Source organism: Aptenodytes patagonicus, chromosome 6 (genome assembly GCF_965638725.1).
Source record: "Aptenodytes patagonicus chromosome 6, bAptPat1.pri.cur, whole genome shotgun sequence".
Lineage (NCBI taxonomy): Eukaryota > Metazoa > Chordata > Aves > Sphenisciformes > Spheniscidae > Aptenodytes > Aptenodytes patagonicus.
Window position 1 is genome coordinate 5,831,486 of NC_134954.1, and position 121,896 is coordinate 5,953,381.

General features: G+C 45.1%; 1 protein-coding gene across 3 annotated transcripts; it reads right to left on the reverse strand.

Annotated features, from left to right (window-relative positions):
- Window positions 1-28,663: 28,663 nt before the first annotated feature.
- On the reverse strand, window positions 28,664-121,149 carry PID1 (phosphotyrosine interaction domain containing 1). 3 transcript variants are annotated; one of them, XM_076340936.1, is made up of 3 exons: window positions 121,076-121,149; window positions 83,757-83,903; window positions 28,664-30,636 (listed from the first exon to the last, which is right to left on the reverse strand). In XM_076340936.1, the coding sequence occupies exons 1-3, from the start codon at window positions 121,103-121,105 to the stop codon at window positions 30,160-30,162; spliced, it is 654 nt and encodes a 217-aa protein (XP_076197051.1). In that variant the 5' UTR covers window positions 121,106-121,149; the 3' UTR covers window positions 28,664-30,159. The 3 variants fall into 3 exon arrangements, with proteins under 3 accessions (XP_076197051.1, XP_076197052.1, XP_076197053.1); XM_076340937.1 differs by lacking the exon at window positions 121,076-121,149 and adding an exon at window positions 112,214-112,249; XM_076340938.1 differs by lacking the exons at window positions 83,757-83,903; window positions 121,076-121,149 and adding an exon at window positions 61,967-62,169.
- Between the last annotated feature and the right edge of the window lie 747 nt (window positions 121,150-121,896).

Consider the following 121,896-nt stretch of genomic DNA (forward strand, 5'->3'; position numbering starts at 1 on the left):
TTGTATTTCGGCACGTGGCTGAAGCACGGTGAGCTCTCAGGATGCCTCACCGGCTCCTTGCAGGGCAGTGCTCTGGGAGGTTGGTGGGTGAACACCATTTTGATGGCCTTCCATGTATTTCTGCGTACCTGTGCGTTTTTTTCCCGGGGCTGTACCCCAACAGCGGACATGGCCTTTCTGGAACAGAGAGACCCAAGCTGTGCCCCTAGTCGCTGCTCCGTTTTATGCTTTGTCTGTAAAATTGGTAAGGGTAGACAATTACTCTAAATTCTTCCCAGCTATTGCAAGCATAGCCATCTTTAGGAGCAGTCCAACTTTCAATAGAAAAAAAAAATCACCCTAAAAGGAGACATTTTTACAGGATCTTTAGGGCAAAAACCTGCATAAGCATAAAATGCCAAATGACTGCCTTTGATGGAAATAGGCAGACGCATCCCTGCAAGGACCCAGCCCTGCTGTCCTGTATTCCTGCTGTTCCTGGGAAACAGGTCCATGGATTTAACAGTCATGCTTTCATTTAATTTGCCTTACAATTAAAACTTCCCCACATATTTTTTGCATCTCATAATTTGCAGACCACAATGTCAGCAGAAAAGAAATCGCGGTGAACAGTTAACTCCATCCCTGTGGAGCAAGTCTGAGTCGCCTGGGCAATCCAGTCTGGTCCTTGCTGTGCTTTTGGGCCAGGCCATCCATCACCAGCACCAGTGTTTGCTGCCAAGCGGCAAAGAAAAGCTCCGGTCGAGCAAGCAACCATAAGCCACGGTCAATCCTCACCGCTTCGTGTGAGGTCAGCTGGCAAATACGGCTTCCTGTGCTGTGGACATGAGCAACACACAAAACCCCAGCGGTTTAGGGAAAGCTTCAGAGTGGATCAGCCAAAGTGCCTGGCAAGCAGCTTCTGAGCATCCCGCCGCTCCCTACCAGCCAAGCCAGAATTGCCTCCTTTCTTCCCCTTTCCAAAACCCTGCACCCCCCCCCCAGTTCTTCTCTCTGAGTCCAAACCCGTTGCTCAGATGTAACCCACCGGAGGAGAATCAGCCCTCTCTTACATTTACCCCTATCCCCCGGTGCAGGTCCTCCACCAGCTTCAGAAAAGTCACGCTTAATCTACATCACCTTGAATGAAAGGAGGAAATCTGCCTATTTTCATCATCCATTCCTTTCCCTAGCACATAAAAAGCTGCTTACCTTGCTGGAAATACGTTGAAATCCCAGATTTATAACACCTAGGAGCTTCCGAAGACGAGTCCAGTGCTGGATTTGATCTGAAATGTGCAATGAAGAAAAGAAGGGCAAAAGCTCAGATCTTTCTTCTTAGTCTCTATACACCACTAAAATACACATTTTTGAAGACTCTGTTTGCATTAGTTTCATCCTAATTTTGTTGCTTTTTTTGACATGAAAGAGGTGTAAAAACCTTATAAAAACACAATCCTCAAGAACTGCTGCTTACAAAGAGCCTCCTCACTATTTTCCTTTATTGATGAGGGAACAGAAAACGCACAGAGAGCACTAGAAAACTGAATTGTCAATTGTGTCTACTTCCTTTGAAAGAACATGTAAAGAACTCTGTTGTTAGATTTTTACTGTAGACAGAGTAAAAAATTAAAATCATTAATCTATTATCTCACATCAAATTACAAGAAAATTTAACAAGAACATCTTATCGTAATGGAGTCAGATATATGTTGCTCAGAAATCCACTGCACCGGGATTTTTATACACACATACATACGCAGGGAAAAGGAGATCAGCATTATTCACAGGCACAGGTTGGCCGGACAGGAGCAGGTGCCTGGTTAGTGGCCAAAAGCCCTCTGACAAGCCCTGCCCTTACTGCTAATACACAACGAATTCCTCTCCTTCATAAACGCCCTGAACTCGTAGCGTAAAGTGCCTGCTGGGAAGAGAAAAGGAGGCAATGGGAAGACCAAACTTTACCAGCGCAGTCCTGATTTTGGGTGCCTGCAGTTTGCACGACCACCCACAGATGCCCCAGGTTTCCTTTCCCTGCATCTCAGTTCAGTTCACTGGGGGTTGAGGGCTCTTCGGTATTTCTTGACAAAAGACCGGCTGCAGTATAGCAGCATCAATCTGTTAGCCAAAAGCAGTTGGTGCCTCTGAGGAATATGCATAGATGTTTTTTCTCCCATCAGAAAAGAAGGAAAAAAAAAAAAAGGAAAAAGAAAAGAGTAAACATATGCATGTTGTGTACTTGGTCAACAAAGCTGCATTAAAATAGGTAACATTAAGAATACGAATATTTACTGCCCAGCGAAGGAGCAGGGAGAATCATATGTCATCCCACACCTTCCTGAACATCTCTTCTGCCCTCATTTTACTCCAGAATGGAGTGCTCCGGTTGGAAAGCAAAGCCCCAGGTAGCAGCACCCGGAGTTAGCAAAAGACCTTCTGAGAAGGACGTGCCAGCTGAAGCTGGGAAACAGGGCCAAGACCCGCCAAACACGGAAGGGAGAAAGGGCTTTTCACCTAAATCCAAAAAAAGGGCTTCAAGCAGTTTCATGCTGGATTGGGTTTTTATGCTCAGCGAGGACGGGCGTCTCAGCCCTCTGGCACGCGGCGATGTGAACATCCAAAGCAGCAAAGCGAGCTGCGACCTCCTGCCGCACCATCACAGGCACAGGCACCTGCCTGCTCCCGCCTCCGACCCCCTCCTCGGGGTCTCTCAGGCTCACCTTTTGAAGGGAATTACATCTTTTGGCATTTTTCTCATTTTGCATTCTTTCTTTTCCATTCTGCATTACTATGAGCAATCACCAGCTGCTTTCAGGTTTTGTCTTTCAATTTAGCACATAATTCAAGGCTTTATACACTGATGTTTAGCTACACCCAGGTCACTCCTTTCAGCTGGGGAGAGGGAGGGCTTCAGCCCCTATTCCTCTCTGCATTAGAAAAGGGAAAAGTCGCATGATGTGGGGCTGATTGCCCCTTCCCTTAGAAATACCCAGGGGTGGGTGGAAACTTGAAAGGACGATTGCTCTCTTTGCCTTTTCTGCTACCATTTCCCCTTACACACCGCAACAAGTTCCAGGGAAAAAAGTACTGTCAAGCTTCCCAATCCCATAAACATTTCTTCAACCCTGCAAAGATTAAATCTGAAGAGGGAAAGGGCACGGACAGGTCACCTACCCAGCTTAGAGCAGGGGCAAACCTCCACTGGGAAAAGCCCAGCTGTGCGCGGACCTAGAACAACCAGCATCCAAGAGTAGCAATTTGGGATACTGATTGATCTGCAGGTATCTTCTCAACTCCTCTAACATACCTTTCTAAATAAGGTCTGGAGACCAAGGCATATATTTGTGCAGGGCATCAGTAATATGCAATCTATATGTATGTGTGTGAAGCTAAATCCATGTGCTAATTGGCAAGTATTGATTTTAGAGGGAATTAGGTATCTAAACATTTTTTAAAATCTGGCTTCAGCTGCAGCGTGTAGCAATACTCTGCTCCGAATATTTAGCAATGCAGAAAAAGGCTGGTTCCTGATCACCCTGAGGTCACAGGGATGATTAAAGATTATCCCAGGAACAGTTTGTTACATTAAAAGCTAATATGCTCCAAAAGATTCTTTCCACCCACATTTCTTCCCAACTGTCTGACACTCGTTGAGCGTAAGCGCACACACAGAGTGGGCAGGAGGCTGGCTGCAGTTTCTTGAGAGCTCAGCATTTAGATGAAACGGTTATAAAATTCTTCAGTCATCCTTCCAACTTCTAAAAAAAATGTAAAAAAATAGGAATATCTTTCCTCTCCCTATAAAGCTTCCCCACCCAACGAAGGTCTTGGTGCCCAAGTGCCGATGTGCCCACCCTCACGGCTGCAGAGTGACCTGCCGTCCCCGTGTGCTCCCGGGCTTCCCGTGCCCTCGAGCTCCCTGTGGGTGCAAGAGCTATTCGAAGGGATTCGGGGGAGCACAGCCACAGTCTGCTCTCGCTCACTGCCTCGAGAGCTGCAAGGATGTATTTCCTCCATGCATCGTATATTACTTTGGAAACTACATGTCATCTGATGGGGATTTACACGCAGCCGGGATGTTTCACTCATATTGTGAATTTGCCTTCAATCCTCCTGTTACTTCATATAAACACTAGCATGATCTAGTCTGAAAGCTGTGCTACAGCTCCTGCTGGTGAGGCCAGCCGTGCCTAAAGCAGCCCGCAGCAGACAGAGGTGAGGAGACACTCAGGCTAAAGAAATGGTGAAAGAATCCTAAACTTTGGCTCTTCAGCTGGGGTAAAAACCGCCACTGAGCAATTTGTATTGGCTCAATGTACTCAGGTGAGCAACTCATCTGTGCACACAGCCCATCCGAGGAAGAAAAGGGGTTGTTATTCTGAGAAAAAACGCCGTATTTTCCTTCTCACCCTCCCCCCAGGCTCATCCTGGAGCGGAGCTGCCAGGTTATGGCTGCTCAGCATCCGCAGCCGTTCAGGCCCTGGGCAGCGAGTCGAGCTCCGCTCCCGTTGCCGCCTCCTTGCTGAACCCCCTAAAAACCCCTCAGAGAGCAGCGCAGAGCCACCACCCAGCGCTGCCATTCAAACACACGTGCAATGGCTAAATGGGGAGTTATCATCCCCCTCGTGCTGTTGAGGCCACCTAGTGCCATCAGGAGTTCAGAGGGCTTTCCCGTACGTGCCTGGCTCCGAGCTCCCGTGGTGTGTGTGACCACTCATCAGAAATGAAACGCTGGGTGAGCAATATAATTTCCCTCTGGTTTTTTTTTTCTTTAATGAATGCAACGATACCAGCACAGTTATGATAAAAGGTTCCCTCTGGCAAAAGAATCATAAAACAGGAGTATGATAAGCCCTCCGTCTGCTCAGAGCTGTGTATTGGTTCTGGCATTTTTATGTTTTTGAAATTCCACTCCAAAGTACATAAACTTGGGCCAAAGCTTATGGAAGTTAGTTTATTGATCTGGAACAGGATTTGCTCCTGTGAAATGTTCATTGCAGCTCCTCCTACTTTGTACTTGTAGAAACAGACATGAAAATAGCCACAGAAAAGCAAAGATTCCTCATGCCATTGCCCCTGTCATCTCCTTAGGGACAAGAAACAGTCCTGCTCACCTTCTTTTGATCATCTTTCTACAAACAAGTATTGGTTTTAGGCCTTCTATTTCCTACTGAATAGTATATCGGCAACCCAAGACCACACGAGAACAGGAAAGTTTGGCAGGGCTTCGCTGTACAAGAATCATCGTTTGGAGGGACATCAACGTAAGATAAACAGCTCTCACAGGTTTAAATACGTTTTTAAAAATAAAGTCTGAGGAACAGCAGCGCAGTGAGGTCAAGCCTCCAGACCTCGCTACGTGCTGCTCTTTCACACCCTGCCCCGAGCGCTGCGGCCGCCAGCCACAGCCTCCCCTCCGGACGGTGCTTCCCGCCGAGCAGGGGCTCTGCCTCCCCCCCCCGGCACAGAGTGGCCTTCGTTTTTCCATCCATTTCTCAGAAAAGAATAACAATTAGAGATCAGCTTGCGACCTGAGGAGGGATGGTGAAAGCTGGTGCTGCCCGTACAGCTGGAAATCGGGGCTGAACGAAGCAGCGTGATGGCAGGAGGAAAGGAACCTTTTCTGTCAGGGCGGGCACAGGCTTTCCTAGCACTTTCTCTGCACCCGATAACTTAAAATATGAATGACAGCAACGGTCTAAATACATCCTTGTAACACGCACCACAGAAACACGCCAGCGCTCCTCCACCTGAAAGATTTCCTGCGTTTAAACCGCCTGAAGCTTCCCCGGGGGTGTCATTTAATGGTGACAGCGTATCTGTGGTTCCTGCGTTCTGTTCAGGGGAGTGCTGTATATAGTGCTATTCTGCTGAATATTTAAGAAAAACAAACCACAAAAACTTCAGAACAGTTCCCCAAACAGTTTGCGAGCCTCTGGCTTTAGCAGAACGCAGGAATCCATCCCGAAACAAAATGGTAACACTGAAGGCTGCTTGACGCAAGACTGTATTTAGAGAGTGAAATGAAAGTGCTCTGAGTTTTAGAGCACGGAAGAATACGGGGGGAAAAAAATTAGGGCCATTGAAAGCTGTGGGAGATCAGCACTTCCGAAAAACAGCTGTTTTATTGCAGTTCGGGTTATTACATTAATATTCAGCCTTCAGGCCTACATTTTGTCAGCCTGTAAATAAACCCCGTGTGTTAGAAACGCTCTCCCCCAGCAGTGACGTTCTGCATCAGAAGCGGGTCTGTGCGCTGAGCTGGTGGTACGGCACCCAGCACAGCCGCCGCGGGGAAATGGCCGTACGCTCAGACCGCAAAACCACCACGTTGCTTTCAAACAGCTCTTCGCTACATAAATTTAAACAGTCTACTGTTTGATCAGCTGCCACAATTGTCAGGCAGGTAGAAGGCTGCAATGCCATCAAGACCGGTGGCCCACGTTGTGAGAGGTACGAGCACACGCCGGCGTCTGCCAGGGCTCTGCTTTAGGGCTCAGACAACAGCTGGTGGCCTCGCTAGCGCCACCGCTTCCTATGCCCACGTTTCCAAAAGTATGATTAGAGGTACGACTGAACGCCAGCAGTCCGATCCCGCCGCTCAGGGAAGTGGCAGGCAGTAGCAAAACGGCAACGCGCTGCTCGGCTTTAGGATAAATTAATATTATGGCACTCCAGCTTTTCTGAAAGTTTAAAGGTTTGATCATTTTGTGTTCTGCTTTTGCTTCTCTCAGTTGCTTTAGGTTTCAGTGTGTAACAGTTGTAAACCGTACAGTTGCGTTACAAGATGTTGATTACTATTTGATAAAATATTCATCAAAAAAAAGCAGTAAAACAGCAGAGCGTCAGAAATATTTTCCTTGAAAAGCCTTGAAACCAAACAAAGGCAAAACAGAATTATTAATTAACAATAATAGAATTCTCAAGAGAATAGAAACCAGACTTTTGTTCTGAAGTCCTATTTGTTCTGTGTCCTATAAACTCAGATTTTAAGAGGAATGTTTTCACAGCGAACTTAAAGTGAATTGTGGTTTACATTTATGAGGCATAAAAATTAATAGACTTTTTTAAGAGCGCCTTTGCATGCTCATGCTCAGTCACAAGAATTTTTACATCGTCTTATTGTAGAAATGGAAACAATTAAGCGAAGTGGTGCCACATCTGAACACTTACTATAGCTCACTGAGGACGGCTGTGGCAGGGGAACTCCCCATGGAGTTGGAGCGGAGCCTTGGAGCCAGGCACGGCTTTCTCCGAAGGCAAAGGTGGCTTTCACCGAAGGTAAAGGTGGCTTTCATTAGAGGTAAATGTGACTTTCATTAGAGGTAAACGTGACTTTCATCAGAGGTAAAGGTGGCTTTACCTGCCCACGGTGACCATTCATGGAGCAGCTCCGTAAGCTGGTGCAAGGCACTGGCTGAGGAACCACCTCGGTTTTCCAAGGGTAGGATCTAGGTCTGCAGCAGCTGTGGTGGTGTTAAGAGACCACAGAGACAGGGCAGGGAAAAAAACAAATTATCAGGATGTGTTGCACCTTTTGGGATGGGAGGGAACAACAAACAGGGCAGGATGCAACCTCTAATTACATAAACCCTAATAACTGAGTCTTTAGGTCCCCATGAGGCTGTAAATCATTCCTGTTACCAATATCATGCCCAAGTGACAGAGAATAAAATGTCAGAGGTCAAACAACTCACTCGTATCAAGAAGAGGAAGCTGGGAGATCTGCATTTTAAACAGCATAAGGAACTAGTCACACGTAGTGCTGAGCATCTTCAGTCTTCAGTAAAGCCGAAACCTTATGGAAAAGGCCTGAAGATCAACCCCATTTCTTATCACTCTTTCCTACAGCAGCACCATTCCTGTAACAGGGGACCAACGTTGGCTTATTTGGTTTTGGGTTTTTTTGTTTGGTTGGGTTTTTAAAGTCTATCAATACCGTAACAAAGGTATATACTAAATCTTACCTAGAAGCAGCCCAAAATCATCTGCTACAATTACCAACCATGTTGCTTCATCATTAACTTGCATAAAATCACTCTTGCTTTCAAGAGCTGTAAGCTAGTTCTTGTGAGCTTTGACGAACTGTATTTACTGAAGTTGAAAACTAAAGTATCGATTTTCAGAACAACATGCCAATATTCCATTGCAGTGTGTTGCTTTCTGTTGTTTGGGTTTTTTTTTTTAATGGACATTTATGAAATAACAGTGTCCTTTGATTATCGAATGCTCCAAAATGAAAAATGTAGTCGTTTTGAGCTACGATGGACAGGGAGAAACAGGCAAAGTGGAAGGCCAAAGGAAAGATCTCCACATAAATAACTGCGTTAGTATTGTGCAATTTAGTGTGAGTCCTAACGAAAATCTAATCAAAGGCAGCTTTATAGAGGTGAAGTAAAATCAGCACACGTAGACGTAAAACGAAGTCGCCAGTCGTTTCAATGGTAACAGTCCACAAGCCCTCCTGACGTTGCTTCCAGGAACGGTATTTATAAATTGGCCCCGCTCTCTGTCTGTAGGAAAGGGGGAGAAGGGCAGACGTGCTCTGATGTGCCTGTTACCTCTGCTGGTTTGGAGAAGGGGGAAGAGCAAGGGAACAGGCACTGCAGTACTTTTTAGCATTTCACCTCTGCTTTTCTGAGGAATAATTTTAAACGCTCATCATTTTTCTACTAATTTTAAAACGTTGCCTGTGCTTCACAGAAACAGTGGAAGCGCCCCAGTCATCAGTCTCTATTCACAGAAGTATCTCTGGACTCTTTCAACGTGTTTATTTTCTTCCCAAATAGAATGTCATTTTGTTTTCATCATTAATTATCCAGCCTGGTTTTTGTTTTCCTTTTTCTGCCCTGCATCAAGTATCTTTAATTTTCCACAATTTGCTATCTTCCTGGTAGTCTTTCTAATAATCCCAGGAGAGGCCCCTCATTAATTGCTTTCAGTGTAGGGATTTTGATACCTTTCCTGCAAACTCATTTGAATTAATCCTGCTCCTGCATAGAATTCAAATACGTATCAATTATCCCAAGCATAATTTGCCCAGTTTTTGCTCTGATTATAGACACAAGCCATCTGAATTCCTTGTGACACCAACCCAGATGCAACCACAGTGAGGACAGCCTTTGACCATGGGCAGAATGAAAGACACACAGGATCAGCGTTTTTTCAAGGTTGGGGCCACTGGACAAAGAAAAAGCCAAAACAATCACAAACAAACCAAACAAAAAAAACCCAAACAAAACCAAGCCCAGACAAAGAAACAAAAAACTCTTTCGCACTTACCCGCACTCTCCTGATGACTCCGGACCTCTGCAAGATGAACAGCTGACAGTGTCTTACCCCCGACTTTCAGCGGCCTTAAGCCAGGCTCCCCAGCCTTCCACAACACTGTTTCTCCAGCTCACTGTAACGAGCTAATAGGCACAGCTCCTGTTGAGTTCAGTTCCCCCGCGCAGAGAACTCCCAGCTGAACCCTGCCTACGTAACTCTGCTGAACAGACCCACGTCAGCAGCGCTTGTAATCGCAGGTTCTCACATGGAAATGGTCCCTGCAACCGTTCAGGAGATGGACCTTACAAAGCACCCGTGACGTGCGCCCGCTGCGGTCCTGACTCTCTTCTCACAGGGGCATCAATCTGGAGTAGCTCCCATCAGGAGAGATGTTTCAAGACCAGAAAAGAATGAGATCTCTCACGTCATCTTAATCTCTATGAATGACTGAAATACAAGTGACTTTGCATTTCCCTACGTATCACCGACTTGCTTAGCTCTTTGCATTTATGGGGGTTATCATTAAAAAGACAGGTTGCATCGACCATCCACTGCTATCCTGTTTTTCCCAGTGTCGGAAACAAAATTAATGCTATTTGCTCATCTTGCATCCGTAGTGTTGAAAAGCAAATCAGTGTAGCCTACACCTAAATATTAGGCTGAAAGTTTAGTGTAAGAGTTTCTTCAATCATATTGGCTCCGCTCCATTAACCCAGTATTAGGGCAGCGTCAGTAGGTACGCTGCTCTTGTCAGGCACTGCCATCTTAACACGCAGAGTACAAAATTTATCCAAAATTAGACTGAGGTCTAAGACAGCAGCCAAAACGGTCCACCTTAAAATTTGCTGAGACATGTCATGCTACTGTAAATTATCTCCCTCTGTATTACTTGAATTGCAGTTTTCCAATAATAAATAATAGTGTCTTACAAATTTATTTAAGTCCATACACTAAGTGCCCCTAGAAGCGCACCAACGCTCGTTACCTGCCAAATCAGAGAGGAAATGGTCCCTTCCCCATTCTTGACATCTCCAGTTCACTAGGTAAATGAAATACACTGCTACGATCTTCTGCTCAGCCGTGCTGCGTGTATATAACATGGCATTTGCTTTTCTTCTTTCACAGTTAAATGCTTAATAGGTCATAAAAAAAAAGGCATCAAACAAAGAGAAATTTATGTTGTTGGAAACTTCACGCTCTTATTTCTTAACTTTGGGTGCATTGAACACTGCCTGGATGGATATCAAAACTATCTAAGGCAGGAAAGTACCTTAAGTGCTCTAAATTGCATATAGGGTACCTCATGAACAAGAAAGTAATGTCAGCCATCCTCCCCGCAGTCACTTCTAGCTCAAAATGCAAACTGAAGCCTGAAAACGTCCCCTGAGAAGTTTCACGAACGCCATAAAGCAGAAGGTCCGACGCCCAGCATGGGAGCCCCTCCCAGGCACTGTCCTGGCCGCGCCTGCGCTTCGCAGCTGCGCAGCTCCCGCAGGCGCTCACAGCAGGCTCCCTGGCACCGCTCGAAGTCACAGCGCGTTCAGGTAACTCGCCTACCTGTATTTTGACTGCCAGGAGTTAGAACAGCAGCCGCTTCACAACCTGCTTCCAGCGACTGAGATGCCCTGGGAAGCCAGCCAGCGGCCGTGACTTCTGGTCCTGCGTGGCCCTGCCCTGGCCGCTCACCCACTAAATAAGCGAGGGGGAAACCTGCTGGAAGGACGGGCGGGAGGGAGGCACGTGGCACTGCGTGACACAGCCATGTCGTGGTTTAACCTCAGTCGGCAACTAAGCACCACACAGCTGCTCACTCACTCCCCCCCTGGTGGGATGGGGGAGAGAATCGGAAGGGTAAAAGTGAGAAAACTCGTGGGTTGAGATAAAGACAGTTTAAGAGGTAAAGCAAAAGCCGCGCACACAAGCAAAGCAAAACAAGGAATCCATTCACTGCTTCCCATCGGCAGGCAGTTGTTCAGCCATCCCCAGGAAAGCAGGGCTCCATCACGCCTAACGGTGACTTGGGAAGACAAACGCCATCACTCCAAATGTCCCCCCTTCCTTCTTCTTCCCCCAGCTTTATATGCTGAGCATGACGTCCCATGGTATGGAATATCCCTTTGGTCAGCTGGGGTCAGCTGTCCTGGCTGTGCCCCCTCCCAGCTTCTTGTGCGCCTCCAGCCTTCTCAGTCGGTAGAGCATGGGAAGCTGAAAAGTCCTTGACTAGTGCAAACACTACCTAGCAACAACTAAAACATCGGTGTGTTATCAACATTGTTCTCACCCTAAATCCAAAACACAGCCCTGTACCAGCTACTAGGAAGGAAATTAACTCTATCCCTGCCGAAACCAGGACAAGCCGCCACACCGTCAAATCCTCTTGTTCCTCTTCAGCCGCCCTGCTGGGGCAGGGAGAGAAGGGAAGAGAGTGGGACTCGGCCTCTGGTTTTGTCAGCTGTAATCAGTACGTCACGTTTTTACATCTACCCTGCTCTGCAAAGTCTGCTCGCACCCAGACCCTGCCCTGCAGGCAGACCTTTAGTGTAACCGGTTGTTCAGCGAAATCCAACTGTAGGCAACTGTGCTGGCGCCGGTGCCTCTGCTCAGCACAGCCGGTGCCACCCCGGCAGCTGCCCGTGGGCTCGGGAGCGAGCGGGGAGGCTCTGAGCACCGGGGGAGGGTAGCACGGGGGCTACCAAAGGCGACTGGGGAGCTGAACCCTTTATGAGTCTCCTGCCCCATCACAGAGGACGATTCCTTGCTCTGAGAACTGCGACTCGGGAAGGCAATGAACTCCACGGGAAAAATGATTCATGACAGAAACATTACTCGGTGGCTCTTTATTACCCTCGCGAGCTCTGCAGCTGTGGGCAGGCGCGCTCACGTGGAGCTGGCCTGGGCAGGCAGGGGAGAATACCGGGAGGGATTCAATCCCCGCTCCAGCCGCAGCTCGACGCAAACCCCAGGGAGAGCGGACAACCGTTGCCGCCGGCGGGGACGTACCCTGCAACCTCGCTGCAAGCTCCTCCGGACGCTCCCAGCCGGGGCTGGCAGAGAGAGTACGTGTCCAGCCACTGCTGGTTTCTAATCCAGGACTGCGAAAGGTACAAATTTGTTTCAGTAACAGTGATCTTGGCAGGCGAGAGAGGCAGCTCCAGCATGCTTTTTTATACATACGTATTTTGGACTCCCACCGAGAGTTATTAGTTATTAAAAAGCAATCAAATGAGGCTGGCTTTGGAGTACATTTGTTAGCCATATGATATCAATTAAGCCCCAGTCTCCTGACTGCAAGGAATTGACATTACCTCATACACAAGCGGAATTAAATTCCTTCTCTCCCTCTCCCCCTCTTTGAAGTTGGTAATGCCAAATATCTCCCCCATTCCCGGGGAAAATGTTGCAGTTATCCCGAATATGCGAATACCTTCAATTTGTAATTAATAGAGCTACGTAGCAAATGCTTTTGCTGGAGTATGCAGCAGCAGTGAAGGATTCGCTTGGCCGTACAGTGCTAAATAACGTGGTTATCGGTCCACTGAACAAAGCGGGGCCGGTCAGCCGAGCAGCTGCCCACCGAGTCCCAGGAAGACTCACAGGTGAGATGTTACGCCGGTTGTTAATTACCGGAGAAAGTGAGGGTTTTCTTTCCTCACAAGTAGTGGGTTGCCACTCACGGCAAACCTGCCTTTTCCCAACGCTTTGCAAAGCCCAACGCTGCAAGCGCTCGCTCCCGTGTTGCGGGCTGAGGCAGCCACTCTACTGTCGGTAGCATCACGTATGGAAGCTGACCACAGAGGTGGACCAGAGGCCATAAATAGGACACTGAGCAGATAAATGTAGCTGCAGCTTTTGCAGCAACAAATAATATTAAAATCACCTACTAGCTCCTACAGAGCTATGAAATGAGTTGAAATATCCTCCCTCTCACAGCGGGGAGGAGTTCGTATCTCAACCACCATGCTTGACATCAATTGGAAACCCTAACAGAAGGGTTAAGACTTGTATTGACAATATATATTCTATATGATGTTGTTTTAACAGATTTCTAAATCTCCCAAATAAGCCTCATTTAGATTCCACTACAGATCTATGTGTTTGCTTAACAGGCGTGGCCTGGAAATGTTTCTGTGATACTGAGCATCAAGACATTTCCTTCTGGTACCTCTGCGGTTGTCAAACTGTCCTGTACGCGCCCAGCAACCCAGTCCGGCAAAGCGATACAAGAATCTACATAGAATATTTTGTAGGCAAAAGAATTGCTTAAGTGAATGCCATATTTCTTTTCCAAGGCAATTTTATCTCTTTGTGGCTTGTTTTTATCGAGCTTGCCCGTTTTAATACCAATGCTGCAATTTAAGTCTAAAACGGGGAGAATACTTTTGTCAGCCAAGCTGGCAGAGGTTTTGTATCTATAGTGCTATGCAAAATACATATACATAACTGTTCTATCAGAGTGCAAAATCACAAACAATTGCCAAGTCAGTTGAAACTAATATATTCCAGATTAACAGCTCTCTTGCCAATTAGTGAAAAAATACCCATTATCAATTGCAATGGATGAAAATATTTTTTTCATAGTTATGTCAAACATACGGATATTTTTATGAGTGAGAAAACTACCATAAAAAAACCTGCTACAAAACATTCCGGTTCAAAACACGGATATTCAAGGTTACGAACTGTGGTTTTACGAGCAGACTTGTTAAAAGCAACAAAGCACTGTGGAACATTTTTGAAGTTATGTAAAGAAGCTGCACTCTACACATAAACCTGTGTACCTGACATGCCCTGTAATGAGATTTTATACAAATATATATTTTACATGGATTTTTTTTATGTGTACTATGCATATATATTCATATAAAATGAATGCTTGTTGGAAATTATTTAGCTTCTGCTCTACAGTTCGGTTACGGCATCTTCATTGCTTTGGCCTGTTTCTATGACTTGAGATGATTTATTGCCAAGATAGTGCGCTGTAGGGGAACTCCTACAAAATTTTAGACAGATTTACCGCACCATAGACAAGACTTACCGATACGTCACATATTCATTATTTCCATCAGCTAGGACCAAGGCTCAAGTATTGCATTTGGGATTTGTGTTTTAGGTGTACCCGGGTTTGTTGTTGGTAAAAGGATTTTGTTTCACAGCCATAAAGAAAAGACCTATTTGCAAATCCTACCTTTCCGAGGCCTGTGGATGGAGGGATTTTCACTCCCCCTTCAGGTCCAGTTCAAGGGCTGAGGTAATATTTATGGCTTTGATAAGGTTTCACGCAACTGGACGAAAGCCAAAGATGAGACATTCCCGGCTGAAAGGATCCAGCTGTCGAACGAAGCACCGAGACCAGACAAACCAGGGGTCCGGCTGTTCTTACCCTCACCTGTAAGACCTTTTGCTTCAAAAGGTCTTTTCCGTCATAACCCATAGGACAATGCTTACCTGCACCTTCTCCACAATGTATTCCCGGGAGCAGGTCACACCATCCTCAGAACTGGGCACAACCAAAGGCTCCATGATGTCAGCTGTAGTTGCCGGTGTGTCAAAAGCTGGCACCCCAGAGCACGCCAACACGGAGGATAAAAGTCTCCCCATTTCCCACTGTCGGAGAGATTTTAAGGAGGGGCTTTCTCTTGAAGCACAGAGGTAATGTTCAAACAACACTTACGTCAGGTGCTACTAATATCCAGTGGTGCCCGAGGAAGGAGTGAAAAGCACAGTCCCATTGTCGCGTGTCCCACAGCGAACACCAACGGCCTCTTGGCCACGCTCCCGTGACCAAAATGGAGAGCCCAGGCCGCACGTGGGACAGCAAGTGTAGCGTACGGGAAAAGCGAGCAGCGCAGTGAAAGAAAAATCTGTTTTGGGGGAGTTGGTTTATTTGATAGGAAAGGTCAGCTTAAGCGGGAGAAAAACCAGAGGATGCGAGAGGACGCGGCAGTTGTAGAGGCTGCTGACACCTGCGTTTGAGCAAGGAAACTGAACGAGCTCCACAATCCTGAATGCAGAAAACTCGCGTGAGAAAACCGTGGAGGAGTCAACAGGCCAAGTAACGGTATCAACAGAAAGCAGCTTTCTGCAGAGACACGGACATCTACCCCAGCTCAAGTCATTATTACGTTATCTCAATTTTAGCGTTCCCTGCCCCTGACATAAACCTATTCAAGCCAGGTCTACTTTTACATTATATTTTTGGCTGGTATTCAAATATCTCCACCATCAATCTGGTCTCTCTTTCCCAGCCACATCTTGGCTCCCTCATTTGTTACCTGCCTTTGGCTGTTACAAACAGGAGCAGGGCTTACAGAGACAGCAGGAGCCTTCATGCAAAGCCCCCCAGCATTCCTTGAGCGCTGTAACACCACGCACTCACCAAACAGATGTGTGTAATCGATGTGTCTGCCATTCACAAATTAAAGCTGAGTTAAAGTTGTCCAAATAGCCTTATGTTTGACATTTCTGAACTTTGGAGTGCTTGACTTTAGAAAGTCAATGTAAAAAAAAACTTGAAGGACGAGAATATTTGTCACCAAGGGGAGGTTTTTAGGAAGAATCCCCAGCCAGCCTCAGGAACCAGCATTGCCCCAAAACACGCTGCCCACTAGTCTCCACGTGCTTGTGGCCATACTTCTTCTACTGATGCTCGTCGAGCATGAGAAACTGCTAACAAACTACCAGATTTTCAAATGCTCTGGACGATTTTAAAAGTTTCCACTGGTGCAAGTCTATAGCAGCCTCTCCTGTACCAAAGGAGAGGATCTGCCCAGAATGGAAGCACCACTCTAAGAGAAATATTGAGAGTTTTATTGCAATTCAGATTGAGTGGTTGGTCCCTATTATAGACAGTACAGAGCAGAACTTGGAGACCTATAGGAAGGAAATAAAAATCAGCCATGATATGCTAAGTTTTCAGTTTGGGGCAGGCACAAGCACAAGGGCGCATATTCAGTTGCATGAATAATGGCAGAACAGGAAAGAATGGGGTGATTTTACCCATTATCGCTGTATCAGAGCGAAGAATTGTGCACGGGGGAGCAAACAGATTTTGAACAGCTTTAAAGATTTACTACTGATTTAAAAAAAAGTAGCACAGCGTGTGCATAACCCATTAACTCATTGCCACATGTTATCATTGCATCCAATAGCTTAGTAGGGTTCACATACAGATTAGGCATTTCCACAGAAAACGAGAACATCAGATGGTCCTGAATGAGGTAAATAGGCTTAAAAAGATGTAAACACTCATATTTCAGGGCAGACTCATGGGACTGGAGAAAAAAGTCCTCAAGTGGGCGGGTATAGCGTTACAGGACCATCATCTGTAGCCTGGAGCACAAGCCACTTTCAAAGACCTGACAATGCACAAAACAGACCGCTGCTCTGCCTGGTATGGTAATTCCCGGTTACCGAAGGGACTCACATTACATTTTACTGTGTCTTCTTACATTTACATCTGAGAAAAAATAGTATTTGCTATCCTTGAAGTGCACACAAGAATCTTTGGCTGCTAACCCACATAAATGTAAAATTGCACCATTTGCCTTGGGTTTTCTACTGGCATTATCCTGCCCGTACTCGGCGCCTCTGAGCTGCTTCCAGACAAGAATTCCCGATTCTCTGGAGTGAGCTGATGGTGAAGCACAGCACTCTGAGCCTTGAAGCTGTGGTTAACCCATAAACAATTTAGCAAATTGCTACCACTATCTCAACGTTTCTAAAGGCATTAATCTGCAGCCCAGCATTATTGTTACTACCTTATCTCTGATAACGTCCAAAATCCAGTGCCTTGAAGCCCACTTATTGGGGCCCGTGGGCTATCAACCCAAGCACTGAAAATCAGAGGTGGGACTAACCTAATTACACCTTTCTTCTGACCTCTTTAGCAAATGTCCTTTGACACTGGCACTGCCACCAGCCCATCCGAAGGTGTTCGGAGAAGGAGGCGGGGACGGAGAGCTGCAAGGAGCCTTTAACCCTGTCCCTCTGCAGCCCCACCGGTCCACCTGACCGCAACGTCAGCCAGGGCTCGTCTCTCCATCATCTCCTCTTTGTTACTGACGGCATCCAACCTGCCCTCGGCAAGACGGCGGAGCAGTGGCGCAGAGGATGGCTGACTGCTGACGGTCCCAAGGACAGCAGCGTTGGTGGGACAAGGGCAGGAGCCGGCTCAGTACTGTTTTGCCTTTGGCTGTTGCAAACGCTGCTGGAACGTGCCCAGACACCAGGTTCACCACTCAGAGAAGCACCACGTAAGACGAGGGTGGGAAGGGGAGAGGGGGGAGGGAAAGTAATATCTATTTTTGGACATTTAAAAAAAAAAAAATCACCAATGTTGGCAAGGAAAAATAGTTGATTTGAGGTTTGCAGGAGAACAATTATATTTTTAAAGCTGGCATGAAGCTTGCCCTTTGTCCCACTGGGTCTAATCCAACACCAGCTGAAATCACTTGCCAATGGCTTGCACTTGGGCTTTCATGTAAGTCAATACTTCACATAAAAACTCACAGTGCAAAATTACCCAATAGATCTATTTGTAATAAGTACCTTTCTATAAAACGTTGAGCAAATAAGCCCTTATATTTTTAGGGGCATTTAAAATGTTTACTATAAAATTTTGTTACGTATCAAACTTAATTACCCAAAATAAATTCTCAATTATTGTACCTGTGCATGCTGTTTTATTTTTTGCTTCACTAATGCCATATTCATTTTTATTTTGACATTTTGATTGCATTTATTCAGTTATTTCGTGTTGGTGGTGACCTAATGATAGAACCTGGTTAAGCTTTCGTATTACCGACAGAGACCGCGCGGGCTATGTACTGCCAATCATGGCTGGCAACACGCACCGGGACTTTTTTTGAAGAAAGGCTGCAGTGATCAAACAAATGGGACTGAAAAGTACTGTCTGCTAGGACCTAATATTGAATCAAAAGCAGATTTCCATCTCGCAGCCAAATCTTTCTTGAAACCAGGTTTTCGGAGATGAAAACATTACATCACCTTGGGGGGAAAGGGAAAGGATACAATAAGAAATTTTAAGGCAAATAAGCCTTGTAGTTTGCCAAGCATAAGATTGCTGACGATTAATTTTATTTATGCATTTATGGAACATCTTCTACATTTTTATATCAAGCATAATAACCTCCTCCCCCACGCCCTGAGCCTCCACCGTATTAAACTATTGAAATAGGAAGTTACATTCTTATTCTTTTGATTTGAAAACTGAGTTCCCTGTTTCTCTAAACGTTGTAACAGGCATGTATTTTCCGGTGAGCCTAACGATGAGCTCTGCTAGCCATACAAATAATACAAACATAATTCACTGCAAAGATATGCCCCTTTCAGAGACCACTTCATTTATTCTTTGTAGTAGCAAGGAGCTGAAAAATCCAGGCATGAAATCATGTTTTCCAGCTATGCTTTTTGTTATATTTATGGTCTCTTTGGTAAAATCAAAGGAATGCACTTCTGTGTAATGGGGCATAGTTTGAATGGCACAGTAACCACCACGCCATAAAATTTAGAGTTGGGCTGCTTGATTACAAAAGCATGTCCTCACTCCAGCCTTGCACAATGCAGCTGTTTAAATCACCGGGAGTTTAAAATTGGAGTCACTTGAGAACTAAAATTGCATGTGATGGCAAAATGGTAGAAGACATTAAGTCTGGGCTGCCAATCTCAGAGCAATTTCTAGAAGTCTGAGAGCTTACTGATAAAATTATGGGATGTAGAACACGCAGCACTCATTAAACTCGTTTTCTTTTGCCTGCATCAGGAGATTTTCTATCATCTTGGCACTTCACTGTGGGACTCCTTGAATTTAGAAACAGGTACCAACAAACAAGAATGGGGTAACGAGATTTTGAGGAATGGAGCCTTTAACTTCCGCTGTTTTTCTCCTGAGATACGCTCTTTGCTACCGCATGTTCATTTATGACTGTCTCGGACAAAATCTTGCAGTCCCTCCTTGGTTTAAGAACGTTCATGATGTGACAATCCCGTGTAAATTTTCAAGGAGGTGACGACACGCTAATGGAACGATGGCCCTCCTTTCCCGTTTAGGTGACGTGCCACAGTATGGCATCCCAGAAACCATCAGTCAGACAAGGGACCGGGGTTTACAACACCCGGTGCCCCACGCTGACACAGGGCGTTAACGTAAGGAGGTGGAGCTCCGCTGTGACCACCGGCCTCCGTGCGGTAGGCACCAAGGTATGGTTTTTCCACAAGTCTCCCACCTACTTTTCGTGCTCACATTTCTCCGTACCACGGCTTAGTTTTGACAGTGGAGCCACCTCCGATCGCGTCATCTCTGGCAGGTGGACGGGGAGCTGGCCTCCCGCCCCACGTCACTCCCCCCTGGGAGCGGGCGGCAGAAAGACCTGGCGAGGTGACCCCTCATCACACACTACAAGTTACGGTAGTTGCCTTGTTATGATAAACCACAAGGCCTTTTCTCTTGTATTTTGCAACCTCCTCCACAGAAGCACCCAAACCATGTAAGCTGTCAAGGACGCCCAGGATGACAGATATTGTGGCTCTGTAAAACTCAATAAAAGCGGGTTTAATAACATGCTTTTGCTGCTTTTCCAAACTACAAACACTAAATAGCCCTAAGTCTTTTTCTCAAGGTAATTCCCAGATTTCCGAGAGACAGCTAAGACGAGACTCCTCCACCCAGATATTACACACTGAAAACATACCCAATACATTGAGTTTTCTGAGAAATACACAAGAAAAATGCTGTGACTACCAGTACAGAGCTAATGTCTAACCATTATCTCCTCAGGGTGACATCTCAGAGACCAGCTCTCTGCTGAAGCATCGATTACCTCCCATGCAGGAAGGTTTCTGCAGGGCAAAAGCCCGTGCAGAATCTGTCCTCCATCGTTCCTCAAAGCAACTCACACAGTTTCCACAGGAGAGGCAGTTTAAGGATTACCAGACACCATTGCAAGTCTGCTTCTTCTGTTTTTCCTATACTATTTAACCCTCATCCCCGTTGCCAACAAAATGTCAGTAAATTCAACAGCTTCCAAAAGCCTGTGATAACCATGTGACACCTGCAACAGCACAAGGACGAGGCACGCGGCTTGCAGAGCGGTCCTCCTTCCTTACAACCTCAAAACTGTTTAATTAGGAAATGAGCGGAAAGCCATCGCAGAACCAAAGCATCGCAGGGAAATAAAGGGTACACCACTTTTTCCTTTTCAGCTGTTAAATGGCTGCAGATTTTTTTTCCCCACATTTTCAGCTATTGTTTCTCTCATTTTTATTAAATCTTGCTGTATACCATTTTGATTTCCACCTGCATGAAAGTTACATACATCTTGCACAGTCTCACATCACTTAATCTACAAGATTAGAGTTAATTCTCTGTTTTACCTAATTAACTCCGCTGGACTGATCACACTTACTTCTCTCTCCGGCTAAGATGCATGCAGCTGCTCATCTAAAGCATACAAATTATCTCATAGCCTAGTTATGCTGCTGACACGAGGTCATGAAAAATGTGCCAACAAAACAGAATCCCCAGCGCTCCAGCAGACAACAACGAACCTCATATTTCACTATAACTTGGCAATTAAGTCGGAAGAAATACCTCGGGAGAGGAGCCGTTCTCCAGGATTTCAAGCAGAACAAACCGCTGCTGCTGAATTAGCTGAGACCCACTGCAGCGCGCAGGCAAAATGTGAACCACGCTGAAACTCTTTGTTCTGAACGTTTCTAATGGCATAAATTAGGATTTCTGTAAGTAAGGCACAGGGAATGCGGTGACCTGCTGCACAAGACTGTGCTGCCTTAGGAAAGCTGAGCACAATTCAGCATCGCTTCATCCTGCAAACAGACGAAGCGCCGTCAGCCTGCCGGGCACCCCGGCCCGTGGCTCGGCCGAGCTGCGAAAGCACCCCACAGCCAGCGATGCCGGGGCTGTCCTGGCCCCACGTGCCTTCCTGCCTGCCCACCGGTGGCTGCTGTCCCAGAGACGCGTGCGCCAACTGGGACCACCGGTCCTGTCCCATGCCACCATCCCGACATCAAGGCTTCAATGACCTGAGGCGGTACAGGCGTGGTTCCCCTACTGCTTGCACACCAGCGGAGACCTGTAACGAGTCAATTCATAAACGCTGGGCAATTATTGTCGGTCATCCTTCTGCAAACTGCAGGAAGGAGACTGTGGCCTTTCCCCCTCCGCTCAGCACCGACTAACGCATTACCATATAAACACTTCCACAAGGCTGGCAGGAAAAGATGTATTTTTCTGACAGGTCACACAAATTTAATCAGAGCACGCTACCTGCAGAAGACACCGCGATGGCCCAGGGAGCAGAGCAGGGTTCATTGGAAGTGACAGTGACCTCCTCCCTCCGGGGACACCTGGGACAGGTGAAGCAGGACGGCCGAGCCGTGGCAGGGGAGTGGGTGCGGGGATTACGCAGCTCCTCTCACAGTAGACCTGGCTCCAGCTCGTCCCGGGCCATTCCTTTCGCTACTGAATAGCAAAGACTATTAGAAACAGGGAAGGGAGACGCAAACACCTTTTCTTTGTGTGGGCAGAGCTGACTTGAAAAAACACAAAGAAATCCACCTGGAAACCCCAGAGAGAATCAGGTCCCAAACCACTTAGGAGAGCCTGGGTAGATGTGAAGCACGGTCTATTAGTCAAGCAGAGTTTCAGATTTCACCTGTTTCTGCACTGGGATAGGCCTGACATCTTTTATGGATATAAAAATATCCCACAGTTGACTATATCATCATTTAACCTCGTTTTTCCTTTCTAGAGAAGTTTCCTTTGAAGTTCCTCTGCCTATTTCGTTATTGTCTTGGGATCTGGAAAAGCTGCTGTTACGTGAAACCACCAGATCTGGAATCCATTAAAGATGAGACCGAGCCAGGGAGCACCAGCATGGTACTAAGCACTCGACCACAACAATTTAACCCAACTGTGCAAGAAAACCTTGGTTAATTATATCCTCAGTCATTATGCCTAAAACTACTTCTACTATCTCTAAATGAGAGGTAACTAATTTGAGATAGCAATAACTTGCTTTTTCACATGCACATGACCCATACCAACTTTGAAAAATTACTCGCTTTCCAAGAATGAAATCCACTTCTGTCCGTCATTCTCAGAAAATCTATACTGCCCACAGAAAAAAATACCAGCCACATTATGCATTATTCATAGGTTTATAATGTTTCCGCTCTTTCCAAGAGCAATACAACTTACAGGAAAATAACAGAGAATGTAACACACAACGCAAATCAAAGCATAATAGATAGAAGTTATCTAGTACTATCCTCCCACTCTGATGGTGGAAGTTGGGAAAGGAGAGAGATGCTCCAGCCTGCCCAGTAATAGCCCCCCCGTGAAGGGACGCGTGGATTCTGTACCACGCGATGTGCACAGTAGTTAAAAGGCAGTCCTTTGCCATCAGAGCTGGGCTACTTCTGATGGCATGTTTTCAATAGCTGTTTTCATCGCGCCAACGTAAGCGCACAAACAAGTCACTGTGTTAATATGTGAGCAGTTTTCTCCCGATGAGAAAACATTAACAGCCTTTTCACATACACCTTCCAACACAGACATTAAAAACAAACCAAACCAAACACCCCCCAGACATCCCCTCCCACCTTTCTAGCAATAACTGGAAATCATGCCTACTGCCTACGTGACCTATTGCTAAGGTGTTCCTGTGCCAGGCTCGGGCTTCGTCTCCTTGGGCTGTTAGCACAGCGTTAGGATTATCTTCAAATGCACTACCAGGACCTGCTCAGTAGATAGAGGTTGTTGCTCCAAGTATTTTTAATGCTTCCTCAGCTGTACGTTAGAAACCTACTTTCTCACTTGCAGTGTTTCTGAAAAGAGCTTGCAGCAGCCCACAGCTCTTGCCGAGATACACAATTTGAAGCTCCTCTCTCTTTCAGCGGGGTAAACTGGCTATATAACTATTTGAAGTCAACCAAACTGATGGAAAAGGAGAACGGACAGAGACAGTGCCACCCGAGGAGCCCACCGAGCACCCTGCCGCGGGCACGTCCCACCAGGACGCAGCAACTCGCTGCTGCTGCTGCTGCGCACACCCCGTGAAGTGCCGGCACTGGGCAGGAGTCCAACCCGCGCAAACCCAACTACCTCCAGGCACTGGCCGTACCAGAGCATCCCTAACCCCGTCGCCGCCGTGGAAGCTGAGCACGTCGCATTTATTCATTCCGGTGAAGACTTTCCTATCGCTTAGCTGTACTGGGGATCTCTGCCGAACTGATCACAGAAAGCTCTCCAACAGCTTATCCTCACTCCTCAATCTTCCCTGAACTGTTCGGTTTGGGGAAGCCCTTCAAAGGACGATGAACTGCCCAGGTTTTCACATATCCAGTTCAGGCTCAGACAGCAAAAATCTCAGCCTGGCCATCTGCATTACCCCGTTGACACACACTTCCCCGCTGGGGCCTTGCCGTGCCCTTCCACCCCCCACGCAGCTTTTACAGCCTGCAGCTTTAATCCCATTTGCAGCACATGGTCAGCACGTGCATCACGTCTGTGCTTCCAACATATTTCACAGCCCTTTTCAGGGCAGGCACCGCAGAAGACAGGCTAACATCTCTCCAAACATACAACTATTTTCAATAGATCATTGTATCTGCTTTAACAGCCCTGATCAAAATTAATCACAATCGAACTGAAGAAATTGTCATGGCACTTACAATGAATTACGGCCATGCAAGAGAGGTCTTCCCGAATGTCAAGCTTAGCCTGTGCAACTTAGCTATAAAAATTCAAACCAACAGCCCGTCCTGGTTTCGGCTGGGATAGAGTTAATTTTCCTCCTAGTAGCTGGCATAGTGCTGTGGTTTGGATTTAGGATGAGAATAATGTTGGTAACACACTGATGTTTTAGTTGTTGCTAAGCAGTGCCTACAGGAGTCGAGGGGTTTTCAGCTTCCCATGCTCTACCGACTGAGAAGGCTGGAGGTGCACAAGGAGCTGGGAGGGGGCACAGCCAGGACAGCTGACCCCAACTGGCCAGAGGGACATTCCATACCATGGGACGTCATGCTCAGTACAGAAACTGGGGGAAGCTGGCCGGGGGTCAGTGACCGCTGCTCGGGGACTGGCTGGGCATCGGTCGGCAGGTGGTGAGCAACTGCATTGTGCATCACTTATTTTGTGTATTCTTTTATCATTATTATTATTATTATTTTCCCTTCCTTTGCTGTCCTATTAAACTGTCTTTATCTCAACCCACGAATTTTACCTTGTTTTTCCCAATTCTCTCCCCCATCCCACTGCGGGGTGGGGAGCGAGCGAACGGCTCTGTGGTGTTTAGCGGCCTGCCGGGTTAAACCACAACACGGCCCGACCCAACTTTCTTACAGCCTTCCTGCAGCTACCCAGCGACGCCTCTGTCCCAGCCCAGCCTCCTGCACACACCGTGCCCCTGGCAGAGGCACACAGGCTCCCTGCGGCTGCTGCAACAGGGACACGAGCATCTGGCCCGTGTGCCCCGCTGGAGCGGGAGGGATGATGCCCGGCTTTCCCCCAGCCTGGCCCCAGGGCAGCGTAGAAGTCGTGTCTTGGAGATAAAAGAGCCTTGGGGCAATGGGTAGAAGCAGGCAATGACGATCAATTGTACAATGAAAGGAAAGAAGCATTTTAACGGACTTTAACAAAAAAGGAACTTTTAAAAACCACCCTGTATCTGTTTAAAATCACATTAGAAAAAAGGTATAACGAATGTCCCTATTTTCACAGAAGGATATATTCTCTTACTGTAAACTCTTGGCAGACTGAACACTCTAGTCTACAGGATATCAACCATACATTTAAGCTATCGCTTCCCAGTTATAGACAAATTAATAATTCACTGCCACAGGGCAAAATGAGCCCAATCATACATCATTCTTACAGCAGCTAATTGGGCATGGAGCGGGCCAGCTCTGGTGGTAAATGGTAAATAATGCGTATAGTATATCAAATTTTGCATGCAGATAGACAAGTTAATTTGCTTCCCACTAAAGAAAAAGGACTTTTTAAGAAGTAAACCATTTATCTCAACACTAACATGCAAGATCACCTTCACACATACACCTACCACTCCATATGTCCATCATACAGAAAATATTTATTAACGAGCATCACGTTTCAAGATGTGTGTGTGTACATGTGTATGTATATATATGCATACATATGTATATACAGACACACAGAGAACCTCACGATTCAAATAAAACTCACTGTTAATACACGGATATTGAAGTCTCAAAGCTTCCAAGAATAACAAATATATATAAAGTTCTCCAAGAGACTGATATGGGGTTGCCTCTGTATCAAAGGCTTCTCAGTGACATGCCATTTATTTGCGGGTTTTAGGAAAATTAAATGCAATTCATTGGCAACGTCCAACTGCTTTTTCATGTAAAAATGAAGCCACTCACTACTGGAAAGTCAGGGAGTGGAACCAGCTGCAGAGGGGGGGGGTTTGTTTGGTGTTTTGGGTGGGTTTTTTTGAAACAAAGCAAAACATTAAGCTGTTCTTAGGTGCCTTTGAGTTTAAAACGTGAAAGAAATTACTCTCTGCTTTTCTCCTTCCCCACAGGCAAAAAAAACCCCATACACATCTAAGCAATTCTCAAGCAACCTGTGCTCGCTAGTGCGCTGTGTTGCTCTCCCCACAGCACAACTGCTCCTGAGCTACAATCATTCACTCACAGCTCCACAGAAGACTTGGTATGAACAGAAGATATTTAGACTTCAGAGCTTGAAAACTGAACAAACTTACTCTACATAGAATAACGCTTACTTTCTTTTTTTGTTAAGGTAGTTAGAAAAATTATGAAAAACACCTTGACAAAACACCGGTGATGTTGCATATTGATGTTGAGGTGTAATGACCTAAATGCTCTCTACTTTTTCTGCAGTTCTAATAACATACTTCGATATTCGACCCTTTTCTACTCTCCCCTACAAACAGAAGAGGGAAAGAAATCCCTTACGTGTTTTCCTGGCTGACGCCGAAGGAACTCGTCAAGCCACAGCGGGATGCAATGAGATCCAAAACTGGGCTCTTTGTAGTTGAAAAGGAAAGTCTTTAGCCAACTGGAAGTGACTTCTGATGGAAACTTTATGATTTTTCTTTTCCAACAGATTAATTGAAGGAAAAGTTTAACCTGATGTTTCATTCCGGTATCTATTGGCAACTGATAGTCAGTGATAATAGATACGCTCGCAATTTAGGAGTAAAAGCTTTTCTCCTTCATGCAAATGGCATCACACATTTGGTATTGATAATGCAAAGGGATTTGGCCTGAATTCCAAATTATCTAAGAATCCAAACTCATGATACTGATTATTTTTCAAATCTCATGTTTTCTAGCACAAACTGGAGTTCACATTCCCTCATATTCCCTTGCATGTTTGAACCCTTAGAAAATAGCTGGTTCGTGTTTCAGAGGGTCTGATTTTCTAATCACAAGGACCAGAATTTTCTCCTTTGTATTTTATTTTTATCATTCAAAATTCTCATGTAATACACAGCCTCCAGATGCTGAGAATTATCGCAGGTGCCGCAATATCAAATACCTTTGCGAGAACTCCCCAACCCACTGTAAATCAGTGCAAGGTCAGCAAGGGCTGCACACGCGGCAGCCACCTCGCGTAACGGTCCCTTCAGGGTCCTAATCAGCACCCTGGAACAGATTTCCAAATGCAGGTAGGCAACTAGCAAACAGGCAAGCCCTGTGTTCCCAAAAGCATCCATTTCTCCGACACCAAGCCATGAAATACGACAGTCCGAAACCACAACCGAGTAACCTGCATCCCCAGCACCGAGAGAGTGCACCGCGGTGCTGCTAACGCCAACGTACGACGCCGTGCCCTGACATGGAGCATCACCGTAGACAATGATCTGCAGATGAAAGAGCTTAAAATCACACTCCCGGATTATTCCTGTTCTGGGTAACACCACGTGGCTGCGGGCTACGGGGGGGGGAGTAACGCCATAGCCCAGGGCTCCCGCTGGCAGATGCTGCCAGTCACAGACGTGACAAGGGGAGCAGCAAGACACCACTTCAGGGTGCAGAATAAAAGCACGCTGGAGCAACCCTTTGCATTTCCGTCTATGGTTTCTGTGTGTTGCTCCCAAATAAAGCCAGCACTGTTTGCAGAAATTTAGACTGTCCTTAAAAAAAAAAAAAAAAAAAAAAAAAAAAGACCACAAGAAAAACCCCACCAAAGGTATCCTTTGCATAACCCACACCTGCGGGTGACTTAGGGAGATAGGATCTTTTCAGCAGAACCCAGCATGTTAGAGGAAAGACCACGATTAAAAATAAAATGATGACAACGTTTCTGTCCAGTTGTGCCCTGGCCCGGACTGCTTGGTGAGAAGGGCAGGCTGTGTCGGTCAGAAGGATCACACCCACCCCCACGGCAGAAACACATCCCACGCTTCTAAGTTTTTGCTCCAAAAGTAGAAAACCCAAACCCAAATCATCCGCCGTAGTCCTCTGTAGGGCAGGCAGGAGGCATCTCGGGTCCTGTGTGTGAGGAGGGCTGGTGTCTTCCTTCTCCCCCCGCCACACTCAAGCAGCCCTCGGTTAAGAGCTGGGACTCGCAGTCAAACCTCTCCGCTGTCAGCAGGGACATCTGGCTGGGAGGATGAAGCAGGGGATTCCACACGCTGATTGACAGCAGCTTTGGTGGCAGAGCATCCAAACAAGTAAAGAAACTAACACGTGATTACAGCTCCGAGCAAAAGAAAGTTAATTTGTCAAAAGTTGAAGGAAGTTTTGCCTAATTTTGCCTTCGGTCAAAAAGACAGATACATAAATGGCAGGACTCTTTTTTTTTTTTTTTGACCCGCACATAGCCCATACATGACCCTCCACTTCCAAATGAGCCTTGTGAGAATTAAAAAGTAAATCATTTTTAGAGCCGTATTTGGAAACACTGGATCATCCAAAGATTCAGAGAGAAACAGTTCTGGAAGCTGCCGGCCCGGCGTTTTATTCCCCGTCCCACCATCTAACGCCAATCCTGAGCCACTCTGATTTCTGTAAGCAGGGCAAGATACTGCTCCCGCTCAGCAGAGCTCGTTTCAACCGGCCAGGTGTGTGTGTGGGGGGGTATCTCTGCCACCTCCTGCAAAGCAGAAATTATAAATCATGTCCACACACAGCAAAAGTAAAAAAAAAAAAACCATCTCACAGCAATAATTTACCTAAATATTTAAAAGAAAATAATTTAAAAATATTAAAGGTAAATCTCATGGAGACTGATGTAATACTAAATGGAAATAAATTAACATTTTCATTCCACTAAACGAAATGAACACAGAACCCACACACATAAAACAAAACCACAGAGTTTGCATTGGAAAGACAGCTTAAAACTCCCAAACTTTAACTCAAAACTTTTTTTTTTATTAAAGTATGAATGCATTTATGCTGGAGAATAGTTTACATACATTGTAAAGCAACAAGCATATTTTCAAGAGGTGTGGGCCCTCCTCAATATGTCTCCGTGCTCAACCTACATGCTTTAACACTGGACTCACACATACACTCTCACGTACAAACATAGAGACCCACGAAACACAGACATAGAGCTATCTGCTTCCATTAGCTTTCTTTTAAGGCTTCTGTAAGGTGCCCTAGTGCCCCTAACATTACTGTAATTATGAAGAAAATTGTATAAAGGAGCAGCATTACTTGCAAACTATTGATCTGCTCTCGGCCTTAAGAAAATATCAAAGTGAAACAAGTTTTTCCTTTTATTTGAGTTTTATTAAACATCTGCAATTAAGAAAGGCGTGACTCTGTGTATCTGTGAACAAGGAAAGACAGGGGAATCTTAACATGAGCTTCTCAACCAGAACAGATGTTCAAACCTGACTCCTAAGGGACCGTTTCCTTTGATCTTTACAGTAACGCAGCCCCGGCTGTGCGACGAGGCACTGCCAGCTCCATCCCACCAGGGCCACCCGACCGGCAATGCGGAGACCGGTAACACGGAGTTGAGGCTACCGTGCTCGTATCGCTTCAGACCTGAGGTTGATGAGAAGTCACAGTTTAAGCACTGACAGACCCAAGTGTCCCTCAGCTCTTACCAGTGGGCCCCCCTCCTGCGGAGCACATCAGGGCTGGAAAATGCAGAGATAGCGGTGCTGGCTCGCTGTACCCCTAGCAATCGCAGAGTATTTTTGCCCACCCCTTTTTGGTATCCTGCAGTATATAGTCTGAAACTGCAACTACTGGTGCTGGGTGAAAGACGTGGCAGCAGGTATATTAAGAAAATAGGTACAATGAATAAAATAAAGGATAGCATATGATATAATGTGTACATACAAGCATCTTCTTTCGTTTTTTATCTGTGAAATGTGAATTAACTGCAGAATGCCAGGCCATTAGTCTAAAAGGCTATGCATGGCTGTCTTAGCCTATGTACGGTCAAAGGATTTTTGTGATGCATCGCGGAGAAAGATTCTTCGGAAACCATTAGGGCTTTCCAGGTCTACTTGCTCTTGTGCTTCAGCCCCCAGCTAGGAATGCCAGAGGAGCAACTAATAAAATTGCCTGACCAGTCTTATAAGACAAACAGGAATGACTCTACTTCATGGTATGCACCTGAACTACGGAGACGAGAAAGGGACAGTGACGGGTGGGTGAGAGAGAAGGGGGAGGGAGCTTTTTTTCTCACTTTTACAACAGCAGCAGATTTCAATGTAACATAATTACTTTAATGATGCATATCTGTAGGTACTGAATTGCTCTTTTGATTTAAAAAGCTGGTCAGACGAGTGTTTGGCAGTCCTTTCATTCCCCAATTTCAATTGTTGCTTATTCATCTATCAGCTCTCATTCCCTAGGCCATTTCTGCCTTTGCTGAACCGCGAATGAGTTCAGTCAGCCATCGTCAGATTCAAATTCATGAGACACTTCCTCTGATGAGCTGTTCCTGTGGATCCGGCCATCGCTTTTCATGCTGTGAAAAGTCTTCTTAAAGGCCTCCATCATGGCATGGGCCAGCTTCTTGGCCTCCAGCTTGCTCTCACACTCTACAGCATGGCAGTCCATCTGGTAGGACAAGTCATCGTTGATCTCCCGATAGACCCAAGCAAAGATATTTGGGCTGACGTTGTGGTCAGCAGTGCAGTAGGCTATACGTGCTACCTGAAAGGTATCCATGTGGACTGTCGCCTCGCCTTTGAGGTCCAGATGATGCAGCCAGACTTGGAAAGGGCGAATTTCCAGAAGGGCGTTAGCTGGGTAAATATCCTCCCTGGCGAGCGTGTGCTTCTTCCATAATTCAATGACTGGTTTCTCTGTGCAGCCTGACAAAAATTGCATCCCTGTTGTGGAAACCTTACCCAAATATGTAACCTGAAAAGAAGAGCAAAGACAGGTGAAACACAGACAGCAGACTCCGGCGTTGCTTTCTGCCATCCCAGGGAACTTCCCTTTATCTGCAAAATAAAAGCACACCCCCTCCCCACCCACCGCAAACTCCCCAATTTCCCCGTCATCTTCAGTAAAACAGTTTTCAGACTGCTTTCCAGATATTTGCTTTTTCAGATGCTGACTTCACCATTCAAACCCAGATGTTAAAAATGTTCAGTCTCTTGAGTTTCAAGGGACTTCACTCTCTTCAGCTCCCCTGGAAAGCCCAGCTTTAGAGCCCATGACTGTACCTCTAAGCTCATGTTAGCAAGCCTAAGTGCTAACCACTTTTTTTTCTTTCTACTTTATTCAGATGATTTATTTGTATCGTATTTCAAACATTAATATTAGGGAGAAACATTAATATTAGGGAGACCGAGACATTCTCAGTTTGATAAGGCAAGGCTGCAGGGGGTCAGAAAAGCATGATCACGGCAGAAGGTTTTAAACTGTTTGAATGTTTTTTTTTCCAAAATGATCCTGTTTTTCCACCACTTCTGCTGTTTTGACTTAAGTATTAAGCCAGGAATAGCTCAAAGCTGTTCAAAACTCTACCTTTGAGCAGGGCTGAGACATTTATTACCTCAATTTAAGAAAATACGCTGTTAAAATAATCTAGTAATAAATCTACCTTAGTTTAATCACATCATCTCTGTGCTTTTCTGCCTAGCTCTTTTGAATAAATATCCTGTTATCCAATCTGCACAGGAAAGCAAGGTGGTTTTAGTGCCCTTACTGTATTTTGTTCACCAAAAATCAAATTCACTGAGAGGTCCATATCAAAATTCTGTGTTAAGCCTGCGCAGAAACATTCCCCTAAATCTGTGCAGCTGCTAAAGAGGCTTTCTTCCACTTACAGCTGAATGGAAGATTATTTTATCTGGGAAAAGGGATTTCCTCTAGAAAAGACAAATCAACGCCACATAAATACAATTATGCAGATTATTCTACTTATTGCTGTTGTCAGAACGGTGCATTTAAGAACAACTATATGAAAGCAAAATTGCTGCTAATTTGTCTCTTGCAGCAGTAACTGCTTGAGGCAGAATCTTGTGCCTCTTGCTTGATGTCTTATGTGCATTTTACGCAAGGCGTTTGGAGGAAAAAAAGTAATCCCTTGCACTTTCCAAACTAATTTCTTCAAAATTCTGTATTAAACATGCAGTATCAGATATTTTTATTTTGTATATGCTTTAAGAAATGCAAAGAAAAAATATGGGATTTCCACATTTAAACACAGTAAAAAAAATCACCCCCACAAGGAATACAGGATTTGTATTCCATGCAAACAAAATTTTCCATAAGAAAAATATTTTGCTGCAAGCTTCATAGGTTTTGTTAAACTGAGAGACCTAAATTAAGCCATAATTAGGAAAAAGCTTACAAAACATTCTTGGAAGTCCGTGTGGCTTAATCACGCCTGCCAAAAAACCAATTTCATAGCATTGACATTTCAAAATGGGAAGTCTTATTCTTTGCCTATAAATATTCATGCTTTGCACTGGGAATATGTTAAATCTTATAAAGCTTCATATTTTTTGAAACAGTGGGAAACACAACAGCTAGAACAGTTAACAAGGCAAGACCTACCAGTGTTTTGCTTTATTTTATTTTATTAGCAATGAGAGTTGAGTTCCCTGAAGTACTGTGGAATAACTTAAAAGCAAACCTCAGAGCTCACAGCGCCAACTAAACACATGCAAACAGCACATACAAGACCAAAGGGGAATGTGTCTGCAACATACTGGGGGGGGGGGGGGGAGTATTTCAACATATATCCACAATCTTATCGCTTTGAAAAGATCAAGATCGGTGTGCAAATTTGCACATTCGATGTATTCGAAAGGTTCGCTCAGCACCATTTCATATTCACAAGCCAGCTAACAAAAGACTAACACGCACTGTAAATTAACTGAGCATTTGGGGTTAGAGTCAAAGCCCGCTGCAGTAACAGAAGTCCTTCGCTGACTTCAAAGAGATTTGCACAAAGCCTTTAAACCCTGAGGAACAGAGAATTAGCCTCTTGCTCACGCATTTTGTCACTGCCTAAATACAGCTTTGAATCCCCGGCCGCAGGAGAGATGCTGTTTGGAGAAGACGGGTATCACTTGGAGCACGCAGAAATAAGCACCTCTGGTTAGCGCACAACAGTAAACGCAGGGAATTGTTTCATTACGGGCTTGTCTGCAAGAGGAAGCTGTTGACAGCACGTAAGCTGCCCTGCCGCAACGGCGTGAGGAATGGGAGAGGAGAGGAAAGCAAAGGCAGCTACGTCCCACTTAGGAAGCATTAGTACGGGTCTTCCCAGGCAGTCAGCGCTGCTGAGCTCGGTGCTGCAAATTCACCCCCAGCACACAGAGCACCAGCTTCTCAGCACGGACGACTCCCAAGTGATGCTCGGGACACCTCTGGCAGCTGAGGAGCAAGACCAGAGCGGGTTGTCACACGGGAGCGTAAATTGAGTTTAACGTTCTCTCTGTTCCTTCCCTGCCGCTAACTGCAACCCCCTGTTGGCCATCAATCCGTGCGTGGCCTGCTTAAGTGTGAAGTCACACAAAAAAAAATATATTTCCTTACAAATAAAGTATTTGTATTTTACGAAGAAGGATGAGATGATGGCTTGTTTACCAAAATGGGACGTAATGGTCTGATTTACTGTCCCAGTTCTGTCACAGTATAACTGCGTAGGAACCTTTGGAAAGTTGCTTCGTTTAACACCCCTTTGCATCTCCATTATATAAATTTCATTTTCCTTTGAGGACCCATTCATAAATATTTATAAGGTGCTTAGACATTGCAACAAGGAGTTCACAGGAGAGAGAATAAACAAAACCTCTGGTTTAGAGTCTCTCCTGTACTGTGTCTTACATAGAAACATCAACACCTACTACTGCTGGGTTTTTTTGTTTCTTTTTAAACAAACGATCATTTTTTTTCCTAGTTGAGATACAAGCATTTCACAAGAGTAGCATTACCAAAGCTCTTAGTGAAGACAGATGTCTAACATTTCATCGCTTCATGGTCCCCTGCTAAATACAGAACAGGGATACAGGGGCTGGCGAGGCACCTCGAATATTTGACACAAAAAAAGGCAGCATCCTGTTCAGAACAAAGTTTTCTTCATGATTAAATATCATCTACACGTTATCCATTACATATTAGTCCACCTGGAGCTGGCCAATTTAGTAACTTAGATATTAATGTTTGCATAATTGCAGGGACGGTACCAGTATAAACTAAAACCGGCAAAAGATGGATTTATAGGGCACTTCTCCCTGAGCTCTCAGTTACGAGGTTATTCCACAAGCAATGCTCCCTGCATTTCAGCTGCTACTTCATCACGTCTCACAGCACACCCACCTTTATTTAAATGCCCAGAAACCATTGACCACACACATCACTAGAGTAAAGCTATTGCAGTACAACCATCTTCCTTTCCGATTTGCAAGTTTGCCAACCAAAGATCAAAGAACAGATTATTCCTTCCGTTATCAGATGGAGAAGAAAATTATTTTGAGGCAAAAATTCCCACTGGTGGTCTTTTCCATTAAAATCGATGGTGTCTCATCAGTGTGAAGCTAGCAAGATGTATTAAAAAAAAAAATAAAAATAATTTCATCTTTAATACTCGTAAGAACCAGATGTGAAGGGCACAGAAAGACATCTTCATCATCATCATTATTATTATTATTATGATGTGTGGATGTGCAAACACACACTGAAGAAGTGCCTGAACAGACTCAACCGTAGAGCCTTACTAACTAGAGGGTAATCATTGACAAGGACTGGCAATAGCCACAGCTCAGGCCGAAAGCTGCATCTGTGATAATACAGCTCTGACCACCAGCCAGAGTTCACCAGGACCGAATAAAGCTTTTCCTTCCTCCGAAACACTGGACAGAGGTCACCTGGCAGCAAACATCAGTCCAGGAAGACGACTGATTTGTGACAGCATGGCATGTCCTCTAGCAAGTGCCATCCCATACACACCGAGGCCAGTAGCCGCGTTCCCTCCCCTCTAGCCTCAGTGCAAGGCAGAGTAGCCACGGGTTGGTTGTAACGTGTAAATTATGATTATTGCCGTTGCAGCCTTTACCTGTTTTGAACACTGTATTTTAAGTGAGAAAAGGAACGGAAAAGCCAGCTCAATGCCACTGTGTTAACCTTAAGCAATAAAGGCATTTCATATCATATCTTCTTCCAGGGGTAGGAATATATTTCTCTATGGCACTTTCAGTCCTTTGGTTTGTGTGTTCCATCTTTCACATGGATTCCTGGAAGATAAAACTCGCAACAACTTCTGGTGCATGTTAAAAATTATCCACATTCTTTCCAGCCTTTCTATGGCAAACTGGCATTTTCCATCTGATCCTTCGCTCCCCGGCAAGCCACTGTCACCCAACATGACATGAAATACACTTGTGGTTTCAGCACTTTTGTGCTTGCAAACATTCAAACCTTTAGCAAAAGCCAAGATGCTCCGAAGAGCTCCTTATTTCACCCTAGAGACGTGCCAACATCAGTGTCAGAATCTGACAAAACTGTCCTCAATAGAAAAATGCTGTGCCTTTGCCCTTTCCTAACACAGCCACAGCCATCTGACAAGTAGAGATGTCTCATGTCAAAGGACATGAAGATTAATCGATGTCATCTTTCATGCACTGTCCTGGACACACACAAACACCTGAGTATTTTGACATTGTTGTTTTCAACCCCTTCAGTCCAATAACGTATAGTGAAAATATCTTTTAATAACTAGGCTCAAGAGCTTACCAACTTTGAAAAGACCAATAGAGCAGCTGCCATAGACATTTTCACTTCTAGTACAGCACGATTTGTCAGAAGTAATAAGGGGGTTTTACTTTCCATGCTCAATTCTTTTCTTTATCACTGACCTCACATTGTTTACTTGCAGCTCCTATGAGATAAAGAACAGCTTAGCTCCTGCATGTGTCGATCTGACACCCCTATGGACCCTAAGTCCATACTGCTCCTAAGTCACGAGCCTCAGTTGGGCACCTAAAGTTAGGCGGCCCAATTTCTTTTTCTCCCTCTGTTCCCTATCCCCAGTCCACAGACTAGTATTGCTCCAAGAAAGCAGATCCAAGTTGTAAAGATCCGTAATTACATTACATGAGGGCAGATGCTCTCTCGGCACAGGAGTCTGGCATGGGAACACGTACGCACACAGGACTCTGGGCTCTCTCATTATTCAAGACCATATGGATCAAAGGACCATATGGAAAATTAACTACTTAGTTATTTCTTTAATATAAGTATTTTTTCCACGCCAGATAATGAGAGTCTTTGTCAACAAAATTAACAAAGAAAATGAAAAAATTAAAGCAAATAGAGCACTGAACTTGAGCCAGCAGGTATTTACTCTGCATATTTGCAGTCACCAGAGGATGCCCTAGAGGATCTTGAATCTTATGCAAATCTTAGTAATAGGCAACTGTCCCTTTTGTCGATCTGTGTTTTAAAATAAACATTCTTTTAGCCTCAGATCTGGTCTAGTTGCAACTGATTATGTTTGATCCGAGACAGAAAGATATTCCTCACTTAAAGGTGAGGCAAACAGAGGTAATGAGACATTTTCTTCCTGAAATCAGAAGAATTTCTCCTGTGGCAACTTCAGGGCATGTGGTAATGAAAAAACGATTGGAAGGGTCTGTGTCAGGATGCACAGGTATAGACCCTCCTGTCGGCAAGTAAGCCGTCAGCTTGTCCTGGCCAAGCAAGAAGCACCAGCCTAAAGATTGGGTAAATTCGCAAAAATATTTAAGAGGAATACAGAGGAGACTTGAAGAAAGGAGCAGCCAAAAGCAGGTATGGGAAGACGCATGCATGTCTTGTTATAAATTGCCGCTGGAGCACAGATAAACACGCAGAGGCTCTCCGGGTTAGCAATGCAAAAGCACACGCAGGACAAGAAAGCCCAAGCTTCACCCAGCCTCCGTGCACGTATTGTCGAGGCCAGAACAAAGCAAGCTCGATCTCCACATCGTTACCAGGTCTGGAAAACACTGCGAGAAGCTGCTACTCAGAAAACCTGCGCTCGGGTCTCCCTGTGCCCCAGCAGCCAGCCACACCACCAGGCACCGGGCTTGGTGAAGTCCAAAGCTGTCTGGATGGCTCCAGTGCCCCAAAAGGCATCAGAAGATCGCATTAGATATGGTGCTGGTGGATCCCCAACATCACCTTTTTTAGTTCAGAGCCAAAAACAAAGAAAAATATATACAAGAAAAAAATAAGATTAAAAGGGCATGTTTCCCCATGGTGGCCACTGCCACCTGGAATACCTCCCCTTCACGCAGCACGTTACCCTCCCGTCCCCGGTCAAAAAGCTTTGGAGAGACTCTCCGAGAGGAGCCCTGGGCAGCCTGGCAGGACCCACCAGGATGTCTGCTGGTCCCTCGGGGCCGGGGAACGCAGTGCAGCGTTTGGAAAGCCGGCCAGGAGCCAAGGTGGCCGGCGGGGAGCTTCATTGCAATGGCAGCATGCACAAAGCCCACAGGGCTCCCACCCTGGGTGGCCGGGGAGGGTCAGGGCTCACCGGAGTCACACAGCTTTGAGCGCTGAAACTGGGGTTTTTTTTATCCACAGCGGAGCTGGGATACGAGCGGGACAGGCCCGTAGCGGGCTGCCCGGCAGCTCAGTCAGTCACGGCACACCTTTCATTTCAGTAAAAGCAAATTTAGCTGCAGAGTCATTTGCAACACCTTTAATTAATGCACCCAGCTGCTGGCGCAGAGGGAGCGCTCCGTGCCAGCCAGGGTGCCTGCCTCGCCGCACCACCGCGGCGGCTCGGCTCTCCTCGCCCTCAGGCGCAGTGACTCTGCCTCAGGCTGGCGGCTTTGGGATTTAGAGCCAAAAACTGCTTTTTGGCTCCGGAGGAAAAACAAAAATATCCCAGACATTCCACTGGATCGCTGACCAAATACCGTGAACTGCATTCAAGCAACGTTTGCTTAAGTAAGACCCAACAAACTATCTCAGTTAAGGAAAAAGGCTGCACAGTTTCCCTCTGCCCGTCACTGCTTCCTCACCCACACTGCCCGCCATCCAGGCAAAGCCTTCGCAGCACAAACATGAGGGTCTTTGTGGGAACCGCAGAGCTCCTCAGCACACAGAAATACTCAGTAAATGCAGTAACGTGGCTTACAGAAATATGCGAAGAACTGTTTTATTTTGGAGATGAAATTCAGAGGGAGAACAGACTGAGCTGGGCAACCTTTTAATGGAAAATAACCATCGGCTGACGGCTGCCCTCCGGTTTAGGAGGGAGGGAAAAAAAGATCAGTAGTTAATGCCTGATTTATTCCAAGGAATCAAAGAGTAGCTCCAGAAAAAGCTGGTAGTGTCAGCACCTCTTCAGCAGTTAAGTCAACAGCTAGCATCTGACTCCTTTAGTGGGAACAAAGCTGAACCTAAGTCTTAAAACAATGCTAAAATTCCCCCTCAAAAAACAAAAATAATAAACAAGCTCAGCAAGAAATGCATTCAACTCTTTACATCTTCAGAACTCCTTTGGAAAAACAACCGCTGGGCAGCAGCTGCTCCTTCCCTCCCTCCCTCCCTCTGTCCGTCTGTCCCACAGCCATGCTCGCAGCAGCCCTTCACAGGTGCCTTCATTTTCCCATGTGTTTCTCAGCTGTGGCCGTGCAGCAGATCCTGCCTCAGCTCAGTCCCAGGAAGGGTTCACCACACAAGTAAGGTATAAAGTGACAGCGCGGGGCAGTCATTTTGGACGTAACTCAATCCCTTTTAGGGATACCTAAATCTCTTTAAAGGACACAAGAGCTCTGGTTATTTTTAACCCACCATTATTCTTCCAGGTTTTACAGCCCCTGCGCTTCCAGGCAGCTGTAGCAGGTGAAGGAGGAGCTGGGGCACTGTGAAAATGCCTTTTCTTGAAAAATGCTCATCCCCAGTAGAAAGAAAAACATATTACCAATTTCACTGCTGCTTCTGTGCTAGCCTAGGAAAGCCCTTTAACACGGCAGCAGGCAGAGCAGATGAGTTATCGTGGTCCAGGGTGGGTGTCCCAATGTCCAGTCCCACATCTGCCAGGGCAGCATCTCAGGCATGGGGCTTTTTTGATGGAGGGCAGAGCTCACCCACAAAGGACCTCTCATTCCTCAGACAGCGAGCAGGACAAACACTCCAGAGACTGCGGACGACGGACGTCAAGCGCAGGGCACATCTCCGAGATCCTGTCCCAGCTCTGAGCGAGACACCCAAGAGCACACAGACATCCCAGAGCCCCTCGTCCCGGCCAAATAAAACCCCAGTCCTCCCAGAGCAGAGCTCTGCCAGGCCTCCCGCTGATGGCTCTTGGGGAGGGGAGCAGAAGGCAAAAACCTCTGCAGAGTGCCCACAGGAGCGGAGCCCTCCTTACCCCACGCGACCAGCCCCATCACCAACGCTAACCCCCACTGCCTAGGGGAGAGGGGGGAAAACACATTGACATTTGGCAAGTTTAAGAGCTAATAAATAAATACACTGGAAGAGAAAAAATTTACCCTCGACAGCTTAATTGGTGAGATCTGAGAGGAACAAAAGCAAACAAGAAAAAGCCCACTGGCTCCATAGGCCAAATAGCCAGTGCGGGATAAATAAGGCAGCAAGCAGAGCTCTCCCTCAGAAACACAACCCTGAGAAACGCAACGGTCCAAGCTTTTCACCTTTCATTACATCAGGCTGCTGCTCAACAAGCTTCTTTATAAACTACCCTAGGTATTAAACTACTGTCCTCAGTTAGACCTAAGAGCATCTAACTTATATCCAGCGACCAGGAGTCTCGGCCTAATTGGCAAAATGGTTAACCAAGCCCAAACACAACCTCAGCAAGAGCCAGCTCTGCTCCCTGCAACCTCCCGTTAGCAACAAAAGGATCACCTCTTACATTTCATTTTCCACTGGACAAGAAGCTCTTTTTGTGGTTTGGCTTGCGGGGATGAGTCTGAAATGAAATCAAGTGGAACTGGCAAACTGCAGCTAGCTTGCAGTCGGAGACACTTGGGTCCTGGTGTGAGCGGAAGATTTACGCTGCGCTATTTAAAACTCCAGAAATCAATTTAATTCTAGCAGCGATTTAAAAATGTTGTAGTGCAAGACATAACTGAATGAACAAATACATCGATCATACACAACCTCAGCAGGGCTGCCGGACACCCTACTGTACAAGTTGATGATTACATTTATTCCCAAACATTTTCTTTATGTTGCCATTTAGATCACTTTCCTTCTTTGTCTCCTTTCATTGCCTCACATAACTTCCCTTCTCTATGCCCAGTTACCACTGGGTTGAAATTAATTCTTGGATAAGCCAGTTCATTTCCCACTGTCCTTCAGGAGTCTTCCCAGGGCGAGGAGAGATGTGGAGGCAGCCAGGGAAGGGAGAAGAAAACCACCCCACACTGCAGTCACTATTTGCGATTACTTGGAGTTTCCTTCACAAAAAGTCCTTCCAAAACCTCTCCTCTGCCACCTCAAAACCCTCACTTTGAGAACGTCCCTTCTGCCAGGAGAAAGTGGCGTAAGTTTGTATGATCGTGATCTCCCCCAAACAGACATCTACCTTCACATTTATGTTCAAATTACACACAAGCTTTTTTCCCTACACATTCTTTATTTACATGAGGTTCAAACCAAGCATGGAAATCTGATTAAGCAACTCATCGTGTTTCAGAAAGCTTTTCGGTCCTGGGCTCCTCACTGCTGCTGTCTCGTAGCAGAGGGAAGGAGCCCACGGGCAGAGGCGGGGGGAGCAGGCTGTTTGCTTTTACTTTCTTCCCCTTCCTTTCCAACCCACAGAAAGCTCACTTAGGCACCGGTCCTACAAAAACTTCTCCAATTGTACCTAATGGAGCATGCAAAGAGCGAGTACGGGAATGGCTATATAACTTGGGCCACTGTTTCCACCAAGGCATGTGCATTTTACAATTTCTCCAAGACTTTGGACACTGAAGCACTCCCAGAAAGCCATGCAAAGCACGCGTCTTTCAGGATCTTTTATGGCTAAGAGATCTGCCCTCACGGGTCCCTTCTTTGAGCATTGCCCACGAGATCCTTGCGTTTCCCTTTCAGTTCCTCCTTTTAAAAGAAGATGCCAAGTAATAAAACTGAACAAAGCCCGTGTTACTAAGACATTCAGTTCTGGAGACCAAGCATCTCAACTGCACTTGCTTCCTGGCACAACCTGACAACACCTGAAATTAAGAGCAAAAGGGAAGGGAGCCAGGTTCGGGGACCACTGAAGATAACTACAAATTGGGTTTGTATTTCAAGAGAAGTGTCAGGCCTACATCGCAGGAAGAACAGAAGAAAAATAACGACAACTAAACCACTTCAGTTCTTCCTCCCCCTGAGAGCCGTAAGACCAGTAACATCCAAAAAAAGAAAAAATTACGAAATAAACCACAGACATGAGAGAGACCCAGAAATGGCAGCACTGGCTCCTTCTGCTATCCTCCCCACACTGCAAATGAAAGGCATTCCCTGAAGAGAACGGGGGAAACACAGAAAAATCACCCCCCATATAAATGTAACTATACCCGCACCTGCAAAGTCTCCTATTAAGGTGCTCGGTCATTAGTTTTACATCTCCTTCATGTGTCACTGTGTGAAATGAGTTCCATCACTTAGCAAAACCCTTAGAGATTTCTCCAGCTCTCACAAGTTTTAGCATCTCCAGGAAAAGTCTTTTTTGAAGGCTGAGGAAGAAATACAGTGCCTACACTGGGATGGAGCTCTTACACTGCAGCAATGAAAAAGAGACCTTGCATATTTCAACCTAATAAAAAGCACTAAATACATTATTAAAAAGAGAACATAGTTAAACAACTCTTTTTATGGCTAAATGAGCCCTTAGATAAATATACCTGATTTATTATTTATGTTTGTTTGTATTACCAAATTCTGGATCAGGGCCATAGCAACACAGGCTCTGCACAGACAGAAAGAATACAACGTCCCTGCCTCTAAGGTATATGACACTATATTACAATTTAACCAGAAATTTCCCACTCAACAATGCAACAGTATGTTAGCAGACTAAACAAACAATTTTAAAAGAACAAATATGTCCCATGGAGTATAATGATGGAAGACAATGGTGCCACACAGTTTTTAATTCATTTCCAAAGCCATGGTTCACAGTGCCTCCAAGGTCCTGTTTCCACAATGAATTTAGTGCTTGCCTGTGCCTTCAATACAGTCACTTTCCATTCGGATAATGTCTTTCCAACCGGTACAGAAAGATCTGAAAGCGAGCCGTAGCCCCCGTGAGCATCCAGTGAATTGGGTATTCATGCAGACTACCCGGGCTCCAGACAGGTTCATCTCCTGGGAATTTCTCCAGGCAGCGAGAGGTCTTTTACAGTGACATAGAGGGAGCCTCCCTCCTTTTCTGGCTAATTTAATCACAGCATCACCCATGCGCCTCTCCAAAAAAAGCTACATTGCCTCCAACCCATTCTCTTGGCACGTATTTCAGCTCTAAGGCGATGAGCCTACGTAGCAGCCAGAAAGCACAGTCCTTAACCACCTGGAGCAAAAACCGAGACGTGGAGACTTCTACGGTGCTAATTTCAGCCAAGATGAAAGGAAAGACCGAGCCTTAGTTTGGAAAGCCTGAAAGGCGGCACTCCAAAGCGCAGAACTGTCTGGAGGAAAAGAAGGGGAGGGGGGCAAAGGTCCTCTTCTCTGGGGACAGTTCTACTTATCACTGCTGCAATTTAGATCATCTATTACAGCAGCTTGCCCCCAGTACAATTCAGACGGCTGCAGGTCAGACCCAATCACTATTCACACCAGTTGTACAGCAAACTCCTAGGAGCTCCTTTCATATCCACAGTTCATCTCTCTGGTATTATAGAGGTCATGGCTTTTACAAAGGGCAGAAAATTCATTTTCATAGTTTTCACTGGCCCTGAAGTTGACTTTGCAAAGACAAAATCTATAGTGAATAGCCCTGCTGTTGATCTGTTTGATGAAGGACAAACCGGTGCAAATTTTAGGGATCAAAGGAAAAAAAGAAACTACTTATGATGGAAATAAATAAACCCTTCACTGTTTTTCTTGACACTTACTGTCTTCGTGCAACAATAAATACTTGCAGTTAAAAACATAATAACCAGTAATATTCTAAAAAGGCCCCAGTCTTGCAGTTCTCAGCCAACCAAAACTGCCATCTGGGTTTTAAAAATCGCTCCAATTTATATTTGCAGAGGATTTCTGCATTTGTATGAATAGTAAGAAAGAAAGCCTATAAAGATACAGCAGCAAAACACAACAGTGGGATCAATACTGATGCAGAGCAATCGCTGAACCTGCAGAGCATCACATTCATCTACCCTCCATAGCCTGTGTTGCTTTAGGGGAAGTTAGGGTAAAAGAAATACGACAGCAGCTCCACTCATTCCTATTTTCTGTCTTCCTCTTCACAGTCTGGCAGTCGCTGGGACTACACGGCCAAGCCGTAGGGAGCAGAGAGCCTCGCGGGTGCTTTGCCATGGAAGCTCGGGCACCTTTACTCCGGTTGCTGCTTGGCCTACCTGGGGACGGACGGTCAGTTCTGGATAAAGCAACACTAACTCTCCGAAATCGCTCTTCAGCATGACAACAGAACACAGCTTCCTAAAGCAAAGAACGTTACAGGCTGCCTATGACATTGCCTCTAAGCCAAACACATCCATCCTATGGAGCACAGGCCATTTCGTAGCATAATAAGCTCAGTGAGGTCTCACCACCCAAAAGTTAACATATTGCGAACTATGACTGCAATATATATCTGGTAAAAATCTCAGAAGTCTGATAATTGCTTTCTATATAAACAATTACTCAAACATTTTCCATTAACAAGGTGTTTCACAGCTCTGTAACAAGTAAATACTTAGTCTTAGCCATTTATCATCATCCTACACTTACAATTTTCCATATAATTATTAAAATTATTTAATAGAATAAGCAGATCTTTTTAAGAGCTTAATAGTTCTTGATCATATCAAACTAAGAGTCCAACCAGCACATAATACTTTCTCCAGCACTTTCCAGTATCAGACAGAAAGGGAAGCGTAAAGAAGCAGGGTCCAAACTGACAAAGCAATGGCCAAGACTGGAGTAAACTGCCCACAGGGGAAGGTTTCTCTTCCCCAAACAGCAGGAACCAAATATTTCCAGGCATTTCAAGAAAGCCCATGGGTATAGAGTGCTCTCTCCCTTTGCTTTGAGGTATCTACAGACAGATTTTCAAAAGAGCACAGACAGTAACACGTGTCAAGCATTTTGAGAAAAGCTGACCACTCGGTATCTAGAAATACAGACAGAAATTGGCAAGACAGATCGGTGTGTGCATTATCAAATGAGGAATTACTTGTCTTTTAAAATCCTGTAGCTTTCCCCATCTAGGCTGAAGCAAGCAAAGTCAAAGTGCTCCTGTTCCTAGGGAGGTTTGATACAACGCTGGTGTGAGGCACAGTTGTACTTTCACTCGCAGGATTAGAGCCCTTGCTAAGTCTCTCCTAACAGCCTGGTTTCCTACCAAAGCTGTTATTATTTTGGTTAAATACTTTTAAATAGAAAATAACATATATTTTAGGTTTAATTATGCATAAGCTTAAATATGACAGCACAATAGAGGAAAACAGCATTTTGGGTAACATAGAATTTACTTTAGATTTACTTTATGCTAAAAATGTAGATACTTACAGTAAAAGCACACACTATATTATTTGTCCCCTGTCATCTGTCTCTAGCCTTCCACTCTTTTCCTCTGCTGCCTCCTCATCAAAACAAGTTGGTATCTCTTGTTGGGCCGAAACCAAGTCAAAGATTCTTTAATTACAGTGCAAACCCACAAGCAGCATTAAAGTTCAAGCCTTGTATGCAAAAATCAGATCTGAACAGGCCAACCTTGCTATTCCTGTGAGGGAATCTTATTTACAAGAAAACATCCTGCTGCTACAAGAAACTCACAAAAAAAAAAAAAAGGCAGAAAAAACCACCACCACCACCCCCAGTGTTTCTTACTCCAGGCAAGGGCAGCCAGCACATGATGTTTCTCTGAAGGATCTTGTTTACCTTTTCTTTCCCAAGGAGAAAAAGCTGAAATAGAGGTTAGTCCCCACCCGAAAAACCAAGTACTATGGCAGACAATATAGATCATAATTTGTCTTCATGTTTTGTCATTAGCAAGGTAAGATTTTTATTTTCATTTAAAAAAATGTAGATACAAACCAACTGCATCTCCCTTCTCACAAAAGCACCGAAGAGAGATTATAAAAATCTCCCCATTTAAAACAGCCAGAGCAAGAACAAGGCAGTCCCTCCCATGGCAGCAAGATCACACAACACGCACTGGTGAATTGGAACACAGCCCTCCTGGGGATGAACTCACTAACGCCCAGAAATGGCATTAATGCATCATATCGTAATGCCTGTCACAGCCTTAGGTTCCGAAGATCCCAAATTGTTCAGCAGTGCATAGGCAGCTTCCTGTCTTCATGCACACAGTGACACCACGCTATTCTAACAGGAGGTGATATATACGTACTACAAAATAATTCCATTGAATTAATTATAACACCTTTCTTCTCAAAGAAGCATTTAGCAAGCTGTATCATTAAAATATAAACAGCAGCTGCCTACGTGTCCCTGTATACCCCAAATCCAGAGTTTAGAAGAGGAGGTGATGAATAGTATTACCGAGGGAAACTGCAAGGGCAATTTATGAGGGAGCAGTGTAATTAATGGAAATGGAAATTGGGCTCTAGCAGCCACGCTCAGAGTGCTACCCTTGCAAAAAGAGACACAGTTTTCCAATGATTGCAGCAGTTGGGACATTGTCTGTCTCATTCACAGCACAGCGTCATTAGGAGAGGTGCCTCCCAACAGCATGGGAGAGCACTGCCTTTACACCACCACATCTGCCACACTCTCACTCACTTTGCAGAGCAGGTCCTGGCTACATAAACACCCAAGAATCAGCAAATACAAAGGAGAGGCATTCGTGACGCAAGGTAACTTCACTACTTTCTTGCATCTGCCTGCCTTCCTGCCTGCCATTTGCTCTGCTTCCTTCCTTCCCTCCCAGGAAAGTGCAATCCTGGCAATGGACAAGTGCCCCACCAGCGCTGCCCGCACCGGCCGGGCGATGGAAATAGGTGTGAGCTGCCTCTGCCTGGGACAGAGCCCGGACAGAGCGTGGAAGCTATGAAAAGCACAGCAAGTGGGAAGTTTATATAGGGAAGACTGGAAACGTGTGGAACAGGGCAAGAGCCACGACATGACCCCAAGAAAGCTCTTGCTGGATATGCAGCTGTTTCCAGGGTGGATCGCAAACCAGAGTACACCCTTCACAGGGAAGTGCGTGGACATCCCTGAGTGATCCATGAGGATACTCCTAGGCTCCTTATAGCCACTCAAATGGAGTTAATCTGATCACAAACCAGTGATTAGAATGAACACTGAAAGGTTTACCCAAACATTTTCAATTTAAGATATTGGGAAGAAATTTTAGAAGGTGAATAGAAGAAATTCCATGGAGTGGTCCAAAGAAAGCGCATCTCAGGGGTGGGTCATACCATAGAGGATACCAGCCAGAAAGGCTAATAAAAACAGAGAAGCTGTGAGATCCCAGCAGAACTGCCACCTGTGCTCTCCTGGAGGTGGTCCAGGAGGCTGACGGCACGGTACCGCACGCCAAAGCAAAATCTACTCTCCATTATATAAGGCTGATGCACTTTGGAAAAATACATAACCAGTACGGTTAGGTTTAGCAAGCGAGAACTTGAGAGAAGGCAAAAATCACTTTGGCTACTACTTATAGATTGGGTTTGGACTTGTATTACAAACTGAAAGAGATCAGGAAACCAAACATTTCTCTTTGATGTAGAGCACAAACTGCTCTGGAGTTTCTTTTTTTCCTTTTATGCTTTAGGCAAAGGAGACATAATGTCCTTCACACTTTCCGACTAACACTTAAAACTCTTACGCAACACAATGTCAGGTCTAACTAAGATCTTGCATTTGAACTAATTAAATCAAGGATGCAATGGCAAGAACAGGTTTCAATCTTGCTTGTGTTCTTCTCCAATTCCAGCAACTAAGCTGCCACCTTCAGGCACCTTCTTTTTTTGAAATGAAAATGAAGTAAACACACACGCAGTAAAATAACAGAACAGAAATTTGTATCCAAGGGTGTCCTGCAAGTGTGGAAAAGGAGACAAAGCTGTGGGCTTTGCCAAATGGCACAATCATCATCTTAGGCCTGGAAAAAATCTGCAAGAATCAACAAAAGACTAACACAAATCTTTCCACGCAGATGGATAAAGCCACACAGAGCAGCTTTCATTAACACTTGACTTAGTGTTAATTAATTAATTAGCGTTGAGACCTTGACTTAGGTATGTGTACAGTCACTCTCCTTGATCACTACGTAACCTGTTAGAGAATGCAAACTCTTGTAATCCCAGTTTATTCGACTTCATATGCACTTCTCAGCAGATGATTCTCAGATGAACAAAGCCCTAATGACACCTGAAGGACATTGTCACATGCATAGCACTGCCGGAAAACCGAACACCCCCTATTCTGAAGACCCACTGAATTCCTGGTTAAAAGGAGCTATCGCTCTTCTCTTTTCCAACAGATGATCAGCTTTGAAGTTACTAAGAAATGACTGTATTTATTTTTTTTTTTTTTTTTAATTAAAAAGATAGACTGGTGTCCAACTCTTTGATAGCAAAGCAACAGACAGCAGGAACTCACCAAGGTCACAGAGCAAAAATGACCTCGGGCTTTCCAGTGCTCCGTGTCAGCCCACGTGAGTTTACTGTGCGTTTTGAGCACAGCAGTGCTCTTCCCCGCTCCCCTCAGAGTGACTTCATGCAAAAGAGCAACAGCTGAAAGGAAAATGTGATTTTGACACCCTTGAACAAGCAAAGGCATAAAAGCTGGTCAGGATACCCGGGCCAGGGAGAAAACCAGAGCTGGGGGCCCTGGTAACACACATGAGGTAACTCCTGCTAGTGAACACCACAGAGGGAAAACAAACAGTCCTTTCCTCAGCAACAGCAGTAGTAATACTTTTCCAAAAACTTTCTAAGTCCTATGATATGGTCTTGTTTGATCTATCATAACCAAGATAAGCTAGCCAGTAAAACAACTTGAAGCAACTGCAAAGCCCTGGCTCTGGTTCATGGCTTGAATACCAAGTTGTCATATGGATGTCTATCTGAAGTATTCCATACTGCCTCGAAGTTACTTCTAGCCATTGCCTAGGAGGAAGGTTGTTTGGGCTTTGACCCGCTCCGCACTGGGTCACCAGCATTTGTGAAGTTGAAGAAACAAATACGATTTTAACCTCTGGCACGGAGCACAGAAAGCAGAAAAGTGGCGGCCAGTAGAGTCTCTTGCACACTGATGTCTGTCATTTGAAGCAATAATCCCCGTTTTTTAATGATGAAGCCTTTCTGATGTCTACTCCTTCACCTCCTTCTTCAGCTGCACAGCCCATGGCTGCTCACATTAAAGGACTTGGACTGAAATGCAAATCTGGAAAGCTCAGAGAGACCCAACAAAAAACTAAAAAAGGCTTCATAAACTGTGTTTTCAGTGTGGAAATCTGTGTTTAGTACATTCAACTAGGTGCCTGATACACCAGGTTTATGCACAGTGCGGTAGTACATCAATGTCACGTAGGGAAACATGGAACTACTACAGCATCTCCCATAACAGACGAGAGCGACGTCGTGGTGCCATATGGTGAATAAGAACCAGGAGCCAAGATAAATACTGTACTTGCCCCTAATGTAGCTGAGGTACCGTTGTAACAGCTGTGTTGCACCAAAACCAAAACAGAAAGGGATCAAAATCCATTCTGCTGGCTTATAAAGTCTTCCGGCATGATCAAGCCTATTAGGAAGGAAAGCTCATGGTCATACGCAGATGACACACTTGCTTGGACGAGTTAGATTAGCGAGTTAAGTGCAGAGAAGTTACTGTGCAAGGCATGCGTGATCTCTCTAGGCTGACACAGGAGAAGGAAAGGGAAAAGGACGTTGTATACTAAAAGAGAGCAACCAACATCATCTGGAAATCCCAAGAGGTCAGATAAAGTCCTTACCATCACCGTAGCATCGGTGCAGCTGTAGCGTGAGTGTGACCTCCTTCCCAGCTCCCAGTCACACCCCACAAAACATCTCTAACCACCACGGGCTGGCCTGTCGGGGAGGATGGTGCAGGTGGGGAGCACCACCCCAGGCAGAGATGGCAGCGGGGAGCCCAACCCCAACCACCCACGCCCTCCCTAGCACCCCACGCTGCTGCCACCTTCATCCAAACTAGACCGGAGGAAGAGTGGCCCCGTACCCACCCTGTCTCCTGGGTGGTGAGCAGGGTGCTCACCCAGATAGCGAGAGATGGGGTTCGCACATTGTTGTCCCGTCTCCCAGAACCAGCTGGCAGAGCTCCTCAGTCACCGGGACATGGGCTGGAGCAGCACCTACTACTTCAGAGGTGCTTCTGGGGTCTGAGCACCTCTACCAGATCAGGGGCAGGGAATCAGACCTTTTGTTTGTTTTAAAAACAAACAAACAAACAAACAAACAATCCAGAGTGATCAAAGTACGTAACAGCTCAGCATTTTATAACCTACATATGCTAAATGCTAAAATGTAAATGTACATTTCTGTTGTGTAACTATCAGACACTACCCATGGAAACGCATGATAAAGAAGTGAGTCCACTAGGTTACACGGATTGAGTACTAAAGGTTCCCAAATGTTTGGCTTAACGTCCTGAATGCCTCTTTCAACCCCTAAATCATCACTGGAAATCAGGTTCAAGAACAGAAACACGAGAGAAATTAGTCATACATGTTCCCATGACAGTCCACTGCTACTTAGAAGGAAAATATAAAGCATTTTCTTCGTTTGTTAAGATAAAAATGAAGAATGGCTTCCCATCTTAAGCCTTTAAAGGATAAACTATTTCTGTTGCACTGCTGTTAAACCTGTTTTATAGTTCTACTACCATGAAAAAGGAACATCACACTTCCAAAATGATTGCAATTATCAGTCATTAAGGATGCAGCTCATAATGCAGTACAAATCCCTTATAAAATATTATAACTTCAGCTGGTAATGTTTAATTTTATCTCAATTAAGCAATAGCCTAGAAAGTAATGGCTGCCTTTGCAACTTGAGTACAAACCAGAAAGCATATAAAGGTTTTGTTCTTGAAGTGTTTGCATGCTAATCCTTAGAGTATTTAATGTCACAAGAAGACAGCCCCCATGGGTACCCACATACAGTACACAGTCACTTGTGAGATGAACTTACACAACCTGAAAAGAATCAAAAATTCCTGAAAATACCAAGTCAACAGAAGATACAATTGGCATTTGCAGTCAAAAAAAACCTGTAGGAAAGAATTCTGAAACTCTGAAATTTCAGTCCTGGCCTGATACGGCCTCCCATCACGGGAAGCTGACATTTAAAAGACTGTTTAGAGAAAGCTGGATGACGACTGTGCCCAATGCAAATCTGTAGCCACACAGATGTCAGTGAAGCTGCAATCGTTTATCCCACCCGGGGCTGCGTGATCACCACCAGGCACGATGTGAAACAAGGAAGCGATCTGCAGTGGACGGGACCAACTTTTCCCTCTTTTTCAAAAACAGTTGTGCAACTTAAGAATGCTCTGCGACAGCCACGCTCCAGAGGGAATCGTAATTCTTTCTTAGCTGCAGAGATATCCCATCTTCATTAGGAACTGGAGCTCTATCGAGTGCATTTATTCAGAAATATTGCTAAAGTTCCTCTCCCAACAGCTGCCTTCACAGTTACGTATGTAAAATAGTAGGCTGAAGTTAGCCATTAATCTCACAAAAGAGAATTAGATTGATGTCACATAGTTTGAATAGTAATTATAATACGAGCTAGAAACCGTTCACGGTAATAAAAATGGTTATAAACTATTCTAGATCCACAGAGTATGATGGATGATTTATTATGACACTGAAGAGTGTTTTAAATATTGCACTGCCTAAATTCCAGCACACAGGACAATACTCAAATTTAGGGTAACTCGAATTTGATTCACACCAGAGGTTTGCTTGACCCATAATATCTTAATTTAAAAATACGGCTACAGCCAGTTGCCCACAAATGGTTTTGCCAACAAGGTCAATTAAATGTGATGTTTTATTCACATTTTGCTTGATTAAAAAACAAATCTTGGGCAAGCTACTGGGAGGTTTTGGTCCTGTAAGCACAACGCAATCTCAAAGTGTCAAAATGAATCTTGGAAGCAACACAAAAGCTGGATGAAAAAACTAGCACTGCCCAAACCGCAATAGGTTATATCCAGCAATGGATGCAGCAGCTCAAACATCTGCCTCCAACACCAACACTCTTCATAATGGCACCTTCTGGGAAACAAATATTCTAGCAACTCAACCAAATACCATTTTCAATGGGTATTTTTAAACTTTAATCCACCTTTGGCAACCATTTATTTTTTACGATTCTTCCTCCTATTTTTCTGGAGTAAAAATGATGGAAAGATGTTGGTTTATTTTTGTTGCTGCTTGACAGCTAATCAAATTTGATATTTATATTGTAAGGGGATAACGAAGTGCCAAGATGGATATTTTAAAAACATTTCTGAAGACAGCAGTTTTACCTTCAGCAATTCAATTTGATTCAATGGTGGCTAGACACTTGCAAATAATTCTATTTTAGATCCTTGCAACCTGATGGCAGAAATAGACCCTTCCCCTCTTAGATTGCTGGGTCTGGAGTGCCACTCGGTGGCCAAATATAAACACTCCTGTTGTAGTAGACACCTGTCTAACACCAGTCAAGCGGTCTCGTAGAGTCTACAGTTTGGGATGTATTGGATTTGGAAACAATCATTCTGCCGTTGCTTATATGACAGCCTAACACAATAAGGAACATTTTTATTCCTCACATAAACTCTGGTCTCGGGACTCTGGTGACAGTCAACACGCCCTCGGTGAACTGGAGAACGTCCAACTCTAAAAGCCGAATCTCTCACCTCTCACGCAAAAAAAGCAGCTCCAGAGCCAGGCTGTAACAAACACGTCCTCTGTGCACCGAGCACAGAGAGAGACCTGTAACCCGTCCTCACCAGTGGGTAACTCTGGATCTTGTAGCACTGGGGAGCTTGTATTTATTTGTTTATTTTAACCTAAACGATCAGTTTCTTCACATAAGCTGATACGCCTATTCTGAACAGAGAAGGAAACAGAAACTAAGACGGGGCAGGCAAACAGCAGCTTGTAAAGCTGGGAGCATCTCATTACGGTACCACTTTTACACTGCCATCACAGGAGAATAATTTACTATTTATTTCCTTGCAGTACCTCATAACTCCAAGCCAGAGCTGAACTTGCATCACTCTGATCTGGCCAGTCTCGAGGGCAAAGCACTCCCTGTACCATCAGAAAACCTCCGCTTCCTCTTACTCAGCTGCTTCCCAGACACCGAGATGCAACAGGGATTTTTGTGTTCCTATTTGCTTCTTTACAGAAGCAGCAGCCACCAGCAGCAGCACTCACGTTCAGCACAGGCACCACGCAGCAGGCAGTTGGTAAAGGAAAAGATGGAGAAAATCAGTTTATGCAGGACCCGCATCTTTGATCCTTCAGAGAAGAAGAAAATTTCAAGTAACACTACAAAAATTTGAGAACTTCCCTACAATCACCTGAGTTAGTTGCACTGTTCCTTTTCCTCTTGGATAGTACAATATATGGGAATGGAGAGCAGAAGTGAGTATCTTGGATGAAGACTCTTAACTACAGAAATGAGATTTTATTATATCAAACAATGTCAAACATCCATTATTATTCATATTTTTACTATGAGCTTTCCAAATTGCTGGCCAGCCTCCCAGAACATTTTACCTCTTGTTTTCTCTCACGGGTAAATGGCTCATGGTAACATTTAACAAATCTAATCAGAGTGCACTTTTATGATAAATATTACTATCTGAATAAATCCCAGTCAGATCAAATTAGCTGAATATTCAACCTTCTCCAATAACCCATCCACATCAGTTTAAAGAGATGAAAAAATACTTATTATAACTTGACATCAGACCATAAACAACTGTCAAATACAACACAAGGCAGGAAAAGACAATGAATTCTTAATTCAACAAGACATTAACTCATCCTGCATCAATCCACACCACTGGGCAAGGCTCCTGCCCTGACATGACTAATACATGAGCATCAGTCTAAAGGCACAAGAAACTGCCTGTAAAGCCAGAAGTTGCTGCATGGGAGACTTGTACCCATGGGGGAAAACCTCAGAGGCTCGGGACCTACTGGAAGGCATGTTTATACTGCTCACTTCAGCCGAGCCTGGGATGCTGGAAATATTTACAGTGATATAAAGGTCACTACAACTGTGCCTGCGCTGCAGCAGCACAAATGTCTTTCTTTTAAAAAAGAAAAGAAAGAAAGAAAGGAACCAGGTAAAGTCATCAGACAAAACCCACATGATTTTTGTAGGAAATCTGGGAGCTCGCTGTTCCCTATGATTTCATCGCATCAGGGGCCACGAGAAGCAGCTCTGGAACGCTGAAAGCTCTTTGTAGCACCATTTTCCTAAACCAGAAGGTTAGAAACAAACAGTGCCGGTGTGCTGAAACCACATCATCCTTCCGCAGAGGAGGTGCTAGCAGAGCCCTGAAAGATGCCAACATTTCCACCGAATCGGCTACAAAGCCATCATCTGTTTTTGCCCTCAAAGATATCAAAAGCAGTATATTCCAAATGCCTTTAAATCCCTATGTCCTAAGAAAAAATGTGGTCTGACCAGTGAACGTCTGCAGGCAGCTGCATCCTGTGTTATTCAGCACTTGAAAATGAAAAAAAGGGACGTGATTTGCTGAGAGCAGGTGAGCTGCACACCTAAGATGTGACATGTGCCACGACCACATTTCAGGGAGGCTGAAGTCCAGCCAGTTTCATGCTTGAGGAGGGCAGCGGTGGGCTGGGACAAGCCCCCAGAGCCCACTGCCGTGGGGACAGAAAGCTGCGCCGAGCTGGTCGAGTGCCCGACGAGTAGCAGCAAGCTGAGCTCACCAGCTCCTTACGCTTTTCATACGACTTCAGCGAAGTGCTCAAGCACAGGAACCTACCACATGCTCTTTGTATAACAGGAAACATTTACTTTTGTGAACGATTATAAACAGAAGGCTCTTGAAAGAGCTTACGCTCCAACAGGACCCCTTAAATATTTACATTCTGTGGGCTGATGTGCAGCAAGGAGTGTTTACTGCCGAGGCTGCTCCGACCATGCTAGATGGAGAGCTTGCACACAGCACACGGCTGCGCTGCATCTGTCACAGCAGGGGCTCAACTTTGGAAAACAGGCTGCCACGGTCCAGCTTCTGCCTAAACTGCCCCTCAAGTTCATCTGCAAAAAAGCCACCCGTATTTTTTCCTCCCAGGACACAGCTCAGCCACCATCTCAAATGCCCCCGAGCAGCCCCGACCGGGGACTGGATGCAACTCTGCCCTCCACATCGCAGCCTTCCCAAATTAGCAGAAATAATTCACTGCAACAGATAGATCTTAAGGAGTTTTTGTTTTCTTTTTTTTCTCTAGGAGCTGAAGCTGGCTGTCACAGGAAGCTGCTAATACAGCCCTTCTTCCCCTCCCAAAGGCAATTTGTATCTTGGTAAGCAAGAAACCTAAGATGAGTGAAAATGGGGAAGGAATGCAATAGGGACATTTGAGTCACTTCTGCTGTCACTGAGGCTTTGACTAATTGTGAAAGTGCACATTGCCCATTCACCAGCCCATTTTTCAGCTTTCCATTTAGAGCGAGAAGCAGACATTTACCAAAAGCAAACAAAAATCCTGAAAAGTCACAATAGGTGGTTCCTGTTCTGAGACAGCTCTAGTTTATAATCTTTTTTCTTTATTGCTATTTAATGACTCATATCATGCGACTCTTTCCCCATTCCTAATGTCTGCTGCTGAAGTCTCCTCTAGAGAGATAGTACTTGGACGCCTGAGGGAAAGTCAGAGAGAAAGATAACTACAAAAAAACCACGGGAGTCATCATTTCCTCAGTCTGCATTGAAACAGATAAAACTTCCATTGCCAAGATTAGCTCATACGGTACAATATGTGGGGAGATGGACAGATCTCTTTACACGGGATGATAGGATGAAACTTTCCATCAGCTATATATGCAGACATATATGAAATAACTTCTTTGAAATCAGCTGAATTACTTTGGATTCACAGCCAGAAATCTAAGATCTGAAATGAGCTTGCTCTGTGACTTGGCAGCTGGAAAATCCAACTGATTGTCAGAGAGAAGGTGCATCTTCTTTTGGGATAACGCCAAGAACTGTAGGCAGAAAAACCAAAACCAGATGTTATCGTAGCATAAAGACCCATTAGTTACTAACTAATTTCAGGCACGATGACCTGTTAAACTAAAGCTGTAACTGTCACAAATGGTCCTATCCCTATTTCATCATTAGAGGTTATTTGATTCACCTTGGCTAAATATGAGCCATACTGTGATTACTGAACAAAGTTGCCATTAATCCCAGCTCTTCGCTTCCATACATTCCCTCAAGAACACAGAGCAGTCCTAAACATTTTGGTATGGGCTGTTTTATATCATAGCAACTAATATAGCTGCCTCCTGCTCTCAAAACTTTAAGTAATAAATCTCTGTTTCCACAAATGTGTATTATCTCACTGCTGGCCAACATCCCTGACAGCACAGGTAAGTGAAGATGTTTTATACAGCACATCAAATGGGAAATCAGAGATCTATCCTGTGGAAATCAATAAAACCCACACGATTTCACAACTAGGCTTGCAGAGATTTCTCGGGGATTTGCCTGGAGAGTTATGGCTAAGAATTTAAAAACTGAGGATATTGTAAAACCAATACTAGGGCATTTTCCAAGTGGGCAAATGACTTAATTTAGATCATACCATTGCTATGACTCAGTAAAACATACAGTACAGCTAAATAACAACAGAAACTCTTTTTGAAATAAGCCTGGCTCATGCTCTTTGACCAGCTCTGCACAGCTTTTGACACCCAGCCAAGGGTGGGGTGAGCGGGTCGCATCCCCCCCCTCCTGCCCACCAGCACCCGCCTTGCAGCCTTGCGCCTGGGTACCTCGCTGCGCTGCCCTTCGACGGGCGCTCTGCGGCACTGTGTCCCGCCTGCCCTGGCCGAATGTCCACAAATCTGGCTGCAAGGTACTCGCTGGTGGATCACAGTACGGTCACATCCTCTATGCCATGTGCAACAGGGCAGAGGGCGATGTCCCAGGGGGATGTCCCAGGTGGCAACCTGCAGGAAAACTGGAAGGAGAGCTGCATACCAGCAATTGCATGCCGAAAGAAACTCCGCAGAAAGTGGTAGAAAATGTTTTCCATGTTTTCTGTCTTCCTCATGAGACTGCAGAAGTCGCACCAAAAACCTCTGGCTCTCGCTGAGAGAAACTAACTGCGCTCAATAGATAATGCCTTTAGAAAGAATTGCACAGAAATAGGAATATATTCTGCCATGGACTGTGGCTGAAGCAGCAGACCGCCAGCCTCTTCATTTGCAGGCTTGATGAACTGCTATAGGAAATGCATTGCAGAGGTGAGTCCCAGGCTTCCCCCCTCTTCTCCAGGGTGGCGTGAAGCGGTGGGGTGCTGGGACAAGTCGGCGTGCAAGGACCACAGCCAGACCACGTGCACTGCATTCCTGATGCCCCGTTCACACTTACTCCCTACGCAATATAGAAGGCGGGTTTGACAGAAATCTGCTGGGATTAAGATTTCTCCTACACTCTACTACCTGACATTTTAAAATCTGGCTTGGTTTGACTGTTGTTACCTACTTCCCCACCGCCTGCTGTGACTCCCTATCCAGAGCATTGACTGCACAGAGGTAGATACGGACAGAGAAGAAAGTGTATCACGTCCTCCTCCAAGCACCAGCCGATGCTGCCCGTCCCAAGCAGCCAGCTGAAGCTCTACCCGCCTTTGATGCTCTGCTCTTGCCATGCAAAGCCTCCAACAGCATAATTAAAGGATTCCCCAGCTAAGCAGGAAAGCAATTTATCCTTGCAATTATCAGAATGCCTCACAAATCTTCCAAGCGCCCTTCAAACAGCACTGGATTTGCACTGACAGAAAGAGTAATTGATTCCACTCTGGCAAAGGTGGAAAATTCAGGGGCACGTTAGACTGCGGTTAACACAGCAGAGATGGGGTGCCCTCAGGAACGCCCTCGGTCCTCTCTGGCTCCAGGGACAAAACCATCAATGCTTCGCTGCTAAGCTGCTGGAGATGAGCTCCTTGAAGTGTAGGTCTTTCATCACGGATGCCTATTTGATAACCATCAGTCCCTAACGTAAATAACAGATTTCCATTTCAATTGATAGGCATCACTTAGTGAGCATCAAAAGGACCTTTATTGGTAGAAGAGATTAGAAAACCAGGAGTTGACTCAAGAACGCTTTGAAGCTTTTCCCTCATGAATTTCTTCTCCCAAATCTCCATCATCTGCTTATTTCCATCTCCATAAGCAACATTATTTTATCCACCAAGTTCTGCAAATTCAGGTAACCTTGGTAGCAACTCTCCTTAGGTGGGGAACCCAGGTCCAGGGTTAAATAATGTTTTGCCAATTTTGTAATGTCATTAAAAACCAAGGAAAACATTTGTGTTTGCCATGACTTTGATGTGAAATGCATTTAAATTAAGAAGTTTAGGCTGAGCTTAGGACAAAATTAAAAACCCCACATGGGACACAATCACATAGGAAAGCAAATTCAATGAGCTTTGCAGAAATCATTATAGCGATCCAAGTAAAAACAACATTGTTAACTTGCTGTAAGAATGGCTAAATTACAAAGACAACAGTGAAACTTTATAGTCAAAACATGTAATCATGAAAGAATTTAAGATTTTTCCTTGAGGCCGCTGCAGCCCAGGCCCCTAGTGGGTCTGTGCACAGAATTTCTATTGCCCTCAGCAGGAGACTTTTGTATGGAAGGATCACTAGCTAAAGGATGACCCTAACGAGGGCAATCCTTGAATCAAAACCAATTCGTTATTTCAGGTACTGGTTATAAAGTACAAGGACATTTTCCTAACAAATTTGACACCAAATTAATTTGGGGAGGGAAGGAGGAGGGAGACCAAAGAAACCCAGAGTAAACTTGGTAATAGAAAATGGAAAGGGTTCCATAAAAGTGTTTTCATGCCATTGAAACAGGTTTAAAATGTTTATATATAAATATATACATATACACAAATTCACATATACTTTTTTTTTCCAAAAAGTCTTCAAAACCAAGCATTACAACAAGTTTTCTTCAACCAAGCGTTGTTATCAAAAGAGAAACTAATTTTCTAGAAATACAAAATAATAAGTAAATACATTTTTTTTAAAATTACTTCAAAACTTCTTCCAGAATTCAGCTCATCTGCTAAATACTCCCATTTCTACTACTTTTCTTTTTCCTGAATCTGTTAAAAAGAAAGATAGCCTACCTCCTTTCTAACCCAGTGAGCAAGAAAGCCATCTGGCCAAATGTGGCAACACCTACTCTGATATCAGAAACCATATTCCTCTTCATTTTGAAATGCCACATGAAAAAATTAAATTGCCATACCCTTACTGTGCACTGCAGGACACCTCCTCAGACCAAGAGGCCCTCCTCCTCCAGCAGTGCTGGCAGCAGCGGCCAGTGGGGCTGAGCACAGTTGTCTCTACGTGGCACCTCAGCAAAAGAGTGGCCCGAAGAAGGGACCTGTCTGCCCCACCACTGCAAAGATCCCAGGAAGAAGCGTTCATCTCGGCCTGCACTGAGAGTGGAGAGATTTGTGGCATTCTAGTTATGGTAGTTTTGAACCTGTGGATGGGTTTGGGTACTTCCTGAGACTAAGAGAATGTTAAAATTAAATATGAATTACTCTCAGTATATTGTCTAGGAACTGCTCCTTAAACAAGGCAAAATTACAGTCAAACCAACCAGGGTTTATTCACTTGGATAGCCCAATAGCCATCATCCCAGTGCTGTGGTATGAAGCAATTCCGCCATTGTGATCCATGGCCACGCTTAAGCCACAACTTGGGGAAATGAAGAAGAAAGGAAAAACAAAAGAAAAGGAAAAAAAAAAAAAAAAAAAAGAGGAGACTTCTAAATGCGATTGCAATTGGTTACCATGATCCAAAACTGCACGCCAAAGAACATAGAGAACTGACAGCTCGTGTTTGCAAACCTGCATTTCCCAGCAGCCAGAACATGTTAAAATAGAAATAATACAGGGCACCCTAAAAGAAGATACTCTGCAGGTTTGCATTACCATACATTCATGCAGCCTGCAAACACCACCTCTTCTGGGTATACGATGGCCATTTATCCTGCAAAGCAAAAATCCTCAGCAAGAGAAAATGGAAGAAAAGGCCCAAGAATAGGCACAGATGCTCTGTCCGTGGGCAGCTCTCACCACGTCCACGGTGCCATGGGCATACTCCTATCCTTGGATATACATAGAAATAACACGGAGAAAGTAAGCACATACGCAACACAGACCCAGATGTAAAAATAGTCGAAGTCATAATTTTTCTAAAAATACTCACTATAAAAACAAATCTGTTTTATTCTGAGCATTGTTAAAACATAATGCAGTGCAAGATAAAGCAAATTAGAATGAAATCATGGAAAGTTCAGGATCTAGAAATAGCAGTGTAATTTCGTGCCAGATTTTGATTCAGTTGCTGCCCTGGAACAACTCCAGGTTTACACCAGCCTGTCAGACTACAATTTGCCACCATATATGTGAAATCTCCTTCTGAGTCAGTGCAAAGAAACTCTACAAAAAGCCTGAAGAACTCCAAGAATCTCTGTACAACAAGAGAGGTGCAAAGGGGAGTCCAAGAATCCTAAGCAAAAATATTTTGCTTTGTCCAAGTATGCACATGTGGAAAAAGTGCCTCTGAAACAACTGCAGTTTGCAAAACATCAGCACACAGAAGTGCTGAAATTACCTCTCCGCCCAAAAGCGAAGCGTTTGCAGCTGCTGCCGTACCCTGTTCTGGTCGGTTGGAAACCTGCACGCTGCACTCCCTCCTCCTCTGCTAAACCTGGAGAGGAGGGAGAAGATAGAGCCATGACCTTTCTGTTTGTTTTTGGCTTTTCAGAGCGCAGTACACCAACTACAGTCTTTCTAAAAAACAAAGCTGCACGTCAAGAACCAAAAACGCCTATTCTTGACAAATGATTGCTACCAGTCCATGGCACAGAAGACTGCCTCCTACTTATTAAAGCAGCTCCATAAAGCAAGCTATATTTTAATCAGCATTTTCTGCCCAGGCAATATTTTTCATTGAGCACTGTTTTCCCCTAGGAGACTGTCCTATGAGAGCTACCAAAAATTAAGTGTTTTAGAACTAGAGGTTTTCAGGACCATGGGATACGATCTTAAAAACCTCCTGCCTCTGGCTCCGCAATATGTTTGGGTGCCAGCCTTAGCAACGGCAGGGTTCGGCAGAGGGCAGGGACAGACGTGCAGACAAACAGCTCAGTCCTCCTAGCTGGCGCGCGCCGGGAAGAAATACCTCAAAGCCCAGGGCAGCAGCAGCCCTCAGCCATGGACTGAGGACCGGCAGCCCCCGCCTCCCCGAGCTGCATCACTGCAGGATGCTCTCACCCCCTGGTATCACAGGGCTGCGATTCTGCAGTAAATGAGTGATCTCTCATACAAATTTGGAAGGCCATGATGTTTCTCTTGCTTGCTGGTTTACGTGTCCAGAAGCAGTAAAGGGCACTTTCGCACCTCTGCTCTCAATGTAAAACCAACACAATGGAGACGGGAAAGGCTCCAAAGGAGAGGGGCAAGGAAAATCTTGGATGGCCTAGCAGCTGTTTTAATCAAACAAGCAATTTGTAAGGATACAGGGGCCAACCAAAACTCAGCAGGCATGTCAGACATAAAGGGCGTATTCTGCTCAGCTCCAGCCCCTTCATGCCTTACTCCAACCCATGCCTGTGAAAACCGACTCAGGAAAAAAAAAATGAAGCAACGTGACAGTGTGGGTGTCCTTGCTGACCATCCCTTGTTCTTCTGTTCATGAAAGCTATCTATAATTCAACACACCCAGATGACAGCAAATCAAGAAACACGGCACAAGAGAAAAGGACATTTTCTCATATAAGACAGATGTGTGTTATAACAGCAATAACAAGAAGAGACGGTGTGTAAGTACTCCAGGTTAACAGACTTCTCTGTGAACTCCCCTCCTACCCCTATTCATATTTCTGTAAGACAGGACTACAAAATTATCCTGAAGGAAACAGTCATCCCAAAATGATGATAACCTGTCAGTCGTCACGTAGCTGCACAGCCCTTCCCCTCCACGTGGGCACTCAAAAGCTTCTCTCCTCCTGTTTTGCATCACATCGAAAGCACGTGCACGACAGGTTCATACTTATGTGGAAAAAATTGCTTTTTTTGGCCGTCTCTTAACTTGCTTCTATAACATCCTACATGTTTTACAGTTTCCCTTGTTCTTTCACCCTTCAGATCGTCAGCTTGGCTCTTTGCTGTGCTGCTTCAGCTAAGGGAGGGGAACAGGGTGGAGGAGGAGGGTCTGGTTTTGGCTCCAATTCACCCTTCCCAGAGCAAAGAGCCTGGAAACAGTTTGGGTCCTGCTGCAATACGTGCTGTGGAGTTGACGCTGCAGGAGTCCTAGGAAAACAAACTCTTTCCAGATCAGCTTGGCAACTCAGCAGCAACATGCGTCATTAAAATCCCCACATCTTTCCACTTTATCAGTAGAGATATATCTACCTGTACGACCCCCATCCGGGGTCTCATGTTAGGAAGTGTATTATTGTCTGAATGACTGGGAGCAAAAAGGTGTTTTCATTTGGATTACTTACTTTAAAGCTCCTGTAATTGTTCCTGCTGCAACATACTCAAAAAACATGCAGCATTGACTGCTGAAGAGAATGAATAACACAGTGATGTCCCTGGTTCACAAGCCTCATAGAGACACCAGTCACTGAAGTCTACAGCCCACATCCACGAAGGATCTTCTTCCCTTGCCTAATTCCTACAGACTTCTTGAAACTGCGTTACTGAACTCGTACACTGGACGACAAGCTGTGCCTGCATGTGAAAAGTAAAACCTTATTAAATCGTTACTCACACAGAGCGTTAGGACAGGGCAGAGCAACATAACTAACTTACTTGTTGCCGTTTCATAACTGGACACTGACTGTGATCCAAAGATGACGCTTTGGGTCAACGCTGGATGGCCGATTTCTTCCATGCACAACACAGGGGCCACCGCCATGCTGAATACGGCCCCACGGCAGCGCGTGAAATCAGTGTCCCACCATGCCCAGCTCGAGGGGCTGAGCCAGTCCCCCCTCCACCTGCCCACGCTCGGCAGGGCCGTGCGGGGCAGTTTCTGTGACAGTGACTGGGGCCGAAGCCACGAGGACGGTTTTTAAATGTGCTTGTTATTCGTGGTCGGTGTATCTGTACTTCTGTCATCTGTATGGAATCACTGCCCCTTTCAAATTTGAAACTCGGTACAGTTTATTTCAAGATGACTTTACAAGTCCTTCTATGTGATATTCATTTCAACAGCGCTCTAATATTGCACAACAGTCATATGATCCAGTGTATGTGTTTTATGAGGCAGACATGACACATGAAAATTAAAAACAGGTTCCTCGTCTGGAATACAGAGAGGAACTGCAGGGGAAAAAAGAAAAAACAATGAGAGCACGCGCCCAGAGATCAGGGTGGAGGGAAAAGGGGAGGAAAAAACAGGATGAGACATCAGAGTCATTTCATCCTGCCCGGAGTGGAAACAGCTTTCATCAGTATGAAAGACACTTCATTTGCATAAATTTACTGCAGAATACAATTGAACTGTGCTGCTGCATTTCAGGACTGGCACTGGAAATAAGGATTGTTATGCCTATGGCCCAGTCGTTTACCAATAACCTACAATATTCCCTTCTGTAAGCAAAACTTTTTAATTGCCCTTGCACTTTAAATGACATTTTCTGTAGATATTACATCCAAGGAGAAATACAGAGAATCAGGTTTTAAATGCACAGGATTTGATGTTTGATTTGTAACCCATGATTTAAGCACTCAGTAAGAACCTGGAGGTATTTCCTATGGTCGACAGTATCCTTCTAAATGTTCTGCTTAACATGGAGGATTCAGAGGTATTTCAAGTATCTCTGCCCTGATCTGAATGCACCTCTCATTCAGACTCACCCTCCAGATTGCATGACTGAACCATTTATAAGACCACCAGCCGGTGCCGTCATTTTGGTCTGTTTAACTTTGAATATATTTGTATTGCCATATATGCATCATATATTATACTGGGAACAGCACGGGCAGAGCAGGTCACCTCCACCCGAGGAGCGGTGCATAGCAGATGTAGTCTATGAGCTTTTGCAGAGGTCACAGCTGGAAAAATCACTTTTACTTTGTCTGGCCTGATGTTACCGCCTGAGACAAAGAGGCTCCCTCTTTTAACCAAGTGTACTTCCTTGGTTAAAGGGTTATAAAATTGGATAATTTTACAAAGTTAAGTAACACAGCAGGTGTTATATTTACAGCTATGTGAGCATGAACAGAAAGACCTGAGGTAATCAAATCTCATGCTTGAAGGATAAGAGGATCCATAAGATGATCACCAGCTGAGATGGGGCACAAGCTACTTCATCCCGCACCCTTTCAAGCACTGAACAATCAGCCAGGTGCAGGCACTGTCTTCTTGTTTACTTTTCAGTTTCTCCTTCTTCAAGGCATCCACTGCTGGAGGTCAAATACAGAACAAGATGATGATCCAGGTCCATGTGTTTTACCCCATATAAGCAAGGTGCGGATGAGACACAAACATTTCAGCACAGACGGATAGCGGGGAGGCAAGCCCGGACTAGCCAAAACGCTTGTACTTCTCCATATATCTCAAACACATACCACAGGATTACATGAAACTAAAACCATTCCTCCAAACACGTGAATGATCTTTCACTTTTGCTGCCTCTCTCATTGGTAATATCCCTAGAGACGGTTAGTAACGTTCTTTACGTAAACATATGTTGCATTGTATGGAGATAGACTGTTTCTCGAATGAGTTCACCTCTGTGGGTTTTTTTGGAACACAAAATTTTAAATTAATACCATCACATCCATATGCGTTTTATGACGGCCCGCCTTTAAAAAATTTTTTTTAAACATAGATGTTGATTTTATGGGGAACTGAATGCCAAGAAGCAAATAAGTATAAAAATACATAACAAAAGAACAAAAACGTTTCCTTATAGTGAGAAAAGCCGTTGGAAACAAACTGCTAAGAAGTAATTTTTAGAACTTCTGTTCTACAGACTACTCAGGACATGCAATATGCAGAACATCAGTGGGCTCTGCCTGCATGTGCAGTTACCACTACTGTGGTTGCAAGGGAGTATTTCCGCCAGTAAACCACCACTACTGTGCCTGTTGGGCCTCTTTGCATATGCAAATATAAAAAAAATAAACAAGTACCCCAAGAAGTATCTGATCACTGTGAATTTTCACATTGCCTTTCTCTGCTTTGCAGCTTCTTCCGTAAATAGCTTTGATGAGCGATTTATCCGTGTTTCTTCTAGTATCTGTGAATCTACGAAACGCCAAGGTCAGCATCTGCTTGTCAAAGGTATGCTATTTAACGGATAGAAAAGGAAAAAACCAAAACAGGAGTCATAAAATGCAATAGTACCCTTCAGCCAAATCTAACTACTACCAATATCAAAGGAAGATTCATCATGAACTTCAAGCAGGACTAAAAATTGTATCTAAAACTATGATAAAAAAGCACTTTCCAGACAATGAGAGAGCAGGAGAACCGACTGTATGAACAGGAAATAATATAAGTAAATTGACTTAATTGAATCTACATTCATTGCTAATCAAGATCACCACTAAACTGCTAGCTTCATACTCTCCATTGCTGCTAGCACAGAGTATCACAGAATGACACAGCCTGTTTTTTCTCATCCCAGAAGAGCAATCAATCTCTATTCAATCTAAAGAAAATGACAGAGGAAAAAAAAAAGGCAATAACCAATTTTCTTCATGGCACTCTGCAAAGAGGAACAAAAGGGCCCCAAGATAGTATTATTTCTGTGGGCTTCAAAAGAAAAAGGAAAATTATCCTTATAATGTTCGTAATTCATTTTCTTTGTTTTTAAAAAACAAAATAAATTGGAAAATTGTTTGTTTGAACCAATCTTTTGGAGAATTTGTTAAAGGACTGTTCATAAACATGGAAGTAACATCTCCAGCCAATGCTACTGGTCTAAGACAAATCCATAGCGCTCGCAGTCCTGCAGAACTGCCTTGACCTGCTTTGAGGCAGGTGCCCATTTTAGTTGTCTTGAAGGATGCTAAAAATATCACATAGCAAACTAGAATTGTTCTTGTGTGCACACGTGTATATCTTACCCTCAGGAAATACATGAGACCTGATTAAATTTTGTGCTTAAATGCAGGCAAAGGTAAATATACCAGTGTTTGTCTTACAAAAAAAAAGAAAAAAAAAGGGGCGGGGGGGGGGCAACGTCCACTTCTGTCATCCCTCCATGTTGAAGTGAACCAGGTAAATCAATTTTGATTCACTGGAACGTCGGTAAAATGAAATAACTTCGTTTCTTACCAGAAGGAAACCACGAGGATTTAGTCATGGTACCAATACCAGAGTGCACTGCTATATATCCAGCATAACCACTCTCCTAGTTTTTCTGTACAGCCTCTAGAAAATAATCCAGAGATGGACAGTACTATATGGCCAGGGTCTGTATCCTCAGTGCAAAATCTGAAATCTAAACTGATTCGACCACAAGAAGCGGTCAGAACAGAAGATTTGTAGGGACACGCTTTTTTAATGATGTGAAACCTGAGACCACCCTCGTACCCGTCTCCTGCCTGAATCCATTCGTTGGGTGTGCAGCTGGACACAGGGACAAGTCGGGGATCTGGGCATTATTCACCCTTCACAGGGGGATCAGGACAACAGTGACCAATACTATTTTACCCTTCTTTTATGTTTAGAAGGGGGAGAATGAAACACTGGATAAATTAATGGTAACATACATATTATTTGTGAGGAATGCATGGCTTTTTGGGGGGTTTCATTTTCTACAGAAGATCCCTGAATTTTACAATTGGGAACAGCAGCCTGAGCCATAGCTTTTTTTAGATACTGAATAAGCATCTTAAATATCTTAGATACATGTTGATTATGCCAAACTGTTCCAGACGTGAAAAGACCATGGCTTGCTTTGTGCTATACAGCAATGGCCGCAATGATTTATATGATCTGGACACTCAGCAAAAGAAATACGAAGCAGATTTCACATGGTAGGATATGAACAATATGTCTCCTATATTACACAATATGTAGGGTGGGTTTTTTTTTTATGTAACACTCCTCTCGTCTTGGAGGAACTTAAAACGGTGCTTTATATTGCAGTGGTGGGATATCAGAGCAATTCCACAAGTTTAGTGCAGCCGCTGTGGAGTTATACTGCTATAAAATGAATAGGGAATTTGCTTATGAATATACAGCGCTCTATTAAAAACACCTTTTCGTATCTGTATAATCAGGCAGCACTCTGACCATCACCTGACACATGCACCCTAATACATTTCATGTTATTCAGCGCATCAGCTTTGGGAGAATTAATTGGAAAGATAGCCCTGAGACGTGAAGCAACACACCAGCTTAACCAAACCTGAGGGTTAAACCACGGGGCACCTCCAGCTCATTCACAATGATGATCGTCATTTATACCATCAGTCATACCTCCTGTCAGCTGGAAATAAAGACACACTGTTCATATCTTGAGGCTACAGTCAGGCATGAATACAGGACAATTTGTCTATATACTGTCTGATTTCAACAGAAGCATGAGATACTAGGGAACTAGACATTTTTTCTACGAATTCTCTGCTCCCTTTATAACAACCTTCTGGGGGGAGGTGGGGGGGGGGGGGGTGCAGACCAAGAAGGACAAAAAGTAAACTCCTCCTTATCACCCTGGAATCTTATAGGGAAAGGCCCTGTACTTTAGGGATGGTATTTCTGACACCTCCCTCTCAACTACAGCCTGCAGTCTCTCACGCTTCCTACGTGTGACGGGGACAGACAACCCAAGCACCACAAAGTCGTAAAGCAAGGTACCGAGCTCTCATCCAAGGGTCAGATCATGCCACTGAGGAGCTACTGAGTTAGCCACATATTTACATGTTTTAATTGCACTTTCTTGGCCTTTAAAGACTACTATGGAAAACAGACTGCAGACCGTTTTAAGTGGGTGCAAACTTCAGAGAAGGTAGTGAAGGACATCTGCTCATTTCACACACAGGGTCGAATTTGGCACGCCTGCATTTTTGCATAGTCATGCTCTTAGAAGAAGAAAGCAGTTATTTAAAAAAAAATAAATTCCAGTCTCTCTTTTTTTCTTGAGAAGGCAGCAAGGTTTCCTTTCATGTACTGGGAAATGTCATTCTTTGTCTATGCAATTATCCAAGTACATCAACAATTCACTTGAAGTAGAGAAGTCAATTAATGTCTAAATTACTTAATCCTTTATAGTTGTCCTTCATGTAATAAACAAATCTTATTTCTATCCCATACACTGTTTAAAGGCATTGCTTCATGAAGGATGTTCCAAAACATACCACATAACCATTGCCGTAACTTTCATGTTGTAGTTTGGTTTCCTTTCCGAGTGAAGGTAGCGCTGCCTTGCAAAGACAGGTAGGACAGGACTGAACTGATTCACTGTGCAGCTATGGATTAGTCACTTAAACCGCCCCGATTTCCAGTCTGCCCATGTGTATAATGGTGCAGCTCTGCACAGGATTGTTAGGAGGATTAACTAAGTGACACTAAAAGGCTTTGAGACCTGCTCAGTAAAAATTGTTTCTATAAAAGTGCATATGCATAAAGTGCTAACTGATGCCAGCTGGCCTTTCATCCCGGGCAGCAAAAACAGCTTCTTGCCACACACATTTCCTTTAGTGGGCACCAGCAGCATATTTTTTTATTTCTAAATTCCTGGGTTTGCCTTAAACCATACAAACCATTTGATTTTCAGGAATACTACAATTAGGAGATTGATGCAGCAATGAATTTCAGTGATCCCTTGATTAACCCTGCACAGGCAAAAAGTGTAAACATTGCAACACCCTTCAAACTGAAAAATGAGCCCTATTTGCAGCGTACAGCTCTAGATTCAGCGATTTGCATCTTAGAGGGTCTGCAGTGTCCTGTTCGTTTCCTATACAAACCTGACAATCGAGTTACAATAGCCCTTGAAATGAAGCAGAAAGCTGCTGTTCCTTGACTGGCCTTATATGACACGGCACCATCAAATTAAGATATCTAAGTAACTCTTTTTCTTTTGATTTTCCCTCTGTGCTGCAAATGACCATGTTTTCTGGAGCCCCTCCCTCAGCTGCAGAAACTTGGATGTGCTCCACCTGCTTATGTTTGCTGATAGACGCCAGAGGAATTTTCACTTCATCTGTTTCACAGATGCTCAGACTCTTTTCTCAAGACACGTCATACAAAAATGTCTCCAAAATAATTAGCAGGATTTCAGTCAGCATGACTGTGATGGCTGCACGTAAGGTAAAGCTCAGACAGCTCTTAAGAAATTGCAGCTCTGGAATGAGCGTCTGGGACCTTAATAGCACTCATTTAAATCTTCCTGCATGACACATTTATAGTTTTCCATGTAGTCAAAAGGGCAAAGGGGTTGGTATGCAGAAAGCTGCTACAATGTGAGAAACATCATGCACTTCTATAACCTCTTGCACTCATACTGACATGAAGGTAAGTGCTAACGGAGAGCAAACATGCAGCCTAATTCAAAGGGGAGGGGGGGGGGAATTACAGAAGGATCTCTAATCATAATCTCTATGTCTCACTCCAGAATAAAATTCACCACTTTACTGAGAAGCTAACTGGAATAAAAATAATCTTATGAAATGTGTTGCAAAGTAGTATTTTAATATTTAATTGAAAGATGCACCTCTCTTGGCCATTTGCCTTGCAGTGCAAATGTCAAGCGGGGGCTCTTGACCATTACAAGCCTGCCCCTGCCTCGCTGCTCTTCAGCCATCCCCAGCAAGGCACCCATCAGCCGTGCCATACCGATTCACCCGGCAGAAGATGACGACTCAACTGCAAAATGAGGGCATGCTAACAAATTTTAAGAGACAGCGAGAGTGCCTCACAATTGTGCACAAGGCTCATGCTACAAAGTCTGGGGGCTAAATTACCTAAACTTTCCTCTGGTTTCACAACAGACTTTCAGAGAGTCCTCTAGTGTCACAGTGGAGGACTTAAATTGAAACTCTTTTGTCTGGAATGATGGGAATTTAATTCCCACTGCATAAACTCTTGATGAGAGTATTTCAAACGGCCACGAGTTACCAATGTCTGATTTCATGCCTACAGCGACACGCAAGCCTCCTTGAAAGGGCCAACAAGGGGGATCTAAGGAAAGGGATGGCTGCTCTGGCCTTCCCTCCACCCAAAGACACCCCAGAGGGCTCTCTTTTATTTCTTTTTGGGGAGGGTAGGAAGGCTTTACTGCTGTTGACTTAAGTTATCAAGACGACAGAGGTCGCAGAAAAGCTGCGGGTGCTCACACCACAGCCCTCGGGCACAGGCAGCTGCCCGTTTCGGAGATGGTGAGACATTTCGGAGCGCACACAGGAGCCTCAGGACTTGTCTCATACCGGCCCCAGCCCCTTGCTGTGGGGCATGGCCGCAGCCTGGGGAAACCATCGTCAAAGCACAGAGGCCAGCGCGGGTCTTCGAGGCCCAGGACAAGGCTGGACACATCCTCACCCTCCTCCGTCCCCAGGAGGGAAGGTGAGGCAGGAAGGACCACCCGGCCCTAAAAGATGGGGCCACCTGAAGGTGGAGAACACACAAAAACCACCCCACCCCCATTCCACTTGACAGGGCCAGCGGCCACCAAGAAACACCCAGCCCCGCCATAGCCCCACCACGGCCCTGAGGCAGACCCCAGCGAAGGGCCCTGGGTGCCTGGAGGCGACAGGCCGTGCTGGACCTGGGGCAGCCCCGTCGCTGACGGGTGGGGTGAGCATCCCAGGGACGCACAGAGACATCCCAAATCTGGGGTCTCTTCAATTCCCATTTATTTATTTACTTATTTAAACCCAGGCTCACTCACCTGTGACATTACCACACGCAGAACCTGAAAAGTTGACACAACTACAGCTGCTGAGCAGGACCAGGCCACAGAAATCCCACCACGTGTTCTCCTTGCCAGCTTTTATTTAGTTCCTTCCCCACCAAAAAAAAAAAAAAAAAAAAAAAGAAACACACCACACATTTGCACCTTATGTAAATATGCACGAGAGCATTCAGTCGTGCAACACACCAGCGTCAGACAGCGGCAGCGTGAAGCCGTGTGCCCGGGGCAGTTGGGGCTTGGTGGGAGGTCGTGCAAGCGAGTTCCTCGCAGGCTGTAATCACTCAAAGAAACTCCACTGAGAGGCCGAGCAGCACCACCCAGCCGAGTAACGCCGAGCAGCTGCTGGAGCGCCCTTCAGGCCCCTGGCCCCCGACAGCGGCGAGGCCGGCAGCCATGCCACACGTCCCTGCACAGGGGAGCGGCTGCGGGGTGGGACAGCCGGGACTTCGGGGGCGGCCAGTGCCCAGGCGCCCACATCCTACCTTGGAGGAACGGCACGGAGCTGTGGATAGAGACGTGCCTCCCACGTCTCTAAACCCTTCGGGGTTTAACACTAGCTGTACGCTAGTCCCTTGCTTTGGGACAAGTTACACCCTGGAGACGCACACTGTCTGCATAGAAGTGATAACATTAAACAAAAAACTATATACACAGATAAGGAAAGTCTTGCAGAACAAAAACCTTCGAACAGTTCATCAGTAAGTCACTGGTAATTAAAGTCATTCAGTTTATCCTCAGTATTTCTAAGGAAGTATTGTAAACTATTCCAAACTTAAATTATATATACAATATATTTATTAGATGTATATCATATTTCCCACTTGGGAATGTGGAGTCACATAATTTTTTTGGCCTTGTATGAAGACCTTCGAATGCAACTCAAGGCAAAGCTGTGGGGTGAAAACACACCTTTCTTGAAATGATTTTTATGAAACGGCTTGATAGCGATTTAAAGAATTACTTAATATTTTTAACAATTCAGCCTAATAACAAATGACAAACAGCACTGGTTCACATATGCTGTGCTCAGTTACTTTGATTTCATTAACAGACTACTTTCAATCATTAGGAATCCCAAGCCACGGGTCAAACTAAAAGGCCAAATTCTTAGGTGGTACAGCTTAGCATGGCAGTCAAGTCAAAGGAAGTACGCCAATTTATACCATAGCAAAGCCAGCCCAAAAACTGCATCCCGTTACAACGATTCCCACAGGGATTCTGGCCACTGTGGTTACAAACAGCTGACAAAGCTGAAGTGTATTATTGTGCTATTTGTAAGAATGAGTCAGACATATCAGCACAGGCGAATTACTCCCGGCCTATAGATAATTCAGTCAAAAAAGCAGCTTCCATAAAGAACTAGAACCAGTTTGTTTTCTGCCCGTCCTGTCCCAGAGGATGCTCAGAATCAACTTCAGTGACATTCTCAAAATAATCACGGCACACATATGATCTTACCTTATTTTATCTTGTCCTTTCTTATCACCTCTCCCAATTTAGTACTCAACTATACCAATCTTTACACAGATCCTTCTCTGATCTTGGAGATATTAATTTAAATCTGTTTCTGACTTGAAGCTTGCTTTTTCCCCTCCTGTTTTCTCTCTGCTACTGAAAAATAAATTGGGGGACAGGGGGGAAAACCACAACACACACTGAAATAAAACAAGTCCCTGAGGAAGAAAAAAAATCCCACCAAATAGCTACTCATTGCCAAATCTTTCTCAGCAAACAGTTCAATGAATCTTCAGTGAGTTTTATCAAGTACAGTTATAAAGACACTTTCAACTTGCTCTTTTAACTTAAATGAGCAAATTTTGGAAGTTTCCTTCTCCTTGAAACGTTTGTGTATGGGCATCTATTAAATGTAAGGTTATCCAGGTCCCAAGTTTTTTATTATCAAGTGCAGGTGACTGCCATGCCATTTAAATCTTGAGAGCACTTTAAATCAGAATCATGTCATCATGGCCTTACAGGTGAAAAAAAACGTGAAGAACATAATGAATTAAGACCATCTTCCAGCTGATTAACTCATGATTTTTTTTCTCCAGTGTGCTATGCTCTAGCAGCCAGAAAGCAGCCCTGATATCTAACAGGCAAATGAACATCAGCTCCCAAAAAGGGACAGACCATACCCTCAGTGGGTATAAAACAGTATTCTGTTCTATCAAAGTTAACAGGACACTACCCATTCAACATTAGTTTTTCATTCACTGATAAAACTTGATAAACTTAATTCCAAATTTACATTGCTGTGAAATTCAGTATCTGATTTCAGTGACAATACATATCATTTAATAGGATCTTGCTGTGAAATGATTAAAGGTGAATACCAGAGATTCTTGGGTTAGTAGTACCAGGGAAGTTCTTAACCTAGGAGTACTTACTGATTTTCCAAACTAGACCGTAAACTTTGAGAAAGGAGACAGATCGATTTTAAATAAGGAAAAAAGCTGAATAGTAAGAATCATACTTCTGTTGCACTTGTTATTCCTATACAATCTAGAATCTCAGAGAAGAAAGCTTGCTGAATTACCACAAGCCTGAAGTCAAATATTCACAATAGATTACAATAAAGGTAGTTGATCAGCATTCAATAACATACATCAAGCCTTAAAATAGCCCAGAAGTATTGCCTAAAGATGGTTATTGTTATGAACATTTAATTAACTATACAAAAAAAAAAAATCTTTTAATGAAAAAAAAAGTTGTTAGTCTCAGACACTGACATCCAACCCCAGGAACAGAAAAATTTCTTTCCTCTTCCAAGCTCATGTATTTATACATCACACTGCATTGCAGACTATATTGCAATAGCACGAGGAGAACAGGATTACTCCTGGGACCAACAGAAGCAGAGGTGGCACACACAGGACATTCTTTTCTCTGACGACATAATGTTTTTTTGATTGCAACATTAATCTACATTCCGGCAGCCTGTGCATCTATGAACGAGGCCAACGATACCTCATCTACAGAAGAATGGATCTGTAATCCATTTCAGCCTCCTTTTTTGCCTGTCGTTTGCTTCAGTGGGAAGCTTTCAGCACACAGGATCAGCCCCAAAATAAGAACTGATGGTTTTGGGCATAGTACAGCTGTAAGCAGAGATTACGAATTCCTGAGAAGGTTCATGTTGGCTCAAACAAGCGTGAGCAGTGGGTAGTCAGTGCCAAATGCAAATTTTGCAGTATTCTAATGGAAATCAAAGAAACAATAGCCATGGCTGCAGGGGAAGAGCCACACAGAATACCTTCACAGAACAAGCACGCATGTCCTTGTTGCGAAAAAGCACGCCTAAAAAGATCTGCCACCACCTCTCCCAGCACGTTTCACGCTGCTGAGTGGGAAGGTGCCCACCGCAATAATACGAGGGAGCAACAGTCGCAGAACCAGGAGTTCTCCGATTTTGTTAAAGAATAATTTCACGTGCTGTGAAGAAAGGGGGCCTCCTCCTCCCGAGAGCCAGCTCACAGCAGGGCCCGTATGTCCTAAGGGCCATGGAAAAGCACCCTGTGCTCTCCAGCAACACAAATCACAGCTCCGTCCTTACTGAAACAGCCGCACTGAGATGGAAATGTCTCTCAATGACACCCTAGAACAAAACAATCGACAGTGACTGCAGCATCTGCTCGGCGTAACCACTATAATAAATTTCAATCTCATTTTAATTTTTATACGTCAAAAGCTATTAGGTCTTAGATATTTGAACCTTAATTATTATGGAAGCAATTAGCTCCTATGACCAGAAGGCTTTGCCTGAGCAATTGTGATGAGCACAGTATTTCCTACAGCGTAAAAAATAAATATCCTAACACATCTGTAGCTACCGAGGACCTTACCGTTGCCACTGTGCTTCATGCTGGTATCGTGGCTTTGTGCCAGACTGCAAAAGATAGAACTCATTGCCGGGCGCTATATATTTGTGTAATTGAAGATTATCTCCTAAGGAATTCTGGAAATTCTGAATTTCAAAATTTAAATATTTCCTGCTGTAGAGAGATTAAGTTGTTTTTAAATATTTAAATATTCTTTGAGAGAAAACTATTTTGGCGTGCTATCTCCTACAAAGACAGCCATAATTAGACAACAGCTCCAAGTACCCTGAAAAGTGGGATTTCTAAAACTGACCAAAAAAAAAAAAAAAACCACCCCAGACATTTGGGTTTCAAGATACAAAGTATTCCATGGAGTTTTACGCATCAAAGGAATTTCATTTATATATATTGCTTTTTAGTACCTTTTTTCAATGCATTACTACTTAATAGAAGTATGCGTTCTAATTCTCAGCATCTTTTTTCGTTTTCCCCTAGCACATTTTACCCGCAGTACAGCGTGCCCACACAGCCTTCCCCCGAGCTTTGGTGAGCTGATCTGACCTCTGCAAACAGGGCTGCTAGCCGAGAACGGCAGCTGAACGGCAGGGGACAACAGAGCTATTTTAGAAAGCGTTTGGGCATCTTTCTGGGTGAGAAATACTACAGAAATACAAATGATACGTAGCAAAGAGCTGCTGAGCGTTCACCAGCACACAGTGCCTGGCCTCCTTGGGACCTCACAAGTTTCCCAGTTGCTTTTACAAGCAAGAGTGAAATTCAGGAATGGCCGGTGCTCATTGTCAACCAAGTCACAGGCAGCATTTTTAATTCCTATATATTTGCATTTTACACAGTGCTCTTCGAATGTCAATCACTCTCTCTTCCATAACTAATTGAACTATAAACTGTTCAGTGCCTTGTTTTACATTAAGAGGTTTGACTTAGATTACTTCTGCTGATAAATACCGTTTGCTAACAAAATTAAGGGCTGATGACTTCCAATTCAAGCTTTTGTTGAATCAAAGGCAACTAATAACATCAAAGCTCTGAAGCCAAAGGAAGTGCTCGATTCCAGCCAAAGGGACTTCTGTTTATGTTGAAAACTTTTTCCCAGGCTCCGTATCATGCATCATCACCCATTTTCTTCACTGGGACTCACCACATCCACTACAGGGACAGAACTACGTCAATAAGAAGAAACGTAAGGTACACAATGGTTGTGCAAGCAATACAATACATGCACCAAGGGGAGGAGTAAAGCACAAGACGCTAATGGATGCCGTGACTTTTTATTTCCTTGCATTTTTCTACGTTTTTTTGTTGTTTAGGGGATATTTTCTGCAGCCTACCACCAAGGAAAATGGGCTGGAACACACGTATATCTGAGCAACTGGCTTACCTGGTGCGACATTTCTGCTCCTATTTCTTCATGCAAGACAAAGCAGTGCTGGGAACAGGTCACTCCACACACAAAGCCAGGGACCCTGGGCCTCACTCCCAGGAAGAGTTGAGGAGACCCCCTGCACGCTAATTGTTGGGACTTTGGGGACGGGGGGACCTCTCTTCCCAAGGGACCGGTCTGGGCATCGTCTGCATGGTCCATGACAATTGGAAGCCTCCTATCCAGCCTGAGGAGTAGGGGACACAATCCTCTAGTCCTCCCGGGAGTGTTCACACATGCATGACTATTTTCATTGCAAATCTCTCTATGAAATCCAGCTCACTCCCTAATTTTCCTCACAGTATGCCCAGCCTTGAGCTCCCTCCCTCTTGAAGCAAATCCAAGGGGAACCACAGGGAGAAGGCCCTGCACCCAGGGTAGTTCAAGCCCTGTGCTGGCCACCAACATGCAGGGCAGCTCCCACAAATCCTCCTGTCCTCCCCCTCACCAGCGCTCTCCTCCCAAGGTGGCGGCCTTATTCTTTTTATGGAACTCTTTAAAATGGTTCGAGACACACATTCTTAATGAAAATCCAAAAGTAAACAGAAATAGGCAGAACTGTTTTCCTTTAATTAATATACATATATTCAGAGCAAAGTTACTCCACTGTATGTAGAAAACAGCTATATACTTTCTCCTATAAAGGTAGTTAAAGCAGAAACATGAAGCTGACTGAAATACATGACCATTTTTAGATGCGATGTAAGAACTTCCTGAATAACAAAATGCCCTTTACTTGAACCAAGGCTTGAAAAATGTCACCGGTGCAAACGTTAAGGGGAAAAAAAAAAAAAAAAAAATACCACCAACATATCTGACAGCACGTAACTCCCACCACTCTCAGAATACATTAGCCTTACAATGCCACTTTACCAGTAAGCAAATAAAATTGTGCCCAAATACATCCAACACAGCAAAACTGAACACTGCAGAAGGGCCTATTTAAAGCAGGGTCAGTTTAAGATTAATTCAATTGCTTTAGCCAATTTGTATTCTCCACCTAAGACTCCTGGACTTCAGGAAATGAAGCATTACGACGCTTTAACAACATGCTGCACTTGCATCTACCCTTCATATTTCTGTTAGCTCCTCCGCACTCGTTTAACGCATAAATCCCCACTGACGTAAATGGGCTTTCCACGCATGTAATAAAAAAATCATATGCAAGAGAGATCCTCTCTGAAGCTGAAAGCCGAGAGCAGCCAGTGCCAAACACCATGCAGCGTGCGGCTGCCCGAAGGCGGCTGCCATCCTGCATGGCTACGTCCCACCATGCTCACAACGGAGCCCACGGCAAAGCTCTCATTAACTTCACAGGTGCGGGGCAGGACCTTACCATATGGCCGTGTTTTGAAAAAGAAGCGAGCACATGCAACTCCCCATTTTCAATATTAGAACAAGACTCTGCCAAATTCTCTACAGCACTCTGGGATACAGTCATGTGTAAGGCTTCTGCAAGCATTTTACTCTTCCCTAACTTCAGTATTAAGCTTTTTTTTTTTTCTCATTTCTGTAATACTACATGAAGTAGCAGCAAACAAAATACTTCATCTTCACATAGCATACTTGTTGGGGCATTAGTTTATTTGATGCACTTCACTTTTGGGAAACACATCATTAAAGCCTCTGTATCTCTCACCAACGAGCACTATATCTAAATATACTGAAGCTATTAAGATTTGCCCCATGGAAGAGTTCCCATGCATCCTTTTGGTTCATTTCATGAGGGTAGAAAGAAGCAGAAAAACAAGCTCTCAATTCACAGTACAAAATATGTAATGCTTAAGGATAACAACAGAAGGCCTTTAATGAAGAAGAAAATAAGCTCTGTGCTTCACACTCACATTAAACATGGTGGAAAATAGTAGGCTGGGGAGTGATGGTACAGCTTAGCTTGTCTCACTTGTTTAATTTGTTTCTTTATTAAAGTTAATGGCCATCTTAATATTACAGGCTTACAAAATGGTAATGACGACCAGGCAGCTAGCCGGACTTGTATTTACAGCTGGATAACCCTGCACACAAAACAATCATTCTTGACCATGCTATAGCTGCAAAGAGAACATTTTTATTAAGCTTTATAAGGATAAAGTGAGGTGGTTTTATGAATACGTGCAGCTTCCAACCAGCTATGGTTTCAGTAGCCAAAATAGCGATAAATGTTCACGAGGAGTAGGGTTTTTAAATTATCTATGGAAATTTGAGTAAAACACTAGATTGTTAACTACCCATTTATGTCATCTGGAATTCCCCATCTCAGAAAGTCTTAGGGCACATTTTCAGCCCTTTTGAGCCAACAGGACAGTACAAACAGGAAAGAGTACCTTGGTCTCTGGGTATTGAAATGAGAGAGAATGTTCTCTTTGCATTAATTTTGACTGATTCAGTATCAAGACAGACAAAAACTCAACAACGCATAGTAACAGTGCAGCAGAGGGGAGCCATTCGCCTACTCTTCAGCTGGCCAGAGCAAAAATTTTGGGTTTGGGGAGCAATGAAGGGGAAGGGGCACGAGGCTGGGGTTGCCACCACCAAAACCACGCTGCATGGGCTGTTAGGCTGCATGAAGCTGAGAGCATAGTTCATCAATTTGGGCATCTTCTGAATGTTGAGGGGCCACCAGGCCCAGGAGACAGGGAGCATGCTGTCTCCTGAAAGCTAAAGCAATAATGTATTTGGCCACCACCACGGCTGCGCTGATTAGATGGGACACAAGCGTCAGAGGTTGCACAGGACAGAAATGCTGGGCAAAATAGCTTGGGAAAGTCTGTTCTGGGGGGGGGGGGGGGAAATCCAAAGAACAACAGTAAGTTTTAAAAGTGCAATGACCAATAAAAGCAGCAACACAACATTAATAAACTTGCTGTAGAGGCATCTAGGGTAGAGTAGAAACAGGGTATTTTGCAAGCATGTGGTAAGATACAGTCCTGCTGCAAGGCCTTTGCAATCAAAACTAATAAGGCAGAAAACCAAAAATAGGCAGTAATATCTGAGCAGACATTATTCCTAAATTACTCTCTTACACAAGGAATTAGAATCAGGCCTAGCAGGGCAATTTTAAGACAATGTTTTATTTATTTAATAAGTATCCCAATGAGAAACATTTTATTTCTATGGATCATAATCAGATCACAATCAATATTACTCGCTATTCATCCCGTAAACTTCTTATGAGCTTTTTCCCTTGCAGACTAACTTCCAGTCTCTGCTACACTGGTGTAAATCCTGTTGCTCAAAGCATGTTGAGACGGTTTCACATGCACAGAGATTTATTAGTAGGGCCTACAGTTGATGGCATGGATTGTTTCTAACGGTGAAAGTTACTTTTGAGAAAAGAAGAAAAATGGGAGAAAGACAGAGAGACAAAAGGGAAAATGAAAACTCTTGGCAGCAGCCAGCGAGGCCAGAAGAGCAGCAACAAGGGCAACAGGCTGCCCCAGTGGCTTTGGTGAAAGGGCACGGAGCTGCAGCTGGAGGGCGGGCTGCAGGATGCCCTTGGCATTGCACAGGTTAAGGCCCCTCAGGCACTGCCGAGCTCTCCCAGAAAACACCTCAAAACCAGTTAATAGGGTGACACAAGTGTAGAAACATCAGGTGTGTCCCGGAGTTGCAACAGTCAAGCTCGGTGCCTAACTGCCGACACTACACTGTGCCAGGGAAGCCCAACTGTGGCCATGGCCCCTTCCTGCTATAAAGGCACAAAATAAACCCCACCGTAATCACCACCCTCCAGCAAGGTTAGTACAGGAACCATTTTCTTTTTGCCTCGTGAGTGAAGCAATTAAGCTATTCTGAAAGCCCAAGTTCCAGTTATTTATATTACTTCTTGGCTGGTTTTTAAATCTCTATCGATATGTGCAAGACTTGATTTTAAAATGCCAGTACCATTCTAACACCGTTTATACAAATTGCTAAACGAGACTTTCGTCAATCTTCAACTAGGATACGTCATCGCAGAAATTTCAACATCATACCTTCCACAAAGCCTGAATTAATAATCTCACCAACTCAATCCAATAAGACGGGCAAGCAACGAGTATCATGCCTGTAAATGCCACATCATTAATACATATTTTCCCATTTAATAAAAGCATACTTTTAAGAACGTAATTATTTGCACTGTTTATGCTCCTCTCATCTCAGCTTCCCAGGCTGCTGAGAAAAGCTCGTCCACTGGTGGGAACTGGAGGAACAAGATCGCGTGACCCAGGTGGATAACAACGACCTACAGATTATTCAGCACTGACTTCACTTTGAAGAGCCTTCCAATAAAAAGGAAAAAAAAAAAAAAAAAAAAGAGTTAAACCTACGACACCCACTTCAAAAATCGCAGGCAGCATCTTTAACCTCTGTCCTTTTGCATTACTGCAGCAGTGCTGGAAAAGCTACAGCAGAAGAGAGTCAGTCATTTAGGCAGTTCCCTTCATGCCACCACCATAGCTCAAAGGGACAGAAATCAAGAAACATTAGAATCAGTGTAAGCCGATTAGGACATTAAGGAAGAATAAAACACTTAAACACAGAACTTAAACAAAATCTGTTAAAAGGCACAGAGAAAGCACGCATTCCTGAGTAGAAAGCAACTTATTTTCTGGAGATACTCCAGATTTTTCAGTTTCCATCTGGTGGTACTTAGTGCTGTGATAAGGGAAGAGGAGGTTTCCAGCTGCAACACAAGAGCGCACAACATCTGACATGAAAGACCTACAAGCAGGACAGCCACAGTCTAAGCAAAATCCTTAGGATCTGAACAAGGGTGGACACATTTTTATATACACACATCTAAATCACATTCATGCCTGTATACAGAAACATGCTCTATTTAAATAAAAGCAAATTAGGAACCTGTGATTGAAAGTGTGGTCCAGCTAGGAAGAACAAAAGTCCTACTCTCACTCTTTTTTGTCCTTCCCCAGCACAGGGTGGGTTAGCTTAAGCTGAGACTTGCCATTTACAGGTATACAACAAGCCAGTTGGCTTTTTTCATTCTTCGGAGCAGCTACTGACCTTAACGCTTGGTGCTCCAGCATACACAAACGCCACGTCCGTCGCAGGAAGAGGCAGGACGCACGTGGGTGCTCAACCGCGGCTGCCAGAGAGATGACAACCCTCTGGGCGCTGCGTCCCACTGCCCTGCCCCGACAGTCTCAGCTGGAGGAGGACGAGAAGCTGTGGTTCCTCTGGGGCCAGAGACCTGCCTCTCACCTAACGTACGCCATGGCTCAAACGAAAGCAAACGACCCCCCAGGAAAAACCCAGAGTCCAAGCGCTTTATTGTACCCAGAAATCCTGCTCTGTTTTATGCTGTCTGCTGAGCGGGGCTGCAACAGTCCAACCCCAGGGTGCAGGGCTGTCGCTCCCCATTTGCAAACAGGACTGGTGGGGAAAAGAGGGGAAGGGGGGGGCAAGAAGGTGCCCTTTGGGAACTACGGCCTCCCAGTCAACCCCTGTCTCACTGAGCAACCGGCACCACAAACTCCGAAACGTGTGCGCCTAAAGCTCTGTGCTGCAAATCAATGCAACTACTATCTATTTCTCCTGTTTGGTGAAATCATGCCCACGAGTCTAGAAGGGTGGGAAAGGCGACAGCACAGCCAGCCCAAGCAGCCAGGCGTAGACGTGCAGTAACAGGAGGAACGAGTCTTAAGCCTTCTGCTGTAAGTAAAAAATGTATTTTAGAAAACACGATGGCAACAAAGTTGCATCAGATCTGGAATTGGGCAGGAAAGAGAAGTTCTCTGAATTTGTTCAATTATTTAAACTTTCCAGATCTTGTGGGGGTTCCCCCTAGATTACTTCAAGCAAGACATTTCTCTGCTATTCTTAAAGCCATCCCATTCAATTACAGAATGAGATTGGATCTCAGCAGAAAAGGGTTTGTTTTTTCAGGATTCAGCAGCTAACACCAAATGAAAGAGAAAGAGAAGCCTGTCTTGCGATGAAAGGACAAGGAAAAGAACAATCGCATAAGAAAACCAATGCCCAGACCTCTGAACAGCAAAGCAATTGCATCTGTCAAGTTCCCATAACAAGATGGTGCCAGCTGAGGCTTATGTTAAAACTGTGCAATAAAATTAGATGACTGGAGCCTCTGTCAGAAGAATGATGCTATCTCATTAACAGGATTACATAGAAAAATTGGAGGGATTTCAGTCAAGAGGAATAAAACGATTAAGGATCAAAAGAGTGTGACTCATGAAAGAAAGTAAAAAATGGATGCTGTGCTCTTGCCTGAAAAGCCCCCGTCTCGGAACCGGAGAGGCTCGGTGGCACCAGCGACACCACAGCATCTCTCCGCTTACCCCTGGAGTAACAGTGATAGATCAGACCCCAGAGAGCGAAAACTCGTATTATAAAGTACTGGCTTTGTTACGGCAACACTATTATCGTATCACTCAGCAAGAAACTAATAATTAGAGGGGAAAGAGGAGAGGAAGGCTAATTAGCTATAAACAGCTGGAGGATACAAGCCCCGTAAGAGAAGAATACATGTAGTCAGGAGAAAAGAGAGGGAAAAAAGAGATTGTCACTAGAGAGACTGGGTAAAATCAGAGCCTGTCAATTAATGACTGGAGAGGATTTCTTAGCCATAGGAACAACATATATGTGGAATCATCTGCCCAAGGGGGCTGCTGGAAAACACAACTGCTGAATCATCTGAAGAGGGGCTGGCCACCACCCCAAAAACACCACCATAAGACTCCAGCACTGGCAGGAGGTGAACTAGCTACAGGGGCAAGGGGAGAAGGAGAAACAGTGCAAGCAGGAAAAGGGGGGTGTTGTTGCAGCAGATGTTCCCTAGTCACCACTATGCTATATTGCAGGAAAAATAAATGAATAAATAAAAAAAGAGATCTCTAAATATAGGATGAGATTCTCTTCACTGAGAGGTTCAACATCTCTCTGCAATCCATTTTTTCCAGTTGAAGGACTGTAAGTTAAGTAAAAAGGTTCATTTAAATTCTACACACGTTCACAGAGATAAACTGATTTCAGAAAGCATTATTATGTCTGAACTCTCTCTCACTAGGGGTGAAAGCCAGATACTTTGTGAACCATTTTTATGATAGCTAATATTCTCTACAAATTCATTAGATGTCAACATAGAGGACAAAAAGACATCACCGTGGAAGAGCAGATGCTACGAGCTACCGTACAAAGCATGTTAGAGGAATGCAGGGCAAGTGACCCTATGTCAGCGCAGCGCAGCACTGCTTCAACACCCAGCAGCGGTCTTGTTTCTTGGCTATTGTGAGAGGCAAAAAAAAAAAAAAAAAAATCAAACAAAAATGACACTTCCCAAGAAGAAACTTTGCTAAGGAAGTACCAGACCTGGAGGTGCCCAAGCAAAGCCCTTCACAGCACGCCCAGAGCCCGTGCCATCCGCACGGTATGCCAAGAGAAGCAGGGGAACACACCAGGAAGCAATTTCTTCCAAGCCCATCTCACTCACATCAGATCCTCCAACAAGGAAGAGTGTGTGCGCACACGTGTGTGTATACACACTGGCAGAGGAGGGGGTTAGGACATTTAATTGCACTTTGGACCTTATCCAGTACATGTAGCAACAGGCAATGGCTCTTTTAGAGCTGACACTTTACAGAGCAGTGGAGGCTGAAGCCCAGTTCTCTCCATTTTCACCAAGACCCTCGAGGGCAGGGGGATACTGCCTACAACTGACAGCCGGGCTGGGTGAAGGGGACTTGGCTGCCGAGTCCCGACTGGCAGCACAGGCCAAACTGGTACCCAGCTCAGTCTGCAAGGCTGCGCACAGCTCTGCAAGGCTAGGCGAGCTCTGCAACCAAGGAAAATGGCTCCAACAGAAGATGCAAACAGAGCAGATTTGTTTGCTATTTTTATATGGTTTCTTACCACAGACGAACACACTCGAAGCTCTTAAACCATTAAACATAAAAGAGCTTTTTCAGAAGCTGTGCTTTGATGTAACTGGGCAAATTCATCTTGTTGCTTAACCCAATCAAGATCTGTCTCCTCCCCACCCCATTTTCTGATTTTTTTTTCTCTCAAAAAAAAAAACCAGAAAAAAAATCCAACTAACTTCAAGTTTTAAGCTGCAACCCTATTTCAGTAGGTATATACCTCTGTTAGTGCAGATTGCTAAATGCAAATACACAGCATTTGGCCCTTCATCTCCCATCTCAGCACCGGCACTTACAGAAACAATGGCAGGGTTTAAAACGAGAGATGTTCATTGCAGGCCGTTAGAACTCCTCCACAATTTGCATTGTGCCACACAACCCAAACCATTTTTTCCTGAAACCCAAAATTTCTGGTCAGAAATGCCCAATGACTTTTTTGATTTACAAACTTTATAGTAATAGTAGCAGTTAATGGGGTTTCCAGAACAACGACGAGCATGTTGGTTACTTTGGGCTCTTTAGAGCCCTCACACAGACATGGGACACCTCCACAGCGGTCTCATTCCTTAAGTTTATACTCCCGAGTACCTTGCATCCAGTGTGAGTCCGGGTCTTCATGAGGGGGGTTGTGGTGCACAGCTCAATGGCTTCTGGTTCGTGGAAGATCACTGTCGGGAGTGGCTCTTTCCGAAGAGTTAGGACATTCAACTTAGTCTTTAACATGGTCTGAAAGTGCTAAACAGAGAAAGAAAGGCAATTATCTCCAGTTCTAGTGCAGAAAAATGAGTTAATAGTTGGACGTGTCTCCATGTTTCACTTGCTGTTCAGTGCCTTGGAAGTTTCCATGGGGACAGTTAACAAGTTTTATAACTAAAGACAGCGAACATCCATTATTACTACTAGCAATGTGGAGACTGTTTTTAATTAAAAAAGATATACGCACACAAAATGAGAGGATTCATTAAAGTCCATGTATGTCCCAAAAAGGGCCTAAATTCAATCTCTGATCACTCCCAGGCATGTTATAAAACTGTTCATAGACCCAGCTCCTCTACTGACGACCATACGGAGGGAAAACAGGATCAAAGACCATTCAAAGAACTATGCATTCATCCATTCTTGTCTTCTCTCCTCTGTCCTTACATCTCACCCCATTGACCTTTGTAGATGTCACCGTTCCCACTGAGCTGAATTGCCTCATCGGTTTGCCTTTAGCATGCCAATTTTCAATTCTCTTCCTTTATAAGCAATAGTTCCTCTAGTCTCCAATGTAAATGCCACTTCTGGTACTAACCAATAGATGTCATTCAAAACTTGTCACTTGCTGTAACAGACAAGAAATAACTCCCCAGGCTCGGGTGAAGAACTATCCAAGTGGACAGTATTGTCGTTGAACGAAAAGTTTCTCAGCGATTGCTTAGAGTGAAGAAAGCCAATCCTTGAAAGATTTCCAAAACAATTTTGTGGAATCAGAGGAGTCAGAGAAATTTTTCAACATTTAGATGTTTCTTTGAACTGACTTTCACTTGAGAAACTGAACATTTTCACTTGCTACTATGTATCTAAGGGGGAAAATATACAGAAATGAAGCAAATCAATCTAGTATTCCCAGCTAGTAACATACTACAGCACTGTCTAAAGAAATATGCATTTATTAAAGCTTCATAACTTGACTCTTATAAATCAGCAGTTATTAGACGCATGTGCAATGACTCCAGATTACTTTTATCAAAACCAAACCATTTGTTCTGACTTTTGATGGGAGATTCTCAACTTGTTTTGCAGCCACCCCTTTCCTCAGCCTCCCCTTCTCCTCTGCAAGGCAGACAAACATTACGGGGTCTGGCTTGCAGAAAGAGAGATGCTAAGTGATTTCCCAGAACCGTACAAGAAGTCTCTATCAGAGCTAGAAAATCAGCTCAGGTCCTTGCTTTTCAGTCCTGTGCTTTAGGTGAGGAGAGTGCCTATTAAACATTTTATTTATACACAGAGGATGAATCAACTATTTAGACACTATGCTGTTTTCATATGGATTTTTGTGGATTCGAGTATTCCACTGAAAATGCATGAGAATTTCTTGGAAATAAACTTCCTTTTTAATTCATAAATACTTTATCATTAGCTAACTGAAAGCCTGTTAACACACTTCTCAGTTTAATCCTTAGCTCATCAGTGTTTAGGTCTAACAATTGCTATGATACTGAATCTAGAGCACCTTAAACGCCCTCATAAGCATATTCAAGGCATAAACACTAACAGTCTGTGAAAATAGTACTTGTTTTACTACCTCACACATGAAATTACAGCCTGTTACAGCAATACTTTAGGGCCTCCGCGCTGTTTGTGCAAGCATTCAAGTTTCCATCCCAGTGAAGAAATCTACTCATATTATCTTTCGTTTGGCTCATACTACACGTTATCCCATTCACTCTCCCCAACACAGCTCCAGCAAGAGAGTACTCCATTTAAGATGACTATACATTAAAGAATATTCTTTGACACGCATTTCTGAAGGTAACAGAGCTCTTTGCCAGCCAGGACTACTAAACTCGCTGAAAAAGCCTATTTCATTTTACCTTTCAGTTACGATTAACAGCCTTTTGTTTCGAGTTTCCTAGGCTTCTCTGGTGAAGTCGTTAGCAAAGGCTAAACAACAGATAGCCAGCCATGACAAGTGTAAAGCAAGCTCAAAGTTTCAGATCCTGGGTTTGAAGGAGCACCGCTGATTACCAACCGCAGCGCTGGGCTTGCTGGTCCCATTAACTAGTTGCTCTCTACTACAACTGCAGTTCTCTCCATTAGCTTGACTTGCTTTTATATACAGGCTCTAGGTCTGCTGACTTACTGCAGAGATTGTATTTCTGGAGGAGAAAATATGCAGAAGGGAGAGGGTGCTGGAGACCTGCCGTGCACAGGTTGTGGCGATTCCCCGCCTGTGACCGGCCCCTTTTCAAGCACGGGGAAATGCTGCCTCCAAGGTCATCTGCCGCCTTGTGCGTGCAGGGGATGGGAGAGGAAGACAGAGGCGGAAGACTCACCTAAATGGATTTTTAACCTGAAGTTGTACTATGTTGCTGGTGGGCCAGTTTTGGATCAAACCAGAGATAATGGTTGCAAAATATCAGGTTGAAGAAGATCCTATCCTAGCATTTAATTTGTCCCTCCCTGTGTGCTGAAAGAGCTCCGTTTCCACAGATGATCTGTTTACAGAGGTTCTCAAATAAAGAACGGTGCTTCCATTAGATACTCAATAGATGAAAAAACTCCATTTAGCCCCTCTGAGTACTGAGCTTGGACCTCCAAAATGGTGGTTCTCCTCTGCTAGCATCTCTATCAACTTCAGTGGGACTACTGACAGAGCACAATTTGACCAAAATGAGGAAAGCCATGACAACGATCTACTTTTTTTTTTTCGTGTTTTAACAACCACATATACAGTCTTAAACAAGGAAGAGACTACTCTCTGCCTTACAAAGGCAATTCAATACTTGTATGAGCAGCAAGTTGAAGTGGTTGGGTGCCAAAAACACTAGAGCACAATTGGCAGCAAACAGATAATTAGTTGCCAGAGAAGTGCAGGACGGATTGGGGGTGGACACAGAAATAGCCTTTTTTCTTTGGACAGCATGGCTAGCGCAGACAACGCTGCGCTCCCTGCAGACAGGTCATATGATGGCTGCCATAAGAAAATGAAGTCTCTGCCAGGAGACATCATGCAGTGAGCCCCCAAATAAGCAAGTTATTTAAACACATGCCTAACTTTCACTATGTGAGCAGTCCCAGTAAAGCACACGTGGGTAGTCAATGGGATTATTCATGTGCTTTAAGCCAAGAACAGGATAAAGTGCTTTGCTGAACCCATTTCTTAGTTTCCACTCCAAACTGGCATCTCCTGTGGAAACTGTTGGCAAATGCTGATCTATAACAGTAGCCAACGTATTTTTTGAGAAGAGGCATTAGCCCTCCACTGCTGTGAACTCAGAATATTTCTTTAAAGTGCTTTAAGTTCACAAAGTTCTTGAAAAGCGTGACTTTGGCAATTCAGTGAATAAAGGTTCAGGGAACATTATACCATTCACATTTCGTGTGCCAGAAACACTAGGTTCATTTGGTAACTCTTATACTGAAAATCATCAAAAGCAGATATTCTTAACCGGCACGACAATAACAACAGCTCAAAACTGCACATCATTCATCCTTTATCCATTTAGGTGGTGCTACTGATACAGACTTTGCATTTGAAAGAAATGCAAGGAGCAAAGTAACAGTAAGAAATTGGCAGCAAGTTTTAAAATTCCTTGAGCAAACAAAATACCTTCATTGCCAAAGAAAGGATCAGAGCTGTAATTAGCATTGCATTTTCCTATTTGCTGAACATGAAATCATTCAGAGTAAAACTTAAGTAAAGCCCGTAATAACATTGGAAAATTACCTTAATAGAAAGCCATAGTTTTTCTTACTCAAGGATTCAAGTTCCATCATTTTCTTTCGCTTAGTTTACCACTCTTAATGGCATCCTTTTCCCCTATGGAAGAAAACTGAAGGGTGTATAACTGGTAGGCCAAACCTGTAGCAGGCCAAGACTGTCACTACAGAGGTACAATATATACCTGCCTCCTCAGTGACCTTCAAAGTGCTCCCTATTTCAATGAAAACCCTGTCATCACTAACCCTCTTAGCTACAGGTTAATTGAACATAAGAATCAAGAACTTCTAAATTGTTTTCAACATATATTTTGTTATCAGCTCAACAGTCGCACATTAGCTCTAGATAAACTATTTCACAACGTTCAATTTGCAAATTTTAGGTGCTATGTATTTAGTCCAAGCACAATTTCTGTTGCTGTTAAAACTAAAAATTAACAGCATTTGGGTTTTGGTTTAGTTTGTCAGCAAAAATACAGTCGCTTCCACAACTCAGGCCAAGTGTCTTGGAGAAAACAACTGTGACTCTATACAATTAAACGTGCCTTGGAGGAGAAAAGCATGCACTGACAATTTGTAATAATAATGCTTAACACTTCTGCACAGCTCTTCATCTTCAGGTCTTAACTAAACAGTCACTGCTGTTCACGATATTGAGTACTCAGCAGCCAAGCCTGGGCTAGCGGATCTTTTCATTTTCATGATGGAAATAAAACAAAGACTCAAATTCAATAAATCTAAGAGAGGGTTATATATTGGACGTCAATATAAAAATAAATGTCAAGAAAGAGGGGACTGTAACTCATTGTAATCTGTAATCCAGCAACAGGGGATAAGCAAAACGAACACAGTTTACAGGCTAATCGGATTGCGACATGGTGAACGTAAGTCGGAAAGTCTTCAGCACTTCAGCCCTCAGCCCCCATTATCTCGTAACGTCAGCATTACAACCAACACACGACTGCATAAACTGGCATCACATTTCCAGATGACCTGTATTTGGCCAAATTTTGCCAGAGACATGCATTGCGTGCAAACCCCAAAGTGATAAGATGTTAACTTGTGAAAAAGAGTTATTCTAAAAGTTCAGAGCCTCTGAAAGAGGGGTTTGCCAGAATGAGAAGCAATCCTCTGGGCAACTCACCCTTCTACAGCACCTACTAAGGAATTCCCAGATGAAATCCACGTTAGAGCATCAGCAAAAGATCAATCCCTGGGAAATTCAAAAATAACCTCTATCATTTACTACTTCAGTGCAAGTACTTCCTCTACCTTTGAAATCCATTTAGTTCTGGAATGAAACCAAAACTTTTCAACAGCATCCCACAGCAAGACACTGCAGCCCAGGAGGGGAAAGACACAACCAAGTGCAATGAACTGCAAGAGAACTTGGACTTTCTAGAAGTCCAAATGTCCCTTTTCGCCTATTCCCAGTGGAATTTGACTACCAACATATCCAGTCTGTAGAAACAAGACTCCACCCTCTCACTCGTGGTCAGAGGAGATGACAACACAGTAGTCCTTTAGCAATACGGTTACACCATCGGTGACCTGAGCACAGCTGTGACCTGAGGACCACCCCACCCCAAGCCTCTCGCTTTTCGGCAAGAAAAGAATTCTGATACTGTTCACAGGAAAACCAATCCATTTCAAGGCTTTGTTTTGCTTAAAGCAAATGCTATCCAGTTCAGATAAATGTCACATCTGATCCATTTCTCGTTGAACAAATATTGCTAATACAGTTTAAGTACTTTCCCCTCCCCCATATTAAACTTTACTGTGCTGTATTTATTTATCCTTTACTAGCAGTTCATATAAACATTGTACCGAACACTACAATAAAACCCTCTACAGAAGGGATGGAAGCACTTATTGAAGTCAGAAATCATCCCATCAGCAGCCTGCTCTGTAACACAAAACTGACTGGCACGCACAAATCCAAGATCATGTCACAATTCTTTATACTCAAGCAGATCCGGCCTGAGTAATCTTCTTGAAACAGATCCAACGCCAGAAATCTGGTTATTAAAAGCCTATCTCATCCAGTATGTCGAGAGTTATATTTTGCCAGCCTATCAAACTAAATCCATTCAATCTCTTTCAGGTAACAGATGCTGCTTAGGTGAAAAAGCAGATAACTGTCTGAATGTACGTCTCTCAATTGCAAAGAAACGGCAACGGGCACGAGGGGACGATGGACTTGCCCGTGGGCGCCCTGTGACACGTTTTGGAAGTAGAGGAGCTCGGGCAGGCCCACGGCGCGACTCAGCATGCCCACACCGAGGGCATGGCACTCCCAAGGATCCTGGGGCAAAGCATCTGGGAAACAAAAATCTGCCACAAAAGAAAAAAAAAAAAAAAAAAGAAAAAAAAAAGAAAGAAACCCCCCCCCACAGACCTTCACCACCCCTCCACGTGCCCAATGCCACCCTGCATGGCTGCGCATTAGAAACTGAATCAGTGCCTGCCACCATTTCCCCTCCTCACGTCCCCCTGCTCCTACCACCCCCCTGCCAGATAGCGTAGAGGAGAGACGGGGGCGGCGGGGAGCGTTTTGGCACAGAAAAGAATAATCTGCGTTCACCAGGATAAGCTCAAATCCGTATGACCGGACACCGAGCAGAAGACGGCGTCAAGGCAAGCAAGGCGTGAGACTGGGGAAAGGAAAGCACCAGGAGAGACAGCACCCGGCGTGCTGCACGCGATGCTCCCTGCTGCCAGGCACAGAGACCCTCCTGGACTCCTCCTGCCATTACTGAACCTAACAAGGGAGTCAAGGATAAAGCTCTGACAGAAGAAGCTATAATGTACAGAAAAAATGGACAGATGAAGGGAAGAGGGACACAGGACTGCAGACAGAAAAGCAGGACGAGGACACAGGGAACCTTTTCAGGATGGCAAGCCCAGCTGCAGTGTACGGTAGAGAAGAAGCCGAAATCAGTCGAGTGTCAAAAAGCCTTTCAGCAAAGACGCTACTGGATCTTTGCATGCAAGCACTGAGAGTTATTCCATCTCACTCTAATACCAGTTTCTTGGGGAATATTCTTCTTCCTGCAGTGATAAGACATATCTCTTAAAAACACACAACTATCAAGATTTCATAAATAAACCTTGCACTCCCTATCGATAGCCCTGATCACATAGCTGCCCGTGTGACGATGCTCACATTGCCTTGTTTTCTTACAAGTTTAAAGAATTTCTGTTTCCTCACAATTTAATTCATGTGAAACGTTTTGTTCTCAGACCCTGTGTACTTTGAGTTTGCTCTGGCTGGATGCCTCCGTTCTGTTGCCAAGCTTATGCAATTCCAATCAGCAGGATCGCTGCCCAAACAAAACACAATCCCAGATACAAACACCCTCCAAACTGCAGGGAACTTCAGAGCCAGATGAGAATTTCATGACTGATCCTCTAACATCTCACTACACTCGGCCAAACTAAACCCCCCGACCTAAGCAAATCTGAATATACACGATATTCAGAGACTAAGTTCCCAGTTTAGCCGTAATTGCTCAAAACCTGAAGTCCCATTATAGAGATCCACATCAGAGTAGGAAGGAGTCAACATATCAGGACACTCATAATCATGAAAATAAAACAAGACCTCCCTAAAATGTCAGTGGAGGAGGTAAAAGAAGTCACAGTACTACGTAATAAAAAGTTCTTTGATCAGTCTCTACCTTACAGTGACTAAATTCCCAGTCCATTATTTCAGTAGAAATTAGGCATGTGGATGGAAGGTGAACATCTAAAACGTGTGTTTGGATTTGGGCTTTTACAGTTTATTATTTACTGATGACTGTTAAACATATTTTGAAATTTTTGTAGTTTCCAGTGCCTGGTGGAAATATATATTTTATACCAGAACAACATTTTTTTTTAGCATCAATAGAAATAAAGCATAATGACATTCACCAATGTATCAACCGAGCTGCTCTCATAAATAACTGCTTTCCAAACTTTTGGCCCCAGAAATCACTGTCAACTCAAATTTTAAAAACTTTGTCACGACTGAACTAGCTCTCACGCCACCCAAACCCAATTAACAGACAGCTGTGTTAATAATCTATTTTATTAAATGCAATCATCGTAAATAACATTTACACTTGCAGTAACAACTCTGCCTTTTTCTTCCATCCCATCCCTGCGGATGTCGGTCTTCAGACTACGTCCAGAACGCCAGCAAACAAAACCAGCCTGCGAAGCACAGCTCCATTGCACGGCACCGAAGGAAAAGAAAGTCACCCCCGTTACCTGCTGTTCATCTTCTCGTCACCAGAGCGGCAGTACCTCCCCAAGAGCACCGTGTCTGTCTGCAAGCCTGGAATTTTAAACTAGATTACAATTTTCAAAAGTATCAGCATGCCAGAATTTCTCTGTGCAAGCACAGGTATTTATCAGCCCCAGCATTTTCCAGGACAAATGGCAGCCAGAACAACAAGCCCAAGACAAGACAAATGGTTTATAAAAAAAAAAAGGGGAAAGAAGAGTAGAAATAAGTGAGTAAATAAGAGCTGACAAGAAGAGAAAGAACAAAATAGGACACGCAGCAGCATAGATATGTCAAGTTCATTCACTTTGATTTTGGGCTGACCTCTTAGCTGCTTTCTAACATATTTCTCCCCTAACATGAGTTTCTAGTAGATGTATTATTTGGGATAGTTGGCCCAATAGTAAAACGATGGAATCCTGCAGCATGAAGGCGGCTGTTGCTTTTTCAATTTGCTCTTGAAGGCTTTCCAATAATTTCTGTGTCAGAGGATGCTTTAAAAAGTTCTTTCTCCTCGCTCTGTGCCTCGCAGAGCAAGACCATCTCGTACAATACCTGCCAGACAGCCACTGCATTCCCCAACACAGCCCTTTCAAAACCAACATTGCACTCTCTCGCTCTTCTCCTTCATTTTTCTTTTTTGCAATAAATCAATAACTTGTTAAGCAGTTAAGTAGTTCAGTGACCTCTCTCTTGCCTTTCTAAGGCTTGTTCGCCGAGACAGGGATACGGACTGGATGACATAGATGCCTGCTACAAACAGGGAATTTGCCCCGATTATTTGCGAGAGGCAACACTGCGCCTAATACTATGCAGAAACAAAGGGTACAAATTCTTGCCAAAAATGCTTATGTATTGCTTAAATATAAACCAAATGAACTTTTGGGATAAGTCTAATGAATTCTTGTATTTACAGCTACAAGATAATGAGAACCCATTCCTTTCTCTAAAGTTGCCCGTTTTATCACTGACTCCTTTGATGCTAATTTACAGCACTGCCTTTTCCAGCCCTGAAACACCCCCAGGATTTAAGTCTGGCATTCTTGAGGGTCTCTGAGAGGGGGGTCCTCCCTACTTCCCATGGACACAAGCCATCTCCAAGTGAACAGACCTGCTCCTTCAGCAAGTCAGCCTTTTTGGGAAGCCTCTGTCAGGATGCATCCGCCCAAGCCTTGCAGAGGGCAAAGAAAGAAGCCTGGTGGCTTTAGCCTTCCCTCTCTCCACACATCCCCACGAGCACCATCAGTACATGCTCCAGAGCATCCCCAAGGGAACCATGTCCGGCCAGCACTACTGTCCCATCACACGCACCTTCCCAAGGAGACCTCCCCGGCCCCAGCTACACGCACAGGCATTTCATCTCCTGCAATATTACTCCTTTCGTGCCTCCACCAGCACACTCCCCACCCCCCCCCGCCCCTGCCCCCACGGGGGAACTCTGCCAGGACTTACGGCTATACAAACCTTTAAGCAGACGATGCAGAATATAGACAAAATTTGGCTCCCACTGCAGTGCAAATGCAAAAACCCCTATCCCCAGGGGGACTTCACACAGTAGGTCTTCCCACTTCTTAAAGCCATGAATAAGAGCAGCACACCAGAGAGCCTACATCACGAATAAGGGAGTCTACAGAAAGTGATCAAAAATACCCTTCTACAAAGAGTCTCATTAATTCAGCAAAGCTTTAGAATTGGGTAATTGACAGGATTTGCACCAAGAAACCTTTACAAAAGAAAATCAAACCAACTCATTTACATTCCTGTTTCTCCTGCAACTACCTGACTGATTAAGCTGAGCTAAAACAGCCAGATGCAGAATTACGCTGCTTTTTCCAGTACAGAATGAGTCCAGTAAAGCGGCTGAGGACGGCGCTCCCCTTTGCTGGGGCTAACCTACAGCACCCACAGACAGGACAGCCCTCTCCCATCCATGTCCTCCAGATATAAAGGTTGAACCTGCATGGTGTTTTCAAGGTTTTTCCAAACTAATTAATCTTTTCTGATGTTTCCATTCTTCTGATTTTCGAAGGACAAGTCCTCAGCGCTTGACGAGAAGGGAAATTAAGCTTCCAAGTTCTCACAATTTAAGCACCCAAACCCAGAGATACTCAGAAACTCCAGCTTCTCTGTAAAACCTCAGTTTCTTCTTCTTTGTCAGTAAAGTTCAGATAATTTTGCAGAAGCCTAACTAATCCCTCAGCTGAGCATTAAGTTTCAAAATGCTAGTGATTATACCCATATATACATATCTATGGTTCCTAGGAAGAAAAAAAAAATAAATAAATTCCCTCCAGAAAAGAAATAAAATATGCACTATGAGATTCAACCAGACGCCCTTATCCCCCCAAGGCATGGTTAATATACTATCTGCCAGTACATATGGGACTAATTAAAAGAGCTAACTCCTTACACAGGCGCTGCAGCGTCACTCTGGAGGAATCCACAATTGATTAAACAAACTCAAGTAATTCCATTCTAGAAACACGTGCTCATTCATAACCAAATCCCAGTCTTTAGGAATCCCACATGCAATGAAAAAAACATCCCTGCTTCCACAGAAATCTGTGGCAAAACAAATCTGAAGTTCAACAGGAACGGAACTAGTCCCCATCTTTACTGCTGCTTTACGTGTGCTACTATGTGCACCTACATGAAGAATTATCACTACTTTTTTGAGTAGTAATTAAATTGCTATTTCAGCCTTATAATTCAACACCGCCAATGAAATGAAGATCACTGAATGATGGAAATACTGAATTGTTTAACTAAAGAAAACAGAAGAGCTCAAAACTGTCCAACGTTCCCTTCCAGCAAGACCAGCAGAACTGGAAGACTTCAGGCCTGTACAAGGACCATCATTCAACCTCTTTACGTTGTGAAGGCTACTTTCTCTTTTCCCAGTAATTACTCTCTCGCTTTTGTCCAATCTGCTCCAAACTTTGTTCGACACAGCAATGACTTGCAAGTTTTCCACACAGAAAACAGCTGCAGCATAAGCAATCCCGCAGAGCGACAAAGAGGAACATCCTTATTCTCAGTACAGCCTCACCTTTCTCCCCCCCCTCCATTGATTGCTGACCACCTTAAACACCATCCATCCTCAGCCACTTGAATAATTTTGCGTTGAAAAAAAGCCAATCAATTTTGAATCTGCAAGTTTTGGCTCAACTTCTAGAAATGAAGTTGCAGAAGAAGCACAATACAAATGAGAGGTGGGTTTGGGGGGGGGGGGGGTTTGGGTTGGTTGTTTGTTTGTTTTTTTAAATTAAATGTTTCTTGGTGCAAACCCTGTCAGTTATTGCAAACAATATTTTAACATGTTTCAGGCTTAGGGGAAATGAAATAATATAGAACATCAACATCCAGGGAAAAGGCCTGTGCTGTTAAAGCCCTGAGCTTCTCTAGATGCAGATCTAATATATACTCCTGTAAGGCAACACGATGGAAGTATTCTGAATACCTGTGACATTTACAGTCTCCAGTGTACCTGTGTCAGGCAGCTAGTTAAACAGATGTGAAAGAACCAACAAAATTAAAATAAATGAACTGCCTGCCCAGCATTTCCCCACTGTCTTCTTCCTTTGCCCCATTCAATTTAACTTAGAAGCATTACTGATGTAGTTATTCCACCAGCCCTCAAAGCACATAGAGCTGTAATTCTGCAGGAGACGTTAACAAGTGGTTTTTACCAAACTTGATGCATCTGAAATCTAAATTATTTACCCGTAAAGAGAAAGGAGTGAACGAACGTAGAGGCCTCTGATAAAATATTAAAGTATTGAATCTTGTGAATACCAACTAGTCATTCCTCTGGGGAAATAAAGTTTCAAGACAATATTTCTTTTAATCAAGAGAGGCATGTATTTGGCTGAAAAAAACCCACACAACCGTGATGCAAAATGTTTGAGCAGCTTTACAAACTCAGTCCTCTATAGTTATACCAAGACTGCAAAAAATTCCACTTTCACAACCACTACCACCACAAACAAATAATTGTCAAAATAAATCCAGTAGATTACCATGCAAAAATGTGTCTTCTACAGCTTAATCTTGCGATAATGCTTTTCATAGCATGTGTGTCTGCCCAGATTTGCAGCTTTTGTTATTTGCATTCTGACCACTAAGCACAAGGGTAATCAATCTTATAATTAATTTTTTTTTTATACTTGAAATTCTTCATGCTGCAGCCCTACCGATGGCTTCTCAACTGTGCTTATCTAAGCTATTTGCATATATAATGGCCATACAGTTCTTTCAAAAAATCTCCAAGCCAAACTAAGTGATGTCAATGACAGTAATCTGGCCAAAAGAAAGAAAAGAGGAAAAAAAAAAGCCCGATTCTGAACACTTACTGATTTGGCAGTAACCAGGTAGACTGCAAATATGAGGCAGACGGATGCATGCACACAGGGATTCAGTATGAATCTCCAGTGCCGCTTCTGTGTGGGTCAGCCCCAATTCTGCAATGGAAGAAGAATCCACAGAAGACTTGTCAAGGGAACCTGTCAAGTTCCCTGGCTTCTTCCGCAAATACTTCTAGGAAGAGTAACCGTCTAGCTCATAGTGTTTATTGCAGTTTCTTACCTTTGGAAAGCAAGGATCGTTTAGAAAGCAATTGAAGTAAACACCAACCCATGAGCTAGGATCATCAAGGCCAACTACTTTGATGGAGCACCACCATGAGAAGGGAACCGCAATGGAGAGCTTCTATCAGTGAAGCTATACGGCATAACAACGCAACAGCTATGCAAACTTCTGCCTCATCACCGCTCACTTCTGCCAGAATTTTCATTACAGCTGCTGAGATCCTCAAGATTGCCCACTGCAAAGCTCCTCTGCCTACACACTAGTCAAGAACATTCAGCACAAAACGGCCCACGTGGGCACTAAATGAGGCCTTACCTCTAGGTGTCCACTTGGGAAGTCAGACGGCGGTCAGAGCCAAACACTCAAAATGAACATTTCTCTTCCTGAGGGTTGATTCTGAGCTAGATGACAGAGGGCTGTTTTCTTGCTTTCCAAGTGTTACCATTATTTAAAGGAAAGTCTGTAAAAATGTTTGTACTCTTGGTAAGTTACCTGGGAGACCACCACAACTAAAATATTTTTATTTTGGTTTGGTTTGTTTTTTTTTTTTTTAAAACAGTATGTCATTTCAGTCCAGAAGCAAAGCTGGAAACAGATAACCTCAAAAGTGGAAAGTCTGGGCAAGCTGTTAACTGAAGTCACCGATTTTGAGAGAGAACTTTAACTCCACATCAATTAATCACCGCTAGTTCCCCTCCGACATACCGACCTTTAATCCAGCTACACTATTTTCAGTCTTAGATGGCTTTAGGAGCAGAAGGTATCCTTGTCTGATATTTATTCGATTTTGGATCCCAGGTTCTCTGCCTGGAACAGATTTTCAGATGTCATTAGAAAAGCCTCTGAAATAACATCAGTCAAGTTTTGCATGCACAGCTATTTGCACAAGCCAGTTCTACAGTTTTACAAGACAATCGGCTAGACAAACATCTGTCTGCTCCATTCTGAGCAGCTGATGAGCGCAGGAGACCTTTGATCGTTCAACAAAGCCTGTTCCCTCCTGGGTGAGATCCAGGAACCACCATAATCGAAGTGCTCCAAGTTTTGCTTTTCCCCCCCCGTCTTCAAGCGCTGGTTGGGTATCGTGTGCATCTCAGTGTCACCCACACCACAACCAGCACAACAGAGAAAATCAGAGGGTGAAGAGCTACAGCATCTCCCTGCAGAAACAGGAACACAAACTAACAACATTTTCTGCTGTTCAAGCCCGGCAAGTGTCTGCAGTAGTTATCCATAAAGGATGACCGTGGGTTTTGACTGCGGCACAATGAATAAACTATATGACAAGTGTCTCTGCTGAAACACCGACTTTTTAAAAGAATTAATTTGTAGAAATAAAGGTTAGAAATCATTTGAAAACCATGATATTCCACGCAGTGCTCCATCACTAGTATAAAGATTAAAAGGGAACCAGCTTCAACCAGCACATGAAACAGGGCTGTGGTTATAATCTATTTTCCCTGTAGCATCTGTAGAAAACTGATTAGTTCCAACTCCTGCCCTACGATATGAGCACTTCCACCTTCATGTTTTATCACCATTATAGTCCGAAATTAACAGACTCTGGTGGCTACCAGTGATATTCCCAACCTGGCGGAGTAAAGCCATTCCTGAAGCAGATTTGGGATTGCCTTTTCTGCTTACGCAGCAGACAAATCACAAATGCAGTTTACTGTGAAGCTGCCAATATTTAATAGTGTTTAATGGTGCGGTATGCATCTGAGTGGGAAAAGGGCGCAAGCATCTATCTAGAGAACAAATTAGTTCATCGGCTCCAGTACAGTTTCGCTCCTCACCTTCCTCCCTGAACGTGTGCTGCTGTATGGGAGAACGGGAGCAACATGCAGCTTGCGGGCTATTTATTTGCTGAAATACCATCTCGGAGAGACGATTCCGGGGAAGAAACAAGAGACAATTCCGAAAACAGCGTAAGCAACAAACGCACCGTTGAAGAAATAACACACACAGGACGCGGGGGTAAAATCTCAGTGGTAATTTGGCAGAGCTACCTACGGCAACCCATGCCACCTGCCCTAGGTTGCATAAAACATTCCTGGGGTGTTGCTGCCCCGTAGTAGGTTAGATTGTAGCTAGCCCGACTGCTCCCCACGGCTGCTTCATCATCATCATCAATTGTCACAGAGGGTGGCTATCTTTCCATTTATTTAGCTGTACGTATGCATACACAGCAGAAGGAACAAGCAATACAAGGCTCATTTTTCCCCAGCCCATTTGGTTTGGAAGGGATTCTTCTCCAGTTTGGTGCACGAAGTGCTCTGGTTTCAGCCTCTTTTCTGTTTCATACACAATCAAACTGCATTTAGAGGAAATCCAATTCTTCTATAAAAGTTCCATCTCAACAAATTGTGTCTTACCTCTCTTCCCTATCCACGTTCAAAGGCAGAGAACACTGCATGGCTTCCAAAGCCATTCCCATTTGCACATTACTTTCCATCTGTACATATTTCAACTTTCAAAACTGCACTCAGTACAAAAAAAAGCACAGCAAAGAAGCAAGGTTGTCTTACTGTATTATATTCACTTAATAATCATAAGCAATTTCTCAGAGAAGTCCTCCGGGCACAGTTTTAATGTTAAACCAATTCTTGCTTCATTTCAGCCATCCACTGATGCAGAGCTGATAGCCCAGCTCATTAAAAAGTACAAGGCACTATTTCAAGAAATGCCATAATTTATCGGGCAGAGTTTAGTCACGCTCCACACAGCAGCCTGGATGCACAACACCAACTGCCTCTGACGCTTCCCGAACCCAGCACTGAAGTCCCTCGGTTTTGGGCTCAGCTGCCCATGGTGCATGAAGTCACACGGCAAAGCTTCCTGCTACAGCGATAAACACGTCATCTTCTACCTGCTGTTTTTCAAGAGGCTTAGCTATATTTAAAAACACACGAATCCCACTTGAGTGGCAACCCTTTCTTCACGGTAAGCATTTGCACCCATTTAACCAGCTATAAAGCTCATTGCAGGAAGGACAGTTGGAGAGGGGGTAAATACTGCAATCATTTTTTTGAAACTTTACGGTATTTACACGGCACAAAAATTCCCACATTAATTTGATAAAGGACTTGAGTCCAAAACAGTGACAGAGCTCTCACTTTGTCCTGCTGGACATCGGTTGTTGGTCAGTGGATCTGATATCCCAGTGGTTAGATCCCACACCTGGACAATGCAAATTATAACAGGCAAAGCAAGGAATAGTTACCCGGGATGAGGTTGAATCTAGTCTCCAAATTATTCTTTTGAGGGACTGTGCTTCACTTCTCACAAGTACTCCCCAACACACGGGAGATACCGGTCTTTGGACTCGCGTAAGATGGAAATGAACCACCTCTCCTACCCGTCAGCAGGTACCCTTCCAAGAAAACAGGGATCAGAAGAAAGCGGTAAGCCCTTCCCAAGCCCTCCTTAGGAAGGTGTGTATTTGGGCCCACACAATATATTGGCAGCCAAGTGGTAATTCCATCAGGAAACTCAAGTGGTGGCTCTGCTAAACTAGGTGCTACACCCAAGTGAGACACTGCAAATCCAGAGTACCTTCCTGATCCACACCAACTCTGCAAATATCACACCACTCTGCTTCAGGCTTCGTGTTGCCTTCTGGAAGAAAAACTTATTTTTAAAATAAAGCCCACTAGAAGGAGATTAACCGCCCTTAAAAAATACTTAACAACTCCTTTGCTTGTTATCGGGTGGCCCATACATATGCCAGATGAGCGCTGTAGACAATGATAATGCATTAAATAAACACTTCTGTTTAAAATCCATAAGCCTACTTATGACTACTTTGAGAGACACAAATATCTACAGCTTATTCAGTTCAAGAATCCTCTGCTCTCAAAATGTCCATTCAGGAGCCCTGCCAGATACTGTTTCACAATACTACAGGCTCACTTATTCATAAACAAATCATTAACATTCTTGACATAAATCCATAGCGTACAACAAATCCCAGCTATGATAGTGTTTTACTACATTTGCTGTGCCCATCATGAATGGGACTTCTGTTTTCACCAAAAAAAAACCACCCTCAACAAATAAAAGACAAATTATTCTCTGCGAGAAAACCGCCAGGACGAAATGCCTATGCATGGATTACAAACTAATTATCGAGTTCATATAGTAATAAACCTGGTGTTCAGTTAGTGTAATGGGCTGCCACAATTTATGGAAGAAATTTGCTTGCTAGAACTCTAATAATTAAGAAAATCTGATGGTTAAATACACCGTTACAGACTTTTAAAATTTCCTCAGCTACGAGGGAAACCTTTTACGCGTCCCCGTTTCTCCCCATACGGGCACAAGACTCATCTGAAAAGACCCTTCTAAAGCCCTTCGGCATTCACTCACTGCCAGGGGTTTATTTACAGCCCTGGATCACAGGGTTTCAGCCAAGCCCCGAAATGATCAAGGCCCATTTTTTACACATATACATCACAGCTTAAATTAGACTAATTAAAATGAACGGAATAGCTTAACGAACGCATCAGGACCAGGTTGCTTATTCTCTCTGAATACACTCTGCATAGATGGCAGCACAGAGCAACAGTTTAAATCAGCGTTTCCCCAAAAAACACGGTCCACAGGTAAAACCTCTGCAGGTGCCCCAAAAAGGCTCCGGCGCACAGGCAGCATCCCCAGCACCGAGGAGCGTGGGGGGCACGGCGGGACGCGATTCCCTGCCCGGGGCTGGTCCGCAGCGCAGGGGATGCTCCCACAGCACCTCCCGGGACAGGCCAAGCATCATCGCACGGCATCCAGCCACCGGCAGCGGCTGGCCACCAGCAAAGCTTTGGCAAACACGGGGTTAAACCCTCTACCCTTAATTCACTAACACCTTCCTCACCATTTTTAAAGAATTAAATGCCTCTCTGAATGGCCATATTTAAGTAATTAAAAAAAAAAAAAAGAGAGAGAGCGGAAGATAGTTAAACTTTCTATCGACGCTCTTGGCAGATGAGAAATACGCTCGCAAGAGCTGGACTTCTCCCTGGATTGATCAACATAAAGCAGACTGCCTTCTGTGCCGGCTGCCAGCTCAGCCCAGGGAATAAAAGATGTTTTCAATTCCGGAAAAGATACATGTGCATTGAAACACTGAACACTTAGCAAGGCCTCAGTCCTGCAAGAAATCAGAGCCTTCCTTACCGTGCAGTGCACAGGCCTGTGGGCACTGGTGGCTGCTTGCAGTAGGTAAAAATACGCACACGGCTGAAGTTTTGCCAAAATGAGACCTTTGTTATTGTAAATACGCGCACACTTCTACAGCAATTACACTACAGCATTTATTAGGGGCATGACCCCTCTTTTTATTGTTTCGATTGGCACGGCTTTTCCATTTACAGCTTGCTTTAGTTCCAGTTTCGTGATAATTTCACTGCAGTACACTCACGTATGAATATACGCAGCATGAATAGCTGGCAGTCTTTAAGTCCGACCTACTGAGGGATGTTCTGCAACTCAGGAGAGCAAGTTTACTGGATCTATTTATGGGTCTCACTCCGTACCCAGCCTTCAAAAACATTTCAAACCTATTTTTGCCGAAGAATGCAGCTGCCGTAGAACCACTGGGGTTGTCTAGCCTGGCTTTTGGTACCACAGAGGTCACCATCCCTAACAGTTCTTGCTTTCATCCCTGATCTCCCAAAGTTGCAACACATCTGTTAGTACGGAAACTGTCACGGCTGAAAGAGTGCAAGGGATGAATAAATATAGCAATCTTCTCATTTGCCTCCAGGTTTCCTGACCATCTCAGAATCACAGCTTTAGATGTTGTCTGCGACAGTAAGAGAAGAAAGCCAACTTAAAAAAAGCGACAACAACTGTTTAAGGCAGAAAAATCACACGTAATCACACGTCTCTAATGAGGCACTACAGAACTCCCAGACTATGAGGGTCAGGCTGAAGCGATACATGATTTGAAAGGAGGCAAACAGCTCTGCTGGGAATCAGCAAGGAAATCAGACAAGTAAAGGAGTCATTTGCGGTACCCCACAACAGCAAAATGACACCGACACCTTAGTGTCAGGACACCCAAGAAGACGGCCACGCTGCAGAGCCGCCCAGGAAGCAGCCGGTTAGGAAACACACACCACACAGCTTTGCTGAGCGATGGCCGGGAGAGGGCAGGAGTGAAAACCACTAAGTAAGACTGGGAAAGTCTGAAGGAAAAGGGCGCTCGCAATTTGGAATAATTTCATCCTGCTGAGTTACGGGTAGCTCGGGGCGCGTGCAGGGCAGCTTGCTAAGAGGGAGCAACGCCAGCGAAACACTGCCTGCAAAGTGTCAAAAGCCCCTGCACCGTGGAGACACACGACTGGCAAAGCCAGAAGACAACAGCAAAAACCCTGCATTAACAGGGAGGCCGAGCAGAGATCCTGAGGACATACGTGTTTGCCACCTTTGATTTCTCCTTTTCTGGAAACAGCAGTATTGCCAACCCCAACTTTCCTTTGCTGACTGGTGACGGCATAAAAAAACATCTTCTAAGCTCTGCAACCCAACAGCTGCACGTCGCCTGGTACTGCTGACAGTTGTTCACTAACCTGGTTTGGAAGCTGAAATAAACACCACACTTCTGTTTCTAAGGGCAAAAGCTGGTCATCAAAACCCATCTGTCACTGGCTGTGCTCCGAAACACGTCTCATGGCAAACTCCAGCCTGCGCTTGCACAACCGTGTGTGGTGCACACCCCACGCGCGGTGCTCCAGCAGGCACACTGACCTCACCCGCTTATCCCCTTCAATACGCTAACGCCGTATTTTGCCCACTGATCTAGTTCCTTAAAAAAGGAAAAAGGGAAAAACCCCAGGCACAACCCTCAAGCCCCTGATCCAGCAGCAAAGTCGTCGGTATTTTAACAGTGATTTCAAACAGGAGCAAAGCCAAGCCTGAATCCTCAGATTATCCTCTGCAAAATCCCAGCATTGGTGTTACCAAAAGAGAAGATCAAACGGATTGGCTCAGACGGACTGTTATTTCTGTACCTATGTTTATTAACACTAGGTACATAAAACTGAGAAAAACTGAGGAAGCGCTAGAAAAACACATAGTGATGTTAACCACAATGGCAAACTAGAAGTATGTACTGATCCTTTCCCTCGGCCAGGAAGCGTTTTCAAGCTGTTTCTTTTACAGCTAGTTACTGGGTAGGAAATGCTTTTTACACAGAAAAATATTTTCTTTTCCAGAAGACTCCATGAAATCCACGCATGGAGCACAGTGTACATTTTGATGAGAATTAATTACTTGTTTACTGTGGTAGTTCAAGACACAGCTAATCCCCACACTTTGTCTAAACAACTTATTTCTTCCCGTAGGTGAAGAATGGTCAACAGAAACAAAAAACAGTTTGATTTTTAAAAAAGCAGAGGCAGAGCACTGGCAACACATCTGCCGACTGTAAAAAGCTGAAGAGCGACATTAGAGGATACAGGAGGATGTCCTTTGTGCACCTTCCAGTTTTTTCTAAGTGAAGGTATTCCAGAATAAAACATTACCACATATAACAGAATTGAGATGTTCTAATATATGAAAATAATGTCCTAAGCCCAGAGCTATTAATTCTTAAGAGCTGTGGGCTGTAGCTTATCATTATCATCTAGAAGTGAAGGATGGTTCTAACAGTCGATTCCATTTCTCCCCAGTGACTAAATCATGTACTAGCTAAATCATTTATTAATGTCAAAGGCTGACATTTTTCAATTAAGATAATGAGATTCTGGAGGCTCTGGCCATCTGAACCCTGTTTGTGCATACTCTTTTGCTAATTAAAAAAAAAAAACGCAGAAGGAAGCTATCTGACAAACTGATTTTACTTAAACTGAGTACTAAGTACTAAAAATTTAGCATTAATCCTACCATATATCGGTAGCTATATACCAAGAATAAACATTTATACTAGTAACCACATGGTGTTAGGGGTTAACACAGGGTTAACAAGATATTAATCAAAACACACCCATTAGAAACTGAAATCATCTTGCTCCCCCTTGTATCTCTTCAGCTCCTCAGGTGAGGACCCAGCCTTTGTCCATCCAGTATCTCGGCAGATGGACACACGGCATCCGACGTCCGGCTGCTCTGGGAGGAGAGGGAAGGGCAAGACAGCCAAGAGAGGAAAACAAGGAAACGCTCACTCGCGCGGCAGGGAAGTGGGCAGCCTCCCCGCCATCCAAAGCGCCCTGCTGCTCCTGTGCCAGGTCCGAAGGAGAAGGTCACACCCCTCCAGCACCAAATACTGCCCAGCAATGGAGATCAATTCCAGATCTTTGTAAATATGACCCCTGTAAGTGAGCATCCTGCCCATTAGATCCTTCACTATTAACTTCCAGAGGAGCATCTATAATGTAAATGCTGGTAGCAGCTCCCATCATGTTTTTTTAAAGCCATCCCACATCCACTGTTTAAAATAATTCTTTATATTGACCCACTGGCTGGGAAAAAATAAAAAAACAACAACAAAACACACACACAAAAAACAACAACAGCACAGTGAAAGTTAAGCTAAGCTACACAGGGTAAAACTTCAAAATCCCACAAAAGTTCAGTAAAATCAAGTCAGAGAAATAACACAGCATTGGACTAGTTGGTTCAGACGTTACTAAGAGCTGGCCAGGCTCCACACGCTTTTTGCTTTGTTTTACTTACAATTAGTTTGCAAGAGACTATGATTAGCTAGAAAAACCACATTCTCTTTTGACCTCCAGATGCACAAAGCAGAACAGCATTAAGTATTTCCCAGAGCAAACCTTGGATCTGTACGCAGGGTGCAGTAAACCACCACGTCGGATAACCAGCCCCGGCAGTAAATCACCGCACAGCGTTTACAGCACAAACTCTCACTATGGAGCCCGTTCACTCCTGGTCCGACCTAGCAAGGCAGGCAAGCAAGTGGAGGCACTGAGTAACACAGAAGTCTCAGGCAGGCACCTGCCTCCAAACTCTCTTCCAAAGCCTTGTTCGAAGGCTGGACCCGTACAAACCACCGCACACATGGGAATTTTACAAAGCACAAGATTACAGCCCAATTCTCTACGACAGCGTGCGCTGCCAGCCCAGCTCCCTGCTCCGTTGGAGATGGGGACTTTAGCATCTCTGCACCCTGTTTGTGCCCATACGCAGGAAGGATTAGAAGGGCCGAAGACAGTGACAATGACCGCCAAGTACTGCGAATCACCCGGGCAAAGCAAGGGGCGCTACTCTGGCGTAGACGGCATCACGCCCTCTGTTCACCAGGGGAACATCACTGCACAGCGTAGAGGATCTAGTGCACAACGTCACCTTGGCATTACTAGCACTGCAATCGCCTCCTTTCAGGAGGAAAAACTAATTACATTAAGGAGGTGAGGATATTGTTGAAAGTCATTCCTCCACACCCAGGGAAGAATAATAGATGGACAAGTTGTGCTGTGTCAGTTTGTTCCCATTGCAAAATAATCGCCGAGCCCCCCCCCCCCCCCGGAGTGGTCCTGACATCCCTGCTCCCTCCCTGGCCAGCCGATCCCGCTGGTCGGATACGAGGTGGCATTGCGAAGGGAGCCTTTACTTGCTCCTTTAGCCGGAGAGCTCTAATAAAAGGGCTTTAATAAAATGATATCTTAAATAAAACCGTACTGCTGTGTGTTGACACCTTCTAACTGGGATGCTACAATTACAAGACTGTAATTTTTCTGGAAACTGTATTACACAGCCATAACCGCTCTGCGTTGAGGGCTCTGCAGCACAGTTGCAATGATTGACAATGACTAACTTTGCTATCCGACTCCTCAAACTCACAGCACCACTTTACTATCTACATGGCAAGTCACGTACGGCACTGTAAGGACTAGGTCATTTTTAAAGCAAATGTTTCAGTCTGATTTTATGGAGGCGTATACCGAGTTGTAAAACTCAGTAAGGAGACCAGATTGAAAAACCTCCCAGAAAGCTGTTTAATAAAAAAATAAATGAAGATATTACAAGATAGGTTTTGGGGTAATAGGGAAGAATGGGACAGCACTTTCCTATTGTCCCACATATGGATTTGAGACTAAGAAAATATTGGGAACAATGTTTTTTTCCCAGGGTGAGGCAGCCTGCTCTAACTTCAGCTCTGTAATGACAGCTGCTGGGTAAGAAACGCTTTTTTGTTCCTAAGAAATACCGGAGAGAAAAAAAAAAAGCGGAGCAGGCATTTTAAACCCTTTGAAGAAGCAAATATATTAAATTTTCACAAGAAAACATGAAAATAACAAAAGGTCTCAGAAACAGACTGGATTCACAAATGAGAAATACAGTTTTCAGCTGAAAACCGAAAATATTTGCTGAAGCTCCGACGCCGGGCGGCAGGCTGCACGCTGTGCCTGGAGGCCAACAGCCAGCGATGCTCTGAGCCTGCTGCCGGGGCAGCCACCACGGCCCCGCACCGACCCTCCTGCGAGGGACCCGCGCTCCCTTTTCCCCTCACAGAGGGGAGGAACCATGCGACTGCGAGGCTTATTAACACTTCCATAAATATTTTGTAAAGTGGTTTTCCCCCCCCCACCCCAAAGCAAGCGGCTGGCGAGCTCACAGCATGACAGAGACGTTCCTCTGTCAGATACGTAGGAGCCCCTTATCCAAACAGCATTAGGGCTCGGTCCAGAATGACTTCAATAACACACGCTTTCCAAAAAGAGTAATACAGAAACGTTCAGTTCAGCTCTCTTAGACATTAAATCTTGTCACATATATCTACACTTCAAAAAAAAGGAAGAAAAAAAAAAATCAGGTAAGACTTGGACTCTTAAAAACACATGAAGGAAAAGAAACGCAGAGTAACTCCACTGGCATTAGCAATGGCACTTAGATTTCTACCATCATCAAGATCTGAATTTGGACCAAAAAAAAAGACCCACATATAGACAGGGGCAAAGTTCATCCCCAAGTAAACAAAATGACATCTCTTTAGACATTAATGGCATCTGAAGTTCTCCAGCTTGATACAACATTAGTGATTTAAATGCCAAACCACATTCACTTCGCTTATCTTTGAAAGCTCCACATCCACGTAAGAACACCCTGAGACCATAACAGAGGAACAAAAGGTCAGGCTGTTACTTCCAGAACCGGTGCAGTAAACTTCAGAACAAAGAAAGTATGGGCATGCCCCTGGTCAATGCTACCCGCTGCATGTGGCTATTTTTCTAATATCATTGTAAGCAGCATGAGTAACTTCTGATGTTGAGAAATAAAAATCCTAACCTGAAAAAACAATATAAATGCCCTCTGAAAATAATTTAAACCAACCAGAAGTGAGCTATTTCAGTGCAAGGTTTCTGCAGACGGGGCTCCCGGGCTGTGCCGGACCCCAGACTGCTCACGGACCTCTCTGGTCCCCAGCTGCTGACCTGCTGCCTCTACCCCCAGAAGCTCTACATCTCTACAAAGCATTTTACATTAGTCCAAAGCCTCCTTAGATTCCGCCCTTCTGACAAATGACCCCAGATACCTTCACCTACACGGACCTCGCTGCCCCACACAGCTGGACCCCTGCTCTGACCTGCTGGAGCCCAGTCCCAGACTCAGAAAACCAGTGGGAGCTTGTCCGACCACAGGGGTGAAATCCCTAAGCTGCAGCTCTCGAATGTCTCTTTCCAGGTGAAGATCTTGCCATAACTCACTTCAGCTAGCACTTGCAGCTCACGATCTCTTCAAATGTGACTCTTCTTAGAGGAGATGAGCTCCACCACTTCTACAGCCTGAAACTCGTCAGCAGTTTAAATGTGAGAAGGACGTGGGAGAGTGGCTTCAGGAAAGGAACAATTCAGCAGTGACTAACTAGAACTTCAGTGTATATTTTTCACTGTCCGGAAGCGCCAGGGCTTTTCAGCACCCTCGATGACGAAAGGCAGTCGTCTCATTCATTTAGAGACTTGGTCCCAGGCTGGCCGTGATGCGCAGAACGGCTGCCCTTCGCCTCTGCGGACCCTGTGGCAAGCCCAGCATTTCTGACGGGGCTATTTCCTACACGAGGCAACCCCAGTCCCCACTGGACACCCCCAGGGAAATGATCTGAACTCCGTCCGTGATAGCTGTTGAGGAAAACAAAATCCCAAGTCTTTGCAGTGGGGTAACTCCTTGGAAGTGTGCATCCCGTTACCGAGCCAGAAACTGCAGGATTGTGAAGGGGAGGTGCAAGGAGTCACAGGTGACCTCAAAGCTACAAGAAAGAGAAAGAACTGAATATTGCAACACTGATCAGTGGGAAAAGGCAACAGCAGAACCTACCTGGGCTCCTGTAACCTTTCAAACTGTGCAAACTCTTCCTTCCATAGCAACTCTGTATTTCAGAGGTACAAGATTAAAACATTGCCCTTGGAAAACGTTACACACCCTAGCACCAAGCTTCAGGCTCTTTAATGAAAAAAGATCTCTAAACACCAGATCAAAACAGCCACTCACTGACAAATGCTTCCTAACATTCCTTATAATCATAGAATAGTTTGGGTTGGAAGGGACCTTTAAAGGTCATCTAGTCCAACCCCCCCCTGCCGTGGGCAGGGACATCTTCAACTAGATCAGGTTGCTCAGAGCCCCGTCCAACCTGACCTGGAATGTTGCCAGGGATGGGGCATCCACCACCTCTCTGGGCAACCTGCGCCAGTGCTTCACCACCCTCAGCGTAAAACATTTCTTCCTTATATCTAGTCTAAATCTACCCCCCTCTAGTTTAAAGCCGTTCCCCCTTGTCCTGTCGCAACAGGCCCTGCTAAAAAGTCTGCTGCCATCTTTCTTATGAGCCCCCTTTAAGTACTGACAGGCTGCAATAAGGTCTCCCCGGAGCCTTCTCTTCTCTAGGCTGAACAACCCCAACTCTCTCAGCCTTTCTTCACAGCAGAGGCGTTCCATCCCCCTCATCATTTTTGTGACCCTCCTCTGGACCCGCTCCAACAGGTCCGTGTCTTTCTTATGCTGAGGGCTCCAGAGCTGGACGCAGTGCTCCAGGGGGGGTCTCACCAGAGCAGAGCAAAGGGGCAGAATCCCCTCCCTCGACCTGCTGGCCACGCTTCTTGGGATGCAGCCCAGGATAGGGTTGGCCTTCTGGGCTGCGAGCGCACGTTGCTGGCTCATGTCCAGCTTTTCATCCACCAGTACCCCCAAGTCCTTCTCGGCAGGGCTGCTCTCAATCCCTTCGTCCCCCAGCCTGGATTGATACCAGGGGTTGCCCCGACCCAGGTGCAGGACCTTGCACTTGGCCTTGTTAAACCTCGTGAGGTTCACACAGGCCCACTTCTCCAGCTTGTCCAGGTCCCTCTGGATGGCATCCCGTCCCTCTGGCATGTCGACAGCACCACTCAGCTTGGTGTCATCTGCAAACTTGCTGAGGGTGCACTCGATCCCACTGTCTGTGTCGTTGATGAAGATATTAAACAGTACCAGTCCCAATACGGACCCCTGCGGGACGCCACTCGTCACCAATCTCCATCTGGACATTGAGCCATTGACCACTACGCTCCGGAAGCCACCATCTAACCAATTCCTCACCCACCGGACAGTCCACCCATCAAATCCATACCTCTCCAGTTTAGGGAGAAGGATGTTGTGGGGGACCGTGTCAAAGGCCTTACAGAGGTCCAGATAGACGACATCTGTAGCCCTTCCCATGTCCACTGACGTAGTCACTCCATCAGAGAAGGCCGCTAAGTTGGTCAGGCAGGACTTGCCCTTGGTGAAGCCATGCTGGCTGTCTCGAATCACCTCCCTGTCCTCCATGTGCCTTAGCATAGCTTCCAGGAGGGTCTGTTCCATGATCTTCCCAGGCACAGAGGTGAGACTGACTGGCCTGTAGCTCCCCAGGTCTTCCTTTTTTCCCCTTTTTAAAAATGGGGGTGATGTTTCCCCTGTTCCAGTCAGTGGGAACTTCCCCAGACTGCCACGACTTTTCAAATATGATGGATAGTGGCTTAGCAACTTCATCCGCCAGTTCCCACTGAAAAACCACTGAAAAGTTATATTGCCATCTCAAAGGCAAGATAAAAGTTAATGGATTCAAAGGCATGGAGATAAGACTGCATTCTTAAATCTGAGCAATTTAACACACATTTATCAAAGCGAAGTGTCCAATCTCGTAGAAAGTAACATCCCTTATGTAAACCTCTGCACTGATGCTCCACCAACAAGAACGCGACAGAGAGGGCTCCGCTTCCTCCATCATCCCAACCACGCTTCCCAACAGGCAGCTTTGTTGGTGGCCGTGCTGCACAGCCTGGGGGGAGCCAGGGTCACAAATCCACGGTTCCCGGGGGCAGCCCAGCCTGCAAAGGGGGCAGGCTCAGAGCCGGGGCCGACCCCTGTGCCTTGTTCTCAGCTGGAGGATCACCGGGCTTCGGGTGTCTCGGGAATCACTGCTGGGTTCGCTTTTCGTTGCCCAACAGAAAAATTAACCGCCCAGCACTCTAACAGCGCTGCTTACCCCTCCAGCAGTTCATTTTAGCAGGAGGCACCAAAGCTGTCCTTACTATCAGGATTTTCTCAAAACACGTGGTACCGAGCTCAATAGGCCCTTTCAGCCAAACTATCGAGAGGACCGGTGTAAAATTTTCAAAATACCCTTCCTTCTGATTCTAATCCAAACAACAGAGCACAGCTGTGAAAACTGAAGCCTGTGCAGACCCATGCTGCACAGGCTCCCTCTTAAAAGCACTGGGACAAGATTCAGGCTTCTACATTTTCTGATTCAAATTTATGGTCAGGCACAGAAAATTCCTGTGGACTAGGGAAAGACAGACAGACAAGACAGACAAAACCCAAACCACAAAGCAAAAAAAACCACCCCACGTTAAAACTGATTTAATATCATTCAGCAACGCTGGAACTGGCAGCACGGAAAGCAATATGGACACTATGGGATAAACAAGCCAGCCACGGAAATATCTCACCTCATCCTCTGCACACACACGCAAATGCTTCTAGGTTTGGGTTCACCTCTGCCTTAAAATAGCTACATATGAGAAATCAGTTAAATTGCCTGTTTCTGTACCTGGAAGTAATACTTCCTCACTCCCCTCACAAACGATCCCATGAAAAACATCACTCAGCCCATCAGAAAATTTGAAATCCCCAGCTGCAAAGCAACACACAGCCAAAATCCTCTCTCCAATCTTTGTATTGACATACTCCTGTCAATCTGATGCTTAAGCTGACAATTTTCTGGAAGATGAAAGAAATTCACTGCCGTCTTCTGCAGACACGCAGTGCAGCGAGCCGGGGCAGAGGTACACGCTATGCCTGACACCCAGGCAGCTTGGGGAGCTGCAGCTTGGTGATTGCCGAAGTTCCAAAAAGTACTTTTCTGGTCAAAAACTGGAAAAAAAATAATAAATTCCAGATGCCAAAGCTAAAAATGGGCAAAGGGTTCTGTTAAATAAATAGTCTCGAGTCAGGGGGAAAAAAGATTAAAACCCTGTTTTTGAAGCCTGATGTATTTTTTTCTAACAATTTTGCTGTTTGTCTTTACGCTCTCCAGCTCCAAGCTGGAGCCAGAAGAACCAGCACACCATGACACAACTCTTCTCGTGGTGTTCCTCTCCCCAGCAGAAGGAAACACTAGAAAACTGAGGACAAGATTTCTTAACGTAACACTAGAAATCAAGTTCAGCATATTAATTTGGACTGGAAAGTTTTAATAAATAACAGAATTTTTGTTTGCCTATGTTTTCAACCAGAGCGACTGGAGGGAGGGGTAATTCCCACCCACCCCCACCTTCCCCCCAAGAAACTATACCATTTTCAGGTCAGTATCATCTTCATCGGCTCAGAAAGCACAGATTAATCCTGACAGCAGGAAAGCTCGTCCCCAGCTACAGGAAAGCCGCAGAGCAGCTGAGATTCGCTCGAGAGCCTCCCCCTGCAGCCATCCAGAGGGGAAACGCTGCGTCCGCCCATCCCTTCTGTCTCTCAACGCCCAGGCTCAGAGAGGGAATGGAGAGCTAGAAACTTGCAGGCTCAGATGATGTATTTGATGTTGCCACCATCACCACGGAGGTCCCATGCCCTCGGTCCCCTGGAGACCCCGAACTCCTCTGTCCTGGCCTCCAGCCAGCAGTCACTCTCAGGAAGAAGCTCCACAGCATGGAGAAGTGTTTGTTTTAAATCAGACTAGACAAACTTTCTGGATCTCCTGTAACAACCCAATAGGTGGGATTGCTGCCCTGCTGTCAAACCCAGGCAGGCCCAAGGGCGGTACTGACCCCAGTGGAGCTTGGACCAGATCCCACTGCAAGATCTTCAGGGCAGCTATTCCACCGGTGGGACCAGACTCTGAACATCGCTTCTCCTCTCCAGGCACTGAATGACTGGACAAGTTTTCAGAAGGGTAAAAAGCTGTCTGGAAAAGCCTGGCCCTAAATGGAGGCTCTGAATACTTGGAAACTTACTCCAGGGTCATTCCGAAAGCTTCACACGAAACGTATGGAATAACCACCTCTCAAACCCAGAGGGAGCCTGGCACGGGAAGAAAGAGGTGGCCGCAAATCTGAGCTTCGGGACATTTAATTAACTTTCTATCTGCTCTCCGCGTTCTTGGCAGTTCCCATCAAATATATCTGGAGAAAATGTGTTCGCATGAGGAGACGTTTGAAAGTTGTCCAGCATGACGCAGACCCAACACCACGAAGGGGTATGGCACAAGAGCACCGGCTGCGCCGGTGCTACAGCACGGAGATCCCAAACCGAACAGCGCTGCACTCGCAGCATAGCTCGGTCAGTAAAACTTACTATTAGTAACTCGGGTCAGAAATGTCGCTGTTAACATTGCCTGGAAGCACAGCCAGCCATTAAGCTGCGAGAAGGGAGTGAAGCAGCCCAAAAAAGGCCCCCGACCTGGCGGCAGAAGCCTGCAAGGGAACAGAGGCAAACAGCTGCAATGGCAAAATTTTTACATTTCCAAATCAACATCGGAATTACTACCACTGATAATCATTTTGTCAGAAAAGCAGTTACTATTTAAATGCTCCCGATGAAAACACGCATGGAGGTCCTTCAAAAAGACCAACGCTTCAGAAGCCATCACTGAACTGCTAAGGTAAGGGTCAGCGCAACGAGATCAACTTAATCATTCTGAGTCTGTGTATAATTTTGTTGAAGTGCCATCATTAAAAGAATATCAAACACCAGAAATACACAACTTATTTCCCCCCCCCCCCCCCTCGAGATTCTGCGCATCAAAGATTTATATTTGCCACTCCGTATTTTCAGCAGGAAAAACAAATAATGAGGAGCTGTATTAGGTCTTCTCAGGACACGTTTACAATCACCCACATTTAAAATGCTTGACCAAAGAGTTCTGACACACGTATTCAGAAACAGCCCAGAAGACTAACACTACTGTCACCTGTAACTTTTCCAGCTATTATTTGAAATGCAAATAAGTTCAATTATTAGACATAAAAGCACTGGGGGGGGGGGGGGGACGACACACCAAACAAGTACTAAACATTGCTTAAAGGGACTTTTCAGCTACACATTTACATGTCTCCGGGCCAGACTCTCATCTTGCTTGCACCGAGACCCAAATCGCAGCCGAAGTCACCACCGTACTGCTCTACGCGAGAGGATGCTAGCGCAAAGCCTCGGCAGCCTGGCACACCTCCCATCACCCAGCTGAAGGTCTGCCCGCTGCAAACACAATCACGCTCAGAAGGTAACGGTAACGCTCTGGACACACCACTGCGGACCGTCCTGCTGGCTCCCACCGGGGACGAAGAGAAAATAAGAAGCAGGCAGTTAAAATTCTGAACTACTTAGACTGAATGCTTTAGTTTGTCTTCCTTCAAGGAAATCACTGCTTTTTTTTTTTTTTATTATTATTATTTTTCTTGGTCATCAAACAGGCTGTCAGCTTCATAAACAGAAACTAGTAGTACACTATAAACGAACCCTTACGATCATTTCCCAGGGGGCTTTCCATAAGGCAGTCACTGATTTTGATTTTCTTTTGGTCACAGAATGCTTCCCAAAATTAGCATTTTTCCAGAGCCATTCATTTTCTACAAAGAATAAATAATGTCGAAAAAAGGAACTGCCCAAGCTAAGTGGTGCCAGATGAGCTTGCTGGAATCACAGAGCTTTGTTTTAAAGATCCCTGACTGCTGTAAAGTCATAGCGGCAAACTAGCGCAAAAACTTTGATGCCTTGAGAGATATTCTGAAGCTATATAGTGCCAAAACACTCGGCTGTGAGACTTCCCGGATGTTTGCACCCACAAGACTCAAGCTTAAATTTCAAATACTTTTCACTTTTTCCTTCTGACATAATTTTTAATAAAACCAGAGCTCAGTAGTAGTATCAGTCCTGCTACACGTGTCTTGCGGCGGTTTCTGCCTAGACAGCTGTTTGTGTGCTTCACACTTACAACCTGTTTGTGTTTCGTTTAAAGCAGAGTTTTTCCATATGCTTTTAAAAATTCAAAAACAATTGTTTCGCCTGACTGTATACTGCATTTTTAATAGATGTCTGCATCTGAACACCAAGCATAGAATAGAAAGACAAGAAGCTCGTTCTGAAAGCACCAACAGCACCTAAAACCACGTTACATCTGAACAGATGCAAACAAACATTTGTCATAAAACCACTGCGCCCATGATTACCTCGAAGCCGTTGCACAGGGGAAACGCTGCCCAGAGCTGACTTCTCTATAGTGAAGAGTTTCAACGTTCCTGACATGGGAAAGGCGTTTGATGCGTATACTAGGTGGTAGCAGATGCATGTAATACGCACGCGTTTAGCAACAGAGTCTACCATCCCCAAATCTAAAAGTGTCGGTGAATTCAAGGTGCACAGTTACAGGGTACAGTAGCAAATCCCAGCAAAAGAAGTGATGTGTTTAGGAAGTCTCGGAGGGCAGCGCTCGCAGGTAGGCCAGAAAGTGAGCAGCAAACACCCCCGATACTGCTGCTTTCACTTTTTTCACCTCCATCAATACCTGCACTGTGTTTTTGCTGCTATATCTTAACGATGCGGAGGTAAATTACACCAACAACTCAAAGGCTACGGTAAAGCAACCTTACACAAAGCTATTTCCCATGGACTTCGGAAGGGCTGCACAAGTTACGTGACGGCAAAATTAAGCCTCCGGGTTCAGGGAATCAAACTCGCCCAAAGCAAAGGAGGACCTGAAGCTTCCTGCCTGACATCACCCACTTCGCTTCGTCTCACCTCGCCCACCTGCAGCTCTCCCCCACAGTATTTCACAGCACATTAGACGAGATGCGGAACTCTATTTTATGAAAGAAATAAATTCTAGCAACAGGAGAATATGCTGCAGCCATCTGCTATTAAAACCTTGCCCAGAAATGGCCCAAAACTGTGGGCTTTGGTAGGAATATCAGATTTCTAGATGAGTAGACAGAGAATCACTGAAGTCCTACCGTGAACACTTGGCCGTTTGCACGTCCTTATGAAGCCAATTCACCAAATGACGTCCAGTGCCGAAGCAAGGAGGCAGCCGGCTGGGCTGGGAGGCGGGCGGGCAGCAAGGGGGTCTCTCTTGCTGCCCTCCTGTTGCTTGGGACAAGCCCAGATGATGGCAGAAACCAAGCGACCGCTTGGCAAGAGGCAACCGCGTGCCCAAGAAAAGCATCTGAAACAGCAGTGTTTTCCCACCCGGACCCACGGGCAGGGGCAGGACGTGGGATGGGGAGCCCGCGCCGCAACACAGCACCCTGCCTGCTCCCCGCTACCTGACCCCCGCTCGTGCAAGCCCACCAACTCTACCACTTGCAGAAGAAAAGCGAGAGCTTCTCCAAAAGGAGGGCTCGTGGGCACAGCTCAGCTCAGGGATGCCTGGCGTTACAGCACGAGGCCGGGCAGCAGCAGCACCGCTGTGTCTCACGCGCCAGGGGAAAACGGATTTGGACACAGCGAGCCCTTTTACCCACACGTGTTAAGAGAAGAAGGAAAACTTACAAACAGGGCTTATAAACAGCACGACCTCGGAAACTATGCACCCACTAGGATTTATTATCTAGAAACAATGTCTGGCATCAAGCTCCCAGGAAAATTTAGGTTTCAAAGCAAATAGCAGTCATCTCTCAGACAGGCACGCGAAAGTGCACGAAGACCTTGCTTGTTTTTGAAAAAACACTTCAGAGTAATCACGGAAGCATCGCCGAGGCCGGCAGCTCTGAAATCCCAGCTGCTCCACCGAGGGCTCCTGACCCTCGTGTCCCAAAGCGGGCACAGAGGGTACATTTGGAAATAATTTTAAGGAAAGGTGTCAGAAGATTTTCAGCATCATTTCAACCAGTGCCGCTGCCACAAACGTCGAGCCAAAAATCAGAGCGCACTGCTTACGACCATCAATAAGCTCTGCTGCAAACACAGCGATGAAAACCATACCCAAAAGGTACAGCGAGCCCTGGGCTGGAGCCCCGGCGTTCCCAGCAGGAAGAACAACCCTTAAATACTTGAAGCACCCCGTGGTCGTTGCTCCAGCAGAGGAGACGTGGAGGCACTCGCGTGTTCAGTACGTTCACCCGCATTTTACTGAACACAAACCGGGAATGCCGCCACAGAAATCAGAGGGGAAAAAGTCTTCAAAAAAGACACAGTCCCAGATCACCTCTTTTACATTAAGCATGAATAATGCTAATGCCTGTATTACCTGCAAAATCACAACTTTCTTGAGTACCGCACCAGAGACTGGCTAATCCCGATGGTATATTCCTGCAACGTCCCAGCTGCGCTGTTTCCCATGTAACTGACTGTCCCACTAACTTTTGAGAAAATACACGTAACTGCAATGTTGCTATAGGTGAATGAATCACAAAAGGGGAAAGGAGAGGAACAGCAGAAGAAAAAGCAGGCTTCACTGTATTGTATTTTCAAGGAAATTCCAGAAACCTGGATATTTACTTTTTTCTAGCTTATTCTTCTAATCCATTTAATGTAATTCAACGTATCTTCCAGAAACAGCGAGGCTTCTTCATTAAGCAGCAGGATAACGGGAAAAGCTTCCATCAGAGAGAAGTGGAGTGGAGAGCAGAGTGGAGTTAAAAAAAAAACAAACCACCAAAACCCAACACCAAAAAACCACAAGTGATCACAGCTTGTTCCAGCAAAGCCAGAAACCAAAGCCCCTGGAAAGGGGGGTACATTTCAGCAGCAGACGAAGCTTTCAGCAGCAAGTGGCCACGCCAGCAGTGGGGAGATGTCCAGCTCATGCCCCAGCTCACTGCATTTTTGTAACCCAGCTGCTGATGACACTTCATTCCTATTGCGTATACGTGAGCTCTGCTGCTGACCTCACTACTGGAATTGTACCCGTCTAGTCAATGCCAAAAATTTCAGCACAAACCGTGAAACTTGACAGGACCAAGCACATTTGGAACAAAAGTAGCTTTTACATGAACGGCCACAGACCAGGAACACGCAGCCCTGTTATACGCTGCGTGAGACTGGGAAAGGAGACCCACAAGGCATAGATGACAGAAGTCTTCGTGCCACGATGCTCGCTCCCGTTTAAGTTAAACATACGCAGCTCCCCTTAGCAACGAGGGCAAGACTAACCCACACCAACAGGCAGTCACTTCCAAAGTTGGTTCATACTTTCCCTTACTGAACCAGGCCAAAAGAAATATTCTGAAAGATGAAAATATTTTCACTGCTGTCTTACTTAGGACGGAGCGGCACTCCAGCATGGCTGGATATTAACGCAAGATGCATCTGGGCCAGAATTACCCCCCATACAACTCACACATTAAAACATTAAGAAAGCTGTGCCAGCTCCCCACTTTCTGCACCCATACATCAGCTCGAAGAAGAACCTATAGAAGACAGGGCTGGACCTGCCATTATACATCCCCCAAGTATTCTGCAGCAGTGACTTGGCATAACCCGTAATTGCAGAACATGTGAAAAGAGACCACAAGATGTCATCTGCTCTACCCGGTGACCAAATACCCACTTGCTACAACCAAAATCCCATGCCCAGCACCCTCCCAACACATGCTTGCCAGCCGGGGACAAGCAGAGGGCCCCCCCTTCAACACCCCGATAACACCAAGATTTGTTTCACGGCAGCTAGGTGCCGGGAGAGAGGGAGTTTGGGACAAAGAGAGCAACATGGGACACCTGAAACTGAATTAAGATGTCAAGGGGGAGAAAGAAGGGAAAAAAATATGTATTTATTGCCTTGCACGAGCTCTCCTCGGCGCGGGGCGGGGGGGGGGGCGAGGCGGGCAGGCAGGCAGTGCTGCCAGCAGCTCTGGCCAGGCTGGCGATGCACAACACGTAGTTCTTGGGGACGGAAGGGGAGATCAGGCTACTTGAAGTGACCAGCTTTCAAAGTTCTTTTGGAGAAAAAAAGAAAAAATTCAAAGGGGTTGGGGATATTAGATAGTCTACTGCCCATGCAACTCTGGCTCGCGTGTGTATGGATTAGGATCCAGCTCCCAATTACAGGATCGCATCCTAGTTAGTCCCAGCATCCTTCCACTCACTGTATTCATTTTGTCCACTGTTCACTATGTTATTTAAGCTCTTGTGCGAACACAGAATTATTACGGGCTTCTGGCGGCTTTTCCAAGGCTTTCCCCTTCTCTCCATTTTAGGAGCTGGTACAAGTCCAAAGCATTATTTAATTCTGCAATTTTGGATCCCTCTGGCTTGTTTTTTTAGAGCACCTACAGCTCTTCATACACTTCCCCAGCAACTCCTGTTGGCAAGAAGCACAACTATGGGTGCTTAGCATTTTGGGAGGCTCAGGATGCCTGGAGTCTCCAGCTAGAGGTGACCAACAGGAGGCTGCACAAAGTCAGTGGCCACTGCTGAGAACTTTGGTGCCCGTGGCTCCCCTCCAGCAACAGGGAGGAGCACGGGCTCCCCTCGCTACAGGCCTGTGTTGTGCTGCAACAGGTAAGCGAGAGACCCAGCGAGCATCCCCCTTCCAGGCAGCCCTGGTTCCCCACGGCACGTGGCCTTTCCGACCCGCTCCCTAAAGCAAGATCCCTACCGGTGCACGGGATATGTGAGGCAGCTGAATAAGGTTACACTTACAATCTGCAAAACACAAGCACTTGGTTCTTTTTAGCCTTACACGCTCTTGTAGGCAGTACCAGGTATTTGTGATATTCGTATCTTGTTATTTTCAACACCTCCTAATTCCACAAAGGGGGCACGTAGCCAGTCCATACGATGCAGCCCAGCACACCGCTATTAACCTCAGCTTTCCCCTTCTCTTTCCCTTCCCTCACCTTCTCCTTTGCCCCCAGCTGTTGGGTGCAGCCTGACCTCAGGTCCTTCCCCTGCAGCAGCATCCCCCGAGGGGACACCATCCCTCCAGAGCACAGGCGATACAGGTGCTCCCGCCCCCACAACCCACCCAAGATCATTAACTCCCTAACGCGGGTGATCTTGCTGCTTGTGTTCGGTACAGAGAGGCTTCTGGCTAACACGGGGAAACAAATAAATAATAACACGCTCACATCGGTTTTACCCTGGAACCCATACACTATGGATGTGGGACATCATTCCTATCCACTAAAAATCAAGTTTCTCGTTGTAGAAGAAAGTATGTCTTTTTAAGAACGGGAATTATTCCCGTTACTGCCTGGTGCAGATTAAAGCTCACGGATCTGCTCGGCTTGGCTTTACTATCAACTCAAATCAAACCACTGAATTTTCTGCTTGGTGATAGCAAAGCAAATTCTCAATTTGAATTGCAAAAGCAATAATAACCTTTTCTTGTCATCAGCTAAGACCATTGATTCTTACTTAAAATGTCCAGCTCTCTCTCACTAGACACTTGCTCCGGAAAATTACATGAAGTCGACACAGTGGAACTACAAAGTGAGTTTTATTTCACCTTGCTCTCTGCCTGTCTCAGATTTCGCCCTGAATATGAAATATGCATAAAAGCATACATTAAAAAAAAAAGACAGAGCCCAGGGCTAGCAGAGCCCGACCCGCAGCGAGAGGGTGTGGGCCGCCCGGCGGGGCGCGGAGAGGCGGCGCGGGGGGACCCAAGTTCCCATGAGCCACCCGGACCTGCAGGTTCGGGGGTGGCAAACGGCTCCCGCGGGATTTGGCGGCCCCCGCGCCCCGCTCCGCGGGTTCTCCGCGCCCGCGGCGGGGGGACCCGTCCCGCACCGCGGATGCAGGCGGCGGCCGGGCCGGCGGGGCTCCCCCTCGCCCGAGGGGTGTGCGGGGAGAAGCCCCCAGACGGCGCTTCCCCCGCCGAAACCCCACCGAGCCGCGCCGCCTCCCAGGGCCGGGGTGGCCGCGGCCGCGCTGCCCCCGCCCGCCGGCACCAAAGCCCCGCCGGGAGCGCCGGAGCCGCCGGGCACAGCAGCAGCCGGGACCCGGGATGCCGCCGGGACAGCGCCTCCCTCCCCCGCACTGTGTGTGTATGTATGTATGTATGTATACGTGTGTGTGTGTCCCGTTCACCCACACACACCCCCCCGCACACCCACCCTCCGCAGAGGCAGGGGGAGAAGTTGCAACAAACTCCCGGTACCGGGGGGTGATGCTCCGCCGGCCCCGCTCCCACCGCCACAGCCCCCGCCGCCCTCCCCGGGCAGCTCCGCGGGCTCGCCCCCCGCCCCCGGGCCGGGCCGGGCCGGGCCGGACCCCCGCCCGCGCCTACCTGCAGCCTCTCCGTGGCCGGCTGCCACATGGTGCCGGGGCGGCGGGAGGCGCTGCCGAGCGGGCGCCGAGCGCGGCTCTCTGCGGGCGCGCTCCCCTCCGCGCCGCGCCGCTCCCCGCCCCGCCCCGCCCCGCCGCTCCGCCCACGTCCCGCCCACGCGTGTCCGCCGCGGGGCGGCGGGGGCGGGGGCCGCGCGCAGGACCCGCTCGCCAGCGCGGGGACCGGCTGCAGCGGGGCCGTCCCCGCGGCGCGGCATCCCCCGCGGGGCGGCCTCCACCTGCAGCTCCTCCCTGGGGACGTGCAGGGGAAGGGGAGCAGCGCAGGCATCCCCGGCCGCCAGCACGCTCCGTCGTCCCCCCGGCATCGCGCCCTCTGGGCGGAGGTGCCAACCTCCCCGCTTGCGTTCGCTGTGCGCTGCCTGGGAGGATGGAGGGAGCCCTCCCCAGAGGCAGCCTTCCTCACGGCAGCTGAAACTTTTTCCTCCTCTTCCTCGAGAGGTTTACACCACTTCCAAGTCAGCAGGACGCCGCCCTGCTCCGTAAGGCCCTGCCCGTGCCCAGGCTGCTGTTGGCATTGAAGGGGCACGGAGCACAGGGAACGAGCGGTTGGGGTCAGGATCCCCCTTGTCCTGTCAGCCCCGGGGTGGCCGAGGAGCCTGCGCCACGCCAGCATTGAGCTCATGCTCAGCTGTTTCACAGCACCGGCATCAACAGCTCCGGCACGACAGGGACAGGCTTTGGGATCTGCCGCCTCCTGCTACGGGGCAGTAAAATACCCCATGGCACGTCTCGACCGCCTTTCCCCACAAACAGCCCGAACCT

Excerpts from the sequence above, each read along its gene's own strand:
- PID1 (XM_076340936.1), bottom strand. The coding sequence starts at position 121,105 with ATGTGGCAGCCGGCCACGGAGAGGCTGCAG. Across the intron at positions 83,904-121,075 it reads CGGCCACGGAGAGGCTGCAG|CACTTTCAGACCATGTTAAA; the intron begins GTAGGCGCGGGC and ends TTCTCTGTTTAG. Across the intron at positions 30,637-83,756 it reads GGACTCACACTGGATGCAAG|GTTACATATTTGGGTAAGGT; the intron begins GTACTCGGGAGT and ends TCTTCTTTTCAG.